Genomic DNA, 139056 nt, shown 5'->3' with positions numbered 1-139056 from the left:
CCCACGAAAGGCCCGACACAGAACACTGTCAGCATGAGGAACCCAAACACCTGTGACTGACTGTGTCTGACATCATTTGACAGCCCAACAGGGGACATTGTGACAGTAACAACACAAATGAACGATCAGCTATTCCATAGAGATGGGAGACTAATTCAAGCGTGTGCACACACACACACACACACACACACACAGACACACACACACACACACACACACACAAACAGTTTGCAAAGCCTGGACATGGCAGTGTTATAATTGGCAATGATGCATCAGTAATGTGACTATAATAATACTAATGCTCCCTCACTACCCACAAACACACAGAAGAGTGCAGAAGATATTAAACCGAAGTGACACTTGCTAACTGTAGTTAGTCTGCTTGTAAGTTGCCAACCAGAGTTTGTGTGTTTGTGTGTGTGTGTGTGTGTGTTTCTTTGTAAACATGACTGCCTGCATGTGTATCTTGGTGTGTGGGTGTGTGTGTGTGTGTTTGATGTGGAGGACAGTGTCGGAGCAATCGATGCCTCCTCGGTCACAAAACCAAGACTGTAAAAGTTGCCAGGAGGAAGGAAAACAAGATGTATAAAAGTTATTATACTTCAATTGGGCGTCCCTACTCCTCCGTTCCACCCCTACCTCCTCTTATCTTTTGTTTTTTAGCCATAAGATTATTCTCTCCATCTCCTCCCCCTCCATCTTCCCACTTCAGAAAATAAATGAGAGAAAACAAGCACATTTTGGACTGGCTTTTAGTGGCTCTCTCAAGTTGGAGCAATTCAACGGGCTACACACACACACACACACACACACACGCACACACACACATACCGACTTAATCACATACATTTTCATACATACACAACCCCTTCATACACATCCACATAATCTGCAACTTGGACGGCGCTATAAACACATTGATAAAACCATTTATATAATAAGCCGTGTTTATCAAAATGTCATCCCTGGGCCCTGCAGCCATTATCACTGCTTCAACATTTATAGAGGCAGTTTAAATAAACGGCCACAGCCTTCATAGCCTACAGTGATACTGAACGCCCACATACACACAGAGACACACATTCCATCTTCCCATTGCATCTGTGACCATTAAACTGAGACTCACGTCCTTGAAGATTCTCAGTCATCCCGGTCATTGTGTTTCTAAGTGCTATTCGCAGGCAACTGGACCCGCCTGAGGATTTTCTAAGACCCCTCATCCGAAAATGCTGGCTTCATTTCTAAATGACTTGTGGGTAGTCCAGGAATGGTTTCTAACACCCTGAGGGCTGCTGAGGTCCGACATGAGTCATTGATACTCATGACTGAGCTATATATCGAGATGGACCATATGGCAGCTGCCCAAAAATAAAGCCAAGGCGTCTTGATTGCCACCAGGTGGCTGGCTGCAGTACAGACCATGAATTGGGACTTGGACCAAACTAAAAAGTCAAATTACACGTTGTGAATTTTCCTCTCAAAGATAGTCCCTATCATCATCAGGTAGTACTTATCACAGGTATGGATGTTCGGGTGTCTAAATTAGTTATTTGATTATACAAAACTGGGTTGAAATGTCTTGATTGATGATTGGTCAGTTGTACTAGAGGGACCTTGTTACTGCTGCTCCATCTATCACTACTGCCCTGACACTGCTCCAAATGAGAAAATGGCAGTCTTTGTATCCTTTGGCTAGCTACATTTCTGGATGAGGGAGAGAAGTGGAGACCCTATCTTGTCCCTCTCTTTGTAGAGTATGGTCATGGGTGTAACATGGGGGATCTTAAGACTAATATGGAGGAGGCTAATAGGAGGTGTTGTAGTTTAATGTAGTTTGCTTCTTTTTTTACTCTCCATCTTTTCAACGCTGTTGATTGCTAGGTGGGAGAATGACTCACATGTGTGCTCAATGATTCTCAAGGTTCTAACACCCCCACAAGAGGTCAAATACCTGGGACTCCTCAGCAGATAGAGCTGGAGAAGCCTTTCACTAAAGAAGAAACATCATTTAGAACCATAGGTTGGGTTGTCTTTACTTATTTTCTGATCAGTCAATAATTGTGTCAACATCAGTTCAAATGAATGTGTTATCTGAAAAAAAGTGCTCATAGAGACAAACCAGTTCTAAGGAGCTTTTCAATGATTTTCAGCTCATCGTTGTGATGTTAACCTGGGATGACAAGATTGTGAGAGAATCCATTTTCTACATACAAAACCAAAAATACACTTTCACTTACACAGAGCCAAGCGTATGCTTCGAACTAGTTCAAGAGGAGGTGGTAAAAAGTCACTTTAAAACTACCGAAAACACAACCTGTAGGCTTAAACGTAAGCTGCGTAACCTGGCAACACCACAGCTTGATAATGTAGGGTACTGAAATAACAGCTCCTATAATTACTTCAACGTCAATCCACCCACACACTTACAGTATCATCACAGCCACATATTGACAACACGAGTCATAATTGATTGTAGCTGTCAATTCATAATTGAAAATACTGTGCAACCTGATCCACAAATGTCTTGCATCAATTTTCACATTTGTACTTTGTGTCTGTAAAAATATGTAATGTGTGTCTACACGTGTCTACACAGTGTGTGTAGAGAGCTTCCTGTTTGGAATTTGAGCAGAGCAATAACCACTGGAAAGAATTGTTCATTTTGTTTGAGGTCATTGGTCTTCATTCCACATGCAGACCAAACCAAGACAGCAAGAAACAGAAGTGGATAATGGTCAGCTTTATGTTGAATAACCTCTGTCAAGTGCTAGCAAACATGCATTGCTTTTACTGAAAATAGCCCAGTTTGTTGCAATCAATGTTCCAGGTATTTAGACTAATTAGCCTAAATATCAGGCTCGGTATATGAAAACGAAAATGTACATGTAAACACGTTTTCTTGCAGTTTGAGAACGAATTGTGTGCACGGTTTTATTACTGGCCCTACTTTGCAACTTTTGTTTCATTATCGGGAGCTCTCAGTAAAAATTTGATATTTTCAAAGGGCTGCCCTGAGGTCAAACCTGACGGGGTCCTTGGAATATTGACAAAGACCAGAGAGGCCACGGGGCTGGACGAGAAGGGAGGGAGTCCAAACAGAAGGAAAAAAAAATACTTCAGAAGAATAATTGAGAGGAATAAAAACACTTAGAAATAGGAAGTCCATTATTACCAGAGTTCAGAGGTGGTGGCAGAGCAGGGTTGGCGGTGGTGTCGAATTGAATTCAGTGAAATGAAAATATGAAAAAAGACAGATAGTGGCTAGAATGAAAGCAGTGAATATTAAAATTTATGAAATTGATGGAGTGAATGTTCACGGTTATCTAAAGTTAACTTGATGACTGATTAGCTACAGAAAATAATACGACAAAAAAAGTAATATATAATTTATTACCTTAAGCGTGAACAAGGTTACTATGCACTCATGGAAAACCCACAGATACAGTTGTAACTCCCTTCCTTAGGTGGAATAGTGAAATAAAACTTAGTGCACTCAGTAGAGCACATACCTCCACCAAGGCCCCAACAGTCCACTGAAATTCAATCAAGCTGCACCAAATTTCACAGTCATAGAAAGTTCTTAATGTGCCATACCCCCCCCCCCCACACACACACATCAAGATCCATGAGTTATTCTCTGGGGAAATGAAAGACAGTGATAACAACTTCCTGGATCCACCCCCTGACCTGGATCTGCATCACCATTTCATGGATTCTTCCCTGACACAAACCACTTCCTTCCGCCAAATTTCACTGTGAGCTATTTATTCTTTAAGTATTCTCCCGACAGGTGTAACTTCCAACCAACAGTTTAAATACTGAACTGTTCATGAGAGTTCCAGTAAAATCACAGACTCTTACAGCAGCGCGAAAACACGCCCAACCTGATTAAGACAGAAAATCCCATTACTCGTTAAATACCAGACACTGTTGCCTGCTTCAGGCCCGTGAAGAGAAATTCAAAGAAAGTCATCACAGCTTTAGAGGATATTACAGGCCACAGATGAAAACTAAACAAAATGACACATTTCATTTAGGAAAACTTAGAACAGTGGCAATTACTTTTTTTTTAAACATGGTTTGCCACCAAGTAAAATATTTTCAAAGTTATTACCCCAACGAGAAACCTTTTTTACATTACTTCTGTATACAACTGTAAATAGATACTGAATCTATGCTGATCTGACTCATGTATGATGGAAATATAAATAGATAGCTGATAAAGAAACGGACAGACAGATAGATGGATTGATAGATGATAAATGGATGGACAGACAGAGAGATAGATAGATAGATATTGTAGGTTAAGAGAAGGTGCAGAAATGAGTCGGTAGCTGAAGTAATGAATAATTGTAAAAAAAATGAATGACAGACACAGATTAAATAAATCTAAAGTGTGACACTAAATACATCATTTAGTTGATTGGTCTAAAATATGATTAATACCATGCATATTTTGACATGCTGCTGTTTTGATCAGTTCCATGCACCCAGCAATAGAACAGGCCCTTGTCAGCGACACGTTCCTCTAAGATTAGTCTGACTCCAGTCGTTGAATCACCTTTTGGGGCACTCATCTCCCACTCCTCTTGAGGCCCCTTCACCCTCTACTTTCTATCCTCACTCCCACCTCCCTCTCATCTGACATTCACCTCCTTGCTCGCTCCTCCATTACCATTCAGTTCACTGAGCTGATATTTGAACTAATGAGGACGATATAGTCAGAAGATAAAGTCAGAAGATGAGGCCGTATTCACTCTGTAATGAGTTGCCGTGAATGTATGCCAGTGTGTGTGTGTGTGTGTGTGTGTGTGTGTGTGTGTGTGTGTGTGTGTGTGTGTGTGTGTGTGTGTGTGTGTGTGTGTGTGTGTGTGTGTGTGTGTGTGTGTGTGTGTGTGTGTGTGTATAAAGCTACAGAACGTTTTGTTTATTACATTTTAGCTGTTTTAGTGTGATGTTGTCAAACAGTATTTATTTTGTGTATGTGTTGGTGTGCAGTTGAACACTAAAATACAACATTTGTATTTGTATCAGACTTGAATGTGGTTTGTGGTTGTATATTGTGGTCGTTTGTGGTCGTACATTCATATAGCTTCGGTCTGTAGTAATTTACTTAGGTGAGATTGATAAGATATTAGGTCAAGCTGCATACGCAATCTGTTTAAAACGAGCGGACAACACACACACAAACACCACACACACATACACACACACACACACACACAAGCATCATTAGGGCAAGTCTCGAACTGGAATCAGAAGACTTACAGTAAATACTGAATAACAAAACACTGTATAAAAAAAAGACATCTGAATTCAAAGCTTTCTTTCCCCTCACACAACCCCACTAATATCAACCTCCACCAGCTCATTCTCGCCTCAGTCCGACCACAACCCGACACGCTCCCCTTTAGCCAATTACTTGTAGCATGTCGCCCTCATTTCAGCACATCAGGGATTTTGTGACCCACATCCACCCTTTAAAACACCTTGGCTCTGGCTGCCTGGCCTTTTCTCATCAAACCCTCTGATCAGATGACAACCTCTCATGAAGTCATAACAACCTTGAGCATCAATCCTCACCACCACCACCAGTGTCTGGCCTTTGAGGGAAGTTACAAGTTCACATTTAAGTCCCCTTATTCAAAGGATCTGTTGTTCTAAGTGATCTACTTCCTGTTGGGGCCAAGAGCCAAAGTCTATTTGTCCCGTTATCAATAAATCACTTGGAGCCGTGAAGACAGTTTCCCTCTCGGTGTCAAAAACAAATGAGGTGATAAGCAGTTAACAAATATGTAAATTATGCCTGGCGCTTCTGTAACGATGGTTACCCAGACAACTTTGTTTTTGAAGCACTGGTCACCACGTAGCTTTATTTTCTTTCTGTCCCAGTTTAGATGAAAGCATGACCTCTAAGTCTGTGAATGCAGCATTTTGTTATACATAAATAGCTCATGTTTCCATGAAAAAGATTTGGAAAAATTATAGATTACAACACACCATAAGTGCTACCTTGCCCTTCCAGTCCCTCCTCTGTTGCTGTAACCAGTCGTAAAATCAAGTCAACAAATCAAATAGTTAATCAGTAAGTTTATCTTCTTGAGTGTGGCCATGTTTGTTAATGGTTGTTCTGAACTTAATTCTGGGAACATAACGGTGGCATTCATCATCTATTTGTTCATTTAACTAACCACATGTGTACACTGTTTTGTATTCTAAAGATGAACGAAGTATAATAAAAATACACACCATCTACTTTATATTCAGAAGAGTCTAGCTTCAGCCTTTCTCTGACACTGAGGGTATATAGGCTACCTGATTAAATTATCATTATTGGTTCAAGATTACATCCAATAGAGTTTAAAATTTGCAGAACAGAGTTTCACAGTTGTTTTGTCATAAGATCTTCTAAAATACATGTTTAAGTTTTATATATTTGTGGGGTAAAACTATATATTGCTGTATGTAAAACTGCTGCAGTGAGCATGACATATGCTGTCAGGTTCAGGGAGCAAACCGGAGAAATTCAGCCACCTACAGTCACCTCACCTGGCACATCCTCACCTCCTCCACATAAGGAATGTGTAAATTAGCAAAGTTTGGAAATAAAGCCAACGACAGCTCTTGCACAATCCAAAACCTCGCTTTCTATATTAAAAAAACTTGTTTTCTTGATCTCCTCCTTGACTGTTTTCATGATTCATCAAAAATGACCATCGGTCAGCAGGAGAATACCTGCTGCCTTGCACTGACCATTTATGGTTGAATGTTGAGGTGAGCAGGCAGGATATGAGGCTGAGCCATGTGCCTGTCCTTATAAGCGAGCCCCCTGTTACGTGAACAAGACCCTGAGATACTTAAATGATTGTGTGGATGGAGTGGAGAGATGGATAGGCAGCTCAGTGTGGTGTCAGCAGTGATGCAGGCCATGTACCAGGCCATCGTAGTGAAGAGGGCACTGAGCCGGACAGCAAAGATGTCGATTTACCCATCAATTTGACTTCCTGTTCATGAGCTTAAGGCAGTGGCTGAAAACATTTGACACATTCAAGCGACCTAATGTGGTTTTACATTGAGTGGTTGGGCTAAGCCTTGCCTATAGTGTAACCACTGCTCTTTTTGTGTCTAGAGGAGGTAGTGGAAGTTTGCAAGGCATCCCCAGTTGGGAGGACCTGGGGTGGACCCAGAACATGCTGGTGGGATTATATATTCCATCTCCCCTCAAAACACCTTGGGATAAGGAAGACCTGGAAAGCTTTGCTAGAGAGCTGGACGTCTGGAACAGAACAGATCTCAAAGAGGAGGAGACAAAATGGATGGATGGATGGCTCCATGCTTTTTGTCAATGGGAAAACCCTGTGTGTTTGTCCCTAAGAAGACACTCCTAAAAGACAAATATTCAATATGGTATTTTTGGTACAATGACTGCAGAACAGCAGTTATTGCACAGGGTTGCTTCTGAACAAGAGAGCCTGAGACTCGTGTGTGTCTGTTGATATATTTAACTAAGTGTCACTATATTATTTCCACCTTGTTAGTGAATCTGGCAGGTGTTGGAGAAGTCGGTGGTGGGGGCTGACAAGAGTTGTTGAGTGTTGATATAATAAAAAAACTAATTTTGAGGGTTATTACTTTTTCTTCTGATTTCATCAAAAGTAGGCAGGTTGTAGCTCGGTGATAGACAGGAAAATATATACATATATATATATATATAGAGAGAGAAAGGGAGTGAAAGAGAGAGATGACAACAGAGACCTAGAATTTCTTTGTAATAATTAAAACCGTCTTTGAAAGCTACCCTTTGAACGGTTCTTCTCTCAACACCCAACCACTACACAGCCCCAAAAATAACACATAACAAGTCTCTTCAAAGCTGCAACGTTGATCGTGATCTCAGCCCCTCCGGTCGTCATTTGAATCGTGTGTTTTGACAGTTTGTTTGTGAAGAAAAATTAGCTTGCTGCTCCCTCGCAGGATGGCCACTGACTTATCTAATTTCTGCCTTTGAAGTCGTGCAGGGAGGCGTTTGTCTGTGTGTCGGGATGGGATTTGAGGTTTAACCACTGACAGCCCTCTGCGAGACAAAGGGTTTTGGTCTTCTTGGTCCCTGCCAATGCTCCTTAATAGATTGATCAATTAGGCACATTTTAATCATTAATTGTGAGCTGGTTTGATGAGTTGGGATTGATGTCTTTCTGCGTACGAGAAGATTGAAAGACAAAGGGGAGAGAGACTGAGAGGCCGGGATGATACAGTCGGAAACGGAAAGTGAAGAGGAGTAAAGTGACAATTACTGCATATTACATGTTGCTGTACAACAAGTGCACTTCAGAAAGAATAAATTGGATCTGTCAAGAGCCACCAGTTTGAAACTTTCCTGCACCAGCTGGAATCCCTGAGCCTTTGTGTGTGTGTGACTGTATTTCCCGGCGATAAAGTGAACCTGCTTGAGGTATCGAAGCAAAAGGCAGCATGACAGGTCAGGGACATCACGGCAACAGCATATAATTAGAGTCTGAATGGTGCGGCATACATGTGAAAAGAACTGTGTAGGTGCCTGTATGTGTGTGTATGTGTGTTACAAATTACAGCTCTACTGACAGAGAAATAAATCTTGCCTGGCCGTCTGCAGGCCAACAGCTTCCTAGCTTTTAAAAAATGTAAAAGAGAAAAAGAAAAAAAAAATGTGAAGACAAACCCTCCTGTAATGCAACATAATTAAAAGTTGTCAAATAAACGCCCATGAGAGGAAAATGCAAATCGTGATTTGGTCGGGCAGCTTGTGTAGCTACTTTGTTTTTCCTCTCACTTTCTCTCTATGTCTCTCACTTTATAAAAACACAGAGATACTCTCTTACCATGATGTAAGTGCACTTCATAGAGGTCTGAGGGCACCGGTTGCCATGGAGACAGTGTTGTGGTGTTGTAGGATAGAGGATCTCGTTGGACAGTGTTGTTAGATCTCTGCGAGAGGAAACTTCAGACTTGTTGAGGAAGTTGACTGCAGTCTCTGGGCAGACTCAGGGTGGTGTTTAGTGAAGAAATGCAGAGAGGGGCTGGTTTCAGACCAGCATAATATGGACGAGCTCGGGCCCAATGCATCTTCTGTGCTCTACTTTGTCGTCGACCTGTATATATCCCATATATAATAGGAACAGGAAATGCATGGTTATAGTGCAAATTGTCAGTTATTCCTCATTCAAACCCCTATTTGTGCCACCGACTTTAGCCAGTCTGCCTTAGTTCTCTATTAGGCAGTAAAAACAATAATTGAATTCTTTACAGCAACAGTGAGTGTTGCCAGCCTACTCACTCCTTTTTTTGGAATCTCTAATGAATGAATGTTTCTCTGGAACATAATCTCACATTTAAAATGGTTCCTAGCAAATGCACAAGGTGCTCCTGTTTGAGTGGTGTTTGAATCAAATCCAACATTCAAGAAAAGTAGTTTCAAAATAAAACAGGAAGTCAAACGTTGCCAATGGTTTCACAGTGAAAGATGCATATGCAGAAACATGAACACAGGTAAGGACCTGGGGCCTCATTTATGAAACAGTGTGTAGGATTCAGACTGCAGCTCCCCCGCTTTAGAGACGACACAGGACTTCCTCTCCTTATTTACAGCTTTATTCAAGAACAGGTTAGTGTCAGCCATAACCAACGCCAAACTCTGTCCTTATTTATCGCTCCAACACTCATCACATGTAACACTCGCCTCCTCACACTCTACTTCCTCCTTCACCCCTGACCCGCCAACAAAACCTCTCTCCCAGCCAATGAGAGCCTGCCATCTCACACAAACCCACAGCCATTGGTCTAGAAACTGTCACGTGCCCCACCCTGACCTGTTAACTGGTACTCAGGAAATTTAAGTACTTCATTCTCAGACATTGTATCTCAGCTGAGCATAAATCATAAACCACAACCACATAGCAGTCGACCAGAGCTTGAACTACCAGGACGTTGACATACTAAAAGTGTACATGCAACGCCCCAAAAGATTCAGATGTATATAACCATGGATATGCACACCTGAAGGCAATGTTTCCTTTAAATATTACAGACCACCTGGAAACGTGCGCACCTGAATCTGCCTCATGTCCCGCCCGCGACACGCCCACACTCAACCATAAATGGTCAATGAAAAGCTCCTCATGAACATTAAATTCTCCTGCCGACCAATGGGTTTCTATGGTGAATCAGCATCAAGTGATGAGATGAAGAAGAGAAACTCTCTGACACCGACATCGAGGAGTTGGTTAGTGACCGAGTTGAGGAAAGACAGATTGCTTGGTGGCCACAGCAGTGATGTCATTAATAAAGAAAATACGCTGAAACACTGCTGCTGCTTTTTCTGTGGATAAAACAGCGAGTGCGAGTGAGTTCAACAGAAAGAGCTGTGCCAGAAATAATACGAAATCTAATTCAAAGGTGGCAAAACAACAATTGCTTCACACTTTCAGAATGTGGGGGAACTTGTCATATCACCTATATGTATTTCATCATCCAAAACTGCAGGATTATTAAATTCGGAGACACCTCAATCTATAACATTTCACAGAATTATATTTTAAAATGATTAGCAGAGGCTCTACATAGAAAGGTCAGAATTGTACAGTGCTAATCATACCACACACTTAGGTGTCGGCTAAACTACCAGAGTGGCGAGGACTTGAGTTTGTGTTGGGATGGTTCGGTTCCGTCGGGTCGATCTGTGTTATACTGGACTCAATTCAGCACAAAGATCCAAGATCACAGATCTAGACAATGGTGATTAGCCATCATAGGGAAAAAAATCTTTCTGATCGCTGAACCCTCGTTTCCTCCTCATCCTTCCATTGGAGCAGTACCAGGGCCAGGGCACCCATCACGCAGCATCACACACGTGTGTTACCACAGTGTTTATATAATTAGAGCAATCGGACTGATTACTTCACACATCAGTGGATCCTTGAAATTTACAGGTTTTTCAATATTTTCTGTGAGTGATCGCCAGTGCGCTCCGTGCAGCTGATGGCACAGTCACGTTCACTGCAGTGATTCACACTCATACTTGATGATACACACACAGTGTTACAAGATATTATTAAAAACTATAAATGACTCGGCTCTTTAACTCCGCTGTCTAATGGAATCTGAACGTAATTTGTAGTTTGTTTTAATGTAAATCTTTTCATCTGAAAGTTCTAATAGATGATAAATGATGAAGTGCATCGTCATTTTCTCATTTCCAAAATGTTCGTACGCATCGGTCAGAGTTAGCGTACAAGTGCACACATTCTCCCGTCAAGTTTGTTTTTATAAATGACAACGTTTGCGTGAGACGTGGCGTACGCACGTGTCAGGCTCTGCTTTGTTAGTACGCACCGGTTATAAGATTGAATTACAGCACATCGAGGGAGTTTGACCTCATAAGTATAACTTTTAAAGATAAAATTTTAAAAAGGAGTGAAAGGGTTCAGGAGAAACACAGGATGTTAGAGTTGAGATTATTCCACTTAGAGGCAGATATTGACGAAGACATTGTAGGTCATACATAAGAGGTGAAAGATATAAATAAACGTGAGTTGTACGAGAACTTTTTCAGAAGTTGTTTGTTTTGGTAAGTTTCAATGCAAAGAGATGTTTTGTATAGAAAGATAACAGCTTTCACAAACTAGATAACATTACATTTCTTCCTACACACACACACACATACACACACACACACAAACACACACACACATACGTACTAAGCACTTGCAGATTCTTTCTTACTGTTTGAGATAATCTGTTTTTCATCAGAAAATAGATCAGAGGTGAAATCTCTCCTCAAAATGAGTTCCCCTGCAGAGGCGCTAATATCATATGTGGTGTTTGGTCCTTCTGAATCTTACACCTCAGACGCTGTCACATCACAGTATCACACAGTGTTATCAGTAGACCTTATCTAAACTTCATGTTATTTATGCTTTTTCTTTGCTCCCTCAACAGTCTTTCTCCCTATCTCTCTCATTCTCTCTCTTAGATAATGCTGCTGTAATTGCTGTGAATCCCTGTGATTATGTTTTGGGGCAGATCCGGGCTTATCTCTGGGCAGGATCTGGTGGGAACGGTCATGGCGGCGTCGTGGGGAGCCAGCGGTGGGTATAGATTCGGGGGCGGAATGGAAGCAGCATTTTGCTGCATTATCTCTCCTGCAATGAGTTTCTTGAAGTGTCTTTTCTCATCAGAGGAGCGATTACTGCAGGAAGTGGTGGAGGGTGTTCGCAGGCCCTCGAAGATGTTGCAAAGATTGAGTCAAATGAAAACAAATGACTTTTCCCACACGTGGGGGGATTAATGTCATACATGATGCATGACGATGTGAGTTCGTGCCAAGCCTCACACTGGAAACAAATACAGATCTTCATTTGTTAAAGGCTAATAAAGAATTTAATGTGACACATTATTGGGAAAAAATTATTTATGGAGGCAACGTGACGACACTTTTGGAGATTTCTTTGACTTGTGCTTGTGAGGATCCTTGAGGTTTATTCATAAAGGGCAAACAACACAAACCAACTCACCCCTCTTGTGTGCAGGTTAATAAAATGGCCTCCAATAACGGTTGAGTTGAGACATCATCAGAGAAGAAGATACATATAAAAAAAATCCTGAGAAATCATTTCAATTTTAAAAAGATATTTCATATATTTTTTATTTTAAGGAACATACTATTTTATATGTTTTCAATACAGTCCCATTTGTTGTTTTCTGTCTCCTTCTGTCTTAAAACAACATGCAGGGTGATTTTCTGAAAACCTCCTGAAAGTGTACTCGGAAATATTTGTTCGAAAAAGATGAGACACAGAAATTCAGCCATTGTCATGTTCTTAGAATCCTCCGACTTGTTCCTTATCACACCAGCTTACACAACCAATTCAAAAACAACATGACCACACACACATTCACACACATGTACAGTACACACACAAACACAGATCCTGACGCAACAAAACCGCAATAACTGCAGCCCAGCTCTGATGATGATTACTGTGGCTGTGGTGCGGACGCCTGGAGAAAGTGTTTGTGGACTGCAGATGAGAGGGGAGCTCGGTCCACAGCAAGGTGGCATCATCCCCTGACTGGACGAGCGGCAATAAAGTTTCTTCAAAGTTTGCTGGGGAGCAGAGGTCGGACGAGTGAGAGGAATCAAACGGCAGTTTTCAGCACGGCTGCTGAGAGTCAACAAACACACACAGCTGCTTGTGACTTTATTTCGTCCCTAATCTTCAGATATTTTAAGATGGAGAAGCTGAATGGAAATGGAAGAGTTGAACAGAATTGCACAAGATGTCTCCAGACATTGAAAGAAAGAAAGAAAGAAATCTTGTGCAAGGTTCGGGTGAGTGACTACAACTCAGGTGGTGAATGGTAGAACTGAAGAGCAAGTGATGCTTGGTGGCGCTTGTCAAGGTTGCAAAATGCTGAGTGCACACACACTGATTTACGCTGCTTAGGGCTACAATAAAGAGGTGGAGAATAGACGCTGTGACAGAGCCTCTGCAAAAGTAAAAACTGACATGAAAGTGAGAGTATATTAAACTGAACTATTAATAGAAACTTTATTTATATAGCACCTTTCGATAAAACCGAATCAAAATGTCAATTTTCAACATAACAAGTAAGACAAGATCCTTTAAAATCAATGGCATATACCAACAGTGAAAAATAAGCCACACAATAGAAGTGAGTCTTAATAAGAGATTTAAAGATGATACTGAGATCTCCAGGGAAGTTTTGTAAGTCCGCAGCCGAGAGGAGAGACATGATCTTCTCTAACTGTCTCTATTTTATTAAGATGTTTGCGCTTTGTTGATTCATATAGTTCTCATGGTGTTTAGAGTTAGGTGTCATGTCATTATAGCACAAAGGCTATAAGCAAAATGTACAAGAGAGACGATACACTCCCGAGACATCCATTTGTTTTTTCAGGAACCAACCTGCATCTGTCTTGTTGCTACGCCAGCAATTTTTAGATTTTCTTTAATTAAAGAAGAGGAATTAACACCAGAACAATATGTAAATACGTGTACATTGTTAAAAGTTTTGTTTGGTTGTTCAGAAAACCAATCTACCCCGAGGACATGTCATTGTCTTTCAATCATACAGCACATTTCCATAAAATTGATGTACCATCTTTAGCAGCGGCAGCAGACGCCAACCCCAGCATGCACTGGGCCGAATGCACACTGAGTGGGCTGCGAGAACATCACAGAGAACGAGACAGGCAATCATGCCTACTCACACCTACTGACAAACCCACCAGCCGACATGCTGTTTCATCATTTAAATGCTGGAAACTGCTCCAGCAATCATTCCTTCTCTCTTATTTCAATAATGTTCTTATATTGTAGAATTTTCCTTGATAGCATGTGGTTAACCCTCTAGTTCAGCCCTAACCTCAGCCTTTGGTCCCTTATGCAATGACAAATGTATACAGAGTTGATTTTGAACTGATGTTGCCATCCACACGTCTGCTAACACTTTTGTTTAGCGTCTCCAGCGGTAAAACACGGAGTGCATACATGCCCCTTATGAAACCACATTCAAATTCTCTGCATCCTGATTTTTATTTGGATCTGAACAAAACTATAACACACTCATAAATATCAGTCCCCTAAACATGTCTGACTTCTTTCATCATGATCCCACTCCTCCTTTCGTGAAAATGTAGAGTAGTTTCTGTGTAATCCTGCTAACTGTCAAACAAATGAACACAGACGTAAACAGTATATTATCGTGGGTTTGCATACCCTGTGATATGATTTGTAATATTTAGAGAGAGCTACACCTCCACACCTGAGATGAGTCTGTTTTGGGCTTATGTTATATGACTTGTTTTACAGTTTGCTTAAATCTATGTTTATTGAGAAGCTAAATCATAGAATTCCTCTGGGGTCAAACTGACGTCCACCATCAGCATTTTTGTTTCAAAAGGAAAAGATTTCAAGCGTCAAACTCAAAATGTGTTTTTACTCCAGGCCTGTGAGAGATAAGTACCAGGTTGGTTTGATTGCACAGGTTCAACCCTCTGTCACCCCCACTTCACTTTCTACAATACTTCCCTTTGTGCAACTTCTCAATAACAGAACGATAAACAAGCCACACAGTTTTACTTTAAAATGTATATTAATTACAAAATTAAGCCACATTCATGTAAGAAATTTATATCTTGATTCGTAGATTAGTGGGGGAATATATTTTACATCTGAATACAATCACATTATGCATATTAGATACCCAGCAAACAAAGAATTTCTCAGACTGTTAATGTGGGTGTGATTATTTCTATAACTGCATCCTATGGGATTTAGCCTCAGTTCGTCAGATCACACAGAGTTTGACTGAACACATTCCACATTCAGGAAACCATTTGTACATTAGCGGCGAAATTACTTTAATTCCGATCTTCAGTAATACAAGATAATTGTAAAAGATTTATGGCTAATTTGCAGCAATTGTTCGATATGTAATTATATCACTTGCTCCACAACTGCCCTCTGTCTAATACCCACATTGATTTCGCTCCATTGGCCAGTATTAACACCCCCCATGAAGGTGACATTTGCTCTGCTCAGTTCCTCCAGAACGTAAAAGCAGTTGAGGATTCAGAAAGAGACATTCTGTTCCCAGTGCAGACGACCAGCATCGTTCCACCGTTACTTTTAAACGTCTCTCAGCTCAAACCACACACAACAATAATCTTATCTGCACAAAACCCTGGTTATTACTGTGCACATTCCACTCCTTCTATGTAAGTTATGTACTGAAAGTGAGATTGAGCATCAACCCACTGACTTATTGAGAGCTCACTCAGTCCTCCAGTGTGTGTGTGTGTGTGTGTTGGTTAGATCATCTTGCACATACACACAGAAAATGCCTTTTCCGACAGTGTCAGACAAAAATAGAAAAGAATGGGGAAGTCTGAGAGGGAATATTTTTATTACATTTGTCCAAATGTGAAGCACCATGCCTGTGTCTGCCCCCCCCCCCCCACCACACACACACACACAGAGGAGGTTACATAAATGGTTTCAACGCTCCGGCCCACTCAGTGTGTCAGTGGGCAGCCCACAGGTGAAAAAAATTAGAAATGTATATATTCTCTAAATGACCTATGCCTCTCACACTCAGCAAGAAAACCTACACTACTTGCAACCAGGCAACTGTTATTAATATCTGTTTGTTTTGCACCAGTGATTTTAGTTTTATTCAGTATATATCCAGCTAAGAGGCAGTAGACTTTCTGCAGCACGGGGATGGAGACACACAGAAACAACAAGGAAATCAATTGCAAGCAGAGGTTTAAACCTGCAGTCGGAGTAAAATCTGTCTCGGGGCCTGAATAGCCACAGATCTGGACTCCTGTAGTTCCTTGTATGTGTGAAAAATCGTTTCTGAGCGCACACCTCTGACAGGTCTGACACCTTCTTCTCCATGTTAAATAAAAAGAAATCCCGGTTTGCACGCTTTCCCTGGAGCTGCTTTGAAATGTTCTGGGTTGTTCCTCCGGTCCTTCCTCTCCGCGGTGGACGTAATGACTGGATTTATGTCGTTGTCCAATTCATATTTTTGCAAAACTGTAATAAAGGAAACTCAGCAAAAGCTCAATCAGGAACCTTCTGAATGTCTCATTCATTCACGACAGCCTCTTCTTACCAGCCAATCATCTCGATAACCCAGGGTGGGCATTTTCTATTCTATGCAACCACACCCACTTTCAACCTTGATGACATCACAAGGGGGTCAAAGCCCCAAATTCTCTTATTTCTATCCACTATCAGTGTCTTTCCATGATTATTGAACCATCGGACGCAGGGTTAGTTAAGAAAATTCACATTAAGTAAGGTTTACCAACTCAAACTTTACCTTCTCCTGCTGACAAAATGTCTTACTCAGTTTCTTCCCGTCCTCACCACCTGGCTTCAGTTGTCTCCCTCTCCTTTCACCAGTTTTCATAAATATGATCCAGAGCGTGGATTAAAAACAGCATCACACTGCATCCACCCCCACAATATTCAACCATAAAGAAAGGACAAAGATATAGACACATGCCAAACGCCTTTATTTTCCAGTGTCAGTGGGAATAATTTATTTTTTATTCAGTTTGCAGTCGATTTAAGAAAAAAACAACAACAACAACTCTAGACTCAATTAGAACGCTGCCTCCTCTTCTTCAAGTATCTTCTCGACTCCTCTTCTCCTGGCATTCTGCCTCTTCATCACCCTCTGACCTCCTCTTCTGTCGTTTCCTCACTTAATAAGGAAGCTGGGAGACGGTTGACCATTAAAAGGTAGAGCGGAGAAGGACAAAAGAGAAAGAAAGGAGAGAGGAGGAGAAGAGGAAGGAACAGATATAAATAGGGTGTTGTTTTTTGGGGGGGGGGGGGTTGGGTTTTGTAAAACACTAACACAACACATCTTAAGCAATAAAATAAATGAATAAAATGTGGATGTTTCTGATTAAGAAAGAGTTGGTAAACATATTCTTGCTGAAGTTGCATCTGATCTCAGGAAAGGGAACATATATATATATGACTGTACATGTGTATATATAGGACTGAGAAAGTTAGGCTGCCTGAGTCGGAGTCCTTGTTTAAGTTGCTCAAAACTTACTACTACTGGAAAATATATCTTAGATGTGTCTATATTTAAATGTCATTAACAGTTTTTCAAAGTGTAATCTCACTTATGGTAGGGCACTTTATGATAATATAAATAGTTACTATAAATATTAATGCTTATAATTTCTTATGACTTACTAATAAATAGGGAGTCGCAGTCAAATGTGAATAACATCAATTTAAAAATGGATATTCTGGAAAGTATTTAGTTATTTAATTTCTAAATTATTACACATTAAAAACATGAATTTGAACTTAATATGTGACTAGAGAGATGGTACGGACTACATTTTAATTCTTTATATATATTTAAAAGGCTTATATCTCTTATAAAACGATAAGTAAGTGGAGTATATGCTGCACTTGTTTGTGAAAATTAAAAAATGCATATTTAAAAGGTCCTTCTCAAGCTGCAGTTTCATTTGAACAACTTTCCAGCAATTTCACTGCTTCAAAAATTCGAAAATGTTCTTTAATGCATTGTTAAACTGAGGAATAGAGTTAATTCTGACAGAGCATTTCTACCTCAAACCTCAAGGTAACAGTTTCCTTTTCGTAGAACTGGGTTTATTTCCGATCATTTCTTTCTTAAGTCCATCTCAAGTTTCCTGGATCCAACAGTTTTGATTATTGTTATTTAGATTATAGTGAGCAAAGATGTAGTTCAGTTTGCTCTTTACATTATGTAAATACTTTGAGATAATTTACAGCTAGTGAAACCTGGAGATTCTTTCAGTGCACAGCAGATTAACTGAATATGCAAAAAATCTGGGTCATTCTTTTTATTAGAAAACTATTTGGCTACTACGAACCTTTCAAATAAAATGTTTAAATAAACAAAAGCTACAATGTCCATCAATTTGAGTCTTGGCTTAAGGTCACAACTATAAATGATCAGCCCTGTTGCAGCGGCCTCACTTTTTGACACCCTGAATCCCCTCCAGCAGCAGAGGAGAGTGCATGCAGCTTGGTGTGTGTTCTGTTTTTGAGCTGTTATATCCTACAGGTGCTCCAGAGCTGGTGGACCCCGACTCTGGAGAGTTGCAGGGTATTTATGGTATGTAGTGGCGACCTTTAGCTCAAATCTGTCTCATTGAGCTACAGGGCTTGACTGGGTTTTAGTGTCAAAGCACGTCAAACTACTGTTACGACGACCAACAGAAAACATCCATGATTTTAAAATATATTGAGTGTACAGCAAAAGCTCTAAGAAACTTGGTGAATCTAAAAAGTCAGGCTGCAAATCTCTGTGGAAGTTTTAGCCGTCAAGCCCCTTTTCAATTTGTCAAAAAAAAACACTGACATCTGTCTTTTGGATGCAATCTGCAAAATGACTTTGCAGTAGACACAGGATTTTAATTGGCATCGGCACAGATGGAAACATGACACCCGGTTAAACGTGCTAATTTCTTCCTCGTCTTTATTTTGGCAGTCTAGACACTGATGCTCCACCTTTACTGATCAACGGTATGACGTGCATTGAACTGCTGGGCATTAGTGCATAACTAACCATGAAGCTGTGTTTTTACATCTTGGCAACGATGTGCAACAGCCTTCATTTTTCCTGTCTTGCAAAATGCAGCACTGGCAAGACAGCGAGGTGTGGGAGCTTCTCTATGACAGCTGTGTGCGTGTGTGTTTGAGTTATCACACACACACACACACACACACACATAATTTACCCGGGATTAAAAACAGAAAGGAAAACTCTATTGACTCTCTTTTTAGCAGGTTAATCAGCATTTGAGAAACCTGCGTAGATCTGCTAACTTGGTGTAAAGAGATGTAACAAAATAACTAGTTGAGGAGGAACTTGGATGTTTCAAAGTTCTGAGTCAAAGAAATGTCTTCAAATCAAATAATGGAAACTGATGGATCATGTTCTGGACTAGAATTTTGCACCAAGTTTGTAATAAGTTTGAATTATTTGTAAGAATCACTGTATTCTTGTATATTGTGTTTAAGTAACTGTGGAGGAAGCTGGTGAAACTCGTGTGGGCATCTGTACAGAGCTAACGGTTGCTATAGTTACCTGTAAGGGTATCCATGGTACTTGGACCTGAAGATGGAGAGCAGGAAGCTGAAGAAAAACACCACCAGGCCAAGGCCAACCAGGCAGATGACTGCAAAGGCACACACAAACACACACACAAACAGACACACACACACAAACAAGAAACAGTTTGTATTTAGAATGACAGTATCAGAACGGACCATCAAGTACAAAAACAGGCAATAAATGAAACTTCACAATGATTTATAAGTTTCTAAAACGCCACACTGATGTTTTAGAATTTACATACTTTGTCTTACTTTCTGCAGGTCCTGCAGACCTCCTGATATATGTATAGTAATTATAAGACAATGGCCTGTGAGAATATTTGATTCCAGGCTAAAGGCATCAATTTAAATAATTTCACGCACATTATAACCGCTGATGCAACTCGCTGTCTGATCTCTGTTAAAAACTGAATGTGCTTGCAGGGTGTACACACAGTATATAGCGAAAACATCCTCTTCTCTTCCTGTCGGTGGCTCCAACACAAGTTAGTACTTACGCAGGCTCCTATACTAACTTGTGGAAGATACCATGGAAAGATATTCCAACATTTGCTGAAACACCAGGGAAGAGTTCTTCTCAAACACCAACTGGTGCTTATTCTCGTGCCAAAACCCTCTAACATTTCTGTTTATTTACAGAATCCCTCCACATACGGTGTAAGCCTCTTTCTCTTTATCAAACTTGCGGTGTTGCAGAAACTTGTGTTTGCAGCTGTTATCATTTAATTTCCTAAGCATGAGCGTGATCTTTAGTCTGCATGTGTTTGTAAGTGTGGGCGTGTGAGCGTATGCACACACCCCGTATGTGGCAGCTAATCCTCGAGAAGCACCGTGTTAAATTAAACTGTCACCACCGTCTGATATTGTTAATCAGGGATTAGGATGAGGACCTCTCCTGGAGACTAAACAGTGAGATATGTGCTTGAAAGTGTGTGTGTGTGTGTGTGTGTGGGGGGGTGGTTGTCTATACACGTGTGTGAAAAAGAGAGGGAGGTAAAGAGAGACGAGAGGAGACGTCAGAAAAGTCAAACGATTTGGCTGCGAAAATGTAAAACAGACTCTCCGCGTCAATTTGTGTGTTTGTGCTGTCAGTCATCTTTAGGACTTCACCCTTTGTGTGTCTGTGTTGTGTCATCTATAATGCATGCACTGTACGTTTAAAAGTGTTTGCTGCCATCGCTCACTGTCACCTCCTTAACTTCCCCCTTCCCAATGCATATCTTCCATTTACAATTCAACATAAGAATCCTGGTACGCACACAAACACACACATCATGAGTTCAGGGAGTGTGTCTTTTGCTGTATTAGAGCTGTGGATCTGTGACAGCGATTGATATGACAGTCAGGCCCTCATCCATCTACCACAGGCACACACACTTAAATACGCAAACACACAAGAGACCACCACTCGGTAATCAGTGTCAGTGCGTGTTTTATCTTCTTCTTCTGTTCTTGTCAACTGAAAAACGCTCATAATATACTATTTTGAGGAGGTGAGAAGAGAGACCTGAGGTTAAATAAAGTTTATGAAAATAACTAATTCAATGGAATAAGTACTTTGACACAAACGTGTGTGTGTGTGTGAGTGAATAAGTGACACTGACTGAGTGACTTGATTGAGACCAATGCATATTTGAGTGTGTCCTCAGGGAGAGCCTGTGTGTCCCTTTTTACCCAGTGTTGCCACATCTCCATCTACGTATGTGAGTGAGTGTGAGTGTGTGTGTTTGAGTGCGAGTGCGAGTGTGTGATTGTGTGTCAGACAAAACGTCTGTGTGTCTTCATCAAGCATAGTGGGATTTATTTCCCATAGCTCATCAATTATGCCTGAGAGACACACACACACACACTCACACACACACACACTAAGCATGCTAATATACTAAGAGATTTATGACCTTGGCGAAATGACAAGTTGTTTAAGCTGAATGATTTCCTTCAATGACAAAGGTGGTAATTCCTCTTTTGACTGCATGACTTGGCTCAATTCAAATCATGATATATTGGCATGGAGAAGAAAATGAATTCACATTTCCATAAGCAGCGGGAATCCAATATAAACATTAAGTCAAACCTATTGTATCTCATGTGGAGACACGTGTGAATAGATACATGATACTTAACAGTTATTAACAATTAATTCTATGATTATTAACTTGATTAAGTAGCTCAACCTCTGGATGAAGCCGCCCACAATGCATTGTCTCTTCACCCAATCACAAGTGTGTGTTAGGGTTATGTGATTATGTGGATGAATTGTGGATAAAGTCCAAGTTGCCAGTTCTCTGCCATTTTAACACTTAACTTCATAGCATCACACATGATCCATAACCAGCTGGAAGGCCGCTCTGAGAGTGCGAACCTCCAACAAGGCTACCGCCGTATTGGAGCTGTGTTCTAGAAAGTGAAAAGAAAAAACCTGCCTCGGCCTGTTTATCAGGATCCGCTCGAAAAACAAACAAACATGCAGCAATGAAAACATAACCTTGTTTGCTGAGGCAAATATAAGCCTGTTCAAAACCTCAATAACAGAGCAAAGGCAGAAATATGAATCATCTCCTCACCTTGTCTTTCTCTGGTAGCAAGTTCTTAACATGAAAGTAGACCTGCTCCGGCTGGGTATTTGCGTGGGCATGTTTGTAGATTGTGTGCATTTGAATTGACACACAAGGAACCGGGGTCTTGATTTTGTTTTGTGTTTTTGCTTAAGTGGTAGAGTAGTTATTAAGGTTTTGTTTACACTTTAGTTTTTGGAAGTTCTATTTATTTCTGCCCTGTCACTCATTTATACCACCTTTATTCAATACTTTTTATTTTTTAACATCACAATCTGGTTTTACAACTCTAACCCGAATCAAAGTCAATGCAAAGTTGCAAATACACGCGAAATTCACGTCCTACTCTTCAGCCGCTCGTTTTAATATTTTAGACTTCAGCCAAAAATCTTGCATGACACGATGTGGTGAAAACCAATCAGTGTTGATGATGAAACTCGACAGAGATGCGCCAACCAAAGCTAGCAGGTTGTCAAACTGGCCCCTGGTCAGCCTCAGGTTGCCCTGGAAACAACAGCCATCCAAATGAAGAAGATGCTGAAAAATCTGACGAGCTGTGTGCACCTCACTTAAACCAGGCCCACTCTCATCCTTACCGTAAGAGAATGGGTGGGTCCTAGCGATTCACGTTTTGCTTTGCAGGATGACTATGTTAACACTTTTACACCAATGGGTCTTCAAGAGTCTGCATTATAACAATATAAGAAACAACAACAAATAAGACACCTTAAGTATTTAGTGTCGCATCACATTGCCAGTTAGATTTCAATTACACACTAATGAGTTTCCATTGTCTTGAGATGAGAACAGATGAGGTACCTCTACACTGCCTGCTGGCATCACAAAATAAAGAGATTAGAACTTTTTATGGTTGTGGTTTGATTGACTCATCTCACCGTTTCCTGACTTTTCAATTACTCTTCCCCCTTCTCTTCTCCTCCCTCCTTGAAGTTGTACTCCCCTTTTACATGTCATCCCGCTTCACTTTCGCCTCCCCTCTGACTTATCTCATCCCACCCACATACCCACCACCCACCACCCACCCGCGCACAGATCTAGCATATGTAGTGATCTTGTAACTCAATTTACCCGTTCAGTGACTCCCTTACTGAGGAACAGTGCATGCGCTGTGATTTCTGGTGCAGATGGCCATGAAAGCAGCAGATAACTTCCTGTAGCTGCACACATCAGTGTATGGAAGCTATATGCCAGGGATTTAACACCCACATCCAGTGATTACACTCCGATTCAAGCTTAATCCTCTCTCTATTACCAACAGACAACTATTCTGTACGCTGCTTTACAGTGCACTTGTTGAATTTGTGTGTCCCTGTGCGCGTGAGTATGTGACAATGTTGTATTTGACGTGGCAGGATTCTGTCAGCATTAGTTTATCATCTGCATGACCATCATTAGTGTTTTGACATAAGCAGATGATTACTCAAAAGGGGGAGATTGAGTTTAAGTCGTGAAGCAAACATGGTTTTGCACCAAACAAGAGGAGAGAGAGAGAGAGAGAGAGAGAGAGAGAGAGAGCGAGAGAGAGAGAGAGAGAGAGAGAGAGAGAGAGAGAGAGAGAGACCTGTTGGAATTGAAGGAGTCCTCAGCAGTAAACATGTAGCATGTCCGCATTTCACATTTGATAATTTAGTAAACACATACACACACACACATTTGTTAATTGTGTGCGTTTTATTTCTTAAGTGTGATATTGAAAATCCTTTTAATTGCCAAGCTCTCAAAGGAACAGTAGAACAAAAAGTTGTTAATATCATCCCTAGATTTTTTTTCTTTTGCCTGTGTGCGTACCTGTGTGTATGCATGAGTGTTTGGCCTCAGAGGCAATCAAACGGTTTCTTGAGTTGCTTTTTCATCACACTGACTCTAATGAAATCCACTTGTGTGATACGGCATATATAGTGTTTGAGGTAATTACCAATACAGGGCATCTAATATCAACCTTCCCTCGGATAATCTAGAGATAATGGGAAAACTCCCAGAGAGCAAATCTGCCGACCTATCTTGCGATATTAGAGAAAGAGAAAAAAACATTACAGCTTTGACATCAATGAATTATCCCCGTTTGCGACCTCTCTATTTGTCATCTTATGCCACTTGCTGAGACTTGATATGGAATGTTGCCCGATTGTTTTGAGCAGGGAGAAACACACAAATACATGTTATCTTGAAAGCACAAAAACACCAAGAGCCACTATTTGGGAAATGCCCTAATTTGAGTCACCCTGCTGTTGGATTATATGGTCTTAATGTTCAAGAATCTAAGTATCACTTACTGTTTCACTAATAACAACATGCAATCATTGTTTATTCATTTTAAAAGTAGAATAAGGTTGTACCATGTAAAAATAGGTAAAGAAAATGTGAGTGCAAGCACCAGGGAAATCCTGGTTACTAAACAGCTATAGCAAAAAACCTCTACGATTCAGAGGCCTCATTAAAGTTGATTACTGCTGAAAACCCTGCATCTTTACCCCACTGCAAAATTGGTTGCTCTTTGCATATGTTGATTCAGAGACATCTGTCATCTGAGATTTACCTTCAGTGCAATCAGTGAAGTGCACCCCTTTGACTTACTCTTCCTGCGGTTGATTGTGCATTGTTTCACTTTGACCCACGTTTACACAAGACTCGGTTGGCATCTACCATCCTCCGCCTCTCAGGGGCAGGTGCATATTTACAGAGAGAACAACTGATCAACCTCTGTTCCATAGATCTCAGTAAAACAAACATATGGCGAGTAGAAGGAAGTAAATGGAGCAAAGTAATTCTTCTTAGGAAGACAAAGAGCAGAAATGATAAATGAGCAGAATGTTTAATTATTTAATGACTAAGAAAAAGTAGGTGAGGAGACATGCGTCCATGAATATGAATATGTTAATGGAGGTGCTGCTGCTCAATAGGGATTTTAGGTGTGTGATGCAACATTTATAAATATGCTGCAGGTAATGTGGGAATCAAGGGAAATATAAGTCATATCTTCCACCTGCTTCCATGTGTATGTCTGCAGCACAGAGAACAGCGGATCTCTACTGCGGTGGTCCACTGTGAGTATTAATGAGTTATGATGTATTGTATTATCGTATCGTTTGAGTTATAGATTTCAAAGTAATTATTTGTATTTGTTAGTCTGTATTAAACCAAACATTTGGTTAGGTGTTACGTGGTAAATGTCTTTATGTCCAGTTCAGATTTTCTCAGCTTGCTGGTCATCTTTGAACTGTGGAAGGTCTTTAACTAGTTGCTGCTGTTTATAAATCAGATGTTAATTTAAAGCAGATTGTGAGAGAATACGGTTTAGTTTCAATTTTTTGCCTTTAGCGTTGCATTATTTTGTCCATTTATTGAGCATTGCTAAAACAAAAGCACAAACAGGCCCAACTGGATTCCAACGCACATGACATGTGTGTCTCCTTTAATGTGATGAAAAAGTAGGAGACCAATCAGGAAAAGACAAGATTTTTTTGTTAAGGTTAAATTGGCTGCCTTTGCTCGAAAGTAATTTCCTTGTTAAGCCAAAATTAGGTCCATTTTGAAAAGTCTCATAATGTGTGTGCTTGTTAGCACATCATGTTTTACCAATTTCAGACTGAATAATTATTTTACCCACAGAATTTCTGGTGGTTGTTTTATGATCAATCATTTCCCAATAGTCTTATAAATCTATATGAACAGAATTATAAAAATAGAAATGAACCCATATGCTCTAGATCGGTATTGTAGGATGTTGCCGCAATTATAAGACGGAAAATGGTCTCACATGATTTGGGGAAAAAATTATATTTCAACATTTTGTTCTTTCAAAAGCAGTTTTAGATACTGTGGGACAAATTGTGGACATCTGGATGTGAAACAAACAAAATATTTGATATAAAACCTTACAGATAGTGTTCGTCCAGTTTTCTGTTAGGACACCTATTTCAGTTTTTTGCAGTAAAATAAATAGTGGTACTGAGGAGTTGTAGTCACTCTCCCCGCACACCCTGAACTGTGTAGTCCCTCTAAAACTTAAAAGACCTCGGGATAACACTGGCGGTTCATTCAGCCCATGGCTTAATGTTTCCGTCTAGGATCTGAGACAAGCTTGTAGGAGCTGAACACAAATCGCTGAAGGAAAAACTCACTCTCACATAGTTTGTTTAAAGCTTCACCAAAGCGCTGTAGTCAGCCAGGGCTTAATATTATTCAGAACTGACTATTAAAAATACTAAAAAATACTATTTTGCTTTACTTTTACTTTTTTAACCTCTTCAGTTTCTCTTATATCAGATTTCTCTTAAATTGATTTTACAATCACACTTATTCCTTCTTTATTTATCTAAACACACACACTTAAATACATTTATAATTGTTACTTACTTCTCCTCTTGCCGACGTCTCCCTTTGAGGTGGCCGCCTCATTCAGCAGCACCATCCCCATGGTGATTGCAGCATCTGGGACAAGGTTGTCAAGGAAACAACACACTAGCGTACAGGAGGGGGGGGAGCAGGAAGCACATAACGCCCCCCGGAAAGAAATGCTTTACACACAGTTACAAAATACACACATATACTGTACATAAATGTGCAGAGAAGTACTAAAGCAGATTAGAAAGTACAGCACATGCAATGTTATAGCTGAAAGTATATGGCGTGAACGTATATTGAAATCAAGTAAAACAGCCTAAGAATGAACACAGACAAATTTAAAGGTCATAACCCTCGTGTTGTTGACATTTGGTCAAAGAGGAGTTGATCAAACTGATAATTTAAGAGCGTATTGCATTGCAGTGTATGGGTAGTATTACACAGCCACTCACGTTAAACAACTTTGCTTTTAAACACAAATAAAAAAATGCAATCACACACTCTCTCAGAGATGCTGTGGACTGAGAGGAAGACATTTCATTATTTCTGTTAATTTTCCACTGCCACTTACAACTTAACACTTAATTTTGATTTTTTTAATGCTGTTGAAGTTCATTTAGTTAAGTGATTGTGTTTCTAATAGCCAATAACTCAAAGATCTTTAGTAGAAGGCTATTTGATTCCTGGAGTATTAGACTGACTGTATTTTATTAATGACTGCCTCCAAACAGATAAACATCTGAGAAACATTCATTGAAACCATCTAACAAGCAGGAGGCTCAATTTGTTTATGAACATAAGAAGAGGTTTAAAAACTGGCTGCTGAATGCCGTCAACAACTTTCTCTTTCTCTACTTTAGTAAAGTGGTCAAATTTAGAGATGTCACCAGATTAGCAAATGGGCACAAAGCAGAAAAAGAAAACAAAATCTATTCATACACAGACAAAGCTCATATGAAGCTCAGAGATGATTGAGAGTTTCTAATGAGGTTGGCTCTCAGTTAGGTACTCCTAAATACAATTTTAAAAAAGGACGTAGACTGAGGGACCCAAGTAGATGAAGATAGGAATCGCAAATTTCCATAAGTAGAAACTTAAACATCCAAGATACAAGAGGCACAATTATTTCATAGAAATAATAAATTAAATCTAATGTTTCATTTCCATTTTCCTCATATCTGTCCAAATTAAAGGTAATTGTGCTGCATTAAATCAGCACAGAGTTGCAGAAAGAGAAAGCAATTTAATCCTGATCGAGCATATTTTCTAACTCTTCTAAATGCTGTTCCCAATCTGTGACACAGATCCTGCTGACAACTTTGAATTCTCTTTGCAAGGACGTGTAATGTTTTAAAATCATCAGCGAGTTTCCCTTGTCTTTATCAAGAGGTCCAATAAGAGGGGAACCACTGACGATGTAGGCCTGTAAAGCCACTTTTCTCTTTTATGACTTGAATTTTTTTTTACTGGCGGTCCACACAGGCAACATGTACTTGCAGCATTAAGTTATTATGATATGTCTTTTTGAAATAAAAACATCTGATGATGAAATGTTCAGACAACAGCGAGCAGCCTCACGTTGCTAAGCACCTAATTACAGATTCCTGTCAGCGTGCTCTGCATACAAATACACTTTACTGAAGAAAACCTGGTGGGGTGCACAAACAATGGCTGCCACATTGAGAGACACAGAGCAGACACTGAAGCCTCTTCTTGATGATATGGTGAATGGCACGAGACACAAACAATAGAGATACATCCACATACAGGGACGGAACTGAACCATGGATCATCCTGTCTGGGTGGATGGAAGAAGCTTCGCCACGGTGTGATAATAAAGTCATGATAATAAATAGATTTCCTTGGGGCTGCAGACATCCCACACCTACACCTGTCTCCTGCAGGAGAACATCGGAAATGTGTGGAGCCCATTAGATTTAACAAACTGCTGTGAACTGCCACCACAGCTACTGTCCACTTATCATCCTACTGCCAGGTCTGCCATCCGCATTGATTGTATCCATCATCAGAGTGCACACTGATCAGCCTTGAAAATATTCACACTAGAGTGGCCTGCACCAGAACAAGAGGTTTCAAACCTAGGCTCTAAAAGCTGTCATCAAATAGTCACTTCAGCCACTCAACTAAAATTGCTCAAGTTTAGAGCCGTCAGCAGAATGCCGAACAGGAAGAAAGCAGAAAGAAAAACACCTGTACGTACCAAAAATAATTCCACTTAAGAGGGTTGCCATGGCTGCATGCGTCAGTCAACATGTAAGTGTGTATGTAAAAAAATACACAATATATAGAATTCAGACGATTCCACGTTATTGCATTTCTGTTATCTCAGCTAACATTGGTGCTAATTGGTAGTACCTTTTGTAACCATACAGCTAGTCAAAGAGAAACCACATTTAAATGAACGAGCACTGGATTTTTCCTTTGATCACCAAACAGCGCAATCTTATGGATATCAGTCCCCTACATATCCCTGATGTTTCACCAAGATCCATTCATTCTCTGTTAAAAATTTGTCAAAATGTAAAAAAAAACTGCCTTTGCAATGTTTATGAAAGGGTCGTTTTTCTTTGTGGATTCCAACCAAAAAGTGAGTGGGCTCTCTCTTGGCCTTGGAACATAGTTTCATGAAAATTCATTCAGTGGGTTCTGCATAATCCCGCTGACACACCAACCAACAGACACAGGTGAAAACATAACCTCCTTGTGGGAGGTAACAGTGGATGGAACCGTTCGAGAAATGTTTCAAGAGATATTGCCCAAAATACCAGAAATTGGACGCTTGCAATGTTTGTTGGGCAGATGTGTGTTGTTTAAATGTTCATGTACAGTGCATGTACAGACAGCGTTCACATCTTGCTCAACAGTAGAGAACTTGAAAATGACACAATCCACTTGGTTGGCCCGAGGCACAAAAGTCACATGGATGAGTAGAAAAATCTTTGCACGGTAAGAGAAAAACCTTTTCATGTCTTCGCAGCAGGTCAAGCATGCATATGATTTGTTTTTCAATGATGATGACATTAACCTAGGAGGATTGAGCAAAAGATGAAAACTCTGGGTACTCCTTAAAACAGACCGGTCAGTCTGCAGAGAAAAAAAAAGGAACTGTTGAGATAGACAAAAAGAACAGCTAGTGACCTAAAGCCACCGCCTCATCTGTCAAACGAGGATGGGGATCTATTATCTAAATGGAACCGGCTCCCCCTGGCATTTATTGACAATTTCAGTGCTGACAGAAACAACAGGATGAATGCTGAGGGTGAGATTTTCAGGTGGTATATCCTTCCACTGGCCCAGTAAATCAGCAGATCTCAAGGTGATTGACCTTGAGCGCCATTCCACCCGCTGAAGATCAGACTAATGGCAGAGAGACGAGCTTAGCTCTGGGAGGGCATTGCAAGGGAAGATGGAAAATGTGTGTTCATGTCTGTGATTCAAAATCTTAAATCATTAGCTGAGAAATTCTCGCAATTCATGGGCCGAAACCTTAAGGAGGCTGCATGTGAAGACCGATTGCGTCACAGCAGCGCGACTAAGTGGTCTCATTTCAAGGGTCCTTCAATTCCTGAGCAACTAAGGATCCAACACGTGGCTCCATTATGGGTGACGATTGGGTTTTTCGACAAGAGATAAACGAACAGACGGAAATTTCAGAAGGGTACTTATAATTATTAGGCTTCTATTAAATAAGAATCTCCATGTCTCCGTCCAAATCTGTCCAAACTCCTAAAAATGTGGTCATCATGTGTTGAAAGAGCAATATCTCCCACACATACCTTCTACATTGATAAGTTGAAACATATCACTCACAAAAATAATAATAAAACATCCAAATGCATACATCCATGCTTTTGTCTCATCCTAAAATGATATGCAACTGCAATTTGTACTTGGGTGTGTGTGTGCATGTGTGTATGAGGAATCAAACAAGGTCAAATCCATGGGGATGCCTATGACGGTCATAAAATGCGTTAACACCACCTGCACAGACAAGAGAGTAGGTGTGTTAGTGTTTCAGCAGGTGTGACTGTGTGCATGTGTGTGTGTGTTTCATTTAGATGTAATCAGATGAGGAGAAAACAAACAAAAAAAAGAGTGGGAGCGTGGACAGACAAATATTGTTCTGAAGCAGGTGCAACCTTGGACCTGCTATTTCCCCCGAGGAGAAACACAAAAGCGAGGAATGAACAGTATCATTACCTGCACACATACACAGGCACTGGCACAAGTACACCTGGGTACACAAGCCGACAGAGAAGAACACAAACACAAACATCTGTCCTGCCAAGCGAGTACACGGGAAAACACACATACACACAGACACAGTCTATCATCAATTGGATCAAATCAGGCAAGGAGGTGAAGTTAAAAGAGAACAAACTCTTGTCTTTGTATTGTGTGTTTGTTCAGTCCTGCAGGCAGACTCCCTAAGGAGTATGCACACAGAGGACAAAGGTTTCATGCTGGGAAAATGAAAGTGGCATGCAGCAAAGTTGTAATGCTGCTCCAGAAATATAAAAGTGGATTCCTGGGTGTTGCATGTAAGCAAATGGGAAATTAGAGGAGTTTTTCGTCAATATGAGCTGTTAAACATTTCACAGATAGTCAAATTACTCAGCATGATTTTCATTTGAAGGCATCATGTTTCAATTTATGTCACCACATGACACAGGGACTCACAACACGCTGGCGTAAGGATACTCAGAAGAAGGATGATGTGAGACTCGGCCACAAACTGAGCCTGACTGCTGCCATGAATATAACTCTGTGGGAGAGAGAGAGAGAGAGAGAGAGAGAGAGAGAGAGAAAGAGAGAGTTGTTATTTTCACCTGGCAAAAGGTCACGCTAGGTATCAGCCTCAGTGAATCTTCCTAATTGAAGGAGTGACAACCATACAGTAGTGCAACGGAGAATTGAGTTAGAAACAGTGACGAACAGGGTGGTGAGAGATACACAGCAGAAAAGTTGTAAACACTGAACAAAGAAGGGATTAGAAAAACTACCAGTAAAGAGAGCACAACCCTTTTTTATATTCACGTCTCTTCATATTTTGGTGAATACATTTTGTTTAATAATAAGCAAACCCTGATCTTGTTGTAGCCAAAAATAATGGCTACGTTTTTATGGACATGAAAAGCACATAAGATTTTGTGAAAATTGTGAGGGAGAATATGTGGCGCAACACTTCAGACAAGCATCGATCGATCTCTGGCTTTGTCTGTGTGTTCTGAGTCATGAGGAATTCACACATTCATAGGTGTATATAGGTGCTGCCATTTCACAAAGTGGGTACAGAGATCAATTTAAACCTTCAGCAGCACACAGCTGCATGAAGTCGATCGCCTTCACTGTCCACCCTCTAAAAGCAGACTCCTACTGCTAAACTTGCCAGAACTGTAATACCTTCTCTATATTCATCTAACATGTATTAAATACGGCTTCCAAATGTTTTAGAGAACAAAACAAGTCACCAAATCAACCAAAGCTTACAGAAAAACAGACAATACAGAATATCGTTTAAACATATTTTGATTCTTTGGAAATACACGAGCAGTCGTTATTGGAATAAGTAATGGTGTAGTAATGGTTAAAGGCATACAGGTGAAATGCGATCATTTTTTGAATCCAATTTTCTCAAACTCAGAATTTTCTCTGTGTTATTAATTTAATTCACATTTTGTCCAGGTCCATGTTCATCTAAACTTATCGTACCTTTTGTACACACTTTATCCCATCAAGGGCCTCTCTATTTTTGTAGTGTCCTCTAGGGGTCATATTATATATGACTGAACTCATACTCTCTATTTCAATAGCTGTAAATGCTTCTTTTTTGTGAGGCGTCTGATGTCAGAGGGAAGTGATGGTGATGATGCTAGTCACATGTATAATGATAACTGATGCTTGTATGATGATGAGAATCATAAATTCCCCTTCAGAACGAGGTTTAGCCTCTTTGCTATAAGCTCACTCAGGACGAAACTTGCATGCGTAACACCAGCTCTTTCAGGAAGCCGCCTTGTGCAAGCTGTATGTTGTGCACCCAAACGCCACAGTTTGGTTCCAAATCATTAGAGAGCAGTTTGTCCTTGCAACTCTTCTGTGTTTCCAGCTATAATGATGATCATGTTTGGCCTTTGCCATCAGTGTAAGAATAATTGCACGTCTATTCCATGAAAAGCAAAACATGACACACACACTTTTCTTGACAATATCCTTGATGCTTGTCAACTCCTCAGCAAAGAAACTTATCTGCAAGTTTTCCTTCACCCTAATCTAAGGTGACACTGTGCATGGCTGTTAGGCACCTGACAGGTAAACAGCTGGAAGGGACCATCTTGACAGACTTGTTAGTCTACTGCTCTATTTTTATTGCAGAATAGTTGCTGTCGTGATATGTTTTATTTATTTTTGATTTGCTGTTTAGAATAGATACATTGCCTTTTGGCCAAATCAATTTGTCTCATGAGCATCACACAGCCCAGGCTCCAGGGTCACCCCAACCCTGCTTACACTTATCTTTCTTTACATCCCTCATAGTACAGCACTGCTCAGATGATGTGTCATGGACAGCTGTACACTTTGTATTTCTATTTGTAGTATTTTGTATATTTGTATTTGTCTTAGTAACAATAAATACAAGCAAGGGTAAACGTTATTGTGTGCAGTGTAGTTTAAGTGTTTTCCTTAAGGGTTCATGACTGCAAAGTTTAAAGTGCTGTAATTTAGTACTTGTTTGAGGGTTGTTCAAGAAAAAAAACGTTATCTTAGCTTTTGTATTTGGTTGGTTAGGACGTTATTACATGTAAATGTGTTACCTTAATCTAGCAATTAGTTTTTCTATAAAAGCTTTCTCCTAATCAGACCGATCAGTGTCAGTTGCACCCAGGCCACACAGCTCGTCCAGTTGAATGACAGTGTCTCCACTTCCATAGTTTCACTGATAAGATGTCACAGGCCTAGTTTTACTTGCCTCTTTGTAAGTGACATGGAGATGCATAGAAAAAGACCAAAGAAGCCAAATAGAAAGAAAGAGAGAGGAGGGAAGTCTTTCAGTGGGTTTCACATTGTTGAATCCATGCAGATATTAGCATCTAGGTTTAAAGCACATCAAGGGCCTTTTTTTCCACTTGACTTCCCCAGTGTTCATTTCTTTCCCTATCAAACAAGCATAAGAATGGATGGATGAATAGAAGATGACAAAGGAGGAGGAGTAAGGGGTGGACAGCTTTTCTCTGCTTCAGTGGAGAGAAATGAGGCTTTTTGTCACTTGAAAGCAGACATAGAGACGACAAAGGCTCGAGGCTGAAACAGATCCTTTTGTCTTGAATACAATCATGGATTTCTCAATAGTTATCAAGATGCCTTCATTATTGACTGACAAACTTAAGCCCCAATTCAAAAGAAAGTTTGTTTTGGATGTGGTGCTCTTTATTTGGAAGTTTGTTCGACAACTTTCTGAACAACATTTGTCTATGAGACAAGCCAGCACACAAAACTTATGATTTTTTACTTGGGTGCTGATTGACTAGGAATGCTGTGAAGCTCAATGAAACTATGTTAAATGAGTTGTAGTTAAGATTAACTTGCTGAACCAGAATGTTTCACACTCTGGTTCAGCTTTAATTTGACCTGAGAGCCTTTCCTGAGTTACGAGTTTTACTAGCTACATAAAGGCTCAGAGAATCCACCAAATAACAACAAAACAAACATTAACTTTATGGAGGGAGTGACAAAATCACAAAGGCCCGTCTCCACATAAAGCAGCACTAGTCAGCACCACTCAAAAACATTAATATGGGCATAAACACAATTGCAGCCTTTGTGCCTTGTGACACACTGTTTTCTATCAACACAATATGAATATGATACAGGTTATAAAAGGTGTTCAGTTTACAGTACCATTGATGACTTTGTATACTAGCAGCAATTTTATATTGTGGTTTTATAAGACTGACATAAGGCAGCACACGCTTGAAAATGGACAAACACTATATATATATATATCATATATACTGTTGCAGGCAGAGAAATGTGAACAGTTCAACCTCCGTGTCTGCCCTGAGCTTCTCCTCTTCTATCCTTCAACAAGAAAAAGCCACACAGATGTCAATCTGTCTTTGTTGATCACAGTCTTTTTTTCAACAGTAATCCTTCCTCCAAATGCCAAGTTTCTTTGTTATCTGGAGCATCAGAAACTTTTTTGGGACGCTTGCTAGGTATTTTGCCAAAGACTCAGACAAAGCTCAGCTACTCAGCCATGCTTATACTGCACAATATGCATTGCTACTGGTGCATGGGATATCCACAGATACTGGATGTAAAACAAACAGATTTACCTGGCACTGATAGTGGTAGGACTTGGCTTTCTTCCCCATCTTGCCCATGTTTGCATGCTGTCTGTCCCCCCTGGCCTTGTGTTTGTCCTCGTTTCATAGTGCTGTGTGTGTGTGTGTGTGTGTGTGTTCTTTGTGCTGGCCTGGCGTTTGGTTGATCCCTCTCCTCTCGATCGTTCAGTCACTTCCACTGGTGTAAACATTACAGCCACACTCTTTGTCCGTCTTTTTGAAATGACCTGTCCGTCAGCTACCTGTCTCCGTTCTTGGTAATAGTCTGTCTACCTGTGCCTTAGGTCCATCACTCAGCTGCCTGCAATGTTAAGTCACATCCCTTCATCTGTAACCCTGCATTAGAACCCAGTCCGGATACCGCGCCTGCCTGCCTTGCTTCGTTATCAGGAAACCAGTCAAACCCAGAACCTCTGCTGGCCCCTGCCTAGTTTTGGTATTACCACAAGTCAGTACCATCAGTCTGTTTACTCAACTTCTATGATTTTTGCAAACTACTATAAACATCTTAAAACGTTTTTCTGTCTCTGCTCCTTTGTTAGCACTAATGCGTTAACTATTTGGAAAGGACCAATATGTCATGGATCTTCATTGACAAACTGAATTAGTAACAACTGGATTTTAGATTTTTTCTTTCATTAGTAAAACTAAACAAACATTACTTCATTCAGATTTTTGCCAAGACTCTCTGCATCTTACCCCCTCAACATAAACAGCAAATGCAGATAGAGGCTATAAGAGAGAGCAGTGGTTAGGGGAATGAAAAATTCCTCAATCCATGGCTGGGCACTTCCAATTAATCTGATGGATTAGAAAGAAGGAGTGCCATTCATTAGTGTGCAAGGCTGAGAGTGTACCTATGCATGTGTATACTGAAAACTACTAACCGAATGGCTGTTTGTGGATTCAACTGTTCGGGGGAACATTTCTCTATGTGAAACAAAGTGTGTGTTCATTAAAAGAACATACATCCAGGATGACTGGAAGTAAAAGCAGCCACAGCCCATTGATCTAACATGGAGATGAATGGAGGAGCTAACTCAACGTTCACACACTAAAACGCACTGCCTCTAATTGAATCACACATACAGGTTACCTTCATACACATTCAGTCTTTGAAATATGGTTTGGTGCTGAATACAGCTTAACAATAAACCAAAAAGGCCTGTTTTACATCTATTTAATTAAAAAACTGGACAGACTGAGTCGTATATCTCCAACTATAGGACAGGAACCATTGCTTCTACTGCCAAGTTACTATGTGCTCGCTGCAAACACGGGGCAAGAGAACTTTACTTTGAAAGTTTATCTAAGAAGTCAAACACACATCCTATGTTTTTGTTACCGTCAATGAGTTATATGAAAAGAACATAAAGGGGATAGGTTTGTCGTGCTCTCGGTTCAGCCCAGTGAAGACCCAAATCTTTAAAAATGTGTTAAGGAATTGAAAAGACAAAGATTTCTTATTCTCAAAACAGCGATACAATGTAATTCCATTGCTAATGTTACCTAATACTGTTAATACTGGAGACTACATTTATCCACATTTGGTGCACTAATGAGTATTTATTGCAAATGGATTTTGTATTTAGAATCAACTTCAACAAAACACTATGTTCATCATTGTGAAGAAACCCAGAGCAACAATATCAATTACTGATAAATTAATTGTTGGCTTTTCATGTGATTTGTTTCCTTTAATAAGAAAAAGAAAAACATCGGTAGACTTACCCTCAATTGTCTGTCTTTTAGAAACCAAGCAAACATTATTTTATCTTGTTGTAATAAAACCATTATATCCTATTACTGATTTTGATGGGACTTCACCATTCAACATTCCGACGCATTCTTTTCATTTTCCCATTTTAAACAGCCTAGTCATGGCTCACCTTCATGAATTTAGGCAGATTCATGCTGTTGAGCTTTCTGGTGAAACTTCAGACTACCACTGTTTCAATGAATGTGATGGATTAGCTTTTTAAGATCCCAGTTTCTCTTAATGACTTGTAAACAACAAGTCTGTACTTAAATAACATGTAAATGATAAAGTGTAATTTTTGGAAAGAATTGGAATAAAGAAGTATTCAGTAATTGGATATGTATGGAAATAAAAGCTAGTTAATCATAGTTTAACAAAGATTGTAATGAAAAGTTTTATTTTACATTTTGTTTTTATGCTTTGAATTGATGAGCCTAGATCTTTGCACAAAAAATAACATTACACTGCTTAAAATCTGTGAAGTTGATGGGTTATCTGAGAAAACTGTGAAATAAAATGTTCTCCATATTTTTATTTAGCACATCTGTGGCTATAAAACACATTTGAAAAGCACTGAATAACTTGAGCAGAAAGAAAAATATATGCAAGATATAATTCCAGTTATGAGATTATTCCTTCAGAGGGTCTCAAGAAGGTATTTGATAAAGGGTCCGCTCAATCAAATATCAGCATTAGACTATTAAATATGTTGAGACTTTTACTAAACACACACCCTGATGCTAATTTACTGGTGTGTTTTCTTAATAAATTCTCTTAGGATCAAGATCTCGGTAATATATGTGTTCACACTCTTTCTAATACGAGAATAAAGATGCGAATAGCCTAGTGGGTGTCTGTGTTCATGCACTCATTTGAATGCATTGACATTAAGAAACCTTGTTATATAAGAACAGCAGGAAACAGCTCATTTGTTAGACTTCGAAGCAAATTAGGTGTCTACACCAATGCAGGCAAATAATATGCATTTACATTCACACACATACACACAGAGGGAGGCCATATCTCACATGCATACGATTGTGTTCAAATGAGGTTGAGAAGAGTCTCTGGCAAGTGGCTGTCAATTAGTCTCGTAATGTGTCACATCCAACTATGTCGCAAGTCAGAAAAAACACATGGAAATGCTCATTAAACAGTCATAACTCAAAGTGTACAAGCAATGAACAGGCATTGTCCCTCCCTGTTTTCACTTGACTACTCTCTTTTTAAAACCAGACCACTGTACCGTTAGCTGTTAATACCCGCGGACCAGATAACCTTTACAAATAGCTATATTCATCCTTTTTCCATCCCGTATCATGTATTTGTGTGCATAGCGTGTGTAAATGTGTGTTTGTGTGTGTTATGTTCGCTAAAGGTCAGCAGGCGCTCAGACAGGAAGAGGGATAAATGAAAAGTCAACAAAGCAGAAAGAACAGGGGAGAAAGAGTAAGTAGGCGAGCGGAAGAGAGATGGAGTGGGAATACATGCATCATTTGTATAAACAATGGTTTGAGACTCTGTTTGTTGATTTCAGGGGTTGTAATGACAGATGATCTTAGAAGTGAAACCTTGCAAGGTGCTCTTGGTAAAAGCCTCAGCCAAGGTTTTCCGTACAATCAAAAATCTAATTATATTTCTCTGCATCATTAGTGGTGCTAGTTCCAATCATAGACTAAGATAAACAAGTTTAATATATGAAGAATACACTATTATTGATCTAGAGAAATTATTGTGGATTATTACAAAAGATTCAAAGAAGATATAACTTATGTATCCTATTTAATATGTATTTTCATATTTTGGTCTTTTATGTGTCTTTATATTGTATGTTTTGTAAGGGTGTTGATGATGAATATATACATTTTATTAAAAAAGATTTATGTTATATAATATAACATTTTCAATAAAAAAATTCCTAACTTAGCTAACATATATATATATACATATGTACACACTTCAGGATACCTCAACTGATCAAATATTTCCTATATAAAAAAATAAAAGCTATTCAAAAAAGTAGAGAGCAGCTTTTGCAACTCTCCCTAACCTGGAGTTAATGTGAGATTAGTAGTTTTGCTAGAGACTAAAGTTAAAGCACAGTCATACAACCCATATATTTTACTAACCAACACCACCACTCTGGACCCAGGGAGCAGAGTAAAACAGGGATCTCAGTTAAATAAGATGGCGAAAGAGCAAGATGGTGGAAGAAGAAAACAAGGCAGAGAGACTATTGTTTCCAGGAAGAAACATCAAGAAATAATCAGACTTGTAACCTGATAGAGCCGCACAACATTCTGACACATGACGGAGCTCAGAAGAGAAAATTTGGAAAAAATAAGTGGAGAATAATTAAAGGGTGAAAATTAAATGAAGGCTTAAAATGTTGAATTTATATACCTCTTTTACGGTTTTACGGAGCAGAACTGAGAGCATACATAGATCATTTATCCAGAACAGCAGAGGGACTACGGGAAGGTTCATTGAACTCCACATCTGAAAATATATGGTAATTTGTTTTTATGAATTCAGATGATGCTTTAAAATCTCATTATCTACTCACAGTTCAATGTTTACACACTCCATGGAGAGTCCAGAACCCCAGAGCCGATTAAAGCCATTTAAAACCTGTTTTCTTGTTTTTGAAAATATGTCAATCAGTAGAATAAGGTGACTACTCATTTTCTCAAAAGAGTATGTATTATATGTGTTTTGTTTTTTAGGGACTGGGGGATTTTATTTAGTAATGAGTAGTAAAAACACAAACAGAGTTGGTTCGACCCACAGACAGTTTGAATAAATCTGGACAGGGATGAAGGGACAAGGCAAACAAACAAACCAACGAATAAAAGCTTTCACCTCCCTTGTTTCCAATATTTATATGCCCTTGAGCAAGGCAGTTACACCGCAAGTACTCCAATAAACCTTCTTAGTGGCCAACAGCTCAAGTTGGGCTGAGTGTTTCCAACTTTTAATGTGTCAGACAGAAGGATCAACTGCTGCAAGCGTATTTCCAGTGAATTTAATTCATCTTAGCTTGAGTTTAATCTAATGCAATGTATTTATTGAAATGAAATCAACACAATCAATGGATTCACTTCCAGGGAAATTTGACCAACAGATTTGATCAATAACAAGCCGTCCTAACATTACTGACCTTTGAGGAAATGGACAGCCGTAGTCCAAAGTAGAGGAGGCTATTCAAGCTACGTAATTGGCTTTGTTGCACCATCCACTTTCATTTCACCTTCTCTGTCAGGGTGAAAATTGTTCCGCAGAGTGGAATGGTTTGCAGACACTTACGAGACAGGAGTCTGTGGTTGAAATACGCTTTGTCATTTCATCCAAGTACTGAATTAACTAGCTTACCCAACAGAAAGTAAGCAAGCTACAGTCAGTCTTTATTTAAGGTGATGATGTACAGACCGGGAGAGTAGAGATGCCAAGTAATGAGAGAACAGAAAGCATATAGTCACTTTATCACTGAGCTTCTACAGCCGCATATTTCATACAGATGAGATCTTAAATGTCCATTCATTAGAATATGAGAGCTGCGTGCTAAACAGACCCGGGTGACAGGTGCACAGAGTACGTGTGTCTGCAGGTGTTAAACCTAGGTCTGCCTGCCTGCTGAGAATGCCCCTCGCAGGAATAGCACAGCTACAACTGAAACTATGATTAGGCTTCCTTGCCTGCCTGCCTGCCTGCCTGCCTGCCTGTCTACCTGCCTGCCTGCCTGCCTGCCTGCCTGCCTGCCTGCCTGCCTGCCTGCCTGCCTGCCTGCCTGCCTGCCTGCCTGCCTGCCTGCCTGGACGGTAAAAAATAACATGGATGTTTTGATGACCTACTGATGCAGTGGGATTTGTCCATGGGAGTGCTGATGGAGGGGGAAGAGGGGGGTAGAGAGAAAGAGAGAGTGAGGCACAGAGCATGGCACAGAGCTCTACATAGAAACCATAATGTTATCATGAGATGATTTTTTTATTTATTATGAAACTGTCTCAGTAATTGATGGGATACGCTGGTCACTTTTTATTTTTTTTTATTTTCTCCTCTCTACACCAAACCCTGTATCGCTCAGATCAACATCTGTATTCAATAAAATATATACGTTCTTAATTTAAAAAATTTCTGGCAAATACAATAGATCCAACCACATTGTGAATGAGCGCGAGTGTGTGAGTGTGCGAGGGGCTGAGTTTAGCCGTAGAGAGCGATGGTCAGTGTCTACTGGTCTGAACAAAAAGCCGGCCTAAAGAACAATTTATTTCACCGCTTCACTACACACTTCAATTCACTCTGTATCGGCTGAAAACACACAGATAAACACACAAGCATTCTCTCAATCAAATACACACCGATGTGTACAGGTACAGGCGCAAAAGATAAAGCAGAACCCACTCTCACTTACACACACAACACACTTTAAAACTCTTCAAGTCCGAAGTCAACTAGCTGAAGAGAACAAATGAAAGTGACAGCAGTGTTCTTTTTTTGAAATGTGAAAGGTTACCAGTAATGTAGAGAGGGCTGCTGCCAAAAGCTGCCAAAAGCCATCAACCAATCATGTGAAATCAGCCGGAAATATGGAAATGTCATCAGTCAATAGAGGGGAAAAAAACTAAGTGGTTATTCGTAGTAAAATCCAAAGCTGAGGGACTCCCCGGTGCTGATGTTGAAATTCATATTATAGGTTTCTTGCCTGACATACAGTCAAATACTTCAACATCAAACACAATAGATGAGACAATGTTGTATTGTGTGCGTCAGACTGTGGCTGTAGTATTTCATTCGTAAAAATGTGTAGTGGGACCTATGTAAATGGATTTGGCTATGGTCATTGAGTTTCTATATGTATGTTAACGCAAAAATGTGTCTTTTTCCCATTTTGTGTTTATACGTGTGTCTGAGTAAAAATGAGCTTGCAGAATTTTCTTGTTTGCACATTGAGACGCTCACTACAATTTCATCTGCTTGGCCGGGCCATTCGTCAGTTGACAAATCCTTTCAATATAGTCTACCTGGCCTTGCTCGCTCACCATTTTAATGGAATTACACTGTCTGGGGGGAGGGAGGGAGGGAGGGAGGGAGGGAGGGAGAGAGAGAGAGAGAGAGAGAGAGAGAGACATGAAATGAGGAGAGGGAAGGAGAACAGGAACGATAAGACGGGTATCTTTTCAATATCATCTGACCAGTTGAAGCCATTACCTGTCAGGAGGACAGAGATTTGAAGAGAGGTATTTGAAGAGAGGATGAAGGTGGAAAAGGGGGTGAGAGGTGGGGGGCAATAAGAAAGAGAGGAAGGCCATTTACACAGGATGTAACGCAGCTGTACCTGCTGTTCCGCAATGAGCCCTGGCAGACTGGGCACGCTTAAACAGGAAGTTATAGCATAATAGAGACAGCCCTCCATACCTTCATATGATTTCACATACATCCTATGGTCCATTTATTTGGTACACCTGCACAATCAAATGCCGTCTCATAAAACAGACTTGCTATGACAACTACCTTCATGAACAACAGTCTGGACCCTTCATTTGATTCGTGTGTTTTAGAAGCTTCCTTTCTAGTGTGAAAAAATCATGAAATACTCAATTTTCTCGGTTGATCTTCCGGTTTGCCAACTTCCACAGCCCATGCAGCGGCCCTTCCCACAGCTCTTCAGCCTTGCCTAATTGGCATAATTTGTTTCTTGCATGCTCAGTAATAAATCTTTTATGACCTGCTCACCTTTGCCTTTGACTCAGACGCCTATGGCTACAGTTTGGGAATTAATTTCTGCCTTTATTTCAACACTTGAGTACGTCAAAGCTTAAATGCTGCCCTCATCACTCTGCTCAGTTCAGAGAAGGGCAGGCAGGAATGAGAGTGGACGAAAGGAGAGAAGCAGCAGGCAGATGGGGATGTTTCAAACTAGCTGACCGCACCTCTTTCTAATGAAGACTATAACATGGTATGAGGACAGACAGAGATATGAGAGAGTGATGGAGGGCGGAGGGTGGAGGGCACGGAGAAGCAAAGGAAGCAGCAAGAGGGGAAAGGGAAAGAGTAACTCATTACTAGTGCAGGAAGGTGTTCATGGGACAAAACAGCTGAGACAGAGAAGAAGCAAAATATGAGGCTTGAGTCCCCTGCAGCAGCCGAAGGTTCAACTCTGACCTGGCATGCCTTCCACACTCTGTCGACCCCTTTTCACGCTTAAGTTCCAACACAAAAAGCAGCACTATAGTTGACTGATGCTAATATCAACTATTTTTTGATATCTCTCACAGAGGGAGCTTGCGTCATGATGCTGTTATTAAACTTATTTTTCTTTTTGTTCGACTTTGGCTTTGTGCACTCCTTTTTTAGGACCTCCTCAAGAAGTATAAAGCTCTGCACATTTGTCTCTGTAAACCCCGGCATTACTCACAGAGGAAAGATCTGTGTGTGCACAAATATACACGCGGCTCGTATCGGCGTACTACATTATCACAGATTGTAAGGGAAGTTTCCTTGGTTCATCTCTCTCTTTCTTCTGACCCTCTATCTTTCTCAATGTCTGCATCCCCTTCTCTTTCTCCTCCTTAATTTTGTAGGACGTTTTATTTTAATTTCACAATACAGTGAGCACACTTATATGAGGGCAAGCATAGATACACATGACAGAAAAAGGAAACTCGACATGTCCCTTGGGTGATATTAACACGCAGGGAGTGCTCCCAGCTGTCCAGTAACACACACACTACACAGACATGCATATACACTGTGCTCGGATGTGTTAGCAGGTGGTAAAAGCAAACCTCGGTGAACCAGCACCACATTGTGTGTTTTACTTGGGGCCAGCAGACCCACAGCTGTTTATATCACTGATCTAATACTCACCAAAATGTACAACACATTGAACTTCCTCTTAAAATATATTATTTTTCAAAAAACACAATCCATTTGTAAAGGGAAAAGGGATGGGGGCAAGGAATTAAAGAAATTGAAGGTAGTAAAGAGATTAAAGTTGGAAGAAATAACCAAAGTGAAGGAACAAGAAAGAAGTACAAAGATGAATTTATGCATTTTGATATTAAGGAAGGAAAAAACTATGTGACTCATACCACTTGTCCGTTCTGGGGGTTCTTGTGGGCATAGGGAGGGCCACGGATATGATTCCACATCTGACCGGATGTCATTGCAAAAACGACACACTATCACAAACACAGAGAGAGGAACATAGACAAGCAGGTGATTCACATAATTTGCAGAGAAATAGTTATCATCTCTTAACTGAGTAAATCTGAACAAATTACTCGATAAATGACTAATGTTTTATAAGAACATGTTAAAGTCTTTTCTAATGAGGTGAGGTCATTTCATTTACATTATTTACCAGTACAATCTCACTTGACTTGAGAAATTAAGTTCTCCCAGCGGATACAAATTTAAACCTAGTGTGAGTGTATAATGTGTAAGTGTGTGTGTGTGTGTTATACCAGTGCAGCCATGGCCCATCCAGTCTTGTTGTATATGAATTCTAAGTTGTTCCTCCTCAGATACAGCAGACCTCCAACCAGAGAAACTAACAGAGCCAACGCAATGGTCCCTGAATAATTAGGAGGACGGAAGACACGAATCTAGAGAGAGAGAGAGAGAGAGAGAGATGATTTCCATGACTTTCAATAACTTTAAACCAAATTTCCATGAACAAACATTTTGTGAAATCTGTGTATCCACGAAAAAGTGACAAAATGTAGTATTAAAACTAACAATTAGAATTCCAAGGCATACAGTATACCTTAAATGACACAAACCCCAGTATGCCTGCTTATATTTTGAGCATATTTCTTTAAAAGCATATGAATTATTTAAAACACAGCGTTAATGAACGACATGAACATATGAATATAAAAAATTTCAAGAACAAAAAACGAGGACTGTGTCTTCTTCTGTGTTCATAAAGTGAAACACGTTTCCAGTGGGTATTGGACTCAGCCAAGGTTGCCCATTGTTCTCAATCCTGTTAGTGACATTTATAGCCAGTGTTTCAAAGAGCAGCAGAGTCAGGAGAATTTTTCAGTTTGAAAACCTCAGAGATTTTTCCCTGCCCTTTGCAGGTGATATGGTACCTAGTACTGACAGGGCAGGAATCCCCTACATGCCTTTAAACAGGTACAGGTCTTACCTTTCCAACCAGGGTTTCTCCTGAAACATGCGGTATGGTGTCCCCAAGTGTTCAATCCTATGTCCTATTCTATTGTCCATCTAAATGCTCCTCCTTGGCAACATCATCCGCAAATAAAATGTCAACTTTCACTGCTACAATGATGATGACTCACTTCTATATTACTATCTGTCCTAGTGAACAATGAAACATTGCAACTCTCCACAAGTGCCTCGCTGTAATAACACACCTAATGGCAAACAACTCTTTCCAACTAAACCTCTCCATATCTGATGTAATGGTCTTTGGTCCCACCTCCATCAAGGAAGAAATCCAGGCAAACCTCGGTGCACTAGCACCTTTACCAAGTCCAAGTGAATTGATAAGTGCTATTCAAATAAAGTTAATAATATTTGCATTATTATTATTATTATTGACTTCATCAGGCACAGACATTTAGTATGGACTGATGTGATTTGCAGCTGAGTGCAAAGTGTTTGGGATGAGAGTCGGAACCTCAAATTCTGAGAGATGCCTCCTCGGTTCCTTCCTGTGGAGGTTCTCTTGGCACATCAAGCCGGTATAAAGGAATGTGGTGTCTTATGTAAAGTCCTTCGGTTAAGACACTCTGACTTTTATATTTTGGTAAATTTGAGTGTTATTGAGCAGAAATGTAATGGAGCAGCAAGAGCTATCAACATATTTCCCATTTGTCGTTCTTTCAATCTATAGGGGCATTAGATCGAAACACTGACTTCCATTACTCTGGTTCATTTGAGGTTATGAAGCATATTTTTTCTTTCTTTTCCTTATCCTTTTCTCCTCTTTATTTGTTTAGTTAAGTAAGATTGTACTTGTATAGTACATTGTATAGTCGCAAGTAACTGAAAGCTGAGCACTTAGTGTAAGTGCGCTCCTCTCCCACACACTGAAGGAATGTATTTTGATTGCAGATCCATCAACAAGAAAACAAGGAGCTGCTTAGACTATTGTGGCCAGTGCTTGGCTGACAGGATGTTCAGCATAGTCCAGCAGTTGAAGATATCCTCTCGCAAGAGGGAACCACTTCAGTGCCTCTAAGCAAGGGCATCTAACACCCATGAGCATGTGTGACACCCTGTTCCTTGAAGCTTTAAAGCCTTCGATGTGGTCAACGTCCATCTGCTGTTGCAACGATAAACCGTGCTGTCACACCCAACCTGTTTGCTGCAGTAAAACAATGACATTTGCTTATTTGGTCAGTATCTTACCTGGTAGAGCTGGCACCACATAACGAGGCTTCAATCCTCTGCAGCGGCTCAAGCTCGATTCTGGCTTGCGGACCTTAGCCGCTGCCCTTTCACACTTAACTCTTTGTAAAAGCAGCAACACTGAGATGTCGGTGTGTGCGTGGCAGGAAACATCCAACTGCTTGGGCGGTGAGGATGGACGCTGATGGCATCATGCAAATAAGTGAAGGTGAATATCTGTGTTCATAGTACCTGGACATCTGTGCGATCTGCAATCCACTTGGCCAGCTGCTCTGAAGCAAAGCCAATCCTTTGCAGGTCAAATGTATCAGCCCTCTTCGGCTTCCCCTTGGCCGGGAAATGCATGAAGGTTGGAGCACTGTTCATGTTCAACTAGAGGGAAAGAGAGAAGATGAGGTAGACGAAGTCAGGTTATTGCTACTTATAAAACATATTGATCAACATATCACCCATTGATAAAAAAAAAAAATACATCATGGATCAAAGTATCCCAATATACAGACGGACTACATCAACTGATACTGTGCATTAGCCCTTTACAAATTTAACTCTGATGTCTATTCTGTAAGTTGACCAGCTTCCTCTGAGCTCTGTATTTTTGGTTGGGTGAGTATGAAAGAAGTTTCATGTTTATTCTTCTTTGGAACATTAAACAGCTGGTTTATTCTACGAGCAAATCCTGCCTTTACTATGTTTCCCCTGGAATACTGTAATTGTCTTTTTGCACGGCGTAAGTGTTGTCTGGAAATGTCATAAAGTCTTGTAAAATTCAGCATCCAGCTAATGCTTTAAAATCATTGTGTGCCAGTAAGAACCCTTTTGTGAGTTTTGTGTGCGAGTGGCTCACTGGTTCCCAAACATCCAAATCAGCGAGCAGATGCAATGATGATATCCAGAGAACAAAGCTGAGCTGAAAACGCCCATTCTGCTTCCATATCGGAGGCATTTTACAGGTACACTATGTCTTTAATGTTTGAACTTTAATATTTCGTTCCTATTGGAAATGAAGAGAGAAAAACTACAAGATATTAGGAAAGCCACTGTCATGTTAATATGTAATAGAAAGCTATTCCTAATTGAATTCACTCCGCAGTTGTATCTTGTAAAAAATATGATAAAAAAAAAAAAATCATGTCAGGACTCTATATTGGCCAAATGCCAAATACTAAAATATGGCACAGGAGCAATGACGATAAATAACCTTAAAAAATGATATATAAGACCAGTGTATTCTATTTATATAATGCTACGCCTCTCTGTGTGTGTATGCATGTGTGTGTGTACTGATTTAAATACAAGACAGTGAGTGGGTGTGTGCTGGCTATCACGGCTAATAATTGCATAGAGAGGCTGATTCCAATAATTCTATATTTGCGTAAATATGTGTCTCTTCTATGCAAATGTTTTCCGTCTGTTGATTTTAATACATACAAACAACCAAACACACGTATAAACGCTCACGTGCACACAAACACAGCTAAACAAAAGTGGGTAATTAAGCTCTTTGAAAAGAGGTTGATTATCTCTAAATCTGCACCCAACTTGCATCTCTCCCTCCTGTTTTCCACCTGCAATGTTTCACACCTATTTAACTAACAATAAAGACACCTATGTAAAAATGGGGAGGAGAGAGCGCAGAGAAGCGGGATGCTATGTTGGCTATTTCTCAAACCACCCATTATGTGATAAAATTACAATAATGGATAACAAGCATGTGGCAGGCATGCATATGTATACCGATGCAACACTGTTAACATACATGTGGAATAAGTGGTAAACATATGTACAAATATACATTGGACATACAAACCAGCAAACAAACAGAAAAATTATGTGGATTTAATTTTCTAATGTTCAGTTTTTTGCTGCATGAGCGATTATGGATACAGTCGTACAAATCAAAAAAATCAATAGGAACATTATATAAATTCATTGCCTAACCCGACACAAAAGTCACAATAAACAATTATTTTGGCCATGATACAGTTGAATACATACTTGATTGACTATACACTGAATGATTAGTTACCTGTTGGAAAACATCAGCTCCCTCATCGTAGTCCACCACGGTGAAGAACAGCTTGTTGGAAAATGCAGACGAGTAACGCCACGAGTTTGCCAGGACTTGGTATTCCTCGTTCGCCTGCCTATAAGATGACAATGTAACAAGAAACGGAAATTCAAGAAAAAAGCTTTTCACAAATGATGTTCTCCCATTACCTCACTCACAAATAGTGTTAGTGATAAATATTCTGTTCAAGAGGATTCCTTCTATAGCAAGTAAACCTGTTTAACAGCAGGTATCACTACAATCAGGAGTAACTCAAGTTCAGACCATATAACCAAGTTGTCTAGAATAGGACTGATTCAGTCAACGATCCTAATTAGCACTTAAGTACGAGTCAAGTACATGTGACTCTAAAACTTCAAGTCCTGCAAAGAGTCCAGCCTTAGGATATATTTCACTACTATACACCAGACTTAGCATCTTTGTACCAGAAAAATATGAAGGGAAATTAAAGTTAGGAACTATATGGAAACTTCATGTCAAGAAAATGTCTTTCTATTCCTTAGAGACAAACATCTGTTTGTATCCTTCGTTGCACATCTGTAGGAAGCTGATACAAGTGCTACCATCAGAATGTGAGCAATTCTGTGGCAGTGTACTGAAGATGTTTTTACAAGTTGTAATTCCTCTTTGCAGTCTGTTTCCGTTTACTGAGCTGTTCTTGCCATTGGTACAAGCACTGCACAAAAGATGAATTGAGGGCATTTATTCATGAAGAGGCAAATAGGATTGAGGAAAAAAGAGGAAGAAAATCCATAACTTAGTAACCTCAAAAACAGAAATGGTAGCTGAAGATATGGTAAAAAGGGAGGACATAAGCGTATTGGGACGGAGTGAGAGACTGTGCAAGATTTAAAAAATGAGAAGAGTTGGAAAATGGGAGGAGAACGCGATAAGATGAAGGGAGTGAGAAAAGCAAACTGCACATGAGCTCCTTGGTGACGTTTCTCTCTTCATCCCATAAGGTTCTTTTAAGGACATGAGAAGATACTGCATTTTCATTTCTCTCTTTCTCTCCTTTCTTTTTGAACCTCACTCATAACTTCTATTTTCTTCACAGTCTAATGTAAGTGGTCAGGCCAAGGTTGGACCAGCACATTACTCTCACCTCCTGCATGACAAAATGCAAAGTTCAATTTCACAAAGCCATCTCTTCTTGATTCTGACTTTTTTTAGACTTTCTCCTTCACTTTGACATTATGCCTTATGTCAACTGCCTCTTGTGTTGGCTTTAATTAGAGAGAAATCATCTGTCAGGATCTGTTATGTGCACTGATGTTACGTTGTTATCTGCAAAGCTAATGTCAGGACAGTCCCTTTGAAGTGTCTAAAGCACAAAAAAAAGAGGAGATGATGCAGATGAGTCAGATGTTGAAACTGAGGCCAGCAGACTGTCAGGGATTACAGTGGTGCTCATCTCTGTCTGGGAACCCCTCCTCTGCTGGAACTGTGTCTGTGTCACAGAGATATACACTTTAATGTGCAGACAGTCTGTGTCATCTATTCATGTCAGGTTTATTTAGCTTCCTGACAAATGTCCTAATGATATAAGAATATTTTACTGATGATGTTTGGTGGGTTTGTTCATCACCTTCTAAAAATTGCAACCAAAAAAATCTAAATAAAACAAAATAAAATACTGCAGTGAGAAGTTAAACCGTTTTAGCCTTAACATCAGAAAATCATCAGAAGGCACTTAGTTTTGTGTATTGTATGGTTCCATTTAACATTATCTGCCTATTCATCATGTCAAACTGTAAACAGAAAAACATCTCACTGACAAAAGCTTAATATACCTTGTTGCCGCATGCTTTACATGATGTCATGTGACAAGCACCTTATTAATTAAAATGTATTTTATACAATGTTTTCCCTTGCTCATATTTAGTGTGTGTTCCACAAATCCAACTGGTCTCAACTACTGACATGGACCCTAAAATCTGACTGAGCATCAGGTTTGAGAGTAAAGACAAAATGAAATGCCCCCATCTTATCTATGGAAGCAAATTCATGCAAATGATATAATATAAATAAACCCCACTGACATATGTAAAATGTACCTAGGAGCCAAAATAAGGAAATATATAGAGTAGTAATTATTCCAATAAAGGAGAGCTATATGGGCTACAAACTTCTGTTCAGGGTTCAGCTGGAGTGTCGCTCAACTGTTGCATCACTGTCTGCCTCTTTTTTTTTCAGCGACTTGATAATTTATAGGTGATGATATATTGTGTGAAAATACTCTCACCATACCATCAACACTAAGCTTGAAAATTAATATAACGTTGAGTCTGTCATCTTTGAGTAACCCGGAATTAATCCCAACTCTACTGTGAGTTTCTAATGTGAAAGGGCTACTTAGTATGGACCAGTGGACAAAGCTGAAGAGTGATGTGGGAGTGACGACCCCAGTGATTAGCCATCTTTTTTACTGCCTGACGCTCCTCTTAACGGAGACTCTCGGGTCACTATCTGACATCCATCTCTTACACTCTCTCTCTTGCTGTCTTTTACTAAGGACGTGATGCAATTGCTTGTGTTAATATGATAACACTGGCTGGGGAAATTGTAGGAAGAGGGACAAACAGACAAATAAAGAGAGAAAAAAACAGACTGGTGAAAAGAAAAGGCAAGGTAAGGCAGGGAATATGGCTGAATGTCTAGATGTTAATCGAATGAATCTGGCGAATAAATAGAGATAAGTGGGCTGATTCCTTGATAAGAAAGGGAGCAATTGCTTTTGAGATAAACAGATAATGTTTGTGTGTTTGTGTGTGTGTGTGTAATAGGGTCAGCCCACAGAGCAAACGTGTGTACATCTGCTTTTGGCAAGTCTGAACTTAATTATGGCCGTACCAAGCAAACAAAAACAAAATGCATTTGTCTCTAAATTATTAAAATACAGACTTCCCAAAGAACAACAGAACATGGGTCAACTACCTGGTTTATGCAGCACATAATTTATTCCACACAATCTAATGCAGTGAATGTCAATTAAGAAATACGACTTATAATTTATTGAAACATTTGCTTATTATAACCTAGCTTTCCCAAATTATTATTATTTTTAAGAGAGAGAGAGTGATTTGTGGGGGAAATCAGACTTTCTTAAACATCAGGCCAGCCACAACCTATGTAAGAATGCAAAAGGGAGAATCAAGCATTAAATATCAAACCACGTATTTATCTAACAGATAAAGATGAGCACTGACTGCAAATCAAACGACCCAGAGAAAAATACAATAGAAATAATAAAGTGCACTATTATTTTGGATATATACAATAAATCTGCAGATACAAATTGGTTACATAGCTACACATTAGTTGTGTATAAAAACTCTTGCTCTAGGCAATCTAATTAGAAGGTTGTGTTCCCCTTCATTATTTGATACCTTAGATTGTGGTGTTAATACCATTACCAGGCTTAAATACAATGCCTATAATTAAAGTGGGTATGGCTGAATGATTAACATTTATAATTTACTTTTATAATGTTTGATTCTGCTCATCATGCTGCAATTTCAGTCATATGTCCCATATTCACAGTTGCCATCATGATTATAGAATATATCATAAGTCATTGTATTCATGTTGCAACTGAGACGTTCAAATCCCAGAAAAACAGTGTATGCATCTGATTTTCACTGACAAAGTAGATTTCAGGACCATGGACAGCTACACAGTCATCACAAACGTACTGCTGTGTGCAGAGCTGTCCATGGTGCTGAACCATCGCGCTTGACAGGGAGTTAGAATAGTTTGATTCAGATGGGAATTCATTTAAATTCTGAGGTAAAAGTTAAAATCAAGTCAGTGTAATGCCTGACCTTGCCATGTCGCACTTGCTTTTGCTGCATACATGATGCAAGTCTGGTTTTGTTAATAATAAAAAAAATCCAATTTCATGCTCGCTATTGGGGTTTTGAAAAATCTCCTGAATGTATTAAAAGCCCAGAGTATGCAAGAGGGTAAGTAGGTCTTGTTGGTCTTTTTATTCATTCTCCTTTGGTTGTATGGCTGGCTGGAGTCTCTTTGATCTAAATGTCAATGTGATCCAAAGGTTCTTGTTATATAAAGCTGTTTTTTCTGTGTGTGTGTGTGTGTGTGTGTGTGTGTGTGTGTGTGTGTGTGTGTGTGTGTGTGCGTGCGTGCGTGCGTGTGTGTGTGCATACCGGCAGACGGAACACTGTCTTTGAGGCTGCAGGGCGGTGAACATGACGATGACAGAGTAGTTCCTGGGTGGGGCCTTGACAAAGCGACGGAACTTGTCACCGTTCATCCTCACGACCGAACGGCGAGAGGACCACTCCATCATCTGGTCCACCTTCTCCGAGAGCACATTCTGAACACACGGACATGACAAAGTTCAGAGAGGATAATGTTAACTGTTGAGAATTTCAGATTGAATCACAATCTTGATTTGAACAATGCTAGGTAACAGCAGATAAAAAAAAATAAAAGCAATGGTAAACTCCGTAGATATCACTAGGATTCCCTACGGAATATATCAAAATCCTTGACTTGTGTTGCCTAAATTAAAAGCAGTGTCTGTAAAATTATATAAAGTTCTGACTATTCCATGGCCAGGAGTAGCTTTGCTGTACAGTTTATACCTGCAGCCTTTAAAAGAACACAGCTGAAATAGAGCAAGGTGTTGCCGGATCCAAGTTACTAAATCTAATTTTGAATAGGTTTGACTTATGACCTGTACTGACTAATGGTATGCAAAGAATCTGGAATGCAACAAACCTGACCATTACTTACAGAAAAGGAACCATGACCTGGCAGTCTAGGTGTGTGTGTGCACAGAAAAAATTTGCAATTTTATGTTTGTGTATAATTTGTAGTCCGCTGTTGATTATATCTGGCCTGGTTTAGCTAAAAGGTCACTACAGAGTCAGCAAGAACACAACAATAAAGGTAAATAACACACAGGAGACATGTGTACACACATCATCTAGGGCTTTTACAAGGATTGTAAAGCTGAAATGCTAATTATGGCAAAGTCACATAAAGGGGCACGGTAATGACTCAGTGTTGCTAGTTGTGTATTCGTGCTGATACGCAAAGTGTCCTTGAACTGTGTGTATTCCTGCCTGTGTGTCTGCATGATTTTGTTTGATTTCTCAGCAGGACACTGCTTAATTCCCACCAGCATTAGCTTTGCCAAAACTTGAGCTCTGAACCGATGGCTGATGAAATATTGAAAACTGCTGATGAAAAAATTGTTTCCCAAAATCTGCTGATCAAACCGTACAGAAGGAAAAAAGGAAAAAGACTTTTGAGACAATTTTAGTCTACTTCCCTCTTTATAGGTGTGGGCGATAAAAAAAAAAGCGATAATTATCAAATATAAGACATGTTGATATAACATCGATTGAAGTCATTCCATCCATGTTTTGACAGACAACACAAACAGCCAAAGATAATGAGAATAGCGCCGCAAAAATTATGTGGCTGGAATAGAGTTACAGCAAAGTCAATGTTAGGTTGACGGCACCGCACAGAGTTTATGAGCAGCAGCACACGTGCACACGTTTGGGCTGCTTTGGTCGTCCTGTATGTGTCACAGTCTCTGTCGGAATCTGCTTCCTCCTCACTCCTCCACTGACCTGCGCTCATGTAACACTTCACCAATAAAAACTATCAGTGATCAGATCAGGACACGTACAGGACTGATGTTTACTTTGAAAAAACATCACAGAAGCAGAGTCAGCAGAGTTGTGGACCTGCACAGAATGATGTGCCTCAGTGCAGTGGAGCTGATTTGAAATATATCGCAACATACAAATGGACTGATATCATAAGAATTATCATGACCAGATTTATTTCCATATCACCCAGCCCTACCTCTTGAGTAGCATACTAAGTACATTCAATTCTACCACATAAAGATGCTACTGATGAATGTCAATTTCTTCTCTTTTCTTAACTCATGTGGGGAATGTGCAATTTAAGTCCTTGTTTATTGAATGGTTACAAGTGGTATCTGGGGATCTTGCATTTTTTTTTTTGTGTGTATTTTTAAGATGTATGTTGATATAGGATAGATATTTTAGAACTTTATACAAGATCAGCTTCAAGTGGTAGTTCACCAAAAAATGGAATCTACTCACCACTACGCATCAAGCCATCTAAAGGTGGCTTGATGCTGAATTTGCTCTTTTTTTATCAGGACACATAACCAACAAAGCTGTGTCCATTTAATTATTTATTTTTAAATCAATTACTATATAGTCTTTCCCACCCGAGCAAGCTGAGTGTGTTGACCTCTTGACAAGGTTAAAGCAGTCTCCGTGCTTCTCACCCTCTGCTGACAGCCAGCATACGCATGCCAGTCTCACATAGCAGCAGAGAGATATTGTGGGCTTTGTTGTAGCAGTGCTCTTTCAAAAATTCCTTTTCCAATCTACAAGCAATTTATTCCACGACGGTTTGAGCATCTCAAACTACTTTGTGTACAGTGTCTATCCATTTCTTCCTACTCGTCCTTATTTATACCCAGTAGTTCACTAGTATGGGATCAAGTAGACAGCAGCTAAATTATTTAGCACTGCACCTCACTCCTGCTGCTAATCAGGCAAGAAATATATCTCTCTCTCTCATAAGCATGCACAGCACACACATACACAGACACACACACACACACAAACATACTCACACGCGCAGAAGAAGCAGCAAAGAGAGACAGTAAGACATGTGTTAATCCTTTGTTAGTTGTTCACTTCAGACAACACACTCCAGCACCAATGAGCCATGTAAAGTAGGATGAGGAAAGTTCACCAAGAAACTAAGTACGAGTACAACAACAACCACACACAAATGGGACTGCACGATCACACAAGGTATATTGTTCTTCCTGTGCACCTTTGTCTTTAATTTAAGTTTTTGCTCGTGTGCATTCAGCCAGAAAAGGAGAGCTGTCAGTCCTGGATGCCAATCATGCTGGCAGTAATGATGCACCACCTTACCCACATTCTGCAAGAGCACGCGCACACACACGCAGGCACGCACGCAGGCACACACACAAACAACTGAGCTGTAAATATACCAAAATATACTGGCGAGGGAAGTGTAAGTGATGATAAAGGTGCTGAAAAACAGTGGAGAGGATGGCAGCTGACGAGGAGAAGCTGTAATAAAATGTAGCACATGTTTTAGGCATAAGTTGTTTTTTGGAAAGTCTAGATATAACCACTACGATTGGGCCATCATCCTTATGGCTGATGGTCGGTCATTCGTCAAACAGCCCAGAATGACATAGGTCACGGATGGTGAGCTCCAGCTAAATATTAGTGTCAGCAAATAATTACACGAGAGGGATGAGAATGAGTAATCCAGCCATTTGACAACACTGGCCTCGAGGGATGTGAGCTGTCTACACACATGTGACCGTACAAACGCCAAATGCTGGGTCATTGTATAAAAAAAAACTAAGGGAGAATGGAAAAAAGATTGAGTTCAAATCTATACACTGTAAGGTTTGTTTAAGCCCTTCAGAAACGTAAAAACACTTTTAACATCCATGTATCGACTTTATAATTACAACAGGTAAACATGGTGTTGTCCTTGTATAACAAACATATTAACACAGAAGCTGAAAAGGAAACTCCTTGTGCTAAAAGAGGAAGCTCATTAAAAACAAAATGCCTGCCACTAACCATGATGGATTCAAATACAATGCCGGGTTCAGCAGAGGTACTTACCGGTAGGTCAACTATCTTAGAGTTCTATATATTTCCTGTATTAAGACGGAATGATGCCTGTAATCTGCAAAGTAGTTAAAACTCCCATAAAGAGCACTTTCTGCACGGAGCTCTTTGAATATCTTATGTTAGACTCCCTCACATCAGTGTTATGGCTCCCTGCTTGATCTGATCCACATACACAAACATGTACTATACATAAGCTCCCCAAACAGCCTAGGACCATTAAAGGATTTATTTTCTACCCCAGTGAGCACAGAGGGCACTAAAATCACATCTACACTGAGTGAGTAAAGCCATTTTCAGATATGACCTCCGGGTAAAATCCGGAGAACGGAGTTCATCTGTATTCTCTCTTTCACACATGCACAAAATGTTTGTGTCTGTCCCGTGTTAAAAGCGTCATCAAAACGCCAACTCGCTCGTGGTGAATCTAGCTGAGTATCCCCTGCTGTGTTCTCAAATGGACTCCTCCTGGAATACTTTAGACTTTATACTACAACGTCAGGTGGAGAAAGTCACACATGCACCTCCTTCAGGGAAAATACGGAGGATCTGCAGTCCAGTGCATGTCTCAATGCAGCTGCAGATGCACAATTAGTCTGCAGATATTCTGCTTTATTAGTCTACGAATGTCCTGACCTCTCGTTCTAACACACACACACACACACACACAGTATAGTTCATAGAGTAGGCAGCAGGCTGTATCAGTAGCTCAGAACTTTGGTGTAATTGTCTCTCTAGTTACTTTTTTTTTTTCTTCTTCTTTTCCTCATTATATTAATGTTTCTACAATCCATTAAAAAAATGTATTCCTTTTCCAATTATCTGCTTTTCAGCTGCTCCCTGTTATTTCCACATTTCTTGCAACACAAAGTCTGTGCAGTTAGCTGAGAGCCCGATTATGCAGCTAAATAAAGAATAAGTAAACAGTAAATTTTACTTAAAAAAAAAAAAAAATTGCAGCGTTGTCGAAAGGGAATATGATGAGATCCAGGGCAGAGTAGGGCAGGACTGACTCAAGTGCTGATGCCCTCACAGTTAGAGGCTATAGGGGACATCAGAGAAGTTTGTCAGCCAAACATTTAGTCAGGCATAGAGTCACTACACCCGAAGGCCAGTCAGCCCGAGAGCTGTCACACAAAAGGTCAGTCGCCCGGCCAGATGTGTAACCAATAAGCCACATAATTATTTATCCAGTGAGCGAATCAGCTCAACAGCATGTCAATGAGTTGACATCAGTCACTCAAAGATTCAGTCAGTGCATTAAGGAGGCAGTCAGGTGGTGAATCAGCTAAGTTATTCCGTCACATAAGGAGTGAGCCGAGTATTTTAAGAGCTGACCTGCACTCAACATGCCAGAGAGGACAGACACGTCCCTTCCTGACACATTCCACCCTCGCTCTTTAATTCATTCATTTTCAACTTTCTGTTCCTTCTGAGAATTACAGTTTACTCAGCTGAACATAAATAATCTCTGCAACATGCAAAACTATTACTAATCTGTATTAGGTTAATAAACCAACCCCAAAACAGTAAAACAAAATATTGTGCAGAAGACGGAGCGGACCCCTTAAAACAGTGAGATTTGCCCTGGAGACACAACATTGATGGGATTTATTTCATGGCCGCTACATATTATGACTGAACTGCTCAAAATTCCATCAAATTCAAGCTGTTATGAGTGGGAGTGCTTGACCTCTCAGTTTAAATTGTATGGTCTGCACATTAGAGAAAGCCCCACTGTTGTAAACCTATATTGTTACAACATTTAAATTATGTACATGAGTTTGATTTTTCATACCTGTATAAAAGAAAATAGCACTCTCGTCAAGAACAACCCGCAAAAAACATAGACAGAGGAAGTGCTGAGGACCTGGTTTTTAAGACTAGGTAGTTATGAGGGCATAACATTCACCATTATAGTAGCACAGTGGAGCACTTTTAAGTGTCTTGTAGTTACTGGGGACGGTCTAGATTTACCCAGCCAGCGAAGGGTTTGATCTGTGAACCCTCATCTTGTCAAGCTAGTATTTGTTCAACCCCAAATCCCTTGCTCCGAGCAGTCTAAACAGAGGTCTATTGTAAGGGAATGGGTCTCGGCTTGGGCCATCAGGCTCCTTTACAGTTTCCTCTGATTCACCCATTGAAAGGGGGATTACTGGAAATTGGCTATGTGTAACAAGGAACAAAGACTCATCCACTATCACCCACACTCACTCTCTCTCTTTTTCGTCACACACACACACACACACACACACACACACACACACACACACACACACACACACACACACACACACACACACACACACACACACACACACACACACACACACACACACACACACACACACACACACACACACACACACACACACACACACACACACACACACACACACACACACACACACACACACACACACACACACACACACACACACACACACACACACACACACACACACACAGAGAGAGAGAGAGAGAAGTACTGCCCTTTGTAAAAACCAACAAAAACTTGCGGCGGGTCTATTTCTGGTGTCCTTATGACGACTTAGGGGCTTTCTGTGTTGAGCTAAACTGAAAATAATTAAAACAAAGAGACAAACACACACATGCAAAAAGAAAGTATAGGAGCTTTTAGAACAAATGAGAGGGTAAAAGCGAAAAAGCAATATTACTAGAAAGTAGAAATTTGATGTTTTTTTAAATCATATTCCTTTGTTTAAATTAAATAACAAATGTAGGAGCAGAAGGTGACTGAAGGGTTTATGACATTGAGGACGAGAGGATTTGATTAAGCAGACAGCAGAGACAGGAGATGCACTGAAAGCAGTATGTGGAATCCTGTGAGTGAAGGGACAGAGGGAAGAGTTATTACAGTGAGATATAAAAACATATACCATCACAAATTTTGACTGTTTCTGTGTGAGTCAGTTTGTCTGTCAGCGTTATTGTTTCCTTCTCTCACCTCTATTGAATCAATCCAACATGCTTTCATTGTGTCAGTTCCACGTTTGTCAGCCCATAATCTGCGATTCCCAGAAACACCATGACTTGTCAGTGGAAGGGGGGTGAGCAGGATTTGTCAGCTTATCGGCCTAATAACAATTATTTGAAATATATGCATTTTCCCCTGCCTTTGTCCATGCATCTTCCTGTCTGTCACCCTTCAGTGATTTTATTTGTATATCTTTCCCCGATTAGTACCAGCTTCTGTGTCTGTCTCCATGATGCTTACAGAACATCTTAAGATTGTTTTTTATTTTTTCGCTTATAGATTACAGCTTCTCTCCAAACCTCCCAGACACACGGTGTGACATTTTAAAACTTCGGTCATCTCCTTTCCGTGAGGAGCTTGTCAAAGATCTTTGTGGTTTAGGGTATATACGAGTTTCAACATCAACTTTTAAACTAAAATACCACTTATAGGGGGAGATATGTCTTTAAAAAGTGAATATGATGAAATAGTAAAAAGCATTTGTGTGGATGACCACATTACAATACAACACAATTAAGACAACAAGTTTAGAAATACAATGATGTTATTATGTGTTCACCCCTTTAAGACATTGGTTTCTTTTGTTTTTTTGTCAGCAGGATAACAAAACTTGTTGGACATGGTCCAAGAAAGGACCTAATAAAATGTATCTGTACATCTTGAGTAAGATATTTGTGATACTGGGAGGAGAGGTGAGAAAATTGTTTATCGCCAAATTCAAAAACACATAGAAGAATACAGTACAGTATGAACAATGCATTGTGTTGTGTGGCCACGCAGACAACAAGCGAACCAGTTGGCTTCGTCGTTTGAAACGTCCACAAAAGTGTGAGTGTGATTTATTTACTTGCAATTATTTTGTCAAAACATAGGAGCAGAATGCTGAGGCTAATTGTTTAGTCACTCTGCTTGACCTGGACTCACCTCTTCTTCCCCCTTTATTTGTCTTTTCTATGTGTTTGCAGATATAATTTCTCTGGGGAAAGCACAGAGCTCGGATTGGGTTTATGGGGCATCAGTGCAGTTTGATTTAGTTATAAAGGCATCCCAATAAAAACTGGGGACGGACACCAAGGGCAAGAGGACAATCCTACTGTAAAAACAATGGGGGCTTAACGCAGGCACTCAGGGACCATATGGTCACTATACTGTTTCCCGCAACAATGCCAAAAAGGAGGAGAGGAAAATAAATGAAAATATGTGGGGGAAACGGGATGACTAAGGCAGAAGGAAGGAGAGAAATCACAGAAGCTAGTTAAAACTAAGCAAGACAGAGTAAGATAACTCAATGAAGAAAGTAAAAAGAAGAGAAATCTGCAGTTTCATTAAGAATAAAGCCAAATTAGTACAGACACTAATTAAGAGAATATGGAGATGCAGCACCATGCGGGTAATGTTATTTCTTCAGGTAAAGAATTTTAAGAATACTTAGCAATATTTTATGCGGGTAATACTAAACACAACACATCATGACAAGAGCTGCAAATTGGAAAACAATCATGTCAAAAGTGAGTTATGATGTGAAAGATTTAGCAAGCAGCTGCTGGGCAAAGTTGATATTAGTCTGCAGCAGTTACGGATTTCAAATTTATTTAATACCCTTTAAGCTCCTAATCAGTCCTTAACACCAGGCACCAGCGAGGCAAAGGTAAGAAAGTTGGCAAGCCGTGCAAAAACTTCACATTGCAGAACGGATATGGATATTTATCAGATAACTGACTTGAAATCCAATTTCCAAATCGCTCCTTTATGTGATAATTAGCTGACTATAGGTAAAAGAAAAATCAATAGAGTTCAGGACTCAGACGTGAAAATAATATACGTCTGTATTGAGGAATGTGTGCATAAAAAGAACTGATATAATAAATCCTACAGACTAACTTTAACCTCGGTTGCGCTGGTGCATCGTGCACCCAAATATTTTCACTGCGCAATTTGCGACAGTTCCCATATGCATTGGTAATTTCTATGGGGCTTGGTTCGATTCCATTTGATTTGTTTGAATATCTCTTTAGTTAAGTATATTTCAATGTACAATAATTTTGACTGAATATGAAAGAAATTTACAAAAGCTGTAAACTTGTCAAAAATATTTAGGTAGTCCCTTCACAATAATCAATGTTGTGATTGTGTGTCTGCTCATCAAATTTTCTAATGGGGTTGAATAAGTTTCTTATAAACTCTCCAGTGAAGCAAACAAGGTATTAAGGTGTTGGCGTTTATAGTTAAAGTGTATAATGAGCACAGGTCATCAGGAGTGTGGCGGGAGGACACTCAAACAGAGACTCTGACACGCTACAAACCAACCACTGCTTCTGCTCAGATCCTGAAGCAGCGATGCCTATCTTTTCACACCATTGGTCCGTAGTGGAAACTCTGTATTCACACTTTCTGTTTCCACTTTTCGAATATACATCACCTCGTTCACCTCCTCCTCTCCCTCACCTCTGCTTCACATGTGACAGTGTGGAGTAAGTGGGGGGCGGGACCAGCCAGGAGCCTGTGAGTGTAAACTCCGCAGTGGAGATGAGAAGAGGAAGCGGTACGACAAAAATACTGGGTCACACAAGCTAAAAGTTTGGCACACCGATGAGACCAGAGAACATTTTGGTCGCACATTGGAGGCCAGTAGTCAAAGAGTAGTTTTGCAATACTAATATTGTACATTTCTTACAAAATCCCACGGTACACCTGGACTTGACTGGCACACCATTTGGGAACCACTGACTTAGACTCAGACTTAGTCACGGGGACTCAACTTAGACTGTTCTTTGGTGACAGGCACTAAGACTAGGACTCGAACACAGAGGACTCAAGACTCAACTCTGGCTTAAGGTCAAGTAAGTGTTACTCTAACTGTAATTGAGGTCAAAACAATCCATCACACTGTCGAAAGCCTCCAAAGCAGCCCTCCGTTTCTGCCCAAACTAAAAGGAAGACACTTCAGGGTAAAAACAGACAAAAATAATAATTTATTAGGACCTTACTTTAATGCTGAGAATTAAAAAAAAGAGAACCCATAAATTGAGTCCTTGAGGTGTGGCAGTTGCAGCAAAGTTATTTCATTCACATATTCAAGTAGCTGATTCTTCACAATGTAGGGGGCATGATACCATTAAGTCTTACACTACCTTTTATCCCTAATTCAGCATCCCTCTCACTGTGAGGTGGGCTGAAAGGAAACAATTAATAACACAGATTCCAGATTCTACATGTTTGGGGTCGTACTCACACTGGGGCTGTGTGCTTGTGTACTTGTGCGCATAGTGCTGTTTGTCTGCCTGCATTACGAGCTTGGCTTCAAACATTTATGTGTTTCTGATGAAATGATTCAGGCAGAAAGATTAAAATGTTGCATCCAACTCGCTTAGCAATTTCAGCAACATGGGGAGGCTGTGGCTGGTTTTAAGGATTAATTGAGCACCGACGAGAAAGCCGAAAATGAGGCAAAGCTTGCTTTGAATCCTTCGAAAACACATCTTACATAAAATTAGAATGAGAAGTTCCCAAAAGATTTCAATCAAAGGATCTCAAAAACTATGAGTACATTTTTAGATAAGAGATGAGAAGGAAAGTTATAGCCAAATTCAAAATTCGCACTGAGCCCAGTTCAACACTACAGTATAAAAAACAAATAGACGGATGCAAGAAGAAACAGACGGTAAATCAGTCACTTTTCCCTTTTTTAAATTAGTCTTTATTTATTAATCAATTATATAAAAAAATATATTGTCTCTTCAATATACAAATAGAACAAGCAGAAGTTTTGACAGAAATATGCTGTACTGCCCACTTTTTTTATTAATGACATGCCACTCGATAAAGAGACTTGACACTTGAGAGCTGAAACTTCTGGAAAGAGAAGTGACAAACGTTGCCTGTGACATATAATGAAATATGATTTTTGAAGGGCGACCACTAACTCAACACTGTAATATTTTGACTGAGGGCTGAGCCTATAAGAACACTAATCTCTTGTTCCCTTAAGTAATGACCAAGCAGCCACTGCTCTCCATCAATCAAAATGCAAAGTCAGTTTTTGGTTTTAGCTTAACTTGGGTTTTGTCAAAGGAGACATGTTCTGCTCATATTCAGGTTCATAATTTAAATTTGGGTGATTACTCCAAATTGTTTACATGCTCTAATGTTCAGAGAACGCATCATGCACATCATACTGTCAAACTGCAGCACCTGTTAAAAACACTTGATTTTAGCTCCTGTCTCTTTAAGCCCCACTTCGGGAAAAGCTCTGATCTCTGCTCTGATTGGCCAGGTGATCAACTATATTGTGATTGGTCAACTACTTCCAGGGCAAGTAGGAAATAACAGCATCTGCTCTTGCTTTTCCTGACTTTGTTAGGTGGGCCTGCTACACTAGCTGCTAGGCATGCTTATGCAAATGCAAGGCATCATGATGCCATGTGGCATCACAATGGTGCTTGTCAGTATTGGCCAGACTACTAAAAAGCCGTGTCAGGAGCTTCAGCTTTACTGCAGACATATTAGAGGACAGAGAAAAACTCACAAAGCACATGTCTCCTTTAATACTTATGTATTCAACTCTAGGTCAGTGCTTCACAATTAGCATTTTATTATGTACAATACAATAAATTGTTGAATTGGTAACAACATTTTTTGAGATTTTCTTTTGGAGGAATCATAGCTTACAAGCTAATGCCTTAGTACAAGTAGGCCTAAGATAAGCACACTTTTTTCTGTGCTTTTTTTGACAGCAGATGCTTCAAGAGATAGAAAACAAAACTAAAACAAGATTTTTCACAAAGCTTTTAAATTAAAAAGGGGAATTCAGGATGTCCAATGTCCAATTCACAGACTCTGATCCGTCATGTTAGATTATGTCACCAGTATCAAAACTTATGAACATTTTGTAAATGTAGGACGTTACGTTATAAAATCAATTTTGTTACAAATAATGAATTAACCTTACCTAACCGCTGGGGAGCTCAGTGAAGTCAAACACAAAAAACGACTGTCACACCCTCGTTTCCAGGTACAAAGGAATGACTGACCTGAATTTGATTATATCGCCTGCAGCACTGTCCCAACAACAATTGGTATTAGGTAAGGACGTTCAAGAAGACAGAGAGACAAAAAAGGTTGCAACTGCTGAGCTATATACAAACTGTCAAAGACACAGAACACATTGAAGTGAGGGGTTTAGATTCAGTCAAGGTCATAAAGTTGTGATTCACTCTAACTACCAGGTCAGCCGCAATTCTCTTTTGACTTCCCCGTTGTACTGTGTTTCACCACTGTGTAACCTTACGCCTTTCTCTCCCCGTCTCTTCACTTAATGCACCTGCCCAGAATGCAGGCTGTGCCAATCTGCCTAATATGATCATTTTGAATGGTCAAGTCAGGGCCAAGCAATACAAATGTAATGGCCTAGTATGCTAACTCATTATCTTTTAGAAGCGAACACTAGTATTAGTGCCTAATAACTGAGCTAAATGTGCTAATAATTAGCCTTATAAGCCAATCACATTTGTTATGTGCTTCTGCTTAGGTGAGCTTTCGGTCTCTCTAGCCTTATCACACATGGCAGAGCAGCTTCTTAGAGCAGCTTTTGCTGAGAGGAGTCTCTGGAAAAATCTCGAGTGTTGCTGACTTTTTTTTGGGCGAGGAAACAATAACCAACCACATGGGTTACCTTAAAATAGAAATTTCTTCAGGTAAATACACTGCCAACAGCTATAAGAAGTTAACTTATTTGTTTTACAAATTATGCTACATTAGTATTAAAGGGGAAGAATTAGGACAGCTGCTCAAAAAAATATGAAACTATATGATAAAACTGGAGTTCATGGCAAGTCTGAGATTTATCAACTCTGTTGTTTATTTGTCCACAGTTTATATATTGTCTGAACTACTAACTCTTTACTAACTAAGCTTTTTCACACATATAATTTACCTGCATATCTGGTATTACTTATTTTCTTTCCCTGCAAACTGTTAGTTGCAAAGGCTCAGTGAAATCAAAATGCAGTATGCATAGATAATAATTTTTAATAATATAGTTGACAGGCCGCCAAATACAATGAGTGGTGTACAATTTGTATTTTTCATCTTTCATGCGTCTTCATGCATAGACCACTTACTGTATGGGGTCTATGTGAGCAGTGAAACCGAAACAGAAAGACTTTTAAACTGTATCCTTATTCAACAACGTTATCTCATATCGCATATTGTCCTAATATCCTGCAGCTCTACACTAGACCCTTGCACTGACATTTAACTCTAACCTTTTTCTGACGAAGCAGTTAGATCTGACTAGACTGACGCACTAACTGAAGATCTCCTTCAGTCCACTAGAGAGAAGCTTCTGTCCAGAGCCTCGCTTGCTTTATTGCCAAGGGAAAAAATGCAATGCATTAACCCCCTGTCCAACTGCGCTGAATGTGGACTGACAGTAACTTCTTCTAGCCCAGCATGCCACAGCCATCTTACACCAACTGCAAAGCAGTGTCAGTCTCATGGGGGATAAGCTGAGCTAGTTGCACTAATCATGTTGTGCTCTGAGCTTGGCTGTTGAGACTAATTGGCTGGTCAATAATCTGAACAGCTGGACGGGCGAGTGACCACCAGTACCTCAGTTGAAACAAGGGGTGCAACAATCATGACAAATTAAGCTCCTCATTAAAGACATGATCTGTCGGCCATACATTTCAAAAAGGCTCAGCTTGCTCTCCTTGTTTATTTCAGTGACAATAACAGTTAGGGGGAGCTTTTACTATATTTCAGCTAGGCATTTGTCAACTCTGCAAAAAATGTTTTCCGACCAGACTTCAAGCATACAAATGTTACCTGCTATATCTATTTTCCTGCTCTAACTTTTTTGCAGCTAAGAACATGCCTCCATTAACAGAAGAATATTTATCAAGAATGTCCCAAATTCACTCAAACTAAGTCAAAAACATAATTCAACTCAAAGAATAGAAAGAGGGGAATGAAGTGATTTGTTTAGTTTGAGTCTGGATATTCAACTGCAAATTTCAAAATTGAGAAGCATGATTACAGTTCAAATTTTTGATTTTTCAGGAAGATTGCCCACACTAACTCAACAAGGACTCTCACTGGCACAAAGAGCTCTGTCCTCAGGTCAAATGAGACCAGTCAAACCTCTGAGAAGAGGAAAATCTGATGCTCCAACTTCTCCTATATTTAGCTCTGAGTCTTTGTCTTTTTTAAATCAGTCTGATGACAGCATGTCTACCATACAACACACAAAAGAACACAAACACACACAGTGTATTTAGCCCTGTGAGTGTTAAGAGTGTTAACAGGCTCTCTGCCAGTGAAGCAGAACGACTAAGAGTTTAATAAGAGAGAATCATCAGATATCTTTGACAGGCATCATGTACACACACACGCACACACACACACACACACCATTTCAGTCAAGACGGTGTCTATGTAAGTGCATATGTATTATGTGTGAGTGTGTGTGGTCTGTGAACCATCATGGTGACACAGGTCTGTCTGGGAGGATAACAGTGTGACGTCTTATCATCCACAAGCCAGACAGACATTCTCATACACACACACATACACACAGTGGGATAACGTGTCGCCTCATATCAGCTATACAGGCCTGTCACTGTGAGGGTTGGTTGGAGGGGGGGCAAGCATATGGGAGCAAAGGAGGAGCAGAGCAGAGCCATGGAGGACGAAGGGGGAAAGATGCGGGGGTAAAAAAAGAAAAAACTGGGATGAGTAGAGAAGTGACAGGGAAAAGAAAGACACAGAGAGATGGGGCCAAGGCGAGTACTGTTATAACAACATTTCCATCTGGACATAAGGCGTGGTGAAGACAGGGAGGGATGAATGATCAGACAAGAGGTGTGTTAGCCATTACAGTTATAGAGTAACGAAAAAGGTCCCCCAGTCTATCATCGCATTAGTTTTCCCGAATGCCACAGCCAGACACAATGGGATTTGAGTGTGCTTGAGTTCAGCAGTCAAAGAAAGGTCTATCAGCAGGTCAGTGGCTGACAGAAAGAATACTGCTATGCTCACACCATGAGAAAGCTGTAGCACTGGTCATGTGTGGTTTAAAAGTAGTGTGCATTAAAAACCAAACACTATACATACTAAATATGGTGACTTGAATGTCCAGGTAAGTCTTCAGAAGACTTCTCGTAGCCAAATATATATACTTAATGATGAGGTCAATGCTTTTTACATGTCAAATGGGAACCAGGGATCCTGGTCGTCGAAGCACATCAAACTCCAGATTAGGCACTGGCTTCAAACTGGCCCTGGAACTGCCATGGTGGAAAAGGGGTATAAGTGAGTCAGTATCAAGTTTATGATGGCAGGTTACAAGGTGATCAAATGGCAAAAACCAATGAATGTTCAGTTTCATTACTTAATGAGAGTTGTTAACTACAATCACTAAGAAACTAATATACAGAGTAAGTGGCTGAAATCCTGGTTGAGTAAATGACCTGACTCAAGGGTTTATCTAGCAAAAGCAAAAGAGACAAAGTAATTTCAAAGGGAGAATGTTTATACGGCATTGAGAAATAAATTTGTCAAAACAACAAGGACACACACTGCACTCCACTCGGATTTAACTTGGCTGGCCAAGAAAGTAGCTTCAGAAATGTCAGGAATATGGCAATAAGATTTATGAGAGAGGGATAAGGGTATGAGTATTGATATTGTGTTATTATGCTGAATGTTTTTTTTAAAACCACATCACCGACTTAACATACTGGACGAGGATTTTACCATTTTCTTTTCCACTTAAAAAAGTGTATATTTTCAACTTGTAACATATGGAGGAGAAAGGAATATAAAAAAAGTGGACAACATGACAGAATAGTCAGTGGGGAAAAAGGAAAAGATAAATAATTGCATGACACCACAAAATCATAGATATGCCAAAGTTCAAAGAAAGGTGGTTGAGGGTAAAAAAATACAGAATAGGTGACATGGGGAGGAAAGTCTTAGATAAGGAGGTTGAGGGTGGCAGATATAAATCCTTTAGCTTCTCACAAAATTACTTATAGAAGTGTTGGGAAGGGAAGGGAAAAGGGAGGGGGAGAGGGAGGAATAACAGGGGAGGAAAATGACTTTGGAACACAGGCCATCAGTCACTGGGAAAGCAGGCCTGACACTACTGCATCAATAATTCAGATGACTACGGCTAATGAGCGAGATCCAAACAAATCACCCCTGAATTCACTGGGAGAACATTGAAACATTTCACTGAGCAAAATATGGCACCATTATGGCAGCTTTTTAGCTCCAGTTTGGGCATTACTGGCAGCACATGAGGGAAAAGGGGTTGGACACAATATTCATCTCTCTTGAACCCTTGAAACAGTCACATTTATTTTCCTAAAAGAAAAACGGGACAGAATCAACCGAGACTGAGTCTTGGAGTGCAGGCATAAAAAAAGGGAAACCAGAGGAAAAGGACCATTTGAGAAAAGCAAGAATAAAGGCAGGAATTTGGAAAGACTAACAAAGTGGATGGAATGGAAGAAAACAAGGAAAAGAAGGGTAAATCAAGTTTATATCAAAGCCCGCTTTTTCTGGCATTGGAAAGATGTAGCAATCACATTTTTTTTTAAATATACAGGTGCCCACATAGGAAACACCTTCGTTGATCAGTACCAAAATGGCATGAGATAATATTGAAACTATAATCCACTTTCCTTTCACAGACAAAAAGCACAAATCTTTAGATGTTACATTTTCTTGATAGGCAGTTGGTTTTATCCCAAAGTGGCTACCAACTGCAGGACCAAAATAGCTTCAGTTAAAAAGAAGACCTTGAAGAAAATAGTTTGATATATATATATATATTTTTTTTTTTTTTTTTTTTTTTTTTTAAACCAGAGTGTAGGAGATCAGGTATAAAGTGCACAGTAGTTTATTAGTAAGGTGAGAGGAGGTTCTCGTGAAAGAGATGACTATTCAAGAGGTTATTAAAGATATAGAGGCTCCGCTCTGCTCACTTGGTGACTTGTATAACCACCGAGGAACCAGAAATGAGAAGAGTCTGGGCCGTGATTGCCTCATGTGCAGGAACAACAATGCCAGACAACTCTCTGTGAAGTAGCGTCAGCCCATATAATTTGACTTGAGTTCAACTAGATGGAAGCAAACACAGATGTGGCTTTGGAAGAAAGAGTTAATGGGTAGCCAGTGGTGGTCAAAGAGCAATGGAGTGACATTGGCCCTTTTCGGCTGATTGAAGACCAGATGCATCAATGCATTCTGGGCCATCTATAAGGGTTTACTTAAAGGAAATTCCATTACAAGGACATCACAGTCGAGGGATAACCATAGCCTGTATCAAGAGTTAGTTAGTACAGTAAGTAATTGTTCTCATGTTGAAAAACAGTACAACCGTGAGACCGATGCGTACAATAGAGAGGTCAGAGCTGCATGGCTAAACTCAACTGGTCAACAGTAAATCATTTCAATGTGTTGTTTGGAAGAGGAGAGTGGAGTTGAAGTTGGGAGTGGCTGAAAATCAAATCAATGATTTGATTTGTACACAGCTTTAAAAAGAAATAAGAGTTTTATCCGTTTGGAGAAAAGAAAAAAGAAAATCAATATGTGGGAGTCAGTGTTAATGATGTGGAGGTGGCCACAAATTAATCAATAAATAAAGTGTAAAAATATTTTTGGTTCATGAGACTGCAGCAGGCTGAAGTACTTCAGCTGAGTAGGGGGTCCTTCATATGTGGCCCAGGATTGATTTGTAATTACACTGGTAAAAGAATGTGGCCGCATGAGCTGTAAACTCCCAGAAACCGTTTCATATGCAGAATACTGAGCGTTTTCCCTATAAGAACACAGATGCTTGAACAAAATGATGCTTGCAAACTATATGCTCTGTAAAACTCATTGCAAGTAGCTCAGATATGAGGACAGAGGGAAAACTAAGAGTCAATAGTGCTTGCATAGCATTTAGCTTCATAAGCCCTAGTCTAAAGTCAGCAAGTGTCCTGGGTAATGCCCTGAAGGGCCTACCCAGTAGTTTATTGGGCCTCTTTGTGCAGGGGAGCAGGCTCTTATTATTCGGATCCACTTATTAGACTGGTCCCAGGGTGTGGTAGCAAGCCTACGACTTTGCAGTCTCTATCTCTCTGTAGATATATAACTCTCTGGTTAAATAATTCTTCTTGCCTCAGACTCACTGCCCTGGACTTTTTTCTCTCTTTACCTCCCCCGACTCAATGTGCCGAGGTATAGGAAGTGCTTACAATGGTCCTTTCATTGTGCTGTGGTCAGCCTTAAGACAGAAACATAACACAACCTAGATACAATATCTAGCAGAGCTGGGGTGATGAACGATGGAGTATTGAAGGGATATAAATATTATTTCTCGCTCCATGACTATTTTTTCCATTCCCCGAAGGCCACATTGCAGGATTTTAAAAGGCAGGGGTCCAGCACTGGTGCCCTATCCTATTTTTTTCATTTCTTCTCATTTCTTTTTTTCTTCCTCTATTGACATCTGTCTGTCTCGATACTTAACTTCATCCTAAACTTCTCCTTGCACCCTCTGACACTCAATTTTCATACTTATCACCAGTACATAACTTCTGAATAACTCCGAAAACAATGAAAAGTGGGGAAAAAAAGCAAACATTTCCTCTGTTTACTTACACATTAAACTTTCTAGGGCATAAATAACACAGGCCAAAACTGTCAGTATCATTGCTCAGGGGCCTGGCTCTGACAGTAATGCAGGGTTTCCCCCAGCATTATCTTGTTAAGGCGGCCGCCTTAACAAGACTAGGGCCCCGCCTTGACTACCAATGTATTGAAAAAAAAAAAAAAAAAAAAAAAAAAGTTGAAAAAAAAAAAAAAAATGGCATTGATAATACTCAGGTAATACTGTTTACAACATTAGTCGTGCCAATAAAGTTTTTTGAGTGTAATTGAGACGGCGACATCTGGTGGTTGAATATATTGTTGCATAGTCTATCATAGTCACCTGTCAATCTACCGCCAGTGACGTGCGGTGAGGTCAGTGAGTGGGTAGGCACTGAGTTCTGAAAGCCAGATTTCTCTAAACCTATATATTGTTAAATCAAAAACAATAAACAACAAACAGGCACGCACGGCCGATTTCAAATAAGTTCCTCCCTTTCTTTCTTTCTTTCTCTCTCACTCACTCACTCACTCACTCACTCACACACACACACAGACGGGACGTATATGAAATGTCACGACGGTGACTTCAGGTTTGCCCGTAGCCTACTGTAGTTTGGTCTAAATGATTAAACATCGCATCCATCGACTTAACGGACCCGTCCCTCACACCGAGGGCAGAATAAACGTAAGGCAACAAGTCAAACCTTCGCCGATTCAAACTACCGGTACTACTTCTATTCAACTTAAAAATAAAAGACAGCATTCATCATTATGTAGGACTACAGCATAACTGATGGCAACTCCACTCCATAAACTTTCTTAATAGATATAGTACCAGTAGCATATGCCCCATGGACCTGTCCAGCATCAGAATTTAACCATTTATCCACATTGCAGAGCTTAGGTTTGTCCGTCAGTAACAATGAAAACACAACTGCTCAATTGAATATAAAATGCAGAATGGATTGCACTCGGTATCAATTCATCCAACTTTATAATTAAATAAACCCCCAAAAAGTTTCTGACTCACCAATCTGACTCCCTGGCTGTAGAAATAAGCAATACGATAGTAATCCAGTGACAGTCTGACTGACAGCACAGCTAGCTAGCATCCTTCCGTTCATGTAGGCTACCTGTCCGTTTGAAATGCTCGAACATTGTTTGTCCCTGTCGCTGCTGTACACCGTCCAAGGCTGGCGCAGGCCTTTCTCTTGCTATTCATTCTGTTCCTTTTTAAATTATAATCCAATTTGTTAAAATTCCTCCAGTCTGAAATATCTGCGGGCACGGACACGGCAGCTGCAATGTTGACTTAAAAATCCGCGGGGGTAAAGGCCAAATTATACTCGTGTTGCACGGACGCACCCATGCACGCAAGACACGCAACACGCCCCTTTCGAGCCCTCTGGCGGCTTGCGTGCGTCCGCCAATTTTTCTAAAGGCCTAATTATAGTCCTGCGACTGCAACCGCGGAAGGCCACGCAGCTGCATCGACGGATCCGTTTTGGTTTATGCTTCCTAAACGTGTTGCGCGTGTTGCAACGCAATTCACCGCCAGAACACTAGGCGGAGTAACTTTTTTTTTTCGAAAACAAAACACACAAAGAAGAGACGTCTTCTTCTTCGTCGAATGTTTATTAACATCGCCACTCCGGCTCCTCATAGCCTATTTCTGGCGGACAAATCGGCCAGTCAGTGACGGGTTATATAAGTGGTCATACTTTCGGATCTCTTCTGCCAAGTGCTCTTCTATTTGGTCCATATTCGTTCTTCTAAATCTTCCGTGATTTCCGCGTATTGTGGGGCATGAAACCGGAAACTAGACTGCGGACGGGATGTAGTCAGCCGACCAATCACAAGCCTTGCGGGCTGCGTGAGGCTCGCGTCGTTTTGTCGTATAGTTTGGCGGACGCACGCAAGCCGCCAGAGGGCTCGAAAGGGGCGTGTTGCGTGTCTTGCGTGCATGCGTGCGTCCGTGCAACATGAGTATAATTTGGCCTTAACTATACGACAAAACGGTTAATTTGAACGGAATCCGACATCAAAAACTGTCATCTTCCGAGGCAGCTTGATTTTTCTTAAAAACCGGCTTAAACCCTATTTTGTAGTGTCTGCATGTTTTCCACAACATTTGTACCTACTGTTGTTTATTTATATTGAAATAAACAGTTGTTTATTTCATTCATGCGTACTGGCATCTTTGAGCAAAATACCCCCAAAAATTTTCGCGGCGCCGCTACGCGCCGCGCCAACAGCACCGCCACCTTGACTGAGACATTTACTGGGGGAAACACTGTAATGCCATTTTCCATCAGCACCGAGCAGCACACTATTGCTGGAGGTTTTGTACTGTACAGTGCTAATCTGAAATTCCACTGCAAACCCATGAAGCAACATTGTGCAGCCAGCATGCTCTTCCCCAGTGGAGCCAGTGAGCGACAGTGCCCACCCCTAACGGAACTGTCAGTCAACTAATGCTAAAGGTGTGTGTTTTTCTGTTCTTTTATGTAATAGACTTGCTGCATAGTGGTGCTTCCTTACCTCATACCTCTGTTACATTTCTTAACTTCCCAGCAGAGTTTTGGTCCCATTGGATTTTTCAGTTAATACCAGTGAAATGTGAAGACATACATTGTAGAGAATTTATATTTCACATCCAAAGTAGTTATATAAAAACAACTGTAACCCTTCTATTCATAGGTTGTTTTTTTTATTGTGAAGACATCAAATTAACAACCTAGGGCAAACTTGTTGTTTGATAGAAGTCGTTCTCATATAATAAATAAATAAAAGTTTGACAAATAGGAAAATATATTTAAACAGTTAGGCTTCTATCTGTTGGATGAGCAGTAAAACTATAAAAAAAAAGTCAACAGATTTAAATCCAAACCACAACTGCTACATTACATCAAAACCAAATCAAAAGCCTGGCACCAATGTTTTAAAGTCAAGTGTCAGTGATTCTCTTTCAGACGATTGCATTTATTGTGTCACTGAATTAAAAACATGGTTCACTCTGTCACCCAGCTGTCATATCACACATATATATTGACTTATATTTGTAATAACTGTACTAGATATATAATTATTAACGAAAAGGCAAACCAATGAGAGAAAATGGGACACTAAAAACAGATAATTGAGTGTTAACTTGTTTTAAAAAGTGATTTAACTGTTAAAGGAGCCCTGGACCGCCTTAATTAGAACTTTTAGCCAATGTCTCCCAGCCCTACAGATTAGCAATGGCCAGAGCAGGATGAAGGGCAATGAGAGAGAGCTAAAGTTGGTGAGATGAATACAAAGTGCTTCTTCCATTTTTTGTCCATTTTCAGCTAAATAAGATCTTGCGTTGCCTCTTCCACCTCCTCTGCCATGGCCTCAGGCAGGCAACTGGGAAAATACATTTCTCACATTATAACTCCTCAATATCTCTTCTGTGGCTCATTGAGAGTATGTCTCTGTGTGTGTGTGTTATTCTGTAAGTATGTGCGGCAAACTCCTATCTAACACTTCACGAGATCCAACAGTGGCTTTTTGGTAAAGAAACCAAATGAAGAAAAATATTTGGTTTATTCATTCTAGGCTACTGTAGAAACATAGCAATGCAAAAGCTCACTTTAAAGCATCAAAAACACAACAACTCGTCCTTTCTGATGATAATACACAAACAAAAGTATAATTAGGAATGAAAAATAGACAACATTGTGAGTTAGGTCAAAAGTGAAAAAAACAAATCTTACCAACTGGTCTTTTAAATCGAAGGTTTATATGGTAGTTATCCAAATGTCAGAACAAAGTAACAAATAATTAATAAGGTGTCGCTGTGTAAGTGATAACCCTAACCCTTCTCTTTCGTGGGGTATTTCGCATTAAGAAAATGTAGATGTATCTTAATATACTGGCCATTCCTTGTACTATCATCAGATCATTGCGTGTTACTTTCCAAGACACAAAATGTACAAATATTCAGGAATTAAATAATTAAATTACCTTTTGATTTTACATGCTCAATCTAAATGAAAATGTCCCGTGTCTACACTTCTACGCTTCCTAATTTATATAATAAGAAATAATACATTCGGCAAAGAATAGTACTCTTTTACTTGAGAAATGTTTGAAGTACAAGGGAGATTGTGACACATTAATTATATTTATACCATGCAGCGCCATCAAAATAAGTGATAAATAAAATGAAGTGTACACAGGAAACTGTGGTGCAAATATGGCAATCTTAATTATTCTTGCTTTCCCTTCAATCGCTCAAATGCTTTTCCATCATTGGCTAATCGGTCCATCTATTCATTAACTTTGTCTTCAGCTCAGCCTCATTCATTTGTTGATACATGAAATCATTTATGCATTCCTTTTCTCCTATTTGTCCTATACTATATTTACTCAAGCATTTCTTTATTTATTCATTCCATCATTTGTTGACGTCAAATTTTTATTCATATGCAAAATTGGCTGACAAGAAAAAGGGCTGATGAGGCATTGCATATTTGAGAGGCAGGCTGGGTGTTAACCATAGACTGTATATAAAGATGGACAACATTACAGCTCCCCAAAAGTGAAGCCAACGTCTCGCACCCGCCCCCTGGTGGCTAGTACAGGTGATAAACCGTGCCTTCTCCATGTTAGTTAGGCAACGGACCCCACTACTAAGGAAACGTCGGTTTAGGTAATTCTTATCACACTGCATGTTCAACTTTTATGGGTAACTTTGGTTTCAATTAGTTATATAATGCAATAATAACAGGGCTCTGTCTCCTGGTCACCTCACACTCTGGCTCTAAAATGTGCAAAATCTCAGCATTCGTATCTGTGATATTTTGGATAAATTTCTGGATAGTGGGAGGAAGTTGAGAAGCGTTGTCCATATACAGTCAATGGTGTTAGAGGGTGAGGCATCTGACTTCTACTTTTGCTCTGTCACTGTAGGATAACAGCATAGTTGGCTACAGAGATGTACAAATGTAGGAATGTATCAACTAAAAACCTAGTTATAAAAAAAAGGACATGGGATGATAGGGCATGGCAGTGCAGTTTCACACTCTCATATTCACAGCTATGACACTAAACCCAGACACTGGCACCACTTCATGATTTTTCACTGCAAGCAAATACACTTGCATTTGCGACATAAACATAGATGTGTGAGAAATGTAAAACGTGTACATAAAAGCACATTTAAATTCAATCTAAGAAAGCTGCATTTTTCTTCCATCAATAAAAAGTTGGAAAACGTAAAAATTACAATAACTCTCGATTATCCAACGGGGAAATCGCATGAATCGCTCTTCAGCACTGTCCTGCTGTGACCCGTCGGCGAATCTAAAAGAGGAACAGACAGCCTCTTAACAAAAGCTGCAGCCTGCTGAAAGAGCCAGTATAAACTAGTGTGCGAAATTATAATAGTAATTGGGCACAGCATTGAGCGACTCTTACTTCAGTCACTGAGGTTAGAGAGATGCAAAGACTCTCTGGGCTCTGATGCTGAAGATCATAAGCAACTCAGTGTAGAAAAACATTCAGCTGCTGCTTCTCATTTTTAGCTGGTGCCAAGCGTTGCTTTAAGTGGTTAAGAAGATAAACACTGTGGGTGTTACGTCATATTAACTTGAAGTCTGGCCTAAATTAAAGTTGGCATGTTAGCTGTGAGTTGTTGTCAAAGACCGTTTGTGAGGGAGGAACCTTCACTCAGCAACACCATTATAAAACCGAAAAATGAAATGAGCGTTTCTTCAGATCCAACGAATTCTACAGAGGCGTCTTGTTTCTACTGGATTGCGTCATGTCACTCTCAGGGTTGGTATCTACAAACTGAACTTTCATTCATATCATATCAAAAATTTAAGGTTATTATCTTTATATTTTGGAATATTTATTCATGTTCAGGTGTTTCAAACAAGCTGGTGTACTGCTGTTACTTCTCTGTGGCACATACACGAGTGATGTTATCATCACAGAAATCGTTTTCCTCCCAAATTTCTCCTTGTATCCCTTTATTGCGTAAATAAACAACATGTGGTTAATTATTATTGTGCTTCTAAAAGGTTTCTCCTTAGAAGCAAGTGTAGAAAATTAGGTATCAGGCTAATGTGCCGTCCCAAGGCATGGGAAGTGGAGCCCCATAGTGTGCTACAACAATAATGAGGAAGCACAAATGTGTGAAAAGCTGATGCTTTTGAATAACACATTTTTGTCGTGTTAGATGACAGCAAATGTGCAAAACCATGACTCCCAGGTAAGATGTGAGACTATACATGTAAGCTGTTTAGTGAGACAACTCCTCGACCATTGTGCATTAAAGTATTATCATAAGCCGTTTCCAGACATGACCTCAACAATCTGGAGAATTGGCTATGGAGTATGGCTTAGTTTAGTAACCCTTTAACACATGCACAACACAGCGGGAGGTTATCGGCATTGTCACGTTCACAACAGCAACAAATCCTACACATTATTCAGGCCAGAGGTGGAGCAGCCGGGTGGAGCAGACAGCGTCATCAAACCCCCCCCAGACTCGCTAGCTGTAAGTTCAGCAGGGGATCATGTCTGAAGGCAGCTCCAGAGAGACCATTATTAATAATAAAAGTTTCATGAACTGAATAACATAAATATGCATGAAGTAGGACCTGTATGAAATATATAGTGTCTACAACTTTTTATGACACATCAATATATGAGTGTAATAATCACAAAGACTGACCCCTGTCTGATTATCACAACTTGCATATTCACCTCCAGTCTGAGGAACATATTTCATTCTCTTTCTGGGCCTCCCATACAAAATAGTACTCATCCATGTTGCTGAAATAATGCAAGAAACACACTTATCACACACAACAGCATCTATTACACCACTGTTCGTCCTGGGAGAGGGATCCCTCACGTGTCTCTCTTGCTGAGGTTATTACATTCCCCCTCCCCCGTGTCAGATCCAGGAAGTAAAGCTCGACGGCTTCCTCCTCGCTCTCCGTGAGGCTTAAACAAACCTGCTAGCTCCGCAATGAAAACACCGCATCACAGCGGATTTTCCTATAACACCAGTATTGAACGCGTTAGGGAGATGTGCAGCATCCTTGATGCATATAGCAGTCAAGCTAGCTGCAGTGGTTATTGCGAGCATCTCGCTAGCATCGGCTGATGTTTCTGTCAAGCCACCAAGGAGTGAAGCACAGCACTTCCTGCTCTGATCACTTCCAAGATAAGAGTCTTGAGGGCGATAATGCTGAAAATACCGTTGTATGTAATGAATCTGGTGTCAAAGCAAAGGAGGGATGAAGGCGTATGTACGTAACACATGTAAGTGCTGCTTCCACACACATAAGACTTTTGATATGATAGTTTACAACAACAGTACGTTAGCGACATTAGTTAAGCTAGTAAGGCTTGTAATACCTGAACCCGGCTTCTGTAAACAGCGAGCTTAGATTCACTAATTAAAGAATAGATTGTATTTTAAAAAGATCAATTGCGTATCGTCTCTTTCATTCACGTTCAAAGCAATTGTTCCTGAAGCAAGGCAAGCAGAGCTGAGCCCAGATTCACTTCCTGTTCATTCTCACTAGCTTGGCTCACACCGGAAGACTCAACCTGTCCACATCTTTCATGGAACAAAAACACAATATTCGCTTAGAGAATGAATTCAAACAGTTGAAGCGTTACCTCCTTCTTCTTCTGTCCTCCCCCGGGTGGCAGACACAGCAGCAGCAGGAAGACAACAGACAGCGCCGTCAGCTTAGAGACGGTTCTAGCCCAAACAGTCGCCATGACGGAAAGATGCTCAGAATGAGAGACGTGTCTCTGCAAGAGATTGGACCCTGAGCTGGCCAATCAGCGTCAAGAGATTTAAAACACGGTGGCTTCTGGGTTTTGTAGTTTTATTTTTTATTTTGAGCCAGCGTGCTGATTCCAAACCTACTACAGACTTTACGGGGGTTACATTAAACATAGATTTGTGTAATTATTAACGCACTATAAACATGGAATATTATTAATAACAGAACAGTGTTTACAAATGAATAATATTAGAACAGTGTTTATATGACACTCTGTTATTCAAGGTGTCTTCACAATTCATGTGTCAGCGATGACTGACTTGATTTAGTTGACTTTCTAAATAATTGAATACATAATCTGCGGCTGGATTTCTCGAACCAGAAACCACCACGTTAAGCTGTTTCTTAACCAGGCTTTTAGGGCTTTCTGAATAACATCAGCTGACAGAATTATCTTTTATTCAACACGCTGACATTTTTGGAGGAATTCATTTAGCTATTTTCTTCAATTATGACTGTATTCCAGCCTCAGAACAAGTAACTTGCTGAATGTCTCTCTCTAATTAAGTTACTTGTCTGCAGCTCGGCCGGCCGTTTATCAAAAGTGTAAATTAATGTGACATGTGAACAAAGGACTGCAGAGTTTGTCTCTCTGTTATACTCTCGCTCATATGTTCTGGGAAGGCCGAGTTTGTCACAGACACTTGATAGAGTTAATTGAGGGGGACAAATGATTTATGTGAAACCACTGGGGTGACTTGTCTCGCGGTCTGTCCATGAAATTACACCTAAGCAATTTGTGACTAATGTTATGCAGTACATTAACTTGGCAATAAATTTCACCTGCATAAAGATTTTCACAGTCAGGGCAGTGGAGACTAAGGCTTATTATTTATTTCATATGTAGCTGAGATACAGTGATGTTCAAAATCTAGTTTATTTTGTTACATTCCCTTTCTGTTGGGCAGAAAAGCTTCCTGTCTGTCTAAGATTGTAAGCGTACTGACTCAGTTTGTATCTGAGCTGAAAATGAATACTTTTTTTACAATCACAGCTAGCGCTGAAGATGGATTGATTGTGAAATAAATATTTCAACACCTGTTTGAACCCTTAGGTTTAAATATAGAATACAGACAAAGAACATTAACTTCTTACATTTCTGTAAGTAAATAGGCGTGTTTACATGAACGCCAATATTCTGATATTAAACTGAGTAAGACAATAGTGTTGTCTGAATAAGACAATGTCATGTAAACAGCATTTTGTCATTACCTTAACCAATATATGGTCAGTCTCAGAATAAGCTATAATCAAATTAAGACATGTGCAGCATTCCAACCCTACTGGCATTATCTGGATATTGGAGTCTGAAAGTTTGGATGATATTTATACTCAGATCAGGTTCAGTCATGTTGGCTGCATCAAAGAAAACCTAAAGCTCTTTTGGGTTCGTACTGAAAACCGAGACCTGAGCTGCACTCTTTTAGAAATGTATACATCTAAATCACATTATAACACCCTAATGGAGTTTATACAGCACTTTGAGCCATTGACATACTGCAGAGTCTCAGCAAGATGGGAAAAGAATAAAGAGTTAAAGCATTTGCAAACAAAAGAAAAAAAAATACTCCAAGGTCTATTATAGCATCTTCCATTGAACTATTGCACGACGGGGTTTTGGAATTCAGGCGGGAGTGACGAATGTATGACATTGTGGACTTACTGTTGATATGGTGAACATGAATAGAATAAGCTGTTTGCAACTCCTATAACCATCATGTTCAAAGAGATGTCTTGTTCACAATAAGGCCAATATATTGGTGTCCATGTTAACATTCCTTTGTCACTGAATCTTTTCCTTACACAACTGTGCATTCTGCAGGTGTGTGCTTGTGTATGACCTCAGAAGCAATGTATTAGATACTCAATGTGCTTATACATTACAGCAAAGCAGGCCGTGCGAATGGATCCCTGCAGCAATGGAGTGGAGTGGGAGAGTGTTAATGCCCTAGTAATAGATGTGTAAATGGCTTGAGCAGGGTCTAATGACCTGCTGTAAGAAATATAAATAAACCTGCAATACTGGACCATTGCTTTACAATCTGCTGTCAACAAGCTGCAAGGGCAACTCAAACTAAATAATAATTAGACAAGCATACAAATGAACACAAATGAGGAGTGAGTGGTGAAAGAAGTGATTGAACAACAGACCCACTGTCATACACAAACCCTGTCTTCCTCTTTCACTCTCACTCTCACACACACACGTACACACACACATACACCGCAGAATGAAAAGCATGTTGGAATATTAAAGCCAATGCACCGTGAAACAATCAGTTCGTGTTGCATTCTTGTTAAACCACAGTTCACTCGCTCTCGAGCAGCTCAATCATGGAAACGTTCCCAGACTTACTGGAGCTTCATTACAAAATATGTCAAATGATTGTTATATTCCTATTACATACTAGCTGTTAAAATGTTTAACCTTTTGAGTCACGTAAAATTCACTATTCAAGCCCCAACTAATGATTATTTTCATTATGGATTTGTTATGAATGATCAATTAATCTGGGGACGTTTTCTCTGTAAAATTATTAAATGTTCTGTCTATGTAAGAAAATGGTTTAAAAAAAGCCAAGCACTATTTCTATAAAAATTACATACTATACTAACCCTTTTTTCAATCAACGGTTATTCATTTGTTTATTTGTTTATTTAGAAGGATCCCCATTAGCTCTACCCTAAGACAGAGCTACTTTTAGTGGGGTCCACATAGATATCAAACATTTTAAAACAAACATTTAATACCAATATCAAACATTTAAAACATATGTTACATTCTAAATATATGTTACATTATAGATGTCAAAAGTTAATATACATAAAAATAGTGATCATATAAAACACTGATATATACAGTCATTCATTCCTCTTATTCCATTTTAGGGTTCACACAGCTTTGTATTTCCTCCCAAATAGAGATAAATCAAGTCATTCTAGTTTATGCTTAATAACTTGAGGTTGGTGATATTTTAAACGTTTTATTGATCAATAATAAAAAAAAAGTTCTGCTGTTATCCTCCTCCTCATTACTGCTGCAGTAGCTGCAGCTATCGCAAGTTCTCACTGATCTGTCTGCAATACTCATTACTCCGGAGTCTCCGTGACTTGTGGACTCAAACACTTCACTCTACCCTCCATCGGCATAAAGGTGAGTAGATAATGATTGAATTTTCATTTTCGGTAGAACTATCCCTTTAAGCAATAAACAAACAGCAAAAAACAACTTTCTCATCTCTATTTTCATGTGCATCCATGATGTTATCTCCCGGTAGCCAGGTAATGCTAATCACTAACTTGCAAGTTCCTGTCACTTTGTGCTGCATGACACGGAGAAGTCCCGCTGCACAGCTGCATCGGGGTTCCTCAGACTCGTGGAGCAGGTCAAATAACACACGAGGTAAGGATCTACAGTGTTCATAGAAAAATAAGGGGCTGAAAACCACATCTGCCAATTTGACAACCATCCCAGGGGAAGTGTTGCTCCGTGTGATCATTTTCATGAGCTTTCTGTTGTGCAGCAACGTAAACGCTCAGCTGCCTTTCCATGAGCAGTTGTGGCAATAAAGTCCCTGGAATAAGTGAGGGGGATTCTGTTTATGTATTTGCATATCTGGGCGAGCAGCAGAGATATAAAACCAAGTGAATGAGAGACAGTATGGATGCCGAGAAAAACGGTTTATGGTTTTTCAAAATGCAAGGCGAAAGGCAGAGAGGATATTTTAGACAGAGAGAGAAAGAGAGAGTGTGGGGGGAGAAGGGAAGGACAGACAGGTGATGTCATTTCCAGCTGGCACAGGACTTGGTGCCCATATCTGAGGTCAGACGCTCCCTTATAAAAAATAACGAGTCCTCGGAAAGATGATTAATTGCCCGGCAGCACAAAGTTTATAGGAGAGAGAGAGAGAGAGAGAGAGAGAGAGAGAGAGAGAGAGAGAGAGAGAGAGAGAGGAGAGAGAGAGAGAGAGAGAGAGAGAGAGAGAGAGAGAGAGAGAGAGAGAGAGAGAGAGAGAGAGAGAGAGAGAGAGAGAGAGAGAGAGAGAGAGAGAGAGAGAGACAAACAGAGGAAACCAATAGAGGGAGGGATGGAGAGAGGCGTGTTTTGAGAGAGCTGAGAAAGAAAAGAGGAGAGTGAGACAAACAGAGGAGGGAGAATGAGTGAGGCATTAATATGATGTTCGTCATCTCTGACTGACTCCCTCAACAAATGTACCTCCGTGGTCTCTTGTGTGCAATTCAATAGAGCTGTAGCTGTGTGTTTGTGTGTGTGTGTGTGGGGGGGGGGGGGGGGTCACCAAAGTGTATGTGCTCGTGGAGTATGTCTCACCGTGTACACATCAACTCTCAGAGGCAACCAATTCCATTTAACTCAAGCCCATTTTACACAAAGCCTATAGGATATCACAATAGCGTAAAGCAGAGAGGACTTGAAATGGTTCCTGATGCGGAGGCTTTGAAGGTGCAGGAGAAATCTTTGAAGGCAAGTATGATGACGCCTCGGAGGAGTCGTAGATCAATAAAACAGTGCTGAAAAAACACACATAGTCTCTTCGATAATGTAAATTTGGTGAACGCCTGACGTTTGGCCTTTGCAGATTCACCGAATACATAATGAATTATGAAAGCATAATGAATCACGTGGGTTTGAATCCTCACTGGAACATGATTGGACGAGGGCGATAATAACATCCCTCCTTGTTACAGCGCGGCTCTGCGTTTTCCGCTTGGTTGGCAGAAGATGGTCCGAGTCTGTGGGAGAACGTTATTCAGCATATCCCACCTGTCTCTGCTCAACGTGGTCTCATGAAGTCCTCATATCTGATAGGTCAGGAGGACAGAAGTGGACGTGTCTGTGAGCAAACTGCAACTGGTGAAGATGGTCTGAACCACAACAAAAGTGAAAGTAATTAAATCTCCTGTCCCGTCGTCTGTTGTATTGAATGATTAAAAATGTCTCCAACATTTGGTACGTGTCATTTTTTCACACAGTATTAACTTATTGACAGGTTATCATGACAGGTGTCATTGTCCTAGATGAAGAAAATCTGGTTTAATTTGAGATGATAATATCAATGGGATATCCAGGGGTGGGGCCAGGAGGGCAATGGCCCTAGCTGAAATCTGATGGTCCCTAAAGTGCCCGTGTCCGATCAGCAGTCCCTTTTTGAAAAGGAACTAGTCACTTATTAACAAAAGAAACCATTTTTGAACAATAAATATGACATTTTGTTAAATGTGTTGGTCTCTTTAAGCTGGAACAATGACCAATTTCCGACATATATTTAATGATGTTTCCACTGTATTCCTGCTTCTTTATCTTTTATTTTCAGTGTTTATTCTGTAACAGATTATCATGAAAATTTGTGATATGTCTCATTGTCCTTGATAAAAACAATCTGGATTAAACTGAGATGGTAACAGGGGCGGGACCAGGAGGGAACTGGTCACAGATGGAATCTGATTGGCCCTACTACTGTTCCTGTGCTGTCAGTCGTCTCTTATTTAAAAAAAATAAACTAGTCACTTCCCAACAATGCTAACAATACATTTACTCAAAGCTATTGAGGTAATAGTCAACAGGTAAAGGATGTAAATATGCACCTTACTGAATCTGGATGTTGGACAATTTCTCTGTAAATTGGGGCCCCTCTATGGCCCCTGATTTAGGAAAATCCTAGATACACCACTGGATGATAGATTTTGGTTGAACTTGAGAATAACTCATGGAGTTCTCTCCATGTCTCCTCTCCTCCCATCCTCTCTCCTCTTTTTCTTCTCTTCTTCTCTTTTAATCGGCTCATTCTTTCCCCCTCTTGTTTCCTCCTCTTGTCCCCTTTCTTGATTTTCTTTTCTTCCCATCCCATCGCCTGCCTCTGCTGTCACCGCACCATCTTCGCTCCGTCCCACTCCTCAGCCATCCTTTTCTTCTCTCCCCTCCTCAATCCTCTTTGCTCATCTTTTCATCCTCTCCTCTGCCCCATTGTCCTATCCTCCTTTTGTTGCCACACGTCCCCTCCTCCTCTATCCCCTCCACGCTCTCTCTGCTCTTCACCCATATTCTCTCCTTCATCTGTTTCCTTTTCCTCTGCTAATTCTGTCTTTCCCATCCCTCTTTCTCCACCTCTCCTCCTTACTCAATAGGTGTGTGTGTGTGTGAGTGTGACAGATAGTACAAAGCCCTGGTGGTCAGCAGGCGGCGACACATTATACAGGCAAGAAAAGGATGTGGACAATTCATAAAATAACAAAAGAAAAAACAATAGACAGAAAGAAAGAAAGAAAGTTTTGTCATCCGGCTATAATAAATATGCATGATTTATTTATCTGTTATATCTCTCCACAGTCTCAATGTGATTATATGTGTGTTCTATTCAAATGACAGTATCAGCTAATCAGTTTGGTACAGATACATTCTTTCTATGTACCTCTCTCTGTCTCTCACACAGGCGCGTACGCAAACACACACGCACACGCACATAACACACACGCACACACACGCGCGCGCGCGCGCACACACACACACACCAGCAGCAGACTTTCTGCAACAGCCCGTGCATTTAAATCTTTCTTGTCTTCAGTGGCAAAGCAGCATTTTCATTCATCTACTTGATTAGACCCCCCCCTCTCTCCTCCCTCCCACTCTGTCTCTGTCACACACACACTCACACTCTCGCAGGCACACACACACACACACACACAGACACACACATACAAACACACACACATACAAACAAACACACGCACACACACACACACATACCGGTCAGTCACTGGAGCCACATACAGCATAAAGCGTCCTTCCTCTTCTCCTCTCTTCTCAACTCTGGCAGCTCTCCCCTTATCCTCCTCTGTTCAGTGTTTCTCCCTCCCTCTTTCTCTCTCTCTCTCATTCTAACTCTCTCTCCCCTCTCTCTCCCTCTCTCTCTCCCTCTCTCCTTCTCTCTCTCTCTCCCTCTCTCTCCCTCTCTCTCCCTCTCCCTCTCCCTCTCTCTCTCTTCTTTCGGGGAGAGCTGGTGTCTCTGGCGATTTGCCGCATGGAAGTCGCCCAGGCAAGGCAAAGGAATATCAGCTGTCTGATCCGGACTCCTCTCTCCAGTTGGCCGAACACTGCACGAACAGCAGACTCCAGCAACAACAAACCGGGGATTTCATATAACGGCATCTATCCATCTGCGCACCCAGACCAGCGGGAGACAAGTGTGCGCAAAAGCCACAGCTTGAAACATCAGGGTTGCGCACGGCTGTAATTATCTCGTATTATCCTCTATTCCCTCCACTGCGCGGACAAACCGGGGACCGGAGGTGCTCGCTGTGGTGGTGGGGGGTGACACTTCCACGGGATGGAGTCCTGATTCTCCCACCGGGGAGGAATGAAACTGAGAAAGCCCGTCGCCGCCGTGCTGGAATATTAATAACCCGATCCTGACAATAATCCAGAGGATTTGAGTTCGAGACTCTGAGCATCCCAACTTTTTTTTTGGTCTCAGTTTTCCCTCTCGTCCCTGTTTCGTCCACCCGTGGGGACTCGTATTACCGGGACTGATTTGCAGTATTACTTCACTCTCGAGTCATGGACCGGTCCACGTCTTTGGATATAGAAGCGCTCAAGGTAAGGAAGGCGCTCGCATGCAGCCCGGCGGCGCGCACATGTGCCCCGGGAGAGAGTTGCGATCCCCCCGCTGGGTGGATGGGTGGATTGATTCATGCACGGATGGATGAAAAGCCAATAAATGTCTAGGTGACCTGTTGGGTTACTGGTAATGATTGGTGGCATGATTGTTCCCAGTGGGTGGCTGGTTGGACTAATCCGCAGCATGTGACGGGTATAATGGGTAAAGCTGGTGGGTGACTGATGCGTGGATGAGTATCCAGGTTCCCGTTTGGACTCGCTGACCCAGGGATTTCAGGATGCTGCATGGGGACCACGGCTGAGACGCATTACACGGAGAGGTTGGAGCAGGAGTATCCAGCTCTCCATCTCTCCTCCGCTGTCTCTTCCTCAATCTCTCCCACACAGCACGATGTGCACAAACCCACAGTCTTTCTATGTTCGAATAAAGGGAGGGAAAGAGCAGGGAAGCGCCTGTTGTCAGTATTCGGTGCGTGGGGTGAATTTCAATATGCTTTGCTTGCACGGTTGTTGCAGGGAGCTGCTGTGGGAGCCGGTGGGACATGCACTGTGCAGAGGGTCTGTGCAGAGTGAAGGGAGAGAGAGATTTCAAGCCTGTCCTGCAATCCCTCTCTTCATCACTCTCTCACAAATTAGTTTTAAGTGCAGTTCAGTGTGTTAGAAGTGAGATCTTCACCCCAAGCAATCCAAATCCTGGAGAGAGTGAATGTTTGAGTGACATACTGAAAACGGTTTACCATGGCAGAAGTATGGGTCTGTGCAGAAGCTCCATATTTAGAATAGACACCAGCAATAGCAGAAGTGTGTGAATAATAGTCAATAATAATCCAGAAAGCTCATTATCACTCCATGCCCCGAGCATTATATAATCCTATACTGACTTTTTAAAATGTATTGTCAGGAATCATGGGTGTAAAAAAACATCCATGTCTTAGACCCTGTGCTTCTGCAGTTGCCGATAACCAGTGATTTGATAAATCAGCAAATCAATGAGGTCGCCCAGCGGTTTGACATTTCAAGTAACATTTTATGGGATCAAATTTCTGAGAAAGGCATCCTTGGTGCCGGGCTGATGCACTGCTCCAAATTCACTCTGACTCAGCCGGCTGGTTGTGGAGCCCAAAGATGGAAATCTGCTATTTGAAAAATGACAGCGACCTGCTCAACAGTGAGCTCGATGTGCAGGAGTCTGAGAGTGTTGATGTGTTTTCCGTCAACTGGATGGACTGTCTGCTCATTTCTGAGTTAATGCAAATTCTACTGCGTCAGAGAATCCAACTTAAACTTATCTAGTTCTCTAAAAGTGAGTGTCTCTTATTTACTACAATCTTTAGTTTTTTGCTGATCAAAGCTGAGGGAGTCCCCAATTTATCATCTTGGAAAGCTGTTTATGTTGCTCTTGACAAGTTAAAAATTCAATACCATAATATATCTGGACAGACATTTTTCCACAGAATTGGTGGTGAAAAAGCGGATCTCTCCAGGAGTTGGTTGTTTCTGTGTTTGGGTTTGAACGTCCCAAACAGTTAACACAGGGCTCTCTTACACACAGCTGCTGGTAGCAAATTTCCGTGAGCAGGGTTTCTAATAGCAGAGATTTTTTGCATATGAGTAGAGATTCATTGCTCTGCAGTGGCATTAAAGGCACTGGCCCACAGATAACTGTACCATATTCAGGGCTTAACAAGAAATAAAGAGAGGAACAGGAGACGTTAACTGTGATAAACAGCAGACTATGCCGATGTACTGACTCTCCACGTCACACACTTGGCCACACCTACGACAGTCTCCACTCTTTCGCTGCTCTCTTTGTTGTCTTCTGAAATGCTGGAGGAGAGGTTTCTGGAGGAGAATTTAAGGGAGGGGGGTTACTGTGCATCTTAACACTGTATTCCTCAAGAAAACTCCAAGATCATGAAAACAGTGTGGTAAATGGAAATTCTGTTACTTTTCAAACTGTATTCCTGTTGTCATTATTTGTCTGTCATTCAGCTCTCAGTATTACATTGAGTTGTGTATGGCTGTACACACACAACTGGGGTTTGAGTTTCGCTCAAGCCAACTCCAGTTGCCCATACAGCTATGTACAACCCCTGGCGTTCTCATATCTGTGGTCGCCCTGACCACAAATAAACCTTGCACCTGCCATCTCAGGTGCAGACATACAGGAAACACAATGCTAAGCAGCACACGCTTCCTTAAGCCTTCCGAATACAATTAGCTTGACATATAAATTGTATTGCTTGTCTCTGTAATGCAAAACTAATGCAAAACTGAACACAAAAAAAAAACCCTGGGTTAGCTATTGTAAGAAAGAACAATTCAAACCATTAACTCTGGATGACCTGAGTCTCTGTAACACAGGTGGTGATGCCCCCAAGTCAGAGCAGCCAAAGTTATGAGAATAACACACAGGTCAACAATGCTACAATCTTCTTTCACTAATCAATGAAAGCCTCTTGCAGTTTTGAGAAGTGGTTGCATAAGTGTTGTTGTCCCCAGGGTCAAATAATATTACAATCTTCCATTTTGTAAATAAGTGATTAACATGATGATCCAAAACTCCCTGCTGATGTTTGACCGAAGAAACAATTTTACACTAACTGTACTTTAAAAAGTAAAATAGTGTCATCTCAAGCATAAAATACTGTGTGTTTTTGTTTGTCTTTATGTGCATAATTCTGGCCAGCTGGCTTTTCAAACTTGAGACAGACAGACACACACACACACACACACACACACTGCACTGACTGGAAACAAATCTGGCTTTTCATTAAATTGGATCGCTATGTGAATATGTGTGTTTGTGTGTGTGTGTGTGTGTGTGTGTGTGTGTGTGTGTGTGTGTGAGTGTGTGTGTGCGCACGCGCCTCAAATGCAAAGAGCAATGACAGGAAATGAACAATGAACAAGGACAACATTGGGACATTGGTTAGAAACTGCATTATATAAAATACACAAGTACTGTGTGGATGTGTGTGTGCGTGTGTGTGTTCCCGTGTGTGCATGTGTGTGGGCATGTGCTTGCGTGTGTGGGCATGAGTGCATGCGTATTTGACCAAAGACCTATCTGCTTGTAAATCAGTGCAGGTTTCAATATCAATGGAGCAGTTTAAGTGCTATTGATCTTTAGTAATAGCTGCACCATAAATTATATGCAGTATAATAAAGGCAGTCAGACTGAATTTGACCCTCTAGGTCAGAAGCTTTCAACTTGTAACAGGGACATGTTGGAAAAGCATACAGTGGTTTTACTTTAAGCAGACCACTAAGTAGCAGATACTCCTCTTTTCGAGAAAATATACAATCCAAGTGTTTTCCTTTGTCTCCATGGTGGATTCTTCAGACGACTCGGTGGCAGCCATCATGAAAACGCTCCTCTGTCAGTTATCTTATCGAAACCAGCCCCCATTTGAGTGAAATGGTTTTTTGATTGGCTTCACCAGTTTCAGGACAAATGGCCTGAAAGGGAAGGGGGGCCAGACCAATTCTACAAGTTGGAATAAACATGAACTTGCTAACTTGGTTACCAGACTCCAAAAGCATTTAACATTTTAAAAACCCACGAAGATAATTACAGCCACTAAAATGGTTGCTTTAATGCAGAAAACTCAGGTCTGGTTGTAACACGAGGACACATTTAATTTTGAGTTTTTTTATCCAAGTAAATTCTATCACATTATGAATCGTGACGCAGTGGGGGAAAATAACAGTGGCTATGGTAAAGGAGAAAAATTGTGTTTTTAGCGGGTTTACCCATATTTAAAAGCCCAGAGTATACCCACTAATTTCGGTGTTAAGAGGTATGGGCCATTTATCTAGCTGGAATCAAACACCCGAAATTAGAGTACCGTGGAAATAATGTGCGTTGGCTTCAGCTGACAATGGCTGCCAGTTTGTCTTCATCAAATACTTGCACCGCTTCACAGACCACCTAGTTTTTCATGACAGAGCGCAACCTGCATGGGATGGTTAGTTACCTGCCAAAGTGGCTGGCAAAGCTCAGCAGCTTACGGTACGAGCCTTAGCCAAAATGAACCAGCGATTGGATGGTGGCTGCTCTCCCACCCTGGGTTGCACTTTTCACATAACCCCATTTGGTAAGTACCCTTTTTTTTTTTGCATTTTTGGCCCCTGAACAGCTCAACTGGAGCTGTTGAGGGTTCAGTGCCTTTTCCAAGGGCGCTCCAACAGTAGCTGCCCAGGGATGGGAGAACATTACTCATTCATTTGAGCAAGCCAGCCCCACGTCTGCGTCTCTAACCTTCAGGCAAGCACAATCCCTCATCTGTGTATCAGCAGGCACCGGTTCAGTCTAACCATGTTACAAGCACAAGCTTACCACTCATGCACTGATGATTTAATGTGCTGCAGTGTAAAATACATTATATCCCGGTGACAGTCATGTTTGTTGAGGCTGCCAGTGTGACAGCTGCACAATTTGAAAAGTGGGCACCTCACTCGGAGCCAAACAGACTTCATTCCTGTAATAGCCAAGCTTTCCCGAACAACTGTATGGACGCTTACTCCATTTTTAAAACCATGGCAGACAGGCCCGCAATGTATTAGGATGACTGAGGGTGACGCTGCATTAATAACAAAGCCTCCTCCGGGTGCCAAATGGTTCACAGCTTTGTATCGATAGGCAGCCACATGTGGCCTTAACTACCAGGCAGTTTCTCAACCTTTACGAAGGGAGCCCACATGCACCAGCACTATTTAATTAAACAAAAATGAATGAATTAAGTAAGTCGGAACTTATCATCATTCATAATTCAATCGGCGGTCCCTCTGTGCTGCTGCAAACAGAAGGGTAATGAGAAAAATTATCGAATGGTAACTTTATGATTAAATATACCTGGCACTGGTCATGGTACTGGGAGAATTTATAGTCGAGAAGCAATGGTAAAATCAATATGTGTTTATTTTTTTAAATGTAAAAAATGTATTGAAGTACTTGAATCGGTTTGAAAGTGTAAATGAAGTCGAACTATGAGCAAGCTACTGAAAAAACTAGCTTAATCACATAAACTGGTTTTGGCCCTTAATCGTTCTAGCTCCCTGCCACCTGCAAAGCAACAAGCTACTGAACTTGACTTTGAACAAGTTGAAAATCAACATAATTCTGTACAGTAAAGACATGGATGTCTGGAAACCCTCCAATTCAATGCAGGCTTCTTCTACTCTTCATATTGTAACCATTTGATTCACTCCATGTACACACACATTGCCTGAAGCGTTAGCAAACCCTACTCAAGGTAAACTGCCAGGCCTAGTCCGTCTCCTTTTTGTCCACATCAGATCTCTCCTTTATTAGCTGATCTCACAGAGAGGCCGCTCTCATCAAACAGTTGTGTAAGTGTGTGAGTGTGCCGCATTAATATATTCACGTGTATGATAGAAATTTCATTATATCTGCTGCACAACAGAGTGAAGTAATTCTCACTGTGGAATCCTGCGTGGGTTTGTGTCTGTGTGTGAGCTCCCCACCACTCCACATAATAAAGTGGCTGAAGCTAAACTTGACCAGCTGGTCTGAGCAGCATTTATGGAACATGCACCAAGATTTCTGCAGAGCTTTCCAAAAGGCGCCCGGCTGCCAGCCAAAAAGCGGATATGGTCCAGTCTAGACGGGTAGTTCGATGCCACAACGCCTTTATTACTAATTCCCTATGTTTGGAGGGTGTAATTGGTCATATTGTGATGCAAAGCCACAGATGGGCCACCATGTTTTGTAGGGAGCTGAATAGCCTGCACTTTTGACATAGCTCACTGGGCAAACACAGCAAATTGCTAATCTGGCTCCTGATGGTTTAGTCTTCATAACACTAAGACAGCATGTGTTATTGTGTCGCTGCAGTCAACCTTTTTTTTAGTAAAGTGTACAGGTGACAGGCACTGCAGTACTGGGTGGACTTGGTACACTGGATTATAGACCAGACGGGTGCTGTGAAACTCTCATGGGAGCTGTGCAGCTGGTGCATAGAGCAACAGCTGTAAGCAGGTTGTTGTAGATGTTTAAAACACAGGCCTGTGCAGACCACTGAGCTATACGCCAACTATTATCACTATAAGTAAAACCTCCAATAGACTTAAGGGGTCAAACCAAAGGTGTATAAGCTGTGGACTAAATGTGGCAAATGTAATTATTCTTAAGGAACACTGGCACTGCCAAGGCAATATTTTATAGAAACCCGTGATTGGTGCCAGTTACATTGTGTGTTCTGCATGTAAATGAAATTACACACAGAACAATGGCGACGTTCAAGCAGAATTTACTGAGGACGTTACAGAGACACTGGCAGCGTCCTCTGAGAAACAATTACTGATTTAGAGGCCTTTTCATACCCACAGGGAAAAAATTATAGACAAGAAAGTCGTGTGTGGGGATTCGCTGAACCACAGTCGAGGCAGAATGGACTGCAAAGGTGTTTTGTAAGCGGAGAGAAAACACGATGGTGTTGAACTTGGCCCGGGGGAGGCTCCAGGGTCCAGATCGGTGTACAGTGGTTATAATTACACTCACACACACACAAACACACACCCACACACACACACGCAGCCCTATAGTCCAACGCTTACTGCGAATAGGCTTAAGAGGAAAATATGGGACTGTACAACCCTCCACATTCACATACAAAGGCAGATATGAGCATAAATACATGTTTGCCTCAGGCGTATTATTGTAAACCTGTGACCTGATCGCCACTCATGGCATTACAAACACACACATACAAACACACACAGACACACACACACACGTGTTGTTCTATTTTAGTGAGGGCATTCATCGGCATAATGCATTCCGTCGCCCATTAACCTTACCTTAACCATCAAAATAATACCTAACCCTAAACCGCACCTAATTCTAATCCTAACCCTATAACCAAGTCCATCAAACTTTGGAGCCTCCTCACTTTGTAAGGTATATGTTATAAATGTTCCTCACAAATATATACATACAAGTATGTGTGTGTGTGTGTGTGTGTGTGTGTGTGTGTGTGTGTGTGTGTGTGTGTGCGTGTTTACACAGCCTAAACCTCCCAAATGAGCAGTCAATCCTAACAGGGACTGAAGTTGCACCTCACTACCTGCCACTCAAGCCCAACCATTCCTCTGCAAGCCTCGGGGTGAGTGTGTGTTTGTGTGTGCGTGTGTGTATGCGTGTGTGTGTGTGTGACAATGTGCGTATGTGCATCTGTGTGACTTTCTTCCCCCCATCTTAGCAAAACCCTGGCATGAGGTCATACTTTTGCATATTATTGCAGCTACACAGTCCCTCTCTCACTGCAGTCTTTCTGATGACGGATGAGAGCTTGAGAGCAAAATGTGTGTTCCCAGAGCTTATGTAGGAGTATGTTTCAGTGGTGCACAGCAATATATGTTCTCTGCAGAAAATTCGAGCCTGTATGTAGCATGCGGTCTTAAACCCTGTTCCTCCCATATTTCTATTTTTTGTCATTCCACTTTTTTACACCACAGTCCTGTTTTCCCTGTTCTCACTCTCTATTCAATTTTTTCAGTGTAGTAGTAGTCTTAGCACTAGCTTTTTAAGTGACATATCCCTGCTCTCTGTTGAAGCCAAGGCAAAGTTACCACAACAATATTAAAACAGTTTACTCACTTGTAAGTTTCCCTCCAAGGCCTACGCACAATTTCTACCTGAGGTGTCTTTGGTTCATGGTTCCAGCTGCAGTAAGCAAATTTCTTATTTAACACTTACGGCCATCTTACCATCTAAAGTCACAATGTGGCACTGCAGTAGCTAAGTTCAGAGAATAGCCGAATGCATGAAACCTGTTAAATACAAAAATCAAAAGTGTAAAATACAAGCTGTCCCTGTGCTCGCGGGAGTGAGCGAGCGCTCCAAACAGCTGAGCACCACCAGCTCTGTGACTGTAATTATGCTGCAGTTTACTGAAATCATATAGTACTCCAGGGTAGTCTCACATAGTCAGACAGGCCTCACCGCCATTTAGAAGACACAATAATGAGTTTAAATTAAAAAATTTGAAATATATTACACACAGGGGCATTATTCCTACTCAGTATTTTATTCATGCCAAAGGCAAATCTCTGTATTGAATTCAGAATGTTTTTGAAACTTTTTGAAAGGTCAAGGGATCATCTCCATGAATGTCCATGTAAACATTTTGGCCAGTCCATCCAGTGGATTCTAAGATATTCTATATTGTATTGACTTGTTTACATATGTTAAGTAAGTATGTTAAGTGTTTCCAACAATGGTCAAACTCTGAGAAATCCCCAGCTTGACTCAACTTCAATTTTTGAATGTGCCACATTCACTTTACCTTGGGCTTTCCTCTTCTCTGCTATGACGATCTGGGCAAATGACAAATGAGGAAGGAAAATCACATTGGTCACCAGGTAACCAGTTATCTAGTCAGCTGGTTTTACCTTCCACTGGCTTTATTGGTCACATCTTGTTCTGTCCTGTGACCAACAGTCTCCTGGTAAAGCACAAATGCACAGAGGAACCAAGCAGCCCAAGAAGATTATAGGACACGGAATGGCAATGAAAAACCACGAGCCCATGAATACATCAAACTAGGTCTTTTGTAATTGATTTGCTAGGGATACACCTATTGGCCAAAGCTACATAATGTATGTTTGAGTGGAAACTTTGCCTCTCCGGTGGCACCAATGAGGGTCTGGACAAACTTCAATGGACTTTCATCCAGTAGTTGTATCTCATAGAAAAATTTCCATCTGGACCAAAATGAACTGACCAACCAACACTGAAACCCCAACAGCCACAAGGTTAAAATGGTTAAAACCAACCTTCACTTCATCTTGAGTTAAAGAAGATGGTGTGGTATTGTGGTATCTGTCCAGAGGAACACTTTCAAATGCCCATTTTCCAGCCATTTATAGGTTCATATAGGTTTAGTAATTCAAAATACACATTATTTCTCTCATACTGTCGTTTCAGCCTCCGTCTGAAACACTAAACCATCAACCTCTGCTTTGAAAATGTTATGCCCCATAGCCAGAGAATTCCTCCACAGCTGTAGGCATTGTTAGAGCTGTTGTGATGATGGCGTTGGTTCTGCAATTCCAAGTGGCCAGTTCCCAATCTAGCTGGTAAGACGGCATTATACGTGAATCTCATAACATAGGCACTTTGCAGCAGAAAGGGAATGCAAATGAGTCATTTCAGGCTCTTCAGACATGTTTCTATGTTTTGCAGCGTCAACGTGACAGGCATGTTGTTTGGATTCAACGGTGCCGATTTAAATTCCTGCAGTAAAACAGGAAAACACCAAGGGGATGAAAACTCTCGAAGCTTTAACAGCAACAGATTTCCCCTGAAAAAAATATATCCTCTTCGCTCATTAATGGATGTGGTATATTTTTATAATAAAACTTTTCTTACACTCTCCTGTATGGTTTATGGAGGAGCAGTATTTATGTGCTGATTCAGGCAGTGCTCAGTTGAATGCCTTGTCGGAGAAGAGATTTCAATACAGCGATCAAGGCTCAATGGCAACAGTCATCCTTGATACGTCAAATTGGTTGAATGCACGGCCCTGATTTAACTATCGCTCTGATTCTGGCAGGGACACGGAAAATGCTTACTGTACATCAACTGGCCCGCCAGTGACAAGCTGCATAAATCACTGATGATAATACAATTTGTGTTGCACCTTTTCCTCTTTAAGTTAAGTCAAGGTAAAGAATTTCGTCCCTGTCCATATATGATTGCTCCATTTCGTCAGCAGCCTCAATCCCCGCTCCTGCCACGAGCCTGTTCACTCCATGGAGAGTATAAGACTTTATCAGGAGGTGTATCCCACCATGAAGGGACATTCGGATCATTTGTCATCAGGTGTGCTGCGGCGGGCTCCGTCCCCCTGACCAGCAATGACAAGTTAATAGACTGCTCCTCACCGTGAGGCTAAACCGCGGGTCTCGCATCCATTATTAATCTCAGTCATTTTAATTCCCCCCCGCCCGAATTGCCTTGATCATTTGGAGATTATTGAAAAACGACGCAATTTGTCAACAACGTTATAATGTCGAATTAAATTATGCAACGGTGACAAGGTAATCATAATCTGCTAATTATTACTTGCTCCTGCGATGACAGGCTAATGATCACCTGTGTTTTTGTCTGTTACACAAATCAATGCCTCTTTATTATGGCGTCGGTGCAAACCATCGGGCTGATTTACAAGATTTTTAATGTTGATCATAAATGGAAGGGAACGCGTTTAGCTTCATGGGCATATTTGCCCTAGTGTTCATTAATGTTCATCGTCTCTAAACTGGACAAGGCTGAACTTAAAGGAAAGGTGGGCGAATGCCCAAATGAAATGATAACCTTACATACCATGATGCTGATGATACACATTTCTAACCAAAGGCTGAAAATGCTCAAGATGCTCGTTCAATCTACTTTAAAGACTACATTTACCATACTGTGCTTTTCTCATCTGAATGACCACTCAAAGCCCTTGGAACTGAACGCCACATTCATCCGTTCACCCACTCGTTCCAACAGCCGCTCTTTTCTACCACTCATCACTCACACAGCCGTCAGAGGCCATTGAGAGTTTAGTGTGTTGCCCAAGGACACATAGGCATGCGGGCCTGGAATCCAATCACAGCCCTTCTCATTAGCCGACGATCCACCCTGTACCTCCCGAGCTGCAGCCAATCAAAATCTACATAGCCCTCTGTAGATAAGGGCCTTATTGCACTATTCTTTCCCTACCGTCTCCTCAACCTTCAACCCACACATGGGGCGTAACCTTTACTCTGCAATAACATTTAGTTTGTCATTTCCCAACAGCGAGCCGGCTATCATGTGCCCCAGCGTAGCTATCATTTACTGAGGCCGTGGAAGTGACAGTGGAATGAGAGGCTAATATTCATCTTGTCCTGTCTGTCAGGCACCAAACCACAGCTTCTGTTGACACTCTACTTACATGAGCTCAGCATGAGACGTCAGTCGAGGGAAATACAAGCGTGGGTTGATTTTTGGCCCGTGTGATAATTGGTTCCCCCAAGGAGGCGATGTTGTCATTTCTGTTTGTCTGACTGTTATCAGGATTACGCAAAAACTGCTTAACCAATTTTATTGAAACTTGGTGGTTGATGGTGGGGTATGGACCAAGGAAAAAAGAGCGTACCAGAGACAGGATCTGAATAATTGTCTCTGAATGCGAAAAAACTTTAAACAAATAAATATTATTGTACAATCAGTTCTAAGTAGTAGGTATTAAAGTCAACTTGTCAAATGTTACATTTTTTGCCTTAGTAGAGGTAGATTCTAGGTTTAGCTTCATTAAAGACACACCTTGTTTTCCTGATACTACTTTATTTGACTTTGTGCAGCCAAGCACTCCCCCACATGATCTGCTGGTTGGAGAGTAATGCACGTCAGAGATATCAGTGTGACATGATGGGAATCAGGTCTCAAAACCAACGTGCACTGCAGCATGTGCCCTCGCTACCTCTGCATCAGTGGACCTACAAGCTGTATGTGTCCCAGCAGTATAGCGCAGCAACTGTACATTATCCTAGCAGCAGCACAGTGCATTTATCTGCTGGCTGTATCTGCCTTCCTGTCCCTCACTCCTCTGACAAGTAAATCATTTCCCCTCCTGCTGTGACAGCACAATCCCGATGTCTGTCACTGCTACAGGTCAGGCCACACACACACAGAACGCACTCACACATAGAGCCGACTCCGTCAAGCAGAAACAAGCAATCACATTACAAACACTGGCATCCACGCGCATACGCACACAAACACTTTTGTCGGAGGGGCTTCTCGCCCACTCAAGGGCAGTGCTGTGTCACCTCATCATGAGCCAAATGAAGCAAGAGTGGCAAGCAGATGAGAAGGAAAAGAGAGGAGACGGAGGGATGGATTGAGCGAGACGAGGGAACAGTGTGGAGCGGGATGAGTGGAGTTATGTACCAGCGAGGCGGCCGACACCAGTCGCCAGATTTCAGGGGCATGAAATAGGCTCGGGGGAAAAAGTGGAGGGACTCATACGGAGGGAGACGGGAACCAGTTATCTAGTCAGCTGAGGAGGACGCTTAAAGAAGTAAGGAATGAAAAGAGAAACTTGTTCAAAAGAAGGATACCAAGTTTTACAAAACCGTACACAGCACTTTCAGCTGTCAGTTGGATGTATGTGAGGTTTTCAGTGCTGTTACGAACTTCAGCATCAACATCTGTCTGTAACACAAGTGTCCATGCTCAGTAACAGTATAACAGGGGCTTATTGTGTGCACTCCAGTGAACTGCAATGGATGACACAATCCTTTTTCTGCCATTTCTGTCATTACTGTGATACTGTTGATGTGTTTCTCCGATTTAATCACTGTTTGTTGCTTGTTTTTGCCTGTACCGATTTAGCTCCAGCTGCAATTTGAGGGAACATATTTGATACCGCAGAACGGAAATATAATTCTCTATTTTAATTGAGAGATGGGATGAAAAAGACAATAGGAGATGTAATCATTTTGTGTGTGTGTGTGTGTGAGGCAGACAAACAGTTTGTGAGATACAGAGCTACCTTTTTCTCCACCTCAAATTAACATGCATCACACTGCATCATACTGCTTCTTTATTTCACTTAGATTACATTCTCACCTGATATTGAAAAAAGCTGTTTACACATACAAATTAGATTTATCTGTCATTTGCTAAAATCACTTATATAATAATCACATTCTGCTAAAGTGTCTATAAAGGACTTTTCCTTTGTGACCAAGTATCAGTTTCCTTGCAAGTGTGCTGTCGGGTCTAGACTGCTGTATGTACACAATGATTGATATTCACAGTGCATGCACACTGCACAGATAGGTCATACATTATAATAATGCATGGTTTTTAATATGACCAACTGCACTTCTGATTAACTCCAGATGTTCTTTGGCTTGTTGAATCTCATTTTGAATCATTTAAATCTACATATATTGTAATTACACTTTGAGCTCCCACAGCTCATGTTAATGTTAAAATCTGGGCGCATGGAGGTGAAAAAAGTGACAATGTAAACTGCTCAAATAAAAAGCACGACAGTGGATGAAATGAATCAGAATGGGGAAGGTCCTTGTCGCCGCCTGTCCCTGTCATTTAGGAGTGAGGGAGAGAAGGATAGTGAGAGAGAGCGAGACGGTGTGATGGAGAGGAGGACAGAGGGCCGTGTTTCGCCTCAGAGAGCCACAGATGGTGAGTAATAATAATGCAGCGACAGACAGAGGGCAGGGAGAGGAGTGAGGAGAGGAAAGAGGGAAAGAGGTAAGCGAGGGGCACAGAGAGGTTTGGACGATGCGGATAGAGAGGCTGAAGTGGGCCGAAAAAAAAGTGGAGGCCACGATGAGTGGAAGAGATCAGAAATCCAAAGTGGTGGAAACAGAAAATGGATAATGTTCTCTGGAACCTGTAAAATTGACACCGGAATGGCATCATCATCCCCCAATTGCAAACCCTGGAGATTTGTGAAAAGATCGCTGGGCTGCGTGCCAAACTTGAGCCAGATATTATCAGGCAAATTGACTGAGACGACTTAAACTGACAGCCAACATAAGCATGTCTCTTGTATCCAGTTCGATGCCCTCTTTATGACTGTTAGGGAAATGCATCTGGTTCCACATATGGTGTTTGGATAATGATCAATCTGATCATTGCCTTTGCGTTTGCAGCTGGTATTTATTTGTCTGTGAACTGTTTTTCACTTTGTGTTATGCAGGCACTGGGTTGAACGGAGGCGCAGGCAGCTTGAATAAATGTGGCAGGTGCTTGTTATAGAGATATGAGACTGGCGCCTTGATTAAATCTTCATTTAAAATGGGCAGTCATCGTTTTTGAAGGAGGCTTCACATAAGATGAACACGGTTACACTTTCCTGAGGGGGAAGGAGCGACGGCTGCTGGGAACAGACCACGCAGGAGTTTTACAGTCGCTGGCCAGCTTCAGAGTGAGGCCTCGGCCAGAAGGAACGACTCTCTCTCACAAGTGAGAACACAAAGTGTCCAGTGCACACACACACACACACACACACTCCTGGCTGAGATGTTACCCCCCCCACTGAGGTGGTCTGGCGTCAGATCCCTCCGCATGTTGATGTCGACTGAGCCGTTTGTGTGTGTGTTTACATCTCACGCTGCATAGGTTTTTCCTTTTTGTCAAAAAGAACAAAATCTAAAACATACAACAGTATGTTTGTTGCTATGGATGAAATAAAGTGGCACATGTGCATCACACTGAAATCATGTTTTAGTCACCTCCTCACGTCCTACTCCCAAAGCAGACAACTATATACAAACATGAGTTTGGAAAAGAAAATACATGAATGAGCAATCTGGATTCAGGTCTCTTTTATTATATTTCTTCATTTATCGTCCCTTGCATCATGTTGTATAATTCAAGTTATAAAAAATGTCAGCAAATCATTTTTAAAATGTGACATATGGAGTTTGGAGCTGGCTGCTTTTTTATCTTGCAACATGAGCAACACAGATTGGACGTCACCCGAGACTCAGCCACAAAGTATATGATTATAGATCTTTTATATGAGCCACATATTTTGCTTGTTACTTAATCATAACCTGATCTCACTATTTGGTCTCTCTATTTGGTCAGTAAGGACCAGACATACTTTACACTATGTCAACAACTAATGGACGGATCATATGATCCACAGCATGAAGCTCCTGACCTGGATGATCCCCTGACTTCTGCTCTTACACCAGTGTGAGTTTTTTCCCCAAGGAAAACTGTACATTAATAACAATACTGTAATTATGCCAGAGTTAGCCGAGAGGACGAATAAAATTAATGTATTAAAATTTGAATAAATAAATAAAAAAAGAAAACATGGTGCCATTCCAAAATACAACGTGGTTAAGACGTTAACTGGTAAACTAGATTGTGTTAATGTTGTCATTGTGATTATGTTAGAATGCGGAGATTACCATTTTGTGCGCCTTAACGGTAACTGCATGGGGAAAGACTCTTGGGGCTCTACTCTAACGATATTAACATGGTGTAAAACACCTGGTGCGTGGGCATTTCGAGTTAAATGTCCAAATAGAAATGGCTTGCCGATTGTTCAGAGGTATCGTCTGTTAATAGATCATTAGTGTGTTTTGGGTGTAAGATGTAATAAACCAATCAGACTTCCGATGATTTCAGACCAGGTTTCCGTTGGTCAAAACCACAATTGCTTTTATTGCCTGAAGAAAGCAATGCTCCTTGGCCAACTACAACTCTCCACATGCCTAGTGTGCTTTTCCTAGAATGCCGGGTGCTTTGATGGGTGCGAGTGCATTTGCAATTCAAACGACATCAGCGCTGGAAAGGCAAATGACCACCGTGTCTGTATCTGGAACTATAGCATAGGTGCTGCTTTGCACCAGATGTCATATAGGGCCCTTAGTCTTGTTATGTCCTACATTACATGAACACAATTCACGCCAGTGTATGAGTAATGAGCTGAGATGTGGTGGTCACACGTAGAAGCTCCCATGTTTGACCTTTTGTGAACCCTTTAGAAGCAGTGTCATGATTGCTCTTGAAATTCTCCATTTGCATTCATGTGTGCTATATGTAGGTGTGTGTGTGTGTGTGTGTGTGTGTGTGTGTGTGTGTACGTGTGTGTGAGACAGATCGTGTGTAAGGAGTGCAGAAATGAATCCTCTATTCAGAAATCAATAGAGTGTGACATAGAAAGAGTTAAAAAAAGCAGTAACACACATGCCGGAGCATGGGTTTGCAGTGAGATGTTAGTAAAGCACACAGAGCTTGATCCATGTGCTGTGGCTCGAGCTTATTCCTTCTGAACTTGTTTGCTCTGAAATAACTTCACATTGTGTTGGAGCCACAAAAGAAAAATTGGAATTTGTGAAAGCGCATTGTGATAAAATAACATTTCCTTTTATGAAAAGAATCTAACTGTGTTACTGTGCTGTGTTGTGGAGCTTCTCTTGATCTTGTCCTTATACCTGCTTTTGATGTGTGGTGTTCATTCGTCTGTGCAGCGTGTGTGTGTGTGTGTTTCTACGGGATGAGCTTTTTCCACCTTTCTTTTCTCAGCATGCAGGAAACAAATTTCAACTTATATAGACCACAGGCGTTTCCAATTCAAAATCTCCACCATCTCTTTTTCAGTGTGCTCCGCATAGGAGACGACTGCTTTGTCCGAAATTTACCCCGAATCCACCACGTAGAAAATACCCGAGCTCGATGGACCAGCAGCGACTTGCAATAACAAGCTTTTATCAAGATTTGCATTTGAATAACACATTCTGTTGCAAGGTTAGTGTGTATAAAGATTGATTCAATCCCAGCTCCCCGAACAAAAAGAGTTGGTAAGAAGCAGAGGAAAGGAACTGAAAGGAACCACCTACGTTATGAACGACCAGTGTCCACGGGAGACTCAGGATGGAAGGTCACACTGTTCGTCCATCAATCACGACTACAGCCCAACTGATTTCTGATTCCTGCAGAGCCCCCATTCAGCCAGTGTTGACACATAATTCACGTCAGCAGGTGCTTATCATTCATGTGTGACTCTTCCCTCAGAAATAAACCCTGCCTCCTCCATGTTACCGAATGGGACATCGACCAAACTTATAAGTTAAAGTACATGTAAAATAAATGTTCTCAAAGAGCACTTTTATTTTGTTCTTATCACACGGATGTATCTTGAAGTGGTTCCTTTTTTCTGTAAGTTTGGTTTTGATTAGTTATTTGATGCTAAACAAATGGAGATGAAACATCATGATTGGCAGCTGAGACTCACTCGCAATTGGTCCAACGCTTGTTCCGGCAGGACCTCGATACCACCGCTCTATCTTCAGATTGGTCACGGCAAACATTTTGGCCTCGTTTCTGGATAGTGAGGGAGAAGAAATGTGTCTTGCTCTGAAAAGCTGGTAAACTCAAGAAGCTCAAGTGTGCTTATTAAGACTGATTTGCACAGGATCACCCTTGAAGAAATGTCGTATATACTGAGACAAGTATTCCCCGCATATTATCTTCCAATTACTAACCACATGCATACAGAACGGAGCTAATAGATTTCATACACAAGCCAAAAGCCAAATTCTCCACACAGTTCCATCCTCATTACCACGATTCCACATCTTGCTAGTGATGATAATGATGGCAATTTCCCACCAGGCTGGACTGATGCAAAGCAGTCAGCAGGATGTGTGGATTATCTTTACAGAACACAGAAGTGAATGTGAGCTCAGTCGCCAGGATCTGTTTCTTTTGAAAGCTAACAAGCAGACCAGTGAGAGTAAAAGACTCCAGACAAACTTCAGTCTTTTCTTCAACTAAATCCTTAATCTATAATTCAGCAAAGTTTAATCTACACCAAAAGTGTATTTTAAGTATTAACTGTGGCCGTGTGTTCCTTCGTTTCGTGTTCGTGCCTTCACAGTTACCAAGCAAATCTGTTTTATGTCCATGTTAGTCTTAACACAGCGAAGAAAGAATTCCTCCGAGTTGTGAGTGCACCACCCTGTGACGCTTTCTGTTCCCGCCATGACTCTCTACCACATTTCCCCTCTTTTCATTCCTTTCAATGCTAGTTTCAAACCTATTCTCTTTATTAGAAGCAAACAGAGCATGGAGGCGGGAGAAATAGCTTTGATGTGGAATAGATACTCCACAATTTCTTGTGTGATGCCCGGCTTCAAAAAAATTGTGTCCCCCCCCCCGTATTCATTCCGTTCCTACTTCCTTTCTTTCTTTCTTTCTCACTCACCTCTTGCATACTTTTTGTCTGTATTGATTTTTCCTCCGACTTGAAAGATGCTGCATATCGCGTTTGTATTTGATGTGTCTGTGCCTTCGAAGTCTGCGCTCGTGTTGCGTCTTGCATCCCCTCTCTTCCACCAGATTCCTTTCAAGGGCATCATGCATTCAACCTTTGTAATTTGACCAAGAAGACGCTGTCTTTCGCGCCTTCCCTCCATTCGAGACCCATGCCACAAGAAAGGAAGTGGCTTCTTTGAAAAGGCCTACAGAGGTTTCTCATGTTATCTTTTAACCTTTGCAGTCATGAAGGGGGCATTGATTGCAGCTGCCTGCTTTAACTGACTCTCAGAAGCTGAGGTCTGGAAACAAAATAGTGCTGATGACTTTAGGTGTTTCTTGAAGGATGGCGGAGAGAGGAGGGCGGGCTCTCCAAACGACAATAAAAGCCGAACGCTGGACCTCTCCGCCCTGCTTGTGTTTGTTGAAGGGAACTTGTGACTTCTGCTGTGTCTATCGATCTGTCTTTGTTACAGGGAGAAAGGGCGCAGAATACTAACAGATACACACACACACAGGCTACATGAGGATAAGATAAGAAAGTAAACACGCAACAGTGTAAACAGAATATAGACCAAAATATTACTCTGAAATCCCCTGGACGTCTTTTACACTCTTCTTATAGTCTGCTACCTTTCTAACTTACATGTGCATTAGAGCGACACAATGCAGAACTCGCTCTCAGCAGTACTCAGGCTCCCCCCTACATATAATTTACTGTCATAAATTTGGATCGCAGCTCTAGCCCATCTATCCAATGTTTAACAAATCACATCGAAGTGTTTGGCTAACGTGGAGCTATGACTTTGATGTCCAAATATCGGAAACACCAGGTCGGCATCTGTCCTGCATCCCTCGCTCTCTGAAATATCCTCCGATCATCTCTCATGTTACTCGCTCACTTTCCCCCGTCTTCGTTTACTCTTACAGTGTCCTCTTCGGTTTCTCTGTTGACTCCGCCACAATGTCCGCACAGAGAATGGCGAGCTACTTGTCTCTTGTAGCTAGCTGCTAGCCCCGGCTCCAGTTGTTGGTGTTTGATTTATTTCGTAAAGCGGGTTGTAATATTGCGGCACGGTAATTCCAGAGTTGCATAGTGCAGTTCTAGGTGTTCAGGGAGCACATGAACAGACATGAAATTCTCCCCTTTATATTCTTGTGTACTACAAAACTATTTTGTTTGCAAGTACTAAAACGACCTAGTGTTGTTTTAAAACCTCAAACCACACAGCATGCAACTAGAAACTCAAATTCACATAAGATAACCTCATATACGTGATTTGGAGTACAAGATTGCCTGAGGCTCACATATTATACATACAGTACATGCAGACTTTATTTAGAATGTATGGCATTAAGAACATCATGTGTACATGCACATAATCCAAGCTTCTGGCAGTGGCAGGCCTGCTCATAATGATAATGATAAGAAAGAAAGGGAATTAAAAGAGGGAAGGAAGAAGCCGGAATGAGGAGACAGAGGTGGAGATGGAGGTGTGGATTAAGAAGAAAGACGCTTTAGCTGCCCTCACATTCACACATGTTTTTAAAAAATTCAAATTTAATTTCCAGTTGAAGCTTCCTGTTCAAGTGGGATGTGATTTCCCGTGGACTGGTGTTTACATGTGCCAACACATTAAATCAGAACAGTTATGTCACATACTCAAGGCCTTCATCTTCCTCAGCGGCTATCTGATCTCTTCATCTTCATCCGTTCTTTTCAGTTTCTTTTTAAAACTGTTGTTTGAGTCCAGTAGAGAAACATGCGTTAACATTATTTACTTTTATCTGGTTGAATTGTTCACACGGTTCCATTATTTCTTCTGATTTATTATGAAAAAAATAAATATCTGCTCCTGCACAACTGCTTGAAATTTTAATCCCTTCGGGCCTATTCATTGACTAAGGTTTTTGTGTGGCATATCTTTTGTTCTGTTTAGGCTTTAAAACCTGTTATAAACCTAATGTTACACTTCATTTAAACCCAGTAAAAAAATAATCATCAAAATAATGTGGGAGGGCTCAAGCCTGAACTCAGAAAACAAGGCAGATTGAATGCAGAGAATGAAACAGTTAGTAATTTCTTTGGGATAAACATGAAGAACGTGTGGGGGTGTGTGTGTGTGTGTTGGGGGGGGGGGGTAGGTGGTCAGGCAGTCAGAAACAGGGTTATCCTGTTGCTATGAGACAGCTGGTCTCACCAAAGGGGGGGAGAGAGAGAAAACGAGAGACACAGAGAAGGGGAGCGAGGCCTGGCTGGTGGTGTAAGTTTGGCAGAACCAGCTCAACACTTTTGAAGCCCCTGGCACAATTTCCCAGGGAGGCCAACTGGGGTTGGAACGTACCAAGTACCAATCGGTAAACATGGTGTTTTGTTTACTGTAAACGTGAACCTGGTACAGTGAAGAAAATACATTTTTATGTGACACCATGGCACAAATGTAATTTTTCCTATTTCTTCCTCTGTCACCTGTCGCTTATATTTTTTTCCAATACCATTTATGCCAGTCTATCTCATTTACTGGATGCTGTAGGTTTTATAACCTAATAGAATGAAGCAATCAACAGGTTTCCTTATCATCTGTGAATTCAAAACGACAATTATTTCTCACGGCCACTTTATATTTCACATTTCAGTTACATTCCATGTTATATGTTCTGTCGAATATATATTAGATGCCTGATGAATACATTCTATTTAAAGGTTAATAAGGGTTAGGGTTAAAAATTAATTCAAAGGAATTAAAGACACAGAATAAAACAAATATATAAAAACTAGGATGGCACTCAGACATTACCCTTCAATTCAATCAAGCTGCAGAAAATGTCACACTCTCATGGATATCAGTCCCTAAATTTAACTGTATCTTTTCATCAACATCCATTCATTTTTCATGTACAAATTGTGAATATGTAGAAAATTTGTCTGCAGTGCTAAAAATCCTGAATTTATCCCCTGGTCCGGACCTGCACAAAAAATGGAATGGGTTTCCCCTGACACCTATGTACACTATTCAACAACTCTCATGGAAATCCATTCTATTTTTTGTGAAATCTTGTTCACAAACAAAGACACAAATCAGCCAACAACACAACAACATCAAAACAGTGTTTGGTGGAGCAAGCCGCAGGTGAAGAGGAAAACAAAATGAGTACTAAGAACAAAATAAAACAGGAAACAAAAGTCCAAGAGGGCAGATGGTGGCGATAAGCTGGGTGCAAATAGCCAACTGTGATGAAATTGTTTGTCTGGAGAGAACACCAGAGCAGCGGTGTTTCCTGGTTTATCGCCATGTGTGCGTCTGCTGAGACAGTGCAGGTGTGTGTGCTCCAGCAGGCGTTCATTCTCTCTTCCTCGTATTGGTGCCAAATTTTTACAGGGATGTATTTTACACTTTATTTGATAAAAGTCACACAGTAAAGTAGAAAACTGACAGTAAAGCAACACTAAAAACATGTATTTCAAAAGGGTTCTTTTCAAAACTATACTAATATCTACAAAAGTAAATGAGGAATCATGGGTGAATGGATTATCACATTGTAAGTTTCATCAATAGCAATATAACAAAAGTTGAATATGTGTGTGATATTCTACTGAGTGAAGAGTTTAAAACCCAAACTTTATTCAGTAGCTCAAATCAAACAGAAAAATAATGTTGTGAAATTAATATCAATATCTACTGATGTGAAAGTTTTAACTTGATTTGATGTTTGAACATATCGCCCACCCCCATAGGACAGGTATGGGAAAACACACGTGTGACACAAGACGGAAAAAGAAGAGTCATTAATACAGGTTGTAGCAGGCAAGTGTGCGTGTTAATAAATGATTCTTTCATGATTCGATTTCCAGCAAAACTTAAACTCACTGTTGTCACTGCATCACCTCTTTAATTTCTTAAAGGTTCAGTGTGTAGAATTAAGTGACATCTAGTGGTGAAGTTGAATGTTGCCACTGAACACCCCTCACCTCACCTTCCCCTTCCAAACATGAAAGAGAACCTGTGGTAGCCTCCAGTTCTCATTTAAACTCAAAAGGTGTTTAGTTTGTACAGTCTGGGCTACTGTAAAAAAACATGGCGGCCTCCATAGAGAAGAAACGCTCCCCATGTTAATATAAAGTCTTTCAATATAACGGGCCCATTCTAGTGTAAAGAAAACAAAAAATCACACATTTTTAAAAAATTACACACTAGTGAAAACAACACTAGGATTATTAAATATTCAATTTCTGCCAATATATCCCTTTCACTTAAATCTCACACTCCAAAATCGATCATGAATGATATGGGGTCAGCTCCCTTCTTGCTGTCCCCTCCTCAAATGACTCACTCCTGCTTCTGTCGAACCTCACCGTCACCAGCTGCTGCTGTTGTACTCCTTTGCAAATGTTTATGTGGACGGGTTCAATGTGAGTTCAAGTTCTTGAAGAGGTTTAAAAAAAAAGTTCTGATTTAAATTGGGTGATAAAAAGAAGGGAAAGTGGGAGGGGGGGGGGCACAAATACCAAAGCAGAGGAAAGATGAGAGGGGAGAGGAGAGGAGGCGATGGAGGGATAGACAGCAAGTATATGGGAAGTGAATTGGAGGATTTAAAGAAGAGACAGAGCGAGTGTGTGTGTGTGTGTGTGAGGGACAGAGAGAGCGAGGGACAAGCTGTTGTGCTCATATCTTTCTCTCTCCATCTTGAGCTGAAGGCAATAATATGATGATTGGGATATGATCTATATGGGTTTGGCCTTGAGCGAGGATTGCTGTCTGGTTAGACCGCACAAAACAACACACACACACACATACACACGTATACACCCACAACAACACGCACACAACAACACACATACACACACAGGCACAGAAGGTCCTGCATTAATCTAGCATGCATTTAGACCATACAGACGATTTGGTCTTGTCCTGTAAATATGTCAACGACCGTCTCTCTCTCTCCTTTCTCTCATTTAATTTTCTCTCCATTCTACCTCTCCGTCCCTCACTCCCTCTATCCTTCCAGGGTTTTTCTCCCTCCCTCTCTCCCCTCGCCTAGTTTGGCTTTGTGTCTGCTGCGCACTACCGCCAGCGTCACCTTCGTTCCTTCTCTTCCACCCTGTCCTTCTTTTTCCATCTAATCTCTTCTTCCTGCCTTCCGCCGCTGCCACCTTTCTTCCTCCCAGCTGTCCATTCATCTTCCTGTACCCCCACCATGCACACACTCACACACACATTCACACGCAGATGTGACAAGAAGGCCAAGTGTGTGTGTGTGTGTGTGGTGTGAGTGTGTGTGTAGGTAGTGGTGTGAGTGAGCCAAGATTGTGTCACAGCTTGAGTGGTCTGACTTTTCTTGCTCTGGATCAATGAACACAAAGAATGGCGTCCCACACTGCCCCTGGGTATCTCTCTTTCTCCCTGTGTGTATGCGTGGGTGTGTGTATGTGTGTGTGTGTTGCACACTGTTTGGATTGAACTTCCCATATAAGTATACTGTACACCGAAATTGTGTCTGTGTGTGTGTTTGATTTTTCTTGCTGTGTTCCCATATAAGCCTGTGTGCCTATAGGTGCCTCTGTGTGTGTGTGTGTGTGTGTGTGTGAGAGACGTGACCAGTGACCAGTGACCTGTGTGGTTTGAGGCCTGTAGCAGTAATCCATGCTGTGGGCTGGAGAACAGAGAGGGAGGGTGGTCACTCCGTGGATCAATATGTCAGCAGTGCACGCTCATCCTCCGTCTCTCTTCCTCCTCCTGTCATCGGCGCCTCATCCCACCTTTTCTCTCTCCATTAACACATCTTCCCTCTCCTCCTCCCTCCTACATCCTCATTTGAATTCTCTCTCTCATTCCACGTTCTGTCTTTCTGCTCTCCTTTCATTTTTCAAATCCTGCTCTCCGTCTGTAAATCATTCCCCTCCCCTCATGTCTCATTTTTTTTTTCTTTTCTTCCTTAACTTATCTTTCTCCGGTGCCAGCTTTTCTCCCCCACATTCCTCTCCCATGGCTGCCTGCCATTCTGCAAATCTATTTTCCTCACTCTAAATCACTGTCTTCATCACCCCTCATCATCCTCCATCTCTCCCTCTCTTTCGAGGGAGATAGCGGACGCCCTCATTCCTCTTCCCCTTCCTCTGTGTCTGTCTCTTTTACTTTAGTTTTATAACTTCATTGCAAAGACTGCTAAGTCTTTATTTTTTGTAAAAAATGAATAGAAAAAAACAATGGTGTTCCCCTTAAGATCCATCCTTCCATTTCTATAGCGCTTGTACTTTGAGGGTTGTGGGACGGGGTACACCCTCGACACCATACAGGTTCCACAGAGATCATCCTGTTGTCATATGCGCACTGATCACAGCCTTGGATTTTCGTATCCCTGAATTGTATCGCGAGTCAAACTCTTCTGAGGATCACCACACGCCTCTCTTTCAGAAACATAGACAGACGCAGAGTGACGATCCTGTGCTGCCCTAACACACCTTACTGGTGAAGGTTAGGCTGGTTGAAGAGGTCAACAGTAAAACCACTGCTCTCCTGCCAGCTGCTGTTTCTGTTTGATACATGAAGATCGGATCAGAAGTCTGATATCAGGAGTTCATGTATGAACAACTCAGTAGGAGATTCTCCACAGATGCGTTCACAACAACGTGGAAATCTCTGAAGCGATAAGCTGAGGGATTCCCCAGGATGCAGGAGGCAGCGACTAACATTTAAACTCCTCTGCAAAAATAACATGTTTTTGATTTCAGCACATTGACACTGGTTTCGTTCTTATCACCAAAAGCTCTCTCCCATGTGTATGGCAACTGTTTCGTACTCTAAGATGTTTGTATTCTTTTAGATTTTTCAGTCACATGTGAGGAACATCATTAATTCACTTTGAATCCTTCAGATAATCTCCCGCTGCTCATTCAGGCTCATTCGGAGAGTGTTTTCACACAGAGCCCCTCCGGAGAATGTCAGGAGATTATCTGGAGGTCGGGGCTTGTCTTAAATCAGCTTATGTGTGGTGTATAGCGTATTTCAATTTTCTTTTATAATTTAGTATAGAAAACCTTTAGAAAAAAACGTCTTTCCTTGTCCCATCGCATTCCCTCTCTCTATCCATCCATGTATACCTCACACTCTTCCCCTCTATGATGGCGTCCTGCATTTAACATGCTTGTGTGGAAAAGGGGAAAAAGAAAAGATGTTTGATCAAAGGCAATATTTGGATAGGACATGACAACCCGAATCACTGATGACTGCTACATATGCACACGCTGGCTGGTGCGCGCTCACATGAATAAGTAAAACACACTTACACACTTTTACATCTCATGTTCTCTCTCTTTTTTCTCTCTTTTCTTTTTTTTTGCGGTAGAGGGAGATTCGATGATAGCCGGAGGGGCGCTCTCTCTCTCTTTCAGCACCCCCGCCGCCTCCCTCTGCTCCTGCCACCCCCTCTAGATTTCTTCCCCACTCTCGTTCCGTCTCTCTCGGTGACATCATGATAGGCAAATTAACTCAGCGCAAAGACAATCGGACACATAGTTTGTGATGCACACGAGCATGTGAACATACCTGCATGTGTGTGTCTGTGTCTGTGTGTGTTTGTGTGCCACATGACACCCTGATCATCCAGTTGGAAATCTGGCATCTCCGGGGCCTGACTCATCCCTTTTGTCTTCCATCTCCGTGCTCTTCTCTTTTTCTTCTCTCTCCCTCTCTCTTCCTCAGAGACAAAAGCTTTCACCTCTCATTTGTCTAATTATGTGCTTTAATTACAATAAGCCTCAAGCAATGTTTTCTGGATTTATTAGTCTTCTTCCAACATGTAACATGCAGAAAACTGTTGGATCAAGCCACACGTTGCCTGAGACAGTTTATTTTTTATTTATTCTCGATATTTTTTATTTATATTGTTTCTTTGTCTCATATTTAAGCGCAGTACTCATCGATTTGATGTTGAGATTTGGAAATGCTTTCACTAAAAACCCTGTGCACGCACTTAGATATGACCTGCTTGTGCTTAGATTTGCTCTGCTTGTGCTTGGACAGTTTTCCCGCGATCACTCTTCCCCTGGCTGCTTTCGGATTAACGTGAGCACACAGTTTGAGCACAAACAGAGTAAATCGTGAATAAAGGTCGGAAGAAAAACCAAATCAATCACCCACTGAACTTAACCACGGCTAAAAGCATGTTTGACTTCTCATATATATTATGACCTCTTAAACAATCACCCACAGATGTTGTGAACCTCATTTTGCTTCTAGGTTATAAAGTGTTTCTACAGAGATTCCAGCCAAAACACTGAAGTAATGAATCCAGGACTATCCGTCATCCCGGTCTCGTCTTCAATCCCCCCGGTCTGATTAATATTCTGCTCACTTCAGCTTAAAAAAACACACCCAGTAACCTCCACTCACAGGACGGACACTGCAAATACCAACCAGAGCAGCTAGCTGGCTGCACACATGCACACAACTAAGGACCTGAATGAAAGACAGGGCAAAGCACATTTCAGGGTATCTGTGTGTTACAAGTCAGTTTTCAAAAATGAATCCTCTTCAAGGATTCATTTTTTTTTAAGGGGGGGGGGTACGACATGCATGTCATTGTGGTTATGTGGCATGGGTTGTAACCACGGAGCCCTCGCATTGCGATTTTTAATGGCTTTTTCTTCCTCCTGGAAACTGAACAGGGCAGAGTTTCAGGTTAATTTTGGCTTTCTGCAGAGAACACGGCAGCTGTAGCTTCTCTGCGTCACAGACAGGATGGAAAAAGTTGCTATGAAATGCACACAATCAGCTGGTTTTAAAAAACAAAAGTTCCCCCGGTGGCGCAGGTAGACGTGATTGGACCTTTTCTAGATCAACACTCGCATCACACTGAGAATCTGTGTCTCACTGCTAATTCTGAAGTAGGACGTGCACGTTAAGAATAACTGCTCTGGAAGATATTATTCATTTCTGTGCTGAACTACTTTCGACCTGGCACCAGAATGTGGTCCAACTTGACATTCATTAGGGAGCGTTAAGTTGACGCCGCTGATGCTGCATCCTCTCTGGCCTTCGCCGGATTAAGACAGCTGAGTCTGTGGTGTATAAAGGGACACGGGGGAACAGTGTAGCTCGGCTGCTGACTCAGATCTTCGGGTGTAAGGGGCCGTTGTTGGAGACGCATTAATTCCGACTCCTTCGGCGGTAGTTCATGAGGAGGTAAGTACATTTATCATGAAATGCTTTCTTTATAATTAGCCGTACGAAGCGCGTGTCAGCATGTTGTTGTTTCCTTGTGCTGTTTGGTCACGGGGACTGTAAGCCAGGCAATGCCTCCACCACTTTTTTCCAAACTAATATCAGGGGTTTGATGGCAACAGGATCAATTTGTTTGTAAAAATAGGCTCAACTGTGTCAGCTGGGTGCTATTTCAGGGGTAATGAAGAAGGATCTGTGAATCCTCCGCTCATGAAAACAGCGTCTCACTTCACCGGGAGGAAGTATTCCCTTTACAGCAGGAACCCTTCAGAGAAGTTAGGGGATCAGGTAAAGCGTCCTATAAAACGAAATTAAAATCAATCACCAAAGACAGACTGCTGTTTTGTCCAACTCGTAAATGTTCCGTGCATCCCTCCATTAAAATCTGCATCGTCTATCTCTCCGTCCTTCCCACTGTCAGGGCTGGTTTGAAAAAACACACACACACGCACAAATGCACACACTCACACACACACGCACACATAGTTCCTCTGGACAGAGCAGGGAGGAAGGGGAAAGGAAGAGAGAGATGAAAAGAAAGACAGGGGAAATAAGAGGAGGCAGAGCAGGAGTTTGTGTCACCTGTCAAACAAATCATGTTTTTTAGTGCTGTGTTATCTATATATCGTGATATTCTCTCTACATAATTCTATATCTTTATTTCTGCCTAATGTGCATTTCTTCTTTAATTTAACAAGTTTACCCGACACGAGAAATATTGTAGGTGATCTAATACAAGATATAGCCGTATGGGAGATTTTGGGGGGGATTCCAAGTCGACATTTCCAGAATTACAAAAACCGGAATATAGCTGGATATTTACAAAAATTAAACTTTAGATTGAGTAACATTTGTCTGTACTGTTTAATTTTGAATGTTAAAAAAGATTATTATAATATCAGTATTATTACTTATTATCATTTAAATGTGAAAGAGGTAATAATTCACTTTTAACAGCTCACGATTAACCAGAAACAGTAGTTCATATATTTAACCAGCAAATAATAATCAAAATTAAGATATGTTGTATCCCTGTCATTTTTTTAAATGTCAAGGTAAAAATGACTACAAAACATATGATTTTTTATTGGTCGCAGATATAAATATTGCTGTCAACTTTAAAAATAAAACTCTACATAAAAAAATCATACATCTCTATCTGGGGTGAATGAGAACTGTCGATGGGTTAGAATCGGTCAATAAAAGTTAGCAGAGACTAAATGCTGAGCAGAAACTCTAAGAGCTTTCATGAACTGCCCACAGGTCAAATCACATTCATGTTTAATTGAATGGCTCGACAGAATACGGCAATGCAGAATATACAATGTGAAATACTGACATAGTACTTACACTCCTATAATATTGCCAAGTCAAACAGACTTAAAAAAGCAGTAATAAAAGTAAAATCAGGGCAAACCTGGATAAAAGAAGCATCAAACTGCCGAACAGAGGAGCCGGTTAAAGGTCAGGAGGACGTCTGATAAACTGATTCCCTCTAAAGACGTGCACGGATGTATGCACTTTGTTTCACATGGAGCATTACCATAGAGGTTTCCTTTAATGTAGATTCATTATTTTAACCAATTGGGATAAAGGAAAGCTGCCTGTTTGTTTCCGAGTCTGACAGAAACACTAGGAAGGACAAGCGAGTCAGAACACCACAAGGACAAACTTGAAACTAGGTGAATCAAAAGTGTCTCTATCCGCTGCCAGACTCTTTTCTGGGTGTTTCCTTTTTTTGTCTGGGCCGATGAAAGTCGTGGAAGCCGAGCAGTGATCCGCTCTGCAGGGGGACAACAGACGTCCTCCACATCTTTACCCCTTCATGTGTGGGACTATGTGTGTGTGTGTGTGTGTGAACCACATTGTGCGTGTGTTGAGGTTTCTGTTTCTTCCTTCGGGTTTTGCCGTTACGTCCTGATGTGTATGTGTGTGGATGTCAACAGCTGTTCTCTGTTGATGCCAAATATAATGTGAACTCCACATGAGTGTGAGCTGGCATTAAATGACTCAATATGTTTTGTGCATTTTATTTGTACGTGTGTCTGGGTGGTGTGTTTCTTGGTTATGATACTGTGTGTGAAATTGTGTTTGTACTGTATCAATGTGTGTGTGTTTGTGTGGCAGATTATAGTCTTTCACCCATCACTGAGCACACAGCACCCGTGGGCTCAGTTATTTATCCTGGTTCTTTTCACAGTTTAGCTGGTAGCAACACGCAGCGGCAGCGTGTTCACTGGTTGCCTTGTCTTAAGGTAGCAATAGCCGCCACAAACACACGGTTTACATTCATGTCTCATATATTAATATTGTTGCACAGCATGTATTTATACTCCATTACAGCTCTATACTTCAGGAATGTGTCCTCATCCTGCAGCGAGTCAATCCCCAGTCTTAAAATCGAGCAGCAAGCCGACAGCTGGAGACACAACTGTGCTGATAATCGTGTTGTTATGCTCCCGAGGTGAGTTTGTGCTGTTCGGGGGCCAAGAGTAGACGTCATTTGTCGTACAGTCAAAACGTAGCTGCTAACTAAAGTACTGCCCGATCTCCACGGTTGAGAAAACGATTTGACAATTTTTAATGGTTTGTTTATACAATGCATAACAATATACAACAGATTTAACATGCAAGCATGCATGTTTTCTGATGGTTTTAAAGGTTTCATTTGTTTTGCATCTATTATGTTGGTTGAAATAGAAAAACTGAATTGATAGAGACCCGATCAATGAGTCCTCCACTAACCATTTGGTCGGCGGTTCTATCCCAGTCTCCTCCAAACCATGTGCCGAAGTACAGGGCTATTTACAAGTATCATCAGTTTCTGGTTGCACTTCTACCTGATGTTCTATTTCTTACCTAATTTAATTGACCCTGAACCAGGTGGAGACGAGAGCCTGACTTGATTTAAGAGGAGTCCAAATAGGAATTAGTCAATTTGCATCTCAATCCGACCGCATCCTGCTGTATGCTGACTCCAGGAACCTCTCCTTTCAACTTCTCTCTTTCCCTTCCCCTTGTCTGCCTGCCAGACTGGAAGAAAGAGCAGCGGACTGGGAAAATGCCTCTGTCCCTACATGGCATTCAGACATACAGTGTCAATTTACACGCGCACACAAAACCGAGTTTTTGTTTGGAAATGGTTTCATCTTCAGCCTGTTATTTACAGTACTGGTGACAACTTGCTCCACAGATTTGGAGCATGTGTGTGTGAATGTATGATGCAGCATTTCGTACCTTGACTCTGAGCATTGATGTACGCCAGTGGTCTGCAACTGGCAGCCTGCAGGTCAAAACTGGCCCATCAGCCATAAAATGTGGCCAGACCAATTTGTGATCAAATGTAATCATATCAAACTGATACAGACATTCCCGGTCGTCAGGGGTGCTGATCTCTGTCATGGCCACAACATTCATGGAAACAGTGTTTGTTTTGTCTCGGCAATCCAGCATGTCAAGCTTAATTGCAGGGCTTTTATTTTGAAAGGTTTTTAACTCGGGTCTGAGGATTGTGACGATGGCTAAACTCTGAAGTGTCCAACATGCCAATCAGAAATAGCACCAGTTAACACCTGGTTACTTCTGCATCTCCAACACATGTGAATAAAAGACACAAGCCAGATTGTGTGTCACTGCAACTGTAGACAGCTGCACAAAACCCAAGAAACACACACAAGTGGCTCTATTTGTTTCTGACACCACAATCTCAATCAATGATACTTCACTAAGTACTCTGCAACGAAACTCAGGGAGCATCTTTTAATAGGTTTCTTGGTTTAGTCTCAGATTGCATTCGGGCCCTCCATCTACTGGCTAAACTTTTGCGGGTGAACACTTTTTTTTTATATCTTCTGGAAAATGAGCTCACGGTTAAAATTCTCCCTCACACACTTGCAGAGCCGTGAATATGTGTTTCTGCTCTCACCGCCTGTTAACGCCTCGGCAGCACTTGAAGGTGGATTATTACCTAGATCAATAGTTCAATCCTTGAGGTATAGCCCTTAAAAACAACAATGTTTATTCATTATGTTTTTTTGTATCCAAGGCTTCTACTCTGACAGAGATGATGAAAACACAGCAGAAAAGACGGGTGTACAGCGAGAGGCCGGTTTCAAGCACAGCGCTCCGATCGAGCTGCACCAAAAAGGCGGGAGATTTATGGCCCTTAGCTGCACATTTCCTTCAAGTTTATTTTGTATATTGATTTCTGCAATTGAGGAGCGCTAATAAATATTTCCATTTTGTCAAGCAATGTGCTTCCAACATTCTCCATGTGGATGTGAGTCCTGCGGGCCCATTTGAAGCCCCTGTTTTCCCCACGGTGTGCTGCGCTCAAGATGAAGCAGAATGTACACGTATTACACCACTGACAATAGCAGCTCCACTGGGAGATGATCTAAAGCATTGCAGCAGTCATTAACCGAGGACAGACCAGCTCATGTCCCTATTGAGCCGAATTGAATTTCTCCAGCAGTTTGGGGATTTGAAACAAGTCATCTCTTCCATCTTAAATGTGGTGGAAGCGATTATCAAATGCAGTACGACCTGGGACAGGCTTGAAGCCGCATTAACATGGGAGAGGCCTTCCACTGTCGGATGCTGCAGGATGTGGCAAAGAGACAACGGCTGGTAAAAAGTAGTTTTTGTCAGGTACCCGAGTTCGATAGCTGAAAGGCATTAAGACTAGAGGAAAGTCTGTTGTTGCCAATAGGTCAGTATTGTTACTTGTTAGTTAACAAGCACATCATATCTGTGTGTCCAGTAATGTTGAATTATTTATCCACAGACATTTAGCTTAATTTCTAGTATGCCAATATCAGCTGTTTGAGTCATGTTATCTGTAGTAGAAGAAGAGTTGAGCTGGCTCATGTCCTTTCTGCGAGTTATAAGTAAGTAAACTCATTTCAATTTTTTATGAGACGCTTGGGATTCTCCGATTCATCGTTAACTTTGCAATGAGAATTCATGAGTATCGGGGAAAAGCTTTTTAAGGAGCCCTGAAGGGAGAGACGCATTTGTTTTGCTGATTGAGTGCAAATATCAACAGTCTTTCTACATAATCCAATACTGTGCAACTATTGTCTTGTCAGACTGACGTCTTTATGTTTTAGTGCCTTTACTTCATTCTCTTACCTCTTTTATGCCAAAATAAACTGGTGGACAGTTTTAATGGGTAAATCTGCTAAAAAGGTGATGACACCCTTCCCAAATTGCCTTCTTTTTTTTTTCTCTCGTGAGTCATGTTCAACTTCACGAACCCATTAGCAACTGACGCACTTTCTCATCTTGTTGTCATGGCAAATTAGGTGCTTTCACGCAGAAAATACACATTTCCATCACTGCCGATTGGAGCCGGAGCAGATAAATACCTTTATCTACTGCAGAGTCATTTGACCAGGTAGTGAATGCCTATTGTATCAATTCCCACTGCAGGCAAAAGCCAGATGCTAGTTGGTGGTAATGGGTTTTTTGACCAGTTGAAAAAGGAAGCTCCATTTACTGCATTCATATCTAGCATCAGCCTCAGCATGTTGCCTGTTTAACTGATCTGAATGTGCAGTGGCCAGGGTAGACAGCTACTGTCAGAAGGGTCCTTCACATAAACAGCATCAGATCATAATGTATGAAGTGAACAATCTAACTAATACAGCTCCTTCAGTAAGTATTGACCAGATAAACAATTGAATTACCACGATGCCCCAGAGACAAGATATCTCATTGACCACATCAGAAAAAAGCGAATAAATAAAAATGATTCAGATTCAAATATCAATTTGAAGTGTCCCCTAGCTTGTGCAGCGGGGCCTGCAAGTACAGAGGCCGAAATATAAATGGCGACAATATCAATCTGCTTAATTAGGACTATATAACATTTCTATCCATTTGATTTCCATCAGTGGCTTAATGTTACTGGACTCTTGCCGTCATCTTTCTAAACCATCTCCATTAGTCCAGTGCCACAGACAGATAATGAGCACACTAAATTAGCCTCATCCGCCTAGTGCAAGCAACTATAAACTTTTGTGCCGGCCTTCATGCAGTAACGTTGTGAGTCAATAGTGAATATAAATTTAACTCAGTGCGGAGCAGGCAATTAGTAATATTCAAACTGTTTTTCTTAAAAATAACAAGTGCAGGCTGTGCCAAAGACGACGTGAAGATTGTGGCGACCGTCCTGTTCCATTTCACTCTGTCTTCTTCTCTCCAAGTGATCATTGTTTCTATTGATGAGTGCAGTGAGTCTCAGTGCGTCAATAAGATCTCCAGTAAGAGCTGTTCTATTGATTAAACAGCCTGGATGAGAGGGCTGCTGAAAAAGAGCAACAATGGGGGGACACGGGAGACACTGAGAGACAGCTGAGAGGATGGTCTGAGGCTGGCAGAGCTCGACGATCTCCGAACAGACGAGAGGGAGCGAGATATAACTCCTCCTTTTCCTCCCTTCCGTTTTTACACCAAAGGACATCCAGTATCCTGGCCTTTTTCACTGTCCTATTAAAGTAAAAGAGGAGGGAGGAGAATAAGTTATGAATGGACACAAAGAAGGGGATGGGAGGAGAAGAAAAGAGAGAAGGAATGACAGGGAGAATGGAGAGGAAGGGAAGAGGAGGAGGGTTTGAAAGAAGGAGGAGAGGAGACCGTTGGCCTTTAACTGGTCTTTTATAGCTCAAAAGTATCAATTGCATTAAAGAACACATAGGAGCCCAACCTTCCAATATACGCAGTCCAAAAACAAATGAACAAACAGTCATGACCAGACCCCTGACCATGCGTTTAACATCTGTAGACTCTGTTTCGAGCCAGATGCTCATTTGAACTGGCCCCATCAGATAATTAACCAAAGTGACATGTGTGCATGTCACTCACAGGTAACTCACAGGTAACCTTTTACAACCACTCCTAAACTTCTGAGCAGCGGCTGCAGCAGAGAGACAGGAGGACTGAGGTGTTTCCACCTGGTTGTAGAAAAAGCATTGACTCCCGATGTTGGGTTGATCCCAGGAACAGGATCCAAACGCTAAACTCAGACTCGGAGGCAGAGTGAAAGTTTAACAGCCATTTAGTTATGATTAGAATGTGCAACAGATTGATCGGGTCGATCTGACAGTGTGTAGGCGACTCGCACAGGAAGCAGCTGAAGCAGATGGAGGGTTTGGAAGGAGTAAGGATAAGGGGAAATGTGTAACGGAGCATTTGAACAACATTGGGTGAGAAGAGGCGGCTTCAATATGGTGGCATCAGGTGGATATTGATTAAAAAGATGATGTGCTACAGGTGAGGAGGTGGAGGGATGGGGCAGACATGTAAGCCACGCCCTGTTGCAGCAAATGCAAACAATCACAGACAGGGGGCGAATCAGGCCGCACACAGTGGGGCGAAGGAAAACCAAGAAACGACAAGAAAAGGAGGGGAAACTGCAGCTTCTGGCTTAGAATCCTAGATAGATGCGGCTACAACTTGCAAAGCGATCATCAAAACAATCTCTGCATTTTGGCTTCTCGTCGACAGTCAAAACAAAGTTTTACAAAAACGGCAATTCCTTTTTCTGTGTGTTTGTGTGTACAGTTACTTTGCTGCTTTGCGTAATGAGCATGTGCCAGAAGACAACAACATAAATTGTTGCTACTAACCGGTCGTTTGGTTAGCAGTGCTTGGTCTAATTACAGGTTTTCAGATACATTTACGCCCCAATAGTAAACATTCTTCCCTGGTATTTTATGGAATGCTTGTTTGGGCATTTGTAATAATTTTGGGTTCTTGTGTGGATGGAGATTTTTTCCAAAAATGGGAGGAAAGATATCCACTAAAAACAGTGTAGACAAGGCCTTAATCAAACCAAGAATAGGTTGTTCTTGTTTATTTCTGTGAATCTGCCTTCTCCTGTGTGAACATGAGAATATTCAACGGGTTCACTTGAATATTTGCTTTCTTGTTGATGCTTTTCAAGTGCTTACACGTGTCCTGATTAAATCATCAAGATTAGCAAAATTATCTAGAACAGAAAGTTAATTTGACTAAAAATATCCTGGAGTCAGATTGATTAATCCGGATGCGAAAGTCCCGCTGCCGAGCATGTCGTTAATTGCAGGGAGAGGTGAGGGGAGAAGGAGAGAGGCGAGATGAAAGCAGATTAGATGAGACAAACCCGGAGAGAGAGGTGAGGAGAGGGGAAGAATCGAAGAGAGGTGACCAGAGGGGAGGAGAGGAAAAGGACAAGAAGGGAGGAGACGGGGAGGGGGAGTCGCACATGAGCCGACTGAGAGAGAGCAAGAGACACTGCAGTAGCAATGTTAATTGAGATGATATGCAGAGAGGGAGAGGGAGGAGAGAGAGAGCACAGTGAGTGATGTGAAAGACGGAAGGAGAGAAGGAGCATCCTTTTACTTCTACTCCTGTGTCTCTCCTCTCCACTCATCTCCCGTCCCTTTTTAAACAGGCAATTATCTATTAGAAATAAATAGCTCTGTGTGTGGCCTCACTGATCTGCTGATGTGACAGATATACAGTATAATGCAGCGTGTGTGCATGTGTGAGTGTGTTTGCATCCCAGCTTCTTTGTGTCCATGGCTCTTTGAGGAGTGTGAGGAGTGAGCAGGCACGCCATGGGAACAAGGTTTAACCATTGTGATTTGTTATCCCGAAAAATAGTTTAAAAGTTCTTTAGGAAACGAGGTACAATTTCAGTTTTCATTTGGCAAATATCCCTGAAGGCTAATGGACCTGGACATTCTAAAGATCCCATAAATCAGAGGGATTCATAATTTCACTGTGTTAATTAAAACTATTAATTATAAAGTTTTAAAATCCCTGAATCACAGACAATGATTTTATAACTGGTATAAGGATCTTCTGCTGCTGCTGTCCTGCTGTATAATGGCTGACTTACAGGACTTTATGGACGTTTGTTTGATATTATCAATAGAAAGTAAAACATTGAGCACTTGCCGCTAAATCTGGTGTATTTACTGCAAACAAAGTGTGGTTTCATTAATTCAATCATAAAAAGACTTGTGAGCAAGAACTTGTTGACATATTTCACAGGGTTTAAAAGAACCAATTCTTTTTGAGGTGTCAAATCCTGACCACGTATATGAAACTGTGTTCTAACTAGATGAGTTGTGAACTTAAGGGTGGAGCCAAACTAAAGTTTTTTCAATGTTAGACAATATTTGTGTACTGTGAGGAACAAATCACTACAACCTCATCCATCAGTATTCAACACTACCTCGCTAAATGTAAGAAGAGGGTTGCAAATGTTGGTGAACTGGTGTAGCTGAGAAAATAGAGACTCACATATGCACCACACAAGCTGTGACTCAATTCAAGGGCTGCATCCTTCAGAGGATGTGTCCTACCCGGCCCATGAAGGAGGCTAGAAGGCCGAATCGAAAAAGAGACAGTCTGGTCTACAGAGGATTTAACCAGCTCGCCCTCCTTCTTTCTTCTTAGAACAACAGTGCGTAACCAAAGCGCAAAGAGTCCTGGGATAGGTTGGGCTGAGACTGATCCAACTGCTGGAGCCTTTGTTTCTTGGGGATGAAAACACACTGCTGTGACTCGGAAGGAGGCAGCTCCTGAATTGAGACACAGCTGAGGCCTCTGACGGGCTTTGTCATGTCTCTTAAACACTGGGAATTATGACAACTGTGCAATCTTGTTTTTAAAACATTTTCACAATGGAAAACGGCAGCTGAGGCTAAACTGAAAAACAAAACAAAGAATGAGGTTGAAAAATATGAGGAAACTATTCAAAAGCAACTTCAGAAACAAGTGCAGCTATATATTTTCATATATTCACCCATCATATGGGGTGAATCTTTATTGTCATTTTTTCCATCTTGTTTTAACGAGAACAAGATAAAATCTTAATCTTAAAAATACCCCCCCTCCATATCCCCATGATCAGAGTTGCTTCTTCTCATCTTGTCCATTTGTGCCTCAAGCGCAGATCTGCAAATCTGAGTAATTACATTTAATATATTTTAGACATTTAGCTTGCTCTCTTAGCCACAGTGACTTACTGTATATAGAAAACAGAATCTTCAGTGAATATATCATTCATTAGAATGGGATATATGTGGTCAGGTTTTTCAGCTCTCATGTTCAATCTTTTATTGAAATTCATTATATATATTTTTGAATGTGGCTTTTTTCTCTCTGAGGTCTCTGCATTTCAGTGGTGAGCTGCATGAAGACTAATAAATGGACAAATATATTCACTTATAACGTTTTTATGTAGATACAAGTGTGTAGTGTGTCTATACTTGTGTGTGTGAGGAGTGCAGTTGACGCAGTATGCATTCATTATTTACTTGCCCCCACTCACTGGCCTTTATAACAGTATTATGAGCGTGCAGTCAGGAAACAATGGACAGGGCATATTCATTATGCTGCTGCTGGAGAGCCGTGGTTGTTTTCCTGCAGGTATCCCTTCCCTCTCTGTTTATTTAGTAAATTTGTAATTTATTGCGTGTAATGCACGACTGACATCATCTCCCATGTCTGCAGAAAGCTTCACCACCCCAGGAGACCGGGGCGAATTATCGCTAATGCATCGCGGATGCCAGCGATGTAGCACCACAGGGAACATTAACCCGATTTTCTAAGCATTTCTGAACATCACATTGTCTAATTAACTGTAATACCTCGCTGTAATTACTGCAAACAAATAAGACCATGGTGAAGATGGTTGGTAGCTTCCTACGAAGCCTTAACATCAACTGCAGCAGCGTCAGTTAATGTGTTCCCACATACTCTTTAGATTTGACGCAAATTAAACAGCACATTTCACCAGTCATGGCCAAGACAGACTTGAAAACACCTCAAGGTTATTTTTAATAGCAATGAAGCTACACAATGAAGGTTTCCTCTCAGCACATTGAAAAATCAATGTTATGGTCAAACCTTTCTCCGTTTTCACACATCTTTGTTTCCTGGATGAACCCTGGGATCGACCTGCAGGCTCATCGCTCTTACCCATGATGAAATGTCTTAGTTCAGATCTTAGACGGAGTTTGATATTTTGATTTTTGATGCATTTATTGATCCCCAACACATGCACAGTCACACTACATGCAGATGAGGGAACGTCCTCTGCTTTTGACCCATCTGGTGAACATAGCAGGACACACAGAGCACTGGGCAGCCATGCACGGCGCCCGGGGAGCAGATGTTAGGGGAGTAAGGTGCCTTGCTCAGGGGCACTTAGACAGTGGGGGTAGGGTGAGTGCTCTTCGGACTTTGGAACAGATCCAGGTGTTGTCCATCCAGGTACGTTTTATTGTCACTACGAGGAGTCGAACCAGAAACCTTCTAGTCCGATGTCCGTAACTTTCTGCCCATAGTCCAATTTTTCTGCCACTAGTCCACCATCTCTCGAGTTGTTGTTTTCCTGGAAATATGAAAACAAGAGTAAGCGACAAACCCATTTTGTGATCTAATTTGAAGGCAGTTTATATATGAGAAATGAAACATCGGGAGTTAAAACATCAGAAGGCCGACTCACTGCCAACAGAACCACATTAAGGTGATGAGCAGGACTTTGCTTTTTTCCTTCTACAGTTTCAAAGATCTAAAGGATTAGAAAAAATGGAGGAACAATAAAATCTGCAACAAACACCTGTGGATCATTTCTTCTTTTCATATTTAATAGGAAAGAGAAAATTGGAAAATGTTAGTTTGGTAATGGATTTCAGTTTATACTCAAGAAAAGAGGAAACTCAAGGACAGAGAAACAACTGGAGTTGGAGCCACAGCTGCAACAGCAGGAGGATAAAGTTAAATAACCGACTCTCTCCTTTGCTGCATTTCTGCTTAGTTGTGCTTTACTGTTCATTGAGCATGATAGCAATCTTGCTTTGTGTGACTAATAGACATTTGAAACACCAGTTAATACATCAGCTCAAGAAAATGATGATGTATAAGAAAGAAAGCTGATTGCTTTTCATTTTTGCTTAATTGAACACTCTTGCTCAAGAACCTTGGAAGCATTTTTGTTGATTGAATGCCTTTTTTTCATATATGCAAATGAGGACATTGAGCAAAGCCATCACATTTGTATGGTTCCTGTCATCTGAATAAAAGAGCGGATTTTTCTTTAAATCTCACATTAGTGCTTCTTGATAGTTCACAGAGCGTGGCGATGCATTAACTTAAAGACAAACACACACACGCACGACTCGCGAGCGGCTGTCAAGTCCTGCTGCTGCGACACCGGCATGAGGAAGATGTTTTGTTTAATTTGGTTTCTGCTTAATTGCTTTAGCCATTTATTTCCCCGTGATGTCTGATGGGGTCCCAGCTGATCTAATAACACTTGCATGACACATCAATAAGCACATCCGTCAATTCCAGTGTGATAATAAGGATCTGATTCCATTTAGTTTCATGTGATTACTTATTGCTCAATGGTTCTCAAAGCTTAAATACACATGTTGGTTGTTTGGTTTAATTAAAGTAAGGCCCCATCACAGGTTTTCATGGAGTACTCAACTTATTGTTTTTCTTCATATACGTGGATTAGAATTACATTCATATTGAAGTGTGGTTACATGTCTTTTTTCTCATGAACGACAAAGTTTGTAGAAAATACTAAGTGTCACCCAACCTGCCCAACAACGTTTCTTCCTTTTCTTTTCAGCCTCATTCTTGCTGATCCTCTGACTGTTTGCTCCATGGTTCCATGTAACATCCATCTTGATTACTGCGTCATTATTGGACATCTGTCAGCAACACAGGAGCTAATGCTTCCCGAAACATTTTAATTATTAATGCAGCTCTATGACATTCATGCATTCTTGATATTGACTATTAGGGATGGCTTAGCTGCTGACAGGTGCTTCGGTTGCACTGCACCAAACCACAACAGCAGCACAGGTTTTATTGGCAGAAAGTCTGCAGGGTCAGATTCTCGCAGGGCCTCTTGTGACATTAAATACAGTCATTAAATGCAAGGTACTACTATGAGATGATATCGGAACACTAAGAGGTTTTAAAGCAACACAATGAAAGTTGTTTTTTAAATCAGTTTGACAGTGCACTGACTTGAATAAGAGAGAACGCTTTCAGTGCAGCCAACCAGAGTTTATCTGCAGTATTCAGCAAGTGAACTTTTAAGATATCAAGAATTCTGAACAGGGTTTGGTGTAAACATGTTACAGCGGCGGCTCTTCCGGTTCAGGAAGCAGGGGATCATGGGTAAAATCCAATGTTCAGTTCAGAGTTCTAGCTCAGTGAATGGGACTACACAGTGAGAGCTCCAGTCAACACATTCATTGCAGTTTTTTCTCAATTTGTAAACCACGTACTTGCTCGAACACGGAGCACAACAGAATGAATCATACGTGTGCCTACAGAGGGCGCTGTCTCTCAGTTAAAGTAACATTGATGCTTTAAGTTAAGTCTTCAAGCTCAAATCCTCATGGGTCAGGAATGAGACGTAAAATAAATCTCCGAATCTTGTTTCCAGACTATAACTAACAGAGGGAGATTCAATTTGTTTTTCACAGAAGCGGGGAAAATAGATTTTCCTTCTTTTTGCTTTATTTTGTGTTGTGAATCACGTCGCAGCACTGAGAGAGTGAAGATGGAGAGAAATTGTTGCCTTTTCAAACGGCTGCACGGGCACATATACAGTGTAACATGTCAACTCAAATTAAACTGTGGAAGAACAGTTCTCTCTAAGAGCTGGGAGGAACAAAGGTGAGAGGTGAAGAGGTGGACAAGAAGAAAACTTGAAAGTGTTCTCTAAAATGTTTGTTTAGAGAAAGAAAATCAGAGACATGGCTTCTGACGTGCACTGAGAGCACTTATAAAGGGTGATACCAGTAAAACCACAAAGCCAACAAATAAAAACCCATTAGATCGGGGTACGTGTCCTTCAGGCTGTAACAACAACAATTGCTTTTAGGAATGGGGTACAATGGAAGCTCCTGAAAGTCAAAGCACTGCATCAAAATACTAATAAAGTGGCATTCTTTCTGGCAGCCATTTTTGGGTTCATTTGTCTAAAATGCTGGGAGTTTTGGGATATATCCAGTTTCATCCACTTTACTTTTACAATTTATTAGGATGCTCTCAGCAGGGGAAGTTAAAACCAAAAAAACTCTGTCCTCACAGCAGTGATAAACACAAACAGGGTTCACCTTCAACAGCTTAGCCTTAAAAAAAAGAACACATTAATGTAAGACATATATAAAATAATTTATAAGCTTTCTAGGAAAAAAAAAACTGAAACTCTACTGGATCTGTCTTTATTTGCTGGTGCATCATTTTGTTATTCAGTCAGATGTGGCTTCACAGAGTTTGTCAAATTTAATTCCTGATGCGTATTAAGAGCAACTGCAGTGAATGTTAGTTTTCACCCCAGCACGGAGCGCAGCATCTTTGAAGTACGCCTGGACGCTCATTTGGAATTTTAGAGGGAAGACATGTATCACACACACACACACACACACACACACACAGACTTACCCTGACTCTCAGAATAGTGAGTCCTAGAGGGTGTGGAGCGATGACAGTCAGAGGATGAATGACCCAGCAGAATATCACTGAGCTGACACTCTGATAATTACATGCCAATCTCACACACTCTAATTTCCGCCATCAACACACACACTCTCTCTCTCTCTCTTCAGGCTGGGTTCACACAGATCATAGACAGCCACAACTGCTTGTGCTTGGAAGTATGTAACAACAAAGTGTGTTTCAGTGCGACTGTGGCAACACCACATTTTGAGAGCACGGCAGACACACACACACACACACACACACACACAAGGACGCAAACTTGATGTATTTTCCGCATTGCGTCTCTCTCCAAATTCCAAACTGTGTTCATTTACTAGCGGAGGTCTCATCAAACTTTAACCAGGCAGCATAAACAGCTTCAAATGAAATAGAACACCAGAGGCACTTACACTGGGATTACAGACACGGAAACACAAGGACTACGTGCACGCATATTACACAAACAGACACACACACAATACTGTATGTGCATGTGGTGAACAGTGGTGTGCACACGAAAATACACACTGAGCGTTCATGTGAACTCAATGGTTCCTCTTCGTTATCACATTGGTAAAGTATGTAAATGTATAAACAGAGGCAGAGAGAGAGAGAGAGAGAGAGAGAGAGAGAGAGAGAGAGGCAGTTGCACAGTAAGTGATGAGAAGGAATACAGATGTTGATATGGAGAGTAGTCAGACTCATACAAGCAGTCAGTACTGCCGTGTGTCTGAGTGTGTAACTGAGACAATATGAAGCAGTGTATCATCTGCTTGTGTGTATTTGTACTGTTTCCAGTCGTACCTTTTATTGCTTGTTTCTTGCTTTCTTTCTGTTTGGAAGTTTAAGTGCTGTGGTCTCTGCACCGTACCCCGCTTCTTACCAGGGAAGGGGGACAAGACTAGAGTAACAACAATCCTGCACCGTGATTGGTGATTTACTGTCCGATGCTCAACCAATAGAGTCAGTGTCCCATTAAGAGGTCACCCCATTAATCCCAGCTACCACTCTGAAGCAGATCTTTATTTTGACCAACTGTCTGACTGATTAGATATACTTTGGTGGATGTAAATAGAAAGTAAAATGATTCCATGCATTTGGTGAGTTAGGCTGCTTCGACCTGAGCAGCATCTTTCAGGTCTACATAAACTTCAGCACAATTGAAAGCGATGCTAAAATTGCTATTTGCATGGATGTACAGACAACTGTAACATCCTATCACAACTGTGATATTGAAGAAAAGTAAAACAGATGGTCAAGTTCTGGAGGTCAAGGATCACCCTTTTTCTATTTTCACTTTATTCATGAAGGCTTAGACAAAAAGATATCTTAAGATAGTTGCACGGAAGTCAAGAATATGTATTTAAGAATTCAGAGTTATGACTATGAGGAATAATTTTGACACAAATTAAAGCATTTGGGCAGAAAGTGTTTTTAAGTATTTTAACTGCCTCAAGAGCCGTGTGTCACAGAAACAGCTGCCGACTGTGTTGGTGAACAGATTAATTCAGGCCAAAGTACAACAACTAACCTTCCATTAATGGTAAAACACCAGCATGCTTCTTCACCCATGCAACACATCATGTCTCTTACTCCCACGCATACTTCACAGTCTGGAAGCTTCTGGTGCAAAAATCCCCCAATATCTGTTCATTTGCTTCTCTGTTTCCTGTGCAAAAAATCCCAATCACCTGAAACCAGAGATTGTAAATCAAGATGGACGACATGACAGCTTCCTAAAGTGAAGCCTAAGCATCGTGATCGCCCCCTGGAGGCCAGCTGCAGTATAGGTCATAAACCCTGCCTCTCCCATGATTGTGAACGGGACAATATCCACACTAAAAATACGTTTCTTAAAGATAGATGTTTTCAGTCATTTTATTTAGTTATTATCACACAGGGTGTGATAATAATGATGATAAACAGCCATAACTAACTCGTGCTTGATCGAGAACGTGTATCAATAGGACAGGATCGCTGCAATTATACCTCACACAGGAAAACCTTATGGAGGCCATGGTTCAAAACCTTTAAGGAACTACTGCTCTAGTGTGTGTTTGCTGACACAGTGCATCAACAGACAACGATTATTAAATTCATTTTATGCTCAGTGAGCTGGTTTATTAACTGATTGCAAGGATGTTCTTATTTTAAGCTGACAGAATTTATTTTTTTACAAAATCATCTTTTTGAATGATTACTCTACATTGGCTAATGACCGCACCAGCTGCTGCCAGCTCCACTTCAGTTTAGCATATTGTCTTTAATGTTATATTAATACATCTGCTTCCCTTCTTATCATTTATCATGTTTAACAGAGGCCTCATATTGCGGGTTTATTGGGCTGGATTACTGCCATTGCTACAGTCAGGCCAGTCGTCCAAATAAAGGGATAAGTGCACTTTCTCTTTTGGATTGAACGTCCAGCAGTGTGACACGACAAGTGAAGGTTACTGGAAAATGTGCACAAAAAGATAGAAGAGAAGATGAGTAAGAGCTGAGGGTTTTGATCTGCTGAGGGATTTAAGGTAGGTCAGTTGTTAGAGAAAGGAAATCAGGTTTCATTGTGGAACCACGCCAAGGAATATTAGTAAAGGACGTTGAAAAGTCACCAGACCACTTTAGGGGCCACATGAAGTCAGTAGAGAGATTATGGATTTAAAAATAGGGTGAGGACAAACAGGTGTCTTATATCATTTGTACTGTTAAGTGACCAAGTGAGTCCATTCAATGCTTTAAGCTGATTCTGGTTTGTCTTTGACGCCCATTGCATTACATGGCACATGGATATGGGATGCTTCTTATCCTATATCTGCTTCCATTATGCACCGCTGTGGAATTATATAGCATTTAGCTAAAACGTTCAGTGCTGTGTTGGATGCTTAAAATCGTCTTTCTTACTGTACGCGTTTAAAACGTAGCTAAATGGTGCCTTTTCTATCCATTCAATCCCTGGGATTAAAAGACTCTTTGTATGATTCAGTTTATCATTTGGCAGCATCGCACACTATGAAGTCAGTATTTGTTTTCAGTCCAGCTGGCTCACTGGTTTGGCTGGTTTGTGTGATGTAACTCATCGCAACCACTGACTTGACTGTGCCGCCATATGGTACTCAGGTGTGTACGTATGTGTTTGTGTGTGTCTGTATGTGTGATGTAATGAAATGTTACCCTTTGCCAAAACCAAATGTGTATGGATGACTCATAACTCATTCAGGTTCAAAATTTAGATTTTGATTATCGATAACCTGCTCTAACGTTCACAAAACACTCTTCTCATAATGTCCATTGCTGAAGCTCCTCTTTTCAGTCTCTGTCTGAAAAATGTGATTTTAGCCCTTGTCTCTTTAAGGTCCCCCTTCCCGATGAAGCCCAGTCTGCTGGTTCATTTTGTTGGTCAACCACTTCCTGCACATGTTAATGCTGGTATTGGCACTGGTACCTGGTTCTGTTGGAGGAGGGGGTTAGACTATTTGGTGCATTGTAACGTCACATGATAAGATGATGGTGCAGAATTATCCATCAGTAATTTCTTTGCGGGAGACGAACTCCCTTTACTACACACTTTTCAACTTTGCAATCCTATATCACACATTTAATGAATGGAAGAAAGTAAAAGAGCAAAATATGTCTATTTTAATTTATGATAATCTAACTAAGTAGCATTCCTATCTCCATGTCTTTAGCAGCCTGCTGTAAATATCACGCCTGTTTAAAACAACGCTCAGTGTAACTTCTAGAGAATAGTCGCAGGAGAGTGTTTGTTGTGTGAAGAAATCTGTTAGAGCTGACATGACTCCGCTCCCTTCACTGTATCATTTTGGGCGTGTGAGGTAAAGAGGCACCCGTCCCCCACGGAGGGAAGGTAAGCTGTGGTGTTTTGTCAAGCAGCAAATTTGTTGAGATCTCAGGGTTAGTGCTGTGTGACTCAGCTGGGCCCCGAGGAGGAAAGTATGAGGGCCAGTGCACCCATGCAGATTTTATCTTCCGTCTCCAGCAGCGTGAAAGGAAAACTATTCCGAAACAAAGTATGTAATATTTCCGTGGTCTCGGCTTGTGCCACAGCAGATGTTCTTGTAGGTTGTTGCATTAATGTGGGTTACTTAAGGTGAGACTGAATCTGCTCTGATGTTATTTTAGATAATTCCCCGCTGACCGATTACTGATGTAGCTCTGCACAACCTCAGTGTGGTCCCCCCCTGGAAAAGTTCTTTACCCATGAAAGACTTCAGCCCAGGCTCGCAGGTTCTGGGTGTATGCAGACCAACAAACACTCTATCCATTAGTTGGAAACCTCACACGTCTGAGCACTTCCCAACTGTAGAAAGTGATGGACGAATTTACTTCTCTCAACTTATTTTTTTTCTTCTTCTTCTTCTTTTCGACACATCCAGAAATAGATGCTTATCTATTAAAAATCTGGATTGTGTGACAGTTATTTTTGTGCTGCCTCTATGGAGGATTATCTCTCTGTTTCCATTTATTGCTCACCCTCAGCACAAATGTCGCATTTGTAGATGTGCAAACACTCCTGCCTGAAGTTTGTGCTGTGGTTTGCTTGCAGTTTGCCTACTGGTGTCCCCCCCTCCCTCCTGTATCAAATGTCACAACCGCCTGTTTAAATGTCTCTGACTTCACTTAACACAGACACAGTGCTGGGTCCCACTTCGACCTGAATACAATTGTCACAGTGTGTGGGGAGAGAAAGCACAAACACACACACACTCACAGTGAAATGTATCGACGCACACATGACATAAAACAGAGACGGCCTAATTTTCTCATTTTCTTCTATCCTCTTTTGTTCTGAACATCTAGGCGTCACACAGACACACACGTGCGCACACAGGCATGTCTCCCTCCGTTAAAGCTTTGTCTGACGTAAGTCTTTCTCTGCAGCTTCTCAGGTCTCCATCAAAATCAATACAGAAAATTGGTCTCCTGAATCCTCAGGGTAACTTACAATATGGGAGTATGTCGAGGTGTGTGTGTGTGTGTGTGGGTGTGTGTGCGTGCGTGTCTGTGCATGTGTGTGTGTCAGGGGACGGAGTATTGAGTCCAGGAGGCAGGAGTGAAGAGAGTAAGCTCATTGGATGCCATAATGGGTTCCTGTTCACACTCCTCCTCTCTCTCTCTCCATCTCTCTCTCTTCCTGTCTCCCCTCGCCCTGCAACTCTTGAGATGACCTCGCCTCCTCAGACTTCAGTCTTAAGACCTTAAGCTGCCTAATCTCCTCCTCTCCTCACTCTCATCTCCTCCTCCTCTCCTGCGGTCCCGCTCCTCCTCTTCGCTCTATTTAACGTACTTCCTCCCCTCATCTCATCCCGCTCGCCTTGGTTGACCTGCAGATGTCAAATGCAAAGTACAGCAGAAGGCTTTATCTCGCGTTGAATGAGGAATGTCCTCCTTAGAGGCCCCTTTTGTGTCTGGACAGGCAATTCAAGTAGATCACAAGTGGTTCATTTGTTAGGGAGTAGCATAGGTGTTCCCAGGACAAAGAGTGAAGTATCCCATTATGGGCCACTTTTAAGGCTATAACAGGCCTGTAATTTATCATTCCATATGGTCCCCTTTAGGTTCTCTGCACACTGAGTGTCCCTGTTGGGACTGACACTGATCAGATGGTGCTCAGACGCTTCACTTGGATACGTATGTTACTGCAGCAACAGCAAGAATCTAAGAAAAGAGAAGATCACGTGAAGACTATTATAGTCTATGCTCGGGGGAGTTAGAGCAGTAAAGCAGGAGAGTTTGAACCATTCCCTATGAAACCTTTACTGGTTAAGGACCTCACAACGGGTCATTCTCATCATCATTGTTTTACATTGAATGATGAGGGCACTACTGTTTTTCTGTCAAAGTTTTCAGGAAATTGTGTTTTTTTTGGGGGGCTCATATCTTTGGTTTGAAATAGTTGGAAATATCCCATAGGAACAACAAAGCAGGAGGTTCTATGCTCAGACATGTTCATGACAACACTGAAATCTCGGGAGTGTTCAGGTGAGAGGTGCTGCAGCAGACTGAGGTAGAACTTTACGCTTAAATTCTGGTGTAGAGATCATACATTTTTGGTTACAGAACGGCTCGTATCGCCTGTATCACCTCATACTCTTGAATCTCAGCGTCTTCTTTGTGTATGGTACCTCTTTTTTACCCCTGAGATATTTGTAATCTTTTTAGTTTCTTTTAGATTTAGTTTTACGTCTGTCACATGTTAGACACATCATCAACACACCCGCTCGCTCGGAGGATCCTCCTGAAGATCTCCGGTGAATATCAGGAGCAACGAACTACGACATTTGCATTCTCACTTACAGCCCCTCTAGATAATTTACAGAGATTATCAGGAGTTCAGTGCAGGTCTGAAAGCAGCTTAAGCAACAAACAATTAATGTTTTTTTCTTTCGTCATCAGTTTGATAATTATTGATTATTCTTGACAAAGGTTAAGCATTGATACAACATCGGATGTTATTTCTGTCTTTCAGAACCATGTCTTGAAATGATCAACCTGGTGACTGCTGCTGCTTAAATTCAACCCTTTTCTATGGAGAATCATTGAATTGATGTTTAAAAGTCAAAATGATATTTGAAGGTGTAAGATGGACCTTGAGAAGTGTTCATTGTTTACCGAGGTTTGTTTTCTCCGAGCTCCTTCTCATTTCACACTAATTAAATGCACTGCATGAGGAAGAGCATCTGTGTCAACCATCGGGAAATTAAACCTGGCAACATTCGATCTCAGAAGCCTCCATCGGACACGGTGCAGCGGGTAGGGCAACAGCTTTTTAAGGATTTCACAGAGAGCATTTCCTCAGTGGCTGCGGGGGACTTTGGGGGTGATTCTCTGGGCGTCCTCCACGTTTGCCTTCCAGAAAGTGCTCGTATTGGTTTCTGGAGCTGAAAATAAAAATCAATGCATCAAGGCTTACGGGAAGAGAGCTTGAGATATAGCTTCCTGAAGCGAGTTGGAACGTCTTAATGTGGCGCCTGAAGTTTATGTGGCGAGTTGTAATTGGTGGATGGGCCATTTGTGGGCAGTAAATGTACAGTTCGAGTCCGCGGTAGGTGTTGTAAATTTGTCATTATCATCATTATCCTCCTCATCCACTGCTCGTTGTCTCTCCTGCTCTTCTATCCGTCTTTCTGTCACTTCCAAAAACACATCCAAAGAGAACCATCAGCCCATTTAAAGGTCTGAGCACCAATTAGCTTCACTCAGTTCAAGTGATGTTCCGATGAAAATACTAATGAGCATTCTCCACATGCCAGACCTCTGGCTTCCACCTTATGTTCTGCTCCTGAGTATCTGTGGGCGGGCAGGTGGCGAAAGAAGAGGGGGCCATCGTTTCTGTTGTCGTCCTCAGAACTTTACACCGGCTCTGTCCTTAACACCACGACACAGGTCAAACACACTCTTCCTTCTGAGGTCTGCGACCGAGGCCACTGCCCCGGCAATTCTGACCCATACTGCCGTGTTGTCCTGGCGACCTGGCTCCAGATGTCTGTCTCTGCTGGACTCCATAGTAACCAGCCTCCGTAGCTGGCCTCAAACATGGTCAGCACTAATCACCGACAACATGGAAGCCGTGGGGTAGATGGGCTGGCAGCGGGGAGGGTTGGAAGGTCTATGAACTGTAACACCGTGTCTACATCTGCAGACACAACTTGTCGGATAACGTGGGGGGGAGCCATGTTGGAGCTTCGGCATCATTTAGGAATGGGGCCCAAATTTTTTTACCAGAAGGGCGTTCGTGTCAAGAGGCACTTTTTAGCTCAGCACAGAGCTAACTTTCTATCATCTGCCACTGTTCCACTAAAACGATGTAGTGTCTTAGATGAAATAGCTGACAGAAATGTCTTGAGCATCAGTTAACTTGTTCATAGAGTCAATATTACAGCTTATTGTTGTTGAATTCATTCCTTGTGCATGTGATGCACCTATAGCATGTAGTTAAGCTTAGTTAGGTTTAAACAACTTAAATACAAAGTACATGAATGGAATATTAAGGTAAGTGTGAGATGTGGTAGAAACCAGTAAAGGCTAAAGTATGCTTCTCCGAGTCCAATACGCGCGACGGACGGATGGCTCGGACGGACTCTTTTTCATTCATGGTTCTACGAGCGGCTTGTGCTGAAAAACATCATCAGAACAGTAGTTGCCGCAATCACGCTGGTTTATTTACGTTCTCCCGGCTCCTCACACACAGTGAATGATGGCAACTAGCAGATTAAGGCTGTTGATGACGCAACAGTTTTTGCAGAAATAAAGTGACACCCAGCGGGTCAAAAAGTTTATGTTTTCTTCTCTTAGCGCAGCGGTTCACCGGTCTTGTTTCCAAACTGCATTGCTAATTCAACAGCTTGAAGCTACACGGAGGCTGCTAGCTTCCTCCCCAGCTTCCACACACAGTCAGCAGGGACTCCCGATACCAACTACTACCAAGTGTTTGCTTTTAACCTGAAGATGTTTGAGAAACAGTGTCATGATAGCCATGGAATTAAAGTCGTGACAGCGTGTTTTTGCGCTGTTACCACCCCAGTTAGCATGGTGAATAACCCGCTAGCGGCGTTATGACAAGGCGTTATAACCGTATGTGACCGTACACACATGCCGTTAGTGCTCTTACCAGCCACCGTCAGCCGGACAACTCCGCTGGCTTAACACACTTGTCACATTAATCCTAGAGTCGTAGTTGTGTTTTGGGTTTATTGTGCTATAGGGAATGAAACAGGAAGTTTGAGGTCGGGAAATGTAGTTAGCGGACGTTAGCGGACCAATCACAGCCAATGGCTATCCGTAGGCTCTCTGCCATGCCGACATGTAGTTAGAAATATCAGAGCTGCACGAAAAGCTCTCCGCGGAGCCCGGAGAGGGTGTTCCACGGCAAAGAAGGCGATCCTATCGGTCCGTGCCCTTCAAAACGAACTAGCATACATTGGCCTTATGGCCTTAAACATCCACAAAAGATATACAAGTCAAAAATCAACAAAATCTTCAATACAGGTTATACAATAGCACAACATATATTAGTCATGTATTTAACATTCTTTTCAAATTGGTTACAGAGCTTTTAGAAAGATACTTCACACTGTTGCAGCCACTCTTCACACTGCTCTGATATCATTCTCTCTGATTCTGAAATAATGTGTCGTTACAACAGAAAGCAGCAGGAAAGTGAATGTACTGCTGTTGTCAAACAACCTTGATGTGGCTTTTCACCACGGTGTCACTTTCCTTCGAAAATTGTATGTCATGTGTTTCAACCTTCTGTTCCACATGGAAAGGTTTAAAGGAGGACATAAAAAATTAAATACAACTCTTCAGATGCTGCCTAAATCTATTGCGTTTACTGCTGTGTGCAGTGGGTGCAGTAAAAAATATACCTATTAAATGGCAACACCTGTGCACAGAGATTATGGCATGTGTAGGCTATATTTGATTGTTGCTGAGTTCACTAATGGGATTGTAAAGGTTTCCAGCTTTGGTTTTCCCCCGTACTGCCACCATTCCATGATTATTGTGATTCTTTGTTAAGCCCCAAAGACAAATTATGAAACAGATTCTGTTTTCTCTTCCTTACCTCAGGGTGGATGTTTGCCAAAACAAGAGTTTAAACCTTCATCCACGCAAAGCTATTTTTCACTGAAGAGTTTCTCAGTGGGGTTGAAGCTAAAATAGCACTTAGTCCACATGGTGCCAGAAAAAGTGAACCACAAGGCATTTTTAAGGTCTGCGTGGTGGCAGTAGTCCCTGCCCCAACATTCAGTTAAAGTGCAATTACTGTCTTATACGCACAAAGGGCACGGAGCACACTGCGATGAGCGCAGATGTAGTCGCATTGAAAACAGTTAAAGCATCACTAAGTAGCAAACACACATTCACATGCTATGAGGCAGCTTGAGGCCTTTCTGTGGTTTTGACATGGGCGCTTGTGATGTGTAACAGTATGCCAGCTAGCTGGGTGGGAGGATGGAGATGTGTTCCTATACGCCTCAGTAAGGTTGTAATCCATGATTCATACTGTGTGAGTGTGTGTGTGTGTGTGTGTGTGTGTGTGGCGTGTCATGCGATAAACAGTCGCGCAGCAGCTTGTTTTAAGGTGAACTTATCTCAAACCAGAGTCTAGGTGGGCCTGTGCATGTGCCTAAATGTTCATTGGAGGGTAGCAAAGCGTGGTGCAATGGAAACAATGATGAATCAGTGGCCCTGCTTTTCAAGAACATCTGATTTGACAGTTTTGTGATGTCATGTCGTTTGCAAAACACTCATGTCTCCAAATGTCCGCCTTCCTTCCTCATTAAGGTCACATGCCACCAGGCAGAAACCTCAGATATTTCTGCTTCATATTCCCATGAGAACATTTTACTCATCAGCTGATTGTACAAGTCGCAGAGTGTATTTGTTGGACTAAATATGTCAGTGAAACCTAATGAGATAGCAGTGAAAATATATAATTCCTATACTGTAGGTGCCTCATTTGTGAAAAAATATTCTGCCCTTTTTTTAAAAGAGCTGTTTCATATTCACACAACTTAACATTCACTTATGTTAGAGCACCTCAGTACAACAGCGATCTTCTCCTTTAATTGAGGGTTGTCTTGTTAGGTGAGGTGCAAGTTTCAAATTATTATTTACAAATTCCAGAAATCTCTCTTTGTCTTAAGCGCATATCTTGAGAAGCATTCATCTAATCGGCCTCACATCAGACATATATATTGTTAAGGTTCAGAGGAAGTGCAATGTTAAATCTGGTGCGATTTAGACAAACATTTGGTGACCAGTGCTCTGTGGCAGCAGTGGCTGCTGTTGATGTAGACGACGTCTGATCCTCCAGTTCAGGTTGTACATACTGTGTCCAGCTTCACTGAACTTGGAATAGACAGCAGGCAGCTCTTTGTGCAGCAGGAGCTGCAGGATTCTGTGGACTGAGTCCGGCAGTCTGTCTTTACTTGTCACTGCTCAATTACCACAGGTCACTTTTACAGATTCATAAAGAAAATCTGCAACCAGCAAACCACAGGATATAGGCAGGACGGACACCGCACTAGTCACCATAAATAAGCAGCAAGTTTTCTTGCTTATTTCATTTAACTTGTGCATTGATACAAGAAAATCAAGCACAATTGTGTACTTTGAATACAACACAATATGTGGGCAGCTGAATGTTGTCATCGAGCAGGTTTGAAGGGTTAGAAATAAACTGCTGTTTATATCTCACCATCAAAGGAAAATAAACTTTGTGAACCAAGAGTCTTGACCTCCACCTCCTTATGAACAGAAAACAAGAAGAGAGGAAGAGAGAAATAGATGATGAAGTAAGAGAATCAAGTGGAATGAGGAAAGGAAATGATAGTGGGGGAAACATAATGGTTCATCGCAGCAATACATTACCACCTGACATCTTTCCTTAGTAAAATGCAAAGACAAATATCGAAAGGGAGCGCCAAGATGCAGGAAGACAAAGGGGAATGACACATAG

At 41.1% G+C, this 139056-nt stretch overlaps 1 protein-coding gene across 1 annotated transcript; it reads right to left on the bottom strand.

Moving 5' to 3' along the window:
• Positions 1-19676: 19676 nt before the first annotated feature.
• Positions 19677-78366, bottom strand: tusc3 (tumor suppressor candidate 3). The gene is made up of 9 exons (XM_062388141.1): positions 78231-78366; positions 52382-52551; positions 48171-48288; positions 46373-46513; positions 44224-44364; positions 43849-43938; positions 31352-31415; positions 26642-26716; positions 19677-19771 (listed from the first exon to the last, which is right to left on the bottom strand). The coding sequence occupies exons 1-9, from the start codon at positions 78333-78335 to the stop codon at positions 19677-19679; spliced, it is 999 nt and encodes a 332-aa protein (XP_062244125.1). The 5' UTR covers positions 78336-78366.
• Between the last annotated feature and the right edge of the window lie 60690 nt (positions 78367-139056).

The sequence above is a fragment of the Platichthys flesus genome, chromosome 5 (assembly GCF_949316205.1).
Source record: "Platichthys flesus chromosome 5, fPlaFle2.1, whole genome shotgun sequence".
NCBI lineage: Eukaryota > Metazoa > Chordata > Actinopteri > Pleuronectiformes > Pleuronectidae > Platichthys > Platichthys flesus.
This window is presented reverse-complemented; position numbering and strand designations above follow the sequence as displayed.

What these genes read in the sequence shown, in the direction of transcription:
- tusc3 (XM_062388141.1), bottom strand. Translation starts at nt 78,335, where the DNA reads ATGGCGACTGTTTGGGCTAGAACCGTCTCTAAGCTGACGGCGCTGTCT. An exon ending in CAGATCGCACAGATGTCCAG is followed by an intron (nt 44,365 to 46,372) that starts GTACTATGAACA and finishes CTCTCTCTCTAG; the next exon opens with ATTCGTGTCTTCCGTCCTCC. An exon ending in AGACGTCGGCAAGAGGAGAA is followed by an intron (nt 19,772 to 26,641) that starts GTAAGTAACAAT and finishes GTGCCTTTGCAG; the next exon opens with TCATCTGCCTGGTTGGCCTT.